We start from the raw sequence: 139,875 nt of genomic DNA, 5'->3' as shown, positions 1-139,875 counted from the left end.
CAGGGGATGTCCTGCGGCTACACTGCCAACTCACACACCCTTTTATGTTCACCCGTGCCCCAATGTGGCTCTCGCACACACAGACACCACACACACCACACACTGGTAGAGTACTATGGACCAGCGTACACAGCTACAGTAACACACACATGTCCAGCTCACACACAGAGGGTGTATACACAAACTCATGCATATACAAATATACTGAATTGAGCCGGGCTCTTTTGCTTGGTTTGACTTTGTTTCTAAAACAGCAGTGTGTCATCCACTGGGATATAGAAATAAGCTTTGTAACGTATAAACAGTTTTATAGACAAGCTTTACATGACTTCTGACATCATTAAATAGCTAGAATAGGACCACAACATAATGGGCTGGACACACACACACACACACACACACACACACACACACACACACACACACACACTGCAGTGCTACAAAAAACAGTAGCTTCCTGTTGATGAATCAATCTCTGATGAAAAAACAGCAAACGTAATCCATAAACAATATTCCACCGATAGTGTGTCAGAGTTGATAGCTGCCAAAATAAAAGCAACTGCTAATGACATAGGTCACATTATCGAGTATGTTAATGCTATCATATCAACCTGATCAGCCTGATCGTATCAGTCTATATCCCACTACCTGATGTAATTTAACTCAATCCAAACCAAATAGGGGGCAATGGTTTGCGTGTGCCAAATAGGGCACACGCAAACCCTAAATCATTGTGTGTGTCTAAAATGTGCAATGAAATCAACGAACAACACGCACATCATTGCCATCGAAATAAGGAGTGCAAAACAAGTCATTCAATCCAGGGTCCTTTAACCTTTTGGTGTAATGGAAATGAAAAGACAGAAAGCATTTTGATTCTGTAAGGTCAGTGTGTATCTCCAGCCACAGTGCATAGGTAGACATGGTCCTTGGCCGATCATCCCCTCTCTCAACGCCACAAAGAACTGCTCCATAATATCGTTTGTGCAATAAATGACCTCCCACACAAATGCTAACAGACTGGCCTAGGAAAGACAAGCAGAGAAATGCGCCTTCTACTTCAGCATGAGAGCATGTTTCCACACACCCTCCCAGCAAAACCAAATTTGACACTTTGATGATCCCTGGTGTCGTGACAGACAGTGGTGTATGAAGTGGTGGGGGATTTAGACAGAGATAGATGAGACGGCAACAATGGAGGGGTGATTCTGATGCTTTGTTCTCACACGCACAGAGCATGGCGTTTTGGCACCGGAGACTCCAGCTGGCTCGTGTGCCAGGCGGCACCCGGACTGCACAGACACACACGCATTTTCACATATGATGCACACACGTACATACACACACACACACACACTCACACCAACACACACTGTAATTGATTCAATATATATATTCACGGCATATATATATATATATATATATATATATATATATATATATAGAGAGAGAGAGAGAGAGAGAGAGAGAGAGAAGGTTGAAAGCTGGAGAAGTAGAAGCAAAAGAGAGAGGGAGAGAGAGACTCTGAAATTAAGCCAGAAAATAAAGGGACATTTAAAAACCACGTATGTGCATTGAGGTTGGCTGTGAGGGTAGCCGTGCTAGCCTAGCTTTAGCTTAGCCGTAGCATCAAAATCAAATTAAATCAAATGTTATTGGTCACATTCACATATTTAGCAGGAGTTATTGCGGGTGTAGTTAACTGCTTATGTTCATAGCTCCAACAGTGCAGTAATATGTAACAATACACACAAATCAACAATTTAAAGAATGGGATTAAGAAATATATCAATATCAGATTGAGAGTGGCATTGACTAAAATGCTGTAGAATAGAATACAGTATATACATACGAGATGAGCAAAGCAGCATGTAAACATGATTTAAACATTGTTAAAGTGAATAGCGTTCCATTATTAAAGTGGCAAGTGATTCCAAGTCTATGTATATAGTGCAGCAGCCTCTAAAGTGCAGGGTTGCAGGGTTGCGTTAGCTGGTAGAAACCAGCTAGTTATGGCTATTTAACAGTCTGATGGCCTGGAGATAGAAACTGTTTTTTCAGTCTCTCGGCACCAACTTTGATGCACCTGTGCTGACATTGCCTTCTGGATGATAACGGGGTGAACAAGCAGTGACTCGGGTAGTTGATGTCCTTGAAGATCACACAGCCCAACAGGATGTGGTCAATTGTACATCTGTAAAGTTTTGTGAGTGTTTTTGGGGCCAAGACACATTTTTTCAGTCTCTTGACATTGAAGAGGCACTGTTGCGCTTTCTCCTTTGTTTTGTTGACGTTGAATGAGAGGTTATTTTCCTGGCATTACCTCTCCCAGGGCCCTCACTTCCCTGTAGGCTGTCTTGTCATTGTTGGTAATCAGGCCTACTACTGTTGTGCCGTCTGCAAACTTGATGAATGAGTTGGAGGCGTGTGTGGCCACGCAGTCATGGGTGAACAGGGAGTACAGGAGGGGGCTGAGCATGCAACCTTGTGGGGCCCCTGTGTTAAGGATCTGCGAAGTGGAGGTGTTGTTTCGTACCTTCAACACTTGGGGGCCAGGACCCAGTTGCACAAGGCTGGGTTCAGACCCAGTGCCTCAAACTTAATGATGAGCTTGGAGGGTACTATGGTGCTGATGGCTGAGCTATAGTCAATGAACAGCATTCTTGAATAGGTATTCTTATTTTCCAGATGGGATAGGGCAGTGTGCAGTGCAATGGCGATTACATCATCTGTGGATCTATTGGGGTGGTAAACAAATGGAAGTGGGTCTAGGGTGTCAGATACGGTAGAGGTGATATGATCCTTAAATAGCCTCTCAAAGCACTTAGTTAGTGCAATGGTTCAGTTACCTTTGCTTTCTTGGGTACAGGAATAATGGTGGACATCTTGAAGCAAATGGGGACAGCAGACTGGGATAGGGAGAGATTGAATATGTTCGTAAACACACCAGCCAGCAGGTCTGCGCATGCTCTGAAGATGCGGCTAGGGGTATCGTCTGGGCCTGCAGCCTTGCGAGGGTTAACACATTTAAATGTCTTACTCACGTCGGCCACGGAGAAAGAGAGCCCACAGTCGTTGGTAGCGGGCCGCGTCGGTGGCACTGTGTTATCCTCAAAGCGGGCGAAGAAGGTGTTTAGCTTGTCTGGACATGACTGCTTTTCACTTTTGAAGTCTGTGATTGTCTGTAGACCCTGCCACATACGTCTCGTGTCTGAGCCGTTGAATTGCGACTCCACTTTGTCTCTGTACTGACGTTTTGCCTGTTTGATTGCCTTACGGAGGGAATAACTACACTGTTTTTATTCAACCATATTCCCAGTCACCTTCCCAGTCACCATGGTTAAAAGTTTCGCACGTTCAGTTTTGCGCGAATGCTGCCATCTATCCACGGTTTCTGGTCAACAACACAATAATATGCAAAGAATTTTCAAATCAGACCATATAGATTAGATAGGAATATATAGAGCTGGAGAAAGCCATGGGGACAGTGTTGTCTTTGTAATACCAGGGCTCATGTGCTTTGTATGCCATATTGTCATGAAGAATGATTTATTTCAGTGTTGCACAATCATTCATGCCTTATTAGCATGACATTATACATGGCACAATCAGTGTTGTTAGTGCCGTGTTAGTACACACAGAACACACAGAAACAGCACAATCAGTGTTGTTAGTGCCGTGTTAGTACACACAGAACACACAGAAACAGCACAATTGATTAAAACTTCCGTTTGAGGATGAGATGGCATTCAGGAATTTTTAATCCCATTTTTAATCCCAGTTTAGGATTAATAGACTAAAGAGAGTCAAAGATCTCAGCCTAGTGTGGTCGTATTAGAAATGGCCTCAGTGTGCCACACACACACATCATGCCGGGGCGCAAAGCTTATCGAGGACAATAATCCACATGGAGCACACACTCCTCGACAGGTACCGCCTCCTGTCTTTTCAGAGCCGTTGGATGAGTAACTAAGGGTAGTACACCACAAGAGCAATGCTCCATATTTTCTTAATAAGGTACATACCAATAACAAATTCCAACTACCACACCTACCAATGCAATAATAAACCGTGATAAATATTCATGTCCGAGCAACAACGCAAAAACAACTAACAAAGAACAACCAAAATGACTATTGAAACATTTGAATAGCAATTGATTAATATAATAATAGTAACAGTTATAAAAAAATTGTAACAAAAAAAATAAACCGTTCCACCAAATGTTTCTAAAACATAACATCCACGCGTAATGCAATGGACCCAACCAGACGTGTGTCGCCTGTTACATTGTGATGTAAATAAGTCTAATAACCCAGTTTAACTGCTGGCTGAGACCGCGTGTGTGCGTGTGTGTTTCATAGTCAGCGTGCCTAAATGGCTATGAAAATTTGTGCTGAAATTGCAGCGAAATCTTTAGAAACAAAAGGGGTAAGCTGACACGCACACACGCAACCACAAACACACACGAGTCGGGACACAACCCTGGTTAGAGTTGCCGACCCATTAAGACTGAACTGAAGCTTGTAAAGACAATGAGCTAGAGAACCCGGTAAAACTGACACACAGCACACACACAAAGCACACACACATAGCACACACAGCACACACACACAGCACACACAACACACACACACACACACACAGTAAGGTTCACGTTACACAACATTTCTCTCCACCCAACTTAAAACAGAAACAGGCCTTTCTGGAGTCTATACCAAAAATCAAGCAGCCAATCACAGATCCAAAATGAAAGGATCAAAGGTCAGATCTAAATTATTGTTGATGAGGATGATCTGGGCCAGATCCATTTCCTGAAACTAGGATCTCTAGAGGCAATCAGAGAGTAGCCAGATGGCAAGAGGTGGCATGAAAGAGAAACACAGTCACTACCCTGCATTTCTATACAACAGCAATTACTAGAATACACACACACACACACAGGTGAGAGAAAAAAATGACTCTCCTTCTGCAAGGCAAAATAACCAAATGTACACCACGCTCCCCTCTGTTATACTGCACAGATACGGAGAGAGTGAAAAAGAAAGAAAGAGGGAGGGAGAGGGAGAGAGTGAGAGACAGAGAGACAGAGAGAGAGGGAGAGAGAGAGACAGAGAGACAGAGAGAGAGGGAGAGAGAGAGACAGAGAGAGAGTGAGACAGAGACAGAGAGACAGAGAGAGAGAGAGCGAGAGAGAGAGAGCGAGCGAGAGAGGTGGAAAAGAAATGGTGGAGAGAATAAGAGAGAGTTAGGGAGATGAGAAGGGAAAATAGAGTTATAGGGTAAAGGGAGAACTAAGAGTCAGCGAGAGTAAGCATGTCTCTGTTTACCAATGTAAGATGTGGTAAGGAAGAGACCACTGTGAGAGAGCCACAGCAGCATTTCTCACAGAGATCCGGACACACACCATGCATGCAAGAGGGCACACATACTGCACATTCTCCAGCCACAACAGGACACATACCCACACATGACACAAAAACGGAAGCATACACACACACACACATGGAGTGAAACACACCGTAAAACTGTAGCCTACATGAGGAAACTGGGAACACACACCCTGAAAAGGCATGAAGACATATCGCAAAGCAACAGTGAACACACACACACACACACAGCAAGAGAGAGAGACAAACACACACACATCACAGCATCTGTGTATGCCCTCCTACAGGTATATACACATTGCAGAACTGTGTAATTACACAAATAAACTCTTCAAATCCCAAACCTTTGTTTCCCTGCATGGTGGGTGGGTTGAGTCCGCTGCAGTACCAGCCAGCGCACCCACCCTGTGCCCTGCTTTTTTAGGCCATCGCAAAATGGCCACTAACTCAAGGTTACCAGTGTCACTTTGCCATTGGGCTATATTTGATTACTGTGGAAAACCAACCTTCACCCCATTCCTCTCTCTGTCAACTCAATGGATCTGAGGACAACTGCAGTGCCAAGTTAACCGTTTCCCCTCCACAGGCTGACACACACACAAACACGCACACACACGTACACACACAGAGCTAGAGATCAGCAGCACTGTCATACGTATGTGTCTCTAATTAAGAACACCAGCCAGTGAGAACCAGGCGATCGGAGACATGGATGAGCTAACGATCCATAAATCAAATCATAAGATGATTCCTATTCTCTTGGGCTTCCCTGTGACATTTTACAGTTGTGGTTAGCCAGAACAGACCCCGCCCCTAGCCTATCAGTCCTGGCCAATCAGATGTATCCCTTTTACGAGGACCAACAGCTGACGCAATCACGGCAGTGGTTTTCTCCCTGGGTCTCTTAGGACTACAAATCCTACAGGGAAAGGGAACATGTGTGCCCAATATGTGACCTCTGCTGTACCCGGTCTACGCCCACACGCACTACACTGCACGACACATTCTGAAGTGCATCAACGTTTTAATACAACCCCCCCCCACCCCCACCCCACCCCCCAAACCCTCAACATAAACACACCCACAAGGGACATACACATTCCCATGTCCCTGCATATAATTGCCATTTGTGACACTTCAAAACTTAAATGCACCCCCATGGACGCCTACCTTTACAGTGCACACACGCTTACCCGCGTTCACCCACGCCAATAAAGATACTGCATTTGAATTTGAAACACAACTCCTATTGCTTGGTTAAAGACAACTTGGTGTGGGGAATGGTGGTTACCTGGAATGTGTTCCTGCTTGGGGCAGATCCCTCTGGGCAACGAGAGGCGGTCGTCATCGCCCCCCGGTGTGGCTTGGACGCCCACCTCCACAGGGCGCCTGCGGAGAGAGGCCGGGATGGGCGAAGGGGTGAGAGCCAGGCCGGGCGTAGGCGACGGGGGCTTGTCCAGGCCCCTGGCCAGACAGGGGGGTCCGTGGCATCTCTTCCTCTTGTGCTCGATGAAGAGCAGGATGTCCCCCAGGGGGAAGGTGGCCTGGCACTGCCCACAGGTCAACAGATCCTGCTCTGTCGCCACGGCCATCCGTAGTGTGCCCGTGCCATTCTCCGTGCGGTCTGAACGTTCCGAGCAGCGTTCCGACGAGAGCTCCTCCGAGGCGACGGCAGACAGGGGCTCGGCTGTAACCCGGGAACGAGTGAGAGACAGAGGGAGGGAGGGAGGGAGGGAGGGAGGGAGGGAGAGGGAGGGAGGGAGGGAGGAGAAATCAGAGGTGGTGTGTTCAATTGAGCAGCATCAATAACAGTGCGAAACAATGGTCACATGCTTTGGCTTTTTCTCTCTCACCATTCTGCCTAGACTAGTAGTAGTCGTCAGACTACACCCCCAGTAGTAGTAGTAGTAGAAGTCATGTCTGGGCAGTGTTGCAGAGCAAGAAGGGTGACTAACTCTCTGTGAGACTGGCATTAGACAGACAGCTCCACTTCACACTCATAAGTCTGTCAACTTCACACTCTCACCACTTCTACATCCATTGAAATGAACGCAACAACAACTGAGAAAGGCGTGTAATTAAAACTGGGATTGTAATGGATAAGAAATGTTCTTTGCGATTGTAGAAACATAGAGCTGTGAGAAATGAAGCCTTGGTCTGCTGGATAATACATGGGATAATTTAAGGTCTTATAGATCTGTAGAAATCAAAAGCTCAGTGGGACAGTTGGAGAACTCAACATACTAAAGGGGAAAAATAAAAAGTTATTCTAATATATTTTTCTCAAATGTGTTTTTCATCTTCAAAAGTGTTGGCTATTCTCGGGTGATGAAGAATAATAGTTCATGGGACTTTCAATTCATTCATTTACAAACGTGTCCGACATATGTGCAGAAAAGACAAGCAGCCTCAGTATGTCGAAATCATTTAAAAAAAACTATCCTAGACTCTTTACATGTGTGTGACTTACAGTTTCTAGGTAACCACTTTTACATACGGAAATCGGCCAAAAGGAACCGTTCAAGTACATTCCTCCCCATGGAACCCGGGGTTAACGCTTAACTCGTTTTAAAGTTGATTTTGTCACACGGGGAGTGTCGGTCTTGTTGTACACGGACGACGAGCTGTGTGAATGAGATATTTTACCACAGAGGGAGGTTTAACAGGAGTCTCCGTAGCCTACTATTGAGCGGCTCATGGTGTTTGAAATCTTTCGCTCTAAGGTGAGAGTAGCTCTCCTTTAGCTTCTTAATGGGTAAGCATCTTGACCTTTTTTACTAAGCTGCCAATTTCACATTTTAATTAACCTAGAATCAAAAAATAGATTTTAATTTGTAGTGGCTGATGATTGGAAGGAATGTTTGATAAAGAGATAGCATCCTGTGAACTGAGGTTAAATGTATTTCCGCCCAACCTAGAGACAGATAGAGAATAGATAGAGGGAAATAGTGTGTGTGAGAGAGAGAGAGAGAGAGAGAGAGAGAGAGAGAGAGAGAGAGAAAGAGGGAGAAAGAGGGAGAAAGAGGGAGAGCGAGAGAGGGGAATGTAGAGTAGCTCCCAGCGCGCGAGAGGAAATATGATTTGAACGAGCAATCCTACATGACATCTGCGAGCGAACTGGGACATAGAGATAACATGTGATAAATTCTGGCGGCCGGTTACTACCTTTAATTTAACGTCAGGTCAACCACCAGAACGGCCAGGGTTATACAACAACCCTGGGCATTAAATTCACTGGATAAAATCAAATGAAAGCAGACTAAGCCCCCACCTTAAACTTGAACTGAGAGTAGATTTTAGAGTTGCATAATGCTTTGTTGCTTTTCATTTTTTTTTTAAATGAACAAACAACACATGTCATCCCAAAGTCTAACACCTTTTTTTCACGACGATATCATATGATTGCGTATTTGTTTTTGTTTCATGGGCATTTGCACGTACTTAGCACCATATCTAGCCGACTACATTGAGCTGCTTTTAATGAAATTGAAAGGGAAGAGAAACAGAGCCTGGACATATATTTTTGAACATTTACATATTGTGCATAATAGCACTTCCACACTACATTTCCCCTCCTAAACTAAATGTTGTCTGTAAATGTAGGCTGCATCAGAGCAGCAACACTGAGCCAAATTATATTCTATTCCTATTAAATGTGTGGGATAAACATGATTCGTCACTAATTCAATGTAGCGTGGCAAATCAATAAAAAGAAGATGAAAACTGATGTGGAACAATTGTTTTCTAACAGGCTATATGAAAATAAATAAATTAATGCATTTGAAGCGAATTTCATTCTGCATGATATTAAAACAACTGTAATTTCTGCTCAATCAGAAAAAAAACGAGGTGTGTTGTTTTTGACGCACAGCCCATAGGAATAAAAGCTGGTTAACATTAGTAGCATATCTCTTCTCCGACTTCTGTAAATGCCATTACATTTCATGGGGTTTGATTAGTTTACCACTAATGATCGCCTTCTTTATATGAAGGAAATATGGACAAATATATCATTTGGGCATAAGCCTGTTCGTCCTATTACTGAACATTTGCTCAAAAAGCTCAAATTCTAACCTTCATTTTAAGATCCATCATATAATTCGGCCTACCTTTCATATGAAGACGTTTTTTATATTAATTTCACCTTAAATACACGTATTTTCATTGTAAAATAGGACGTCCGCTACCCTTTCCAATGGTATAAAAATAGGTCTGAATCTATAGAGATTTGTGCCTTTAGATTTAACAAGATATAGGCCTGCAGAATGTTGACATTTGTAATGACATTTGTTTAACTTCTATAGCCCTAGCCCTGTAGGGAAACAAAAACGGTGGATTCGAACCTGGAGAGTAAATAGGACACGGGGGCCGTATACCTTGTGCGTTTCCCTGTATTCTAAACATATCATCAAATATGTAGATTGAGATGGCGGTGAAATTGATCAGGTTCAAGTTCACATCCAGTTTCTGATCGTCGTCTGCCTCCTAGCGACGAAATTCCGACAGGAACACAAGTCTGGCCATGCAGCTGGTCTGTATGCCCCCTGGTTGCATCGAGACCCAGATATATGGCTATGTGGCCACTCGACTAAATGCGGAAACCTAGTAATGCCGCACGATACAATACAATGTTACAACAACGTGGATCTGTGTAGGGCATGTTATCGCATATAACACCATTCGAGTGCTACTGAAGGAAGGGTTGTAAAGACGCATAACACCGTGTAGCAACGTCGGTCATTGGGCTGGCTACCTTGGCCATTCTTCTAGTTACAAACGCATATAGCTGCCTGCTGCTTGTAAACACTGTAAACATGGTGGTAATGTTTTCAAACGAAATCAACGAACAAAGGCTCCATATCAAAATACATGTGCGCGTAATGGAGTTTTCCATAAGAATAGTTCAACTTAAAAAAAAAGTGTCATTATTAAACATGTTCGTTACATTGTTATTACCTTCTAAATAACACGACAGTGTTATTCTAGTATTGTCTTACCTTCGGGTTATGAACTGCATGATAAACTAAAACAAATGGCTCCAAATATGGGTTTGTAAAAGGTAGGAAGAAAAAAAATATATATAAAAAGCGTGGCTCCTGTTGCTCTTTACAAGAGCACCCAATTTTACTAGGCTACTTGAGAAGCATAGCCTATAATTCCTGCCACTATACCAGAACACCTTACAGAATCAATGTAGGCTAAACACTACAATCCATTTGATAAGGATATTTGGAGAAGCAGGGTACAAATAGGCCGTTATTGACATCTATTTCGACTCTGTTGGCAGATGAGCTACACGCGCATGCACGCGGTGCCTGTAAACAGCCGGACACGAGATTTTTCCCAATCAAAATCCACTTCTAGTTTTTTGAAAACCTTCCAAAAATAGCACGAGAGGGGGGAAACCTGCCACGATCCAAGACAGGCACCGATACAGGAAATTCCGTGCGATATTCTACATGACTCCGCTTAAAGAAAAGGCTAAACTCATAGGCTCCGCGTACCTTAACGTAGCCTATGCACTTTAGTGGCTGAGGCAACCGGGGCACTAAAGCCAGTGCAGTGCGTATGAATGTAATTCCATTCTCGCTGCAAACTTCTCCGATTTTTCTCAGAGATGAAAGCTGGATCAAACTTTTCTCTTTCAGCTTTGGGTGGGATATGCTTTGCGCGCATAGGTATTTTACCCAGGTAGATTATCGCCAGGCTTTCACGGTGAAGTCCACTTGACTGCGGGTCCGTGCTGTCCAGTGTCCAAAGTGCCCATGAGAATCACCCTCCTGGTAACCCATTTTCCGCTTTTCTGAATGGAACCGGTATTGGGCTGGGTAGAAAGGAGTGTGGTAAAAGTAGAAATGACAATGTAGGTGTACTTACGCGAAAAATCCCTTTTGCTTAAGTGTTGGGGTTTGCCTTGCTTGCGGCGAGACATGGTGGCTGGTGGCGGCGTTCAGCTCGGTTCACATCGGGAGAGCCGGGTTAGAAGGGAGACTCCAGAGAAAATATCTTCATCAATGCCTTTGATATCCAAAATAAATTAGAAATAATACAACGATGGCGCAGGGAAGATGTATAGTGGGATCGCCGTCATGGCTTTTTTGAAAATAGAGCGAGAGAGAGATGGAAAATGGCAAAAGCCCCCCTGAGCTGCAAGTTCAAGTGCGGACGTGACGTTTCTGCGAACTTGAACGTCAGGAGATGGATGGACACAGACATACAAAACATGGGCAGGGCGAAGCGGCAAAGTGGGAGGAGGGAAGGGAAATAACAAAACCAATGGACACTCATTAGGGGCTGGACATGAAAAATAGACCCGGAGAAGCCAATGGACAGAGAGATCAGGGGGCCGGACAAGCGGCATTTGGGGGAGGTAGTGTGTGATCGCAAGGGAGAGAGAGAAAGAGAGAGAGAGAGAGATGTCTAATGAAAGCAATGTGCACTGTGTGTGTGAGAGGCGGGGGGGGGGGGGGGGCGAAGGAAAACAGCAAGAAAAGCCAATGGACAGGAGCTCGGAGGGGGCCGGACATATGCTGCATGCGGGGAGGGAAAGAGAAAAAGAGAGAGAGAGAGAAACACGGAGAGACGTTTAACAGATGAAGTCGCAGTGGTGGACATTGTGGAGCCATCAAATCAAATCAAATTGTATTGTATTGGTCACATACACATATTTAGCAGATGTTATTGCGGGTGTAGCGAAATGTGTTCCTAGCGCCGACAGTGCAGCAGTATCTAACAGTGCAGTAGTATATAAAACAATTCACAACAATACACACGAATCTAAAAGTAAAATAATGGAATTAAGAAATATATAAATACTAGATCGGAGTAGCATTGACTAAAATACAGTAGCATAGAATAAAGTATATACATATGGGTTGAGTAAAGCAGTATGTAAACATTAGCCATGTGGTAGAAAGAGAAACATTTCTAGTCACACTGTGTGTGTTTATGTGTGTGTGTGTTGTGTGTGTGTGTGTGTGTGTGTGTGTGTGTGTGTGTGTGCGTGTGTGTGCGTGTGTGTGTGTGTGTGTGTGTGTGTGTGTGTGTGTGTGTGTGTGTGTGTGTGTGTAGAATAGGAGAAAAAAGGATAAGGGCAAAGTGCTATTGAAACGAACGAAACGGAGCGTAAATATCGGGTTGCAAGAACAGGACAGACAGGTTCTGGAAAGAGGGCACAGGGTTTGAACCTTAAGCGCGAGCGCAGGTACAGAGAACCATCCCGGGACCAAACATGTTTTAAGTCGTGGAAACAAGAGAGGTGTCCAATCCGTTCTATACCGATGTATGAATACAGAGTTGGGTTTTGGGCTCAGTGGGCAAGGTTAGCGGGCACTATAGGGTACAACTTCGAGACTATATGCTTTCTGTGCAATCCAAACTCATTGACGAACAGAACGTGGGAGTATGCCCATAAGCGCCTTTGTAGGCTAATAAGTTTCAGATGTGTTTCAGGTTGGACCGGTGGTTGGGGGAGGGGGTGTAAATACTCACATAATGGGGGTTTGGTAATATAAAACGAGCTAAACACCGCCCGTGCAGACTAAATAACGACACCATAAGATGACATCATGCAAATAAAAAATGCAATGACAAGATGGGTCTGTGCGCGGGGAGGGTGGAGGAAAGGAGAGAAACAGACTATAGCGAGCTATAGCTGAAGTGTGACTAGACAGCGACTGAAGCATAAGCACAGGACAGGAGTGAAGAACCGCGCGCCGGGCAAGTGCTGCACACACGGACCTGGGACACAGAGCATTATAGGACGGAGAGAAAAACAAATATAAAAGAGAGAGAGACACGGCCCGGAGTGGTGGAGGTGCTACGTTCAACGTCGACGAAAAAAAAATGTATAACCAGTGAGTGAAATATTTGACAGGTTGCGACTAGTTGTTCTTTGCGCGCGGACGAGGCGCCTGGTGTGCTGTGGTGCATATGGGAGGACTGAAGGCTAAGCTTACAGGCTGTGTTATGACGGGGCGTCAAAGTTCAGGCGCTGATAAAAGAGGCTACAGACGTTTCCTAATTCCGTTGAACGACAGCATGGACGCAGCAGATACAAATCCTATGTTCAATTGTTATATAGCCTTTGGCAATAACAATATTACAGCACATTGGAGTTGTATTTTATACAGATCCAAGGCTGCTCGGTCGAATTGTCTTTTTCGTGTACACGCAAGGAATAGAAAAACCGTCTCTCACCATCAGAATGGTGGACCCTCCACACATGCATTTTTACGCAAACAATAAGGACTTAAAAACATGCAATACCAATTGTAACAATTATTTGTAAATATGCAAATTCTCCACTTTTCTGATTTGTACATAATTGACCAGCGACCATTCCAGATTTCCCCTATATAGTGCTGAGAGCGCGGAAGAGATGAGAGGAATTATCTGTGACTGAAATAGAACAATCTCAGTTTTCCACGGTCCCCAATTTAAAGATTCGCCATTGATACCTTTAAATGCAGTTCTCAACGTCTGTTTGGAGTCATTTTCGTCCAATTACGCACAATGCAGCCTCTTTGAGACTTGTTCTGGAACGGACAGAATTGTAATAGTAATCGAAAGTAAATATCAAAAAAGGAACAGCTATAAATTGAGAATTGTTTAATGTCTAAATAACCGTTTTAAACAGTTGGATACGTAATGCAATAGTTTGCCATTTAAACTAATCAAATATTGGCCATTTATCCTAAGGAGTTTTAAAATGAAGATATTTTTTATTCTGTGAATTTATGGCTGATATTTAGCCAGTTCCAATTGTCTCAGTCTTGCATATAGCGGGACATGATTGCCTGATCCACAAGGTGGGCTAATCACAATGTACCATTGACCTAAATCAAGTGGATGTGTTGCTTGTGTCCCTACACTGGCGTATATAGGACTTAATACTGTTGGGACACACTTTTAATTCCCTTGATAGACTTACCTTGAATGTCGCTGTAATTATTTGAGGACACTGGCATGCATTTAAGATCAGGCTTTAAGAGCATGGTGCAAGGGTTAAAATAAACAAAGTTACAAGGAAATTCACTTGTGGCCTTAACTACGATTGTGTATCCTACTGTTTTCAGTGAATACATATCGATATAAAATAGGGAAGTGAATATCATCGGGATCATTCATGAAACAGCCTGTTATGTTACTATATAGTCACAGCCGGTCACCACGGCCTCTTCGACTTGATAGGATTCACTGATATCCTTCACTCATAGGCTTCACATTGATTCTTATCTTAGTGTGGACCGCCCACCATATAGCATCCCAATGGTTGAAATGCAGATTTGTAGAGACATTTCCCACAATAGCGTTGAAGAACAGCATCATAAAGGTGTAAACAAGTTGAAAAGATGAACATGCTAATGTTTTTGTTGTTGTTGTTGTTAACTATTTGGATTCATATCGATTCCCAAACTGCCACAATAAAAAAACTAACGCCACTTTATAGGCCTACTGTATAAGTAATTATAGTATTTCATGGACAACGCGTTTGTAAACTGTTGAGGAGTCTAGGCTACTGTCGGTATGCGTAAAAGCTCTTGTGGGACCCTCGCTTTATACATCCATATTGTGTGCTGACCTTGACCTCTCCCTACACCCCACTCCATCTGTTTGCCACAAAGAATGTTTTTCATTTTTTCTCCCCCTAACCCCCTTTCCCCACCCCTACCCTGCTCACTCAAGGCGGACATTGATCAAAGCCAAAGAGCGCTACGACTCGTGCAGGAGGGAGCCCAGGCCGCGATAATCTCAATATGCAAATACCGTGCTCAATTCCGTCATAAATCAGTCAGGCGGTGTTACTGCATTAGAGATATCCATGTAGCACCACACTGCATGGATGCATGGACTGACATGTGTGTGTGTGTGTGTGTGTGTGTGTGTGTGTGTGTGTGTGTGTGTGTGTGTGTGTGTGTGTGTGTGTGTGTGTGTGTGTGTGTGTGTGTGTGTGTGTGTGTGAGAGAGAGAGAGAGAGAGAGAGAGAGAGAGACAGACAGACAGACAGACAGACAGACAGACAGACAGACAGATAGACAGACAGACAGACAGACAGACAGAGGAGGGTTACCATGTCCATTTACTATAAGTTTTCGTAGACTTGTGTTTGAAGTGAATTCATTATAAATAATAGCTATTGACCAGTGATCTCAATCTATTTGAATCAAAAAGAGAAATACAGAACACTCCATTTTTGTATTTTAGCCTAACCTAATGCAAACGAATAATATGTTCTAAAAAAAAAAATCAAAATCATGTGCATGCATAGCCTACTCTCCACGTGCGGGAGCCCCGAAGAAATTGAGTGATTGGGCTCTCGGGCACATTTCAATATATGGAAATGACCAGAGGTTCGCGCAATAAATCAGTGCTCAATATACACAACACATTCTCTGTGTCTCTTCATGCTTCACTCTACCCATTTTTCTTGGACTATCCAACCGCTTATGCTATGAAGGATATATATATATTTTTTTAACCTTTAGACAAGTCAACAAATTCCTATTTAGAATGACAGCCTACCCCGGCAAAACCCTCCCCTAACCCGGAGGACGCTGGGGCAATTGTGCGTCGCCCTACGGAACTCCCGATCAAGGAAGTTTGTGATATAACCCGGGATCGAACCAATGTCTGTAGTGACGCCTGTAGCACTGATATGCAGTGCATTATACAGCCTTGTCTTTAAACGTTGGAGTTATGACATCAGAGGGCATATCTACAAGCACATTTTGGCAAATCTGTAGAAAATGAATCGTGAGAAGTGCATGCAGGCCTACACAAATAGGTTATGCATAGATGTTTGGGGGTTGTTTTACATTCTATCTGTATCACCAAGAATAAAAACAATATGGGTCTACAAGTGATGCAGAGTAAAATACCTAAGATTACTTCTGGCTCTGTACTGGAGTTAGTTCACTCGTTTTCAGTCCAGGATAATAATAATTGTATGTCTAAAAAACAACTAACAATTAAGTTGTTTCACTTTGATAAGAGCCCCTAAAAAAGTAATCCCATGCGCGACGCGCCAGGAAAACACTCACAACCCACATCAATGTGTTTGTGGTGGGTCTTTACGCACACAGGGCTCCACGCGCGGTCGGTCAGATGTAGAAGAGAGGGCATTCTGGCCGGGCTACCTCAAAAGGAACATTTCAGCCAAAATGCACCCCCCCCCTCCTTCTTCCCATGTCTCTATCTCTATATTGTTCTCTCTATTTCAGCATTGTCCTCTCCCAGCAAAGAGGATGGAAGTTTCTCTTTACAAATCAGAGAAAAAAACAGGGAATTAGCTCAAAATCCGAGCCTTACCTTGTCCGAAGAATATCAAGCTCTGCTGGTCGAGGCATGATTCCCAGCTTTACAATTAATATTAATGACTAGATTTCACAATGTGGCATTATCACACCGAGAGATGGGCGCGCATGCCGCCCAGGCTTCGGCAGGTATTAGATCAAATCTGAAGGATTATGGGGCTATAGGCCAAATGATCACCCTGAGCTCCCATTCTCTCCTTCTCGCTCCCAGTGTGTGTATGTGTGTAAATGTTTTGCAACATCCGTGCGTACCATTACACAAACCACACACAGGCGCAAAACTCGTCAAATTAATGACATAACTCGGGCGTTAATGGAAACGGACAGGTTTCCTATACCACAAACGCCCATCTCCCTCGGACGGCCTCGGATACCACCCAGAAATCTGCGACAATCTCGGCGTAATGCATGACCATGTTTATGCCTGTAGTAGTTAATAAGTCGGTGTTAATTTTACACTGAACGCTTGTTATGATGATAAATGGGGAGGCCGAGATGATCCACGTGGGACATCAACCGTTTATTTATCTGTTGAACGGAGTCCTGCCTCCTATGTCAGTGCAATAATGTTAGTTGCGTAGAACTGAAATACCATGACGGACGTTTAACCAAGAGCGAAGCGCACACCCTTGGCATTCTGACTTATGATACCCCGGACACAAATGTTCAAACGTGGGCTCCACATCGCAATCCACAGTCTCTTTATAAGTTTAGCCCACGAGGTTTCCTTTATAGGCTACTAAATAGCCTGTTGTTTGTTCTACTTTCCCCCAAAACATTTTTTCATGGAATTCTGTATGTTCAAGGGTTTATCATGGGCCTAAAATAAAATCGCACGTTTCTCATAACCAACTTTTAGGTTCATCTAAGTAATAAATAACAAGCCAAAGCCTACCAGTATTCATATATTCACAAACATAAAAGTAAGTGATAGCCCACACGGTAGGCATAATATATTCACTCCTTGAAACTTATCTAGACACAGACTATGCCATTTGTCAGTTTTGACTCGCTTTGAAGCGGCCATGGCATTGGCATGACTTCCACAATCATGGACTCAGACGCCCTCTAGCGTCAACAATCAATAAATCACAGATGCATGGTCAGTCCAGTCCAAGAGCTCCCACTTGTAATTGGCAGCATACTACAATATTCTACACCATAGACAATTTCCTGGTTTACTCCCCGTGGAAGACTTGTACCATGAAGACTTTGAACATTGGTAGGTCTTTATCCAAGTTAGAGTTCTTTGCTAGAAGAAATTTGAGATCTATCGAAATGCCAATGTTGATGCTCAACTCCTCTTTAGCCTACGTCTACTCCATCTACAGGAACAAATACATCGATTGAAATAGAATGTATAATCATGGGAGTAAGATTATTTCTAAACAAGGTTAAGCAGGCTAATGTAACAGAACAACGAACACGGCAACTTCAAATGGAGAATCGGAGAAAATGTTAATGAACATGTCTACAGGCCTACATGTTGCATCACCTGTTTCAACTACTATTTAAAAAATTAGGACCAGTTGGAAAACATCATGTTTGAAATAGGCTAGGCCTGCAGTTTACAATGTTTTGCCGAATATATGACAATTGAATTGATGCAGTGCGTCAGGATATAGGTCAATGGCATGTGTATTCCTGAAAAAAATGAGTAGTGAATTGAAATGTCAATTTATTGATATGGAGGGAAATCCTCATATAATCCGCAGTTTTATTTACGAAATTGTTCAGTTTTTCTTTTCTTTTTTTTCCCGCTAGACCTGAAAGGTCAGACCAATAGATAGTTAAGCTATGGTTTTTGACATGAAAACCATCTTCGATACTTATTTGACAAACGGATAAAACTCACATTCTCGGGAAACAAAACCTCCCCTCTATTTGTGTTGTGTTAGGCCTATGTTGTCGTTGTAGCTATAAAGACATCCGGTTTTGCTATGTGAAGCTCGACACACAAAAGGGCTGATCGTGCAGGTGCAACGTATTAGTCTGCTCTATTACATGATCGTGATTTATTTATCTAGGCTAATTTATATTTCCGTGTATATTATTATTATTAGACTATTATTATTATTATGCCTATTATTATTAATATTATTATTATGCTATTAATCACTTTTTTTTTAAATTGACAATCTGTCCTCAAAATAGGCTAAGCATGTCACCAGACAGTGGAACTGTGGATTGTCTCTCCCTGTCAAAGTAAATGAATTCCAACTGTTTGTCCTCTTATAGCCTGCATGGCGTTTATTACCTTCAGACAGATGAATGGGACAAACCTCAGAGAACATAGTGATAAATCATGTATTTTTAATGAATATCGATAGAAGAAACCCCAAGACATAGCCCGCTATCTAATTGGATTAAACTGTGTTTAGGGTGAGTGGAAGTCTCTTACCGGCGAATAGTGTAGTAATGACTCGGCGGGTGTTACACCGGTCTATTTTAATGATCTAACGGACTCCCAGAGAGTTTAACTCGGCGCTGTTCAAATGATTAACAGGGACGAACAATAGCATTCACTCTGACATGATTCTTAATATCCGTCCTATAGGCACAGCCGCCCGCCCACTGCCCGTGATATCTGTTTGGGTGATGTGCATGTACACGTTGTCTATAATAACAATGTATGTAGCACGCAAAAGGTCAGAGCGCAAAGAACGATAGGGTAGAGAACATTTGATATAGGAAAAATGTAAACTCCTATGAAGGAGAAACTTCATGTCAATCAAAAAGTGATATGACAGATAAATAAGTTATTGCAGGATTGTTTTACACCTATTTAAGGAGATTGGGTTGTTAGGACTCGGTCTAACTGTTGCATTAGCCTATGCAACAGTTCGTTTCAGAACCATGGACAGCGTACATTTTCCCCCCACTTAACAATTTCATCTGGCGCAACAAACAACAACATTTCGCCAAAACTATTCTGCTCTGCCTCTTGGCAACGCATAGGCCTATGTGCATATATCTTTAAAAAAAACAGGAAAACCTTTCAGATACAAAACGAATTGTTTGTAGGTTAATTAACCAAATGTACACCTACAGGCCTAGGTATAAATATATTTGCGGTCGACAGGCCTACATGTGGATGCATAGACACATTTTTCTTTTCACTGAATATGCCTTGACTGTGTGCTACTGAGACATTTCCGTTACGTTCACTTTCAGAATTTAATGTAAATTCTATAGTTTGCAAACGCCTAATAAAACATTGGTTATAGTTTACATTACAGGCTACAACTTGCGTGCACGTTGCACGCATGTGCCATGTGCTGCCCCATAGGCTGACACAGTCTTTGAAAATATGCAAGTCATACAATAATGCAGTCATGGTGTAGGTAGGCCTAAGGCAGTGTCCACTGCTACCACTGAGTGGGAGTATTGGAAAGGGTTTGTTATTGTCAATACCAGTGAAGATCAACACATTTGAAGGTGTATTCTGAGACTAGAGATTATTCCAACAGCTGAAGTATGTGAATCAATGACCTTTTCCTAAAGCAGCTATGCATCAATTATATTGTTATGAACGCTAACAACAGTTGATAGAGAATGATGCTGAACAAAGGCTGTAGTAGCATTGCAAATGCTTTCAAGTCGTGGGCATTGTGAAGGCCAACCCACATCAGCCCACCACTGATGTGCAGCACCTACCTTTGTTCAGGGTTATGGTTAGGATTCAGTGTTAAGAGAAGGGAAGGGAAGGGAAAGTTGTTCAATTGCTTAATATGTCGGCGCATAAAAAACACGGGCTGTGTTTACGGCTCCTTTGTACTGTGCAGCAGCCATTTGGCAGTAGATAAGTTAGTCGTTTTCAAAATCGTATATACCCGTGTATTGACATTCATTTGAGTCAATTCTCTCACCCTTTTCTTCCACACAGTCTTTTATTTGTAAATAATAAAAATGAACTCTTGAATATAAAACGTACACATCGGTAGAGCCACATCTGTTGTACAAACAAGAAATGTAGCAGTGAATACTTCTTTCCTAGATATGGTGTGTTGGGGGGGGGGGGGGGTACCCATGGACTGTAAACAATCAGTATCATGGATTAATACTGACAAAGGAAAGGGCAGTGGGCCGCACCGCAAGAGGTTCAACTGAAAGGTCAGCAAACAACATTTTCATTGGCTTTAAAGTTCAGTCCAAACCATGAGAAAGTAGGGCGTTAAAGTAGGGGGTTAAAGAAACAAAATGGAGTGTGTTGCAAATAGTCATGTTGGTGTTGGCTGCTATTTCGAGAAACTGAAAGGCCTGTTGGCTCCCTCTTGTGGTTGGGCACCGCTCAGCGTCTCTCGCAACACAGGGCATGGGGCTCTGATCTGTTTCCATAGGACCAGGAATGTTTGGATCGGTTTGTGTGTGTGTGTGTGTGTGTGTGTGTGTGTGTGTTTGTGTGTGTATGTGTGTGTGTAAATATTGTCAAACTTCTCCCCCTGACTCATATTTACAACGTGTGTGTGCGCATAGGTAATGCGTGTAGTCAGATACACTCATTTGATAATCATATATCTATATCTTTATAATTTCTGTCAAGTCATAATTTTACTTCATATACATTAAGCTCTGTTTTTTTATACACACATTCTCTACCTCTGTTTCTAGCCCCACTGTCATAGACTACTGTTAAAGCACCTAGATCCTCAGATAACTAGGGGGTTCCAGTTTGCTCAGTACTATGATACAGCAATGCTCTCCAAAGGGCTCAAAAGGAACACAAGAAAATAAAAAAGGCTTTTGGAGACTTCCTAATATGGAAATTCGTACCCAGAGTTGGAGGTGTGGCCTGGGCGGAGCTTATTCCCCCGGTGTCCGCCCTTGGATGGCGGATGGCTTTTCTGTTTGTATTCATATTCAGTACGAGCAAACTGTACAAGTACATGCAACATACAAGCTGGCCTAAAGTATGTGGAACTAACACACATTTAGTCTCTTTTTTTTTTAAAGTAATTTGTCTGGCTTTTGTTTTACAAAAAAAATGTGCATGCAGCTTGGGCCGGGGTCCCGAGTCATGCTGCGCCTGCCTCGCTCGCGGGGGCGGGACGAGAGGGGGGTGTGACAAGACCTCTGCAGGTCTGCAGACCACCGTCACTCGAAAACCAAATACACACACAGGGAGTCTGCACCACATGGTGCCTTTCTGAACTCTAGGCAAATAGAATAAAATATATCTAACCATAATTTGGCCTCTGTTTTTCTTTCTCTTTCATAATCAATCCTTGTCCAAAAAAATAATCAAGCTTTTGTGCTTGCTTTGATCTTCGGACAAGTGTTTTTTCCACCTGTGCAGACTCCCTTCCCTAACAGATTGTGCAACCATGCCAACCCTCACAGACACCTGTAGTGACGCCATGACGGCATCAATGCTGAAACACATTTCGATGGGCAACTGTCGGCAGGGCATCATCAATCTTTTCTCTTTGTCTCCTGCACGCTCTTTATGGCCTCACAATAACCTCTTCACTGATTGGCTTCACCAAGCCTGGGCTGACATCCCTTGTGCCACCGAACAGAATGGGCTGCATGAGTCCCTTCTATCTCAGGAGCACCTGCCATAACACACTCAACGGCGGGAGAGGAGGAATGGACAAAGAGGAGACAAAGAAAGGAGATGTCAGAGAGGAGGACGAATACAAGAGGTGAGACTCAGGAGTAAGGCCCCAGCAGCCCAGAGAAAGGTGGGAAAAGGGAAGGAGGCATGGGAAGTGATTGTCAGAATCCAGGTAAGCTCTGATTGGCTAGTTCTCTATCTCCTTTCCTTCCTTTCTCTCTCTCTCTATTTATCTCTTTTTCTCTCTGTCTGATTTGCTCTATTGCCCCAAGGGAAATTGGCCCTAGGTATGTAGTCATGCACTCTGGTCATTTGTGGTCCATTTGGGGTTGTGGTTGCGTTGCGGTCACTAAGAGCGCATATTAGCTGGTCCTGAGCTGTCCAGGGATGTCTGGGATGCCCGCCGTGTGAGCGAGGCTAATGTAGGGTCCACCAATGAGGAAGGGGGAAACAGTTTGTACCAGCCAATCACTGTGCTAGAGAGGTCCAGCTCCTCCAATAGGATCTGTGCAACTCCCATGAAGCATTTGTGGTCCAGTCGCCCGTAGTCGCCCCAGACTATTACCTGTGGACGGTGAGAGAGATATGTTAGGCCAAGGAAACACGCATGCACAAACACACACAGTACAACTCCATGGATTTATTACCTGGAGGATCTTCCCCTGTGGGCTCTCTTCAAACAGCAGGGCCTGCTGGTAGAGTGGCTCCAGGGTTTTACGTGCAATCTTGGTTTTCTTTTTGGCTTTACAGGCCCCGTTATCCAGCAGGTACACCTTGACATAGGGAGCTGCAGCGAGAGAGAGGTGGGGGGAGAAAGGAATGAGGGTATGGAGAACAAACACACTTATCTGTCTGTGTTTGGGTGGGTGGGTGGGTGGGTGCGGGCATTTGTGCTTTTGTGCTTTTTGTGTGTGGTACCTGGGAGTGATCTGGACCCTGGTTTGGGGTTAAGGCCACGTGCCCTGATCACCTCTACCTCCAGCTGGCCTTTTTTATCCATCATTCCAATTTGAACATCTCCTGTAAAACACACAATATATCTTATCCAGTTCTATGACTGTGTCATACCGCATGTAGTGTATTATGTCAGGTTACACAAGTCCTTTGTGTCACTCACCCATGGCAGGTGTGGCTAATGTTTGCCGGCCCACCAGTTGGGCGGGGCCAAGGCCATCCAGGAAATCACTAAACTGACTGTCAGCCCCCAGCCTCATCCCCGAGAAGATTAGACTGGAATACACACACACACACACACACACACACACACACACACACACACACACACACACACACACACACACACTGGGGTTAGACTACTGAATAATGTTAGACATGATAAGCATTGAGAATGACACTACCGCTACAGTCAAAGAGACTGAGAGAGGCTAGAGATACTGACTTCCCCTCAGAGCTGTAGCTGTTCATGCTGCCGTCGGTGGAGTCTCTGCTGGCCTGGCGGGGGTACTCTACAGCCATACCCACCTCTGTACTCCGCTGGATCTGGATTTTGTTCTTTTTCTTGCCCTTCTTCTTGGTATCCACCCCCACTGCTTCTTATTGCACACACACACAGCAAACACACAGCAAACACACAGCAAACACACAGCAAACACACAGTAAACACACAACCATTGCATGAACAATACCAACAGGTTGTCAGGTGGGTGCTGGATCCAGGACGTGTGTATGATCGTCTTGTTTTTGTGGTCTGTCCGTGTTACCTTTCTGGGAGGTGAGCTGTGAGGTGCTGCAGCTGCGTCTGGAGGGCAGGCCCACGATGGCCACCACCCGTTGGCTGAGGCTGGAGCGCCGCTTCTTGCCCCCGCCCAATGCTGTATCTGATTGGCTGCCGTCTGTGTGCTCAATGCCATAGATCTCACCGCTCACGCTGGTGCTCTTCAACATGCTCTGGCCTGACGCACGGACCGCCTTGCTACACATACAGACAGACAAATACATGTTGTAGACATTACTGCAACACACAGGAGGGTGTGTGTGTGTGTGTGTGTGTGGTTCTATTTACTTGAAGCGTCCCCGGGGTCTCTCTGACTGGATGGACATGTAGCTGGTACTACTGATGCGGGAGGCACTGCTGGTGCGAGAGATGGCTGACACGTCGCTGACATCACTGTCTGAAGACTTGCGGGATACATTCTCACAGCTGGTTCTCCTCTGGTCCTTATACAGCTAGAGAGAGAGAGAGAGAGGACGAGAAGATATATATACATGTTTTTAATGCCAATAAACTGAATTGTTTTGAATTGAGAGGGGGTGAGAGATGAGTGAGGGGTGAGAGAGGCAAGATTAAGATGGAGAGTGAGAGAGAGGGGGACAGAGAGAGATGGTGAGAGGGAAAGAGATATGGGACCCGAGAGAGAGAGAGGGACATAGAGAGATGGAGGGAGGGACAGAGATATGGGGAGCGAGAGAGAGAGGGACAGAGAGAGATGGTGAGAGGGACAGAGATATGGGGAATGAGAGAGGGACAGAGATATGGGGAGCGAGAGAGATGGTGAGAGGGACAGAGATATGGGGAATGAGAGAGGGACAGAGATATGGGGAATGAGAGAAGGACAGAGATATGGGGAATGAGAGAGGGACAGAGATATGGGGAGCGAGAGAGAGGGACAGAGAGCGATGGTGAGAGGGACAGAGATATGGGGAATGAGAGAGGGACAGAGAGAGATGGTGAGGGACAGAGATATAGGGAGCGAGAGAGAGGGACAGAGATATGGGCGGTGAGCGAGAGAGGGACAGAGAGAGATGGTGAGAGGGACAGAGATATGGGGAATGAGAGAGGGACAGATAGAGATGGTGAGGGACAGAGATATAGGGAGCGAGAGAGAGGGACAGAGATATGGGGGGCGAGAGAGAGAGGGACAGAGAGAGATGGTGAGAGGGACAGAGATATAGGGAGCGAGAGAGAGGGACAGAGATATGGGGGGCGAGAGAGAGAGGGACAGAGATATGGGGAATGAGAGAGGGACAGAGATATGGGGAGCGAGAGAGAGAGGGACAAAGATATGGGGGGTGAGAGAGAGAGGGACAGAGAGAGATGGTGAGAGGGACAGAGATATAGGGAGCGAGAGAGAGAGGGACAGAGATGGGGGCGAGAGAGAGAGGGACAGAGAGAGATGGTGAGAGGGACAGAGATATGGGGAATGAGAGAGGGACATAGATATGGGGAATGAGAGAGGGACAGAGATATGGGGAATGAGAGAAGGACAGAGATATGGGGAATGAGAGAAGGACAGAGATATGGGGAGCGAGAGAGAGGGACAGAGAGCGATGGTGAGAGGGACAGAGATATGGGGAATGAGAGAGGGACAGAGAGAGATGGTGAGGGACAGAGATATAGGGAGCGAGAGAGAGGGACAGAGATATGGGGGGCGAGAGAGAGAGGGACAGAGAGAGATAGTGAGAGGGACAGAGATATGGGGAATGAGAGAGGGACAGAGATATGGGGAGCGAGAGAGAGAGGGACAAAGATATGGGGGGTGAGAGAGAGAGGGACAGAGAGAGATGGTGAGAGGGACAGAGATATAGGGAGCGAGAGAGAGAGGGACAGAGATGGGGGCGAGAGAGAGAGGGACAGAGAGATATGGTGAGAGGGACAGAGATATGGGGAACTAGAGAGGGACAGAGATATGGGGAGCGAGAGAGAGAGGGACAGAGAGAGATGGTGAGAGACAGAGATATAGGGAGCGAGAGAGAGGGACAGAGATATGGGGGGCGAGAGAGAGGGACAGAGAGAGATGGTGAGAGGGACAGACATATGGGGAATGAGAGAGGGACAGAGAGAAATGGAGGGAGGGATAGAGATATAGGGAGCGAGAGAGAGAGGGACAGAGATATGGGGGGTGAGCGAGAGAGGGACAGAGAGAGATGGTGAGAGGGACAGACATATGGGGAATGAGAGAGGGACAGAGAGAGAAGGTGAGGGACAGAGATATAGGGAGCGAGAGAGAGGATTTTGAAAAACTCCCATATCTACTGGGTGAAATTCCACAGTGTGCCATCACAGCAGCAAGATTTGTGACCTGTTGCCACGAGAAAAGGGCAACCAGTGAAGAACAAACACCATTGTAAATACAACCCATATTTATGCTTATTTATTTTATCTTGTGTTCTTTAACTATTTGTACATTGTATATATATATATATATATAATATGACATTTGTAATGTCTTTACTGTTTTGAAACTTCTGTATGTGTAATGTTTACTGTTCATTTTTGTTGTTTTTCACCTTATATATTCACTTTGTATGTTGTCTACCTCACTTGCTTTGGCAATGTTAACACATGTTTCCCATGCCAATAAAGCCCTTGAATTGAATTGAATTGAAATTGAGAGGGATAGAGATATGGGGGGAGAGAGAGAGAGGGACAGAGAGAGATAGTGAGAGGGACAGAGATATGGGGAATGAGAGAGGGACAGAGATATGGGGAGCGAGAGAGAGAGGGACAGAGATATGGGGGGTGAGAGAGAGAGGGACAGAGAGAGATGGTGAGAGGGACAGAGATATAGGGAGCGAGAGAGAGGGACAGAGATATGGGGGGCGAGAGAGAGAGGGACAGAGAGAGATGGTGAGAGGGACAGAGATATGGGGAATGAGAGAGGGACAGAGATATGGGTAGCGAGAGAGAGAGGGACAGAGATATGGGGGGCGAGAGAGAGAGGGACAGAGAGAGATGGTGAGAGGGACAGAGATATGGGGAATGAGAGAGGGACAGAGAGAAATGGAGAGGGACAGAGATATAGAGAGCGAGAGAGAGGGACATAGAGAGATGGAAGGAGGGATAGAGATATAGGGAGCGAGAGAGAGAGGGACAGAGAGAGATGGAGAGGGACAGAGATATGGGGCGCAAGAGAGAGAGAGAGAGGAACAGGAAGAGATGGAGAGGGAGAAAGACAGGGGCTTGACCTCTCGTGACAGGTGACTGACCTCGCGTTTGCTCTTAAGCGCCCTCTCCAGGTCCCTGCCGGAAGTGGAGGGAGCAGCAGAACTGTAGGAATCCCTCTTCTGCACCTTCATCTGGAGCTGACGAACACGTTCCTCCGCTGCTAGAGCTACACACACACACACACACACACACACACACACACACACACACACACACACACACACACACACACACACACACACACACACACACACACACACACACAGGAATGAGTCAAAGTAAGCACACACACATATCACGCACTCAGGTTTACAGAAAAAAATCAAGTCAAGAAGCCACACACCTTGTTCTACGGGACTGCTACTCTTGTCGGGGACCTGTGGGAGGTGTCTGACCCTGCGAGCTGCTGACGAGGACGTCACTGAGGAGGACAGAGACGCACCACCTTGGAGGGGGCCCCTGAGAGAAAGAGAGAGATGAAAGAGAGAGGGTGAAAGAATGAGAGAGAGAGATACAACAAGGGGATGTATCGCTTCATGGAAATCTTGCAGCACAAACTATTCCCTTCACTGCTGGACACAGAGTTTGTACACAGACAGTGAGCTCCAAAAGTATTGGGACAGTGACAAAAAAAAAGAAATTCAGCTCTGTACTCCAGTACTTTGTATTTTAAATGATACAATGACTATGAGGTTAAAGTGCACTGTCAGCTTTAATTTGAGGGTATTTTAATCCATATCGGGTGAACCGTTAAGAAATTACAGCACTTCTTTTGACATTGAGGGACAGAGATATTGGGAAAAAAAGTATTGGGAAAAAGTATTGGGAAAAATGTACTTATGTGTATTAAAGTAGTAAAAAGTTATATATTTGGTCTCATATTCATAGCATGGAATGACTAGATCAAGTTTGTGACTCCTTGGTTGTGGATAATCCTGAATGAATTATGGATAATGAGGCACACAAATGTCATACCCCCGAGACATGACAACCTCTCACCAATAATAACAGGGGAGTTTATCATTTCTTGGGGATATGATATTTGTGTGTATGTAACACTCTCACTCATTATTCACAAAATTATCATCCTTCCAGAAGATATAATCCTGACACATCTAGCGTTCCACCCAAGCCGGCTTGTCGTTCGTTCTAACAATTCGGTTGCCAGAGACGCGACCCTGTCGTTCAGTCTTTTTGTTTTGTATTTATGGACGTGGCCCGATCTAAATGTTCTACTGCCCTACTGACTGGCAGTTGTTATCCCTTGCTAGCTAGCTAGCCAACGACAGCTAACTTAAAGTCACGACGAACAGCAAGAACAACAAAGCAGCTGCATTTCCGTTTGTCTAAGATGTTCTCTAGTGACATTAATTTGGAGACACCCATTACAATGAGTTAATGAGGTGTGATTTCGCCTGACATTGAAAATGTGCTCTCTCGTCCGGACACTGTTGTTCAAAGGACCTAACCAAGACCACAGCTAACACAATCACTTCAACTGAAGCTGGAGAGACTGCCAAATAGCTGCACGTAGTTTTCAAGTGATATTTCTTTGTATATATCCATAAACATGATTCTCATTCACGATTTCGACTGGCAGAGAAACGTTGCCTGCCTGTCTGTCTCGTCTCGACTCGTTCATTACTATGGGACAGCTGGAGATCGAATTTGAATATTGAAACAATGTTGTAAATAGTCGGAGAGACAAGCAGCAATGGTTGTACAAATCTCCGCTGTTGAAAACGAAATGTTAGTCTAAAAGAAATGTGAGATAATGTCAAGATACTTTTATAAATAGCCTGGCTGGGCAGATGAGACAGTGGATTGTCCAGTCAGATGGAACAGAGTAAATAGGCATTTTAACAACATAGATTTAGCCGGTGGTAACTTGTGGAATAGACACAAATCAGCATTCAGGATTAGACCCACCCGTTGTATAAACACACACCACACATACACTTACACACACAACCCACCACACATTGGCACAGCGCTGGAGTACAACGTCAAATAAATAGTGTGTCTGCATTAAAGGCAGTGGGATCACAGAGGAGGAAGTTAACAGCTCTCTCTCTCTCTCTCTCTCTCTCTCTCTCTCTCACTCTCTCTCAATCTCTCTCTCTCTCTCTCTCTCTCTTTCTCACTCTCTCAGACCACTCCTCCAGGGGGTCAGATATGAGGGGTCAGAGGTCAGCACCTGTTTGTTGGGGTGAGCCCAGGAACCCCGGAGGTTCCCCTTACCGAGTGGCCGCAGGGGAGGGGACCGTCCTCGGGATGGCCTCAAGATGGAGGTGGGCTTATTCTTGGGGCCCCCACACACACACCATACACACTGTGTGCACACCGTCGCACAGCGCAAAGCAGCATGCAAAAAGGAAATAAAATAACAGAATAGAGACAAAAAGAAAAGCAAAGGGAAGGTAAGGATGGAAAACATGAAAAAAATATTGTCAAACACATCAGTGAATCCTGGCCCATGCTCTCATGCTAACGTCAGCATCACCATGCTAACCATGAGTTCAAATCAAATCAAATGTTATTGGTCACACACACATCTTCAGCAGATGTTATTGCAGGTGCAGCGAAGTGCTTGTGTTCCTAGCTTCAACAGAACAGTAGTATCTAGCATTGCAGTTGTATCTACAAACGGTTCACAACGATACACACAAATCTAAAAGTAAAATAATGGAAATAAGGAATATTTCAATATTAGATTGAGTAATGTCGGAGTGGCTTTGACTAAAATATAGTAGAATAGAGTACAGTATATATATATATATATGCACTGTTGCGCCTTCTTCACCACACTGTCTGTGTGGGTGGACCATTTCAGATCGTCAGTGATGTGTACGCCAATGAATTTCAAGCTTTCCACCTTCTCCACTGCGGACCCGTCGATGTGGATAGGGAAGTGCTCCCTCTGGTGTTTCCTGAAGTCCACGATCAGCTCCTTGTTTTTGTTGACGTTGAGTTAGAGGTTAATTTTCTGCCAGGTTATTCTCCCAGGGCCCTCACCTCCCTGTAGGCTGTCTCGTCATTTTTGGTAATCAGGCCTACTACTGTTGTGTCGTCTGCAAACTTGATGATTGAGTTGGAGGCGTGCGTGGCCACGCAGTCATGGGTGAATAGGGAGTACAAGAGGGTACTAAGCACACACACTTGTGGGGCCGCTGGGTTGAGGATCAGCGAAGTGGAGGGGTTGTTTCCTACCTTCACCACCTGGGGGCTGCCCGTCAGGAAGTCCTGGACCAGTGGCACAAGGCGGGGTTCAGACCCAGGGCACCGAGCTTACTGATGAGCTTAGAGGTACTATGTTGTTGAATGCTGAGCTATAGTCAATGAATACCATTCTTACATAGGTATTCCTTGTCCAGATGGGATAGGGCAGCGTGCAGTGCGATGGCGATTGCATCATCTTTGCACCTATTAGGGCGGTAGGCAAATTGAAGCGGGTCTGGGGTGTCAGCTAAGGTAGAGGTGATATGATCCTTAACTAGCCTTTCAAAGCACTTCATGAGTGCTACAGGGCGATAGTCATTTAGTTCAGTTACCTTTGTTTCAGTACAGGGTACAGGAACAATGGTGGACATCTTGAAGCAGACTGGGATAGGGAGAGATTGAATATGTCCGAAAACACTCCTGCTAGCTGGTCTGCGCATCCTCTGAGGACGCGGCTATGGATGCCGTCTGGGCCGGAAACCTTGGGAGGATTAACACGCTTAAATGTCTTACTCGCGTCGGCCACAGAGATGGAGAGCTCACAGTCCTTGGTAGCGGGCCGTGTCGGTGGCATTGTGTTATCCTCAAAGTGGGCAAAGTACGTGTTTAGCTTGTCCGGAAGCAAGATATCGGGGTCCGCGACGTGGCTGATTTTCCCGTTGTAGTCTGTGATTGTCAGCAGACCCTGCCACATAAGTCTTGTGTCTGAGCTGTTGAATTGGGGTTGGAACTGGTTCAGGGAAGTGAACCAAAAACCGTAAAATAATGACATTTTTCAAGGAACCGAACCAGACCCGAGAACGAAGGCGATCTATACTGTTCCAGAACAGAACCATTATTGAAAAGCATGGGAACCGGTTAACAATCCCCCACACAAAAAAAATGCAACAAAGCGCCTATGCAAATTAGAGAACAATAACATTGACTTTTTCAATGCTAGTTAAGAATACTATAGTTTCACATTGGAGTCATTAACAACAAAAAGATAAGCCGTGTTTTTGTTTTAACAACTGGTGCCGCTCTGCAAAAAAAAAAGCTTGTTGTCTAGCGAGATTATTAGGTAGCTCTGGTCTCGCTCTCGAAAACTCTAGGCACCATTCAGTGTAATGTAATGTAAAACGGAGAGTCATGATCAAGGGCTCTGGTCCAACACTAGTTAAGTCAATCCGTTGAAGTTGAAAGACATTTAAAGTTCCTTCACATAAGCCACTCCTCCGTAGGTATACATCTGTGGGCCTAATTCAGATAATGCATGTTATAAAAACAAGATGCCCGGCATTATCCTCACCAGCAAAAACAATGTTACACCCAACACTACACTTGTCTGTCCAATGCATGTACATAGTTTGCCTGCTCCATAGCAAGCTGCTCTACGCATTGGTGAAGTAATTTAATGCCGAGCTAAATTTAAAAATATATATATACGTATATTTAAGAGGTTTAAAAAGGAACAGAAAGAACAAAATAAACTGTAACTTATTTAGGTTCAAACCGGTTCAGAGTTTCTGTTCTGGATGAAATGATTAGGAAAATAAATTGGTTTCAACCCTTGATGCTAACCACTGCAGTACAGTACAGTACCACTGCAGTACAGTACCACTGCAGTACAGTACCACTGCAGTACAGTACCACTGCAGTACAGTACAGTACCACTGCAGTACAGTACAGTACCACTGCAGTACAGTACCACTGCAGTACAGTACAGTACCACTGCAGTACAGTACCACTGCAGTACAGTACCACTGCAGTACAGTACAGGCACAGATGACAACCTCTTAAAAGCAATAGATAATTACCAAATCAAAGTTGAAATAGTGGTACAGTGGATGAACTGGTGAACAGAAAAGAGGTAGACCCCCACTCTAGGATCAGTTGACCCGCAAACCTAAATTGTTATGGGGGAAAACTGATCTTAGATGTCTATGGGGAACTTCATCCTACTCTGGGAACTCATGAGATGGGACAGTCTATGATGGCAGGATGAAACCCACAATGAGATTCACATGCTCAACTCAAGCTTTCACTTTAATCCTGTACTGGTGTGAATGGGAGATTTTTTTGGAAAGTTTACGGATTGGGCCGGAAGTGATGATGTTGAAACACAAAAATCTGGGTATATGTTATGGTTGGCCACCTTACCTGTCTCTGCCAGGGAGCTTCTTTCCTAGAGTGTGACAGGTTGATGAGTCCAGGGTCCGAGTTTGCCTGGGAAATTGGGGGATGAGTGGAAAACAGAAAGAATCGGATGGAGGGATGAATAAATGAATGGAGTATGGGAGAGGGGTAAACAGCTGGGGTAAGTGAGAGAAGTCTGATTCTCTATTCGTAATGAATCGGACAGCCTTATGCTCTACAGAAGCCAGCTGAGATATGGATTTGATGTAGCTGCCTCTGTGTTGTCAATACACAACAATGGAACATGGAACAAAGATCATGAAGAAGCATCACACTCTCATGCATTCTTTGAACAAGTACTGTGTGTGTGTGTGTGTGTGTGTGTGTGTGTGTGTGTGTGTGTGTGTACCTCTTCTTTGCACTGAGGTGGTTTACTGTCTCTTGTCTAGGAACTAGACGCTCCATCATCCATCTGCTTCATACACACCACAAACATGAAGGTGATGGGATGACATGACGGGAAACACAGACACACGTACACAGACAGACACAAACACACCACTTGTGACTTACATAGATTTAAACTCAACTTTGAATCCTGAATGATGTGTCTTTTGTTATGAATATGAAAGACAAACAGTGATAATGAGGAAAGCTCAGTTGGCATGCAATAAACAGACAAAAGCTTCTGAAATCACTCAATTCATAGACTACAACTCCACAAGCGAAAAGCAAAACAGCACAGCCATTCTTCATGAGAAGATAGAGGCTGCAAGGATTTTAGAACACAACGTTTACACGGGAGAATGCTAGAACACAAACTAGATTGTAGAACACAACCTATAGACTGTTACATTCTAGAATCCAAACTACAAGCCACAGTGATTCTAAAGAACAAATTAGAGCCACCAGAATCTACGCCCAAAGACCCTAAAAATAGTCCCATTGAACAAAATTATTGATTGGGATACGTTTAGGGTTAGAGGTTAGCTAGCTATTACACTGTGTGTTGGGGTTTAGTACAGGTGTTGGGGTTAAGGTTGGGGTCAGCTGCTAACAGGGGTGATGGGGCCGGATGGGAAGGGGGTACCTGTCGTCTTCTGGGGAGGCGTGTTGGATTAGAATCCTGGGGCTGGCGGGGCGTCTGCGGGGCAGAGACTGGGAGCAGCTGAGACCCGCAGCACCCCGGTGGACACACAGAGAAACACATGATCACCTGCACTCTTATAGGGGCTTTATCGTGTTCATGGGTCTATCATATGTCCGAGTCCCAGCTTAAGGCTGTTATCACAAAAAAGGGACCCTCCCTTTATGTCCTCTCATAAAGTAGCTATGTACAAACACTCACTCCATGAGACCCCCCCTCCCCCACCACCACACACACATACACAGATACACACGCACGCGCACACACACACACACACACACACACACACACACACACACACACACACACACACACTAAAAGAGTGTAGGAGGTGGGGTGCAGAGTACAAGTCAGTGGGCTGGTACCTTTTGGGCTCTGGTGAAGGAACACTATGGTTCCTTTCTGGGTTCAGACAGTTGGTGCTAGCGCTCCTAGTCTTAACCCTGTCAAGAGAAGGCTGTAGATCACTAGCCCAATAACATGCCATCCAATGCAGGAGAGGAGAAAACAGGACAGGAGGAGATGCAGAAAAAAGAAGAGAAAAATGGAAAAGAAAGAAATGTTAGATACCCAAATCATAAAGGACATGCTAGTCTGAACCTGGTTTCGAGTGATTAGGTGATTGACTACAGTCACGGCAATGCAAGATGTTGTCAGATAGTAAGGTAGTCAGGTTGTCTCTGAGACCTGTTCTCCGGTTCTCAGAAGAGTCATTGACCATGGTATGAGGCTAAAGGTCTGTCTGTCTGTCTGTCTGTCTGTCTGTCTGTCTGTCTGTCTGTCTGTCTGTCTGTCTGTCTGTCTGTCTGTCTGTCTGTCTGTCTGTCTGTCTGTCTGTCTGTCTGTCTGTCTGTCTGTCTGTCTGTCTGTCTGTCTGTCTGTCAGTCTCTCTGTGTGTGTGTGTGTGTGTGTGTGTGTGTGTGTGTGTGTGTGTGTGTGTGTGTGTGTGTGTGTGTGTGTGTGTGTGTCTGCGTGTGTGTGTCATACCTAATGGTGATCTTGTCTGTAAACCTGAGAACTCGTTGTGTGAAAGAGCGGCACGTTGCCGTGACAACACTGGAGTGCACCATTGAGCTAGTCTTTAGACATGCAGGCAGCGTGGAACTTCACACAAGACAATTAAAAAAAAATCGAAACAAAAGCATGTTATTAAAACACAACAAAAATCAACTTAACATCAAACAAACAAAGGCCAAGAGCGGGTAAGGATGTGTCTGGTAGCCTACAACTGTGGACAATACTCCCATGGGCAAGATTGCAACAACTGTTCATGAAGTGCATATTGGACTACCTTCAGTACCGGCTCCAAGTGAATTGATAGAATTCATTCAAGGATATCAGTAAGATTAAGATCAGTAAGACCAGGATACAGTATCTGTACTGCAACATTGGTATGAAGTCACTCAAGTGATATTACCTCCTTAATATCAAACTACAAAAGTATAACGTACCACAACAACACTAACTTACAAGATAATTGTGTGTGTACATGGGGGGGGGGGAGACGGGGTACAAAGTTTGGAGGGGAACGACTTTCCAACACAGCCTTGCTCTCTTCTTCCACATACCTGTAAATGTCCTTGTGGATGCTGTTGACTAAGAGAGGCATCTTAGCGGGGAGAGTGTTACTGTGTCTAGAAGCAGTGGTGGAAAAGTACCCAATCGTCATACTTGAGTAAACGTAAAGATACCTTAATAGAAAATGACTCAAGTAAAAGTTGAAAGTCACCCAGTAAAATTCTACTTGAGCAAAAGTCTAAAAGAATTTGGTTTTAAATATATTTATGTATCAAAATGTAATTGCTCATATACACTTAAGTATTAAAAGTAAAAGTATAAATCCTTTCAAATTCCTTATATTAAGCAAATCATTTTAATTTCGGGTTAGCCAGGGGAACATCCCAACACAAACAAAGAATTTGGGTTTCGTTGGTCCATGAATCCGCCAGATTAGAGGCAGCAGGGATGACCAGGGATGTTCTCTTGATTAGTGCATGAATTGGACCATTTTCCTGTCCTGCTAAGCATTCAAAATGAGTACTTGTGGGTGTCAGGGAAAATGTAAGGAGTAAAAAGTACATTATTTTCTATAGAAATGTAGTGAAGTAAAAGTAAAATTTGTCAAAAATATAAATAGTGAAGTACAGATACCCAAAACATTGACTTAAGTAGTACATTAAAGTATTTTTAATGAAGTACTTTACACCACTGTCTAGAAGACCTCCTGAGGTGTGATGTGTGTGTGCATGCAGGAGATGGAGATAGAAAAAGGGGAAGGAGGAAAATGGATTAACAGAATGGAAATACAATTCCCAAACTACTGCTAAAGAAAGACAGGAGAGCAGCATGCCAGCCATGTGGAAGCATGTATACCAGCCTTTGCCAGTCTCTTCCAGCCATGTACCAGCCAGGCTTTGCCAGTCTCTTCCAGCCATGTACCAGCCAGGCTTTGCCAGTCTCTTCCAGCCATGTACCAGCCAGGCTTTGCCAGTCTCTTCCAGCCATGTACCAGCCAGGCTTTGCCACTTACCTCTATGGGTGGGCTCACTGGGACAGTATTGCACCTTTGTCCAATATAATGGATCTGGTAATGCACTGAACTAGTGTCAAAAAGTGCCCTCTAGTGCTCGAGGCACATTATTACAGCCATGAACGGATCACTGTAGCTACATGACGCTAACTCTGAATAACTAGCTGCCCCTCAGGCATTGGCCAGGGTCAGCAGAGGCTATGTGCGGTCAGCGGTGGACAGTCCCAGTGTTGACGTCTGAACGGGTGTGTGTTGTGTCACTGTCACATGGGATAGGATGGACACACTGAAATCGCATGTCAATTGCTCTCTCACACACATTATGACAGAATAAGAAGCATTTAGATCAAGGGTGAAGTCATGTAGGAAATCTCCACACATCTATATGCAGCTCCAAAATCAATGGAAAAAGACAAGGACCACTTAAGATGAAGCGTCATAAGGACGCTGAGAATGAGGATTATGATCATACCTAGTACAAATAATAACACATGTCCTGACTCCTGTTTACCTTTTAGTGTGTAGGCACTCTGCACTTTTGCCCCGCATTGATTGGTGGATCAAGATGACCTCACTGTGGTTACCATGGGGATGGATGACACATGAGGAAATAAACAACGGAAGCCAAACCGGAGGACAGAGAAAGAACATAGATACAAAGCTGAGCCAGCGGAGAACAATGGGACAGGTAGAAGTTGCCCCTAACCACAGATCTAGATTCAGATGATTCTATCCCATATTCTAACCCTAACCATTACAGGGGATGAACGAATCTGACCCGGTATCAGTGGTTAAGGGCAACTTCTACCTACTCCGACAGGTACACATACGACAGCAAGAGATGCTACGACGCCTTATAACACTTACTAAACTTTTGTCTCATGGCTATATATTGTTCTGAGAGTCTGAATCAGCAAACAACTGAGAACAACATACACGTGAGCAGCCATATCCAAACATAATCCTGACTATTCGTTGTGCTGAATCACAGAAAGGAAGAGAGCAGAAGACAAAGGAAGAAATACAAAAAAAATCCAGGGCCACCCGATTGTACACACACAGACACACACAGACACACAGACACACAGACACACACACACACCTGTCATCTACATAGTCCTGCTCCTGGTAGTGTCCTCCGGCAGAGTCGTAGTAGCGGGTGGGAGAACTAGACCTCCTACTATGGTGGATCTCATCATCCAAACTCCTGACACAGATGAGGGTTAAGTAAGATATGGAGATGAGGAAGAGGGAGAGAGTGCAAAAGAGAGAAGAGGTGGGGGGGGGGGAGAAATAGAGAAAAAGCCTTTTAGCTGTGGTAACAGTGTATGTGTTGGCTGTGTTACCAGTGACAGTAAGAGCAATATTGGCAGCATTACTTATTCTGGGTCACAAAGGCCGAAACACAAACTTGTCCCTGAAGTTCTCTCCTCAACCCGCTCTCTTCATCAACACCCCATCTCTCCCTGTCCTTTCCACTCCCCTCACCTCTGGGTGGGAACGTTGGTGGGTCGTGATCGGACCCTGCCTTGTTCCTCTCTGTGAGGGGAGACAGATCGAGAGCGATGCTGGGGTGTCCTCTGCTGCTCCGGCACCTCCAGAGTGGTGGCGTGGGGAACCCTCTGCTGCCTCTCCCTCTCCCGCGAGCCTCTTTCGGCTGCTACACCACACACACACAGCCACAAGGGGAGAGAAGCATTGTTTATAAAAGCAAAACATACATACTGTACTGTCCCAAGCTGGCACAATTTTAGCCCTCAGCTCTAATATGACAATACTGATACAAACTACTCATTCCAGTTGAACCCAAGGATACACAGTGTTCCTGCTTTACCAAACAACCTCCTCCTGTGAGCTTATAATGTTCAGCTTGCATAAGGAAGTAATGACCTGCCTGATCCCGAAACAGTGAAAATCTCGCTGCAATCACACTGCAAATAACTAAGGACGATGTGAGTGTTTTTTTGTCATCTTTAAAGGAGAGGAATGCTTCATTAAAGCTGAGAGTGGGTCCCTTTAATCTCCAATTTGCTTTTCTACCAAGAAAAATAATGAGAGGTTAGTGGCGGTATCAATTTCTTTCTATCTTCCTCTCGCTCGCTCTCTTTTTTTTTCTCTCTGTCTTTCACACACACACATATGCCCACACGCACACACCCACAACCGCAGACAAATACGGCAGTGAAGTTTCCTGAGTGTTCTGACAACAACAGAATAACGTTTTAGTGGTAGAATGTCGATGGAATGTCTCTCTTAGTAAGAAGACAGCATTCCCATGCCTCCACCCACCTTTAGATACAACTGGAAGATGGAACTGCAGCGGATAGCTTTGACCTCCTGACCAACTCTGCTATTTTGTGTTGTTTTTAAAAAAAAATTTTATATGAAGTTAACTTTTTAGGTTCATAATATTTCTGCCATCATTTCCTATGACCGAAAACAGCTTCTGGATATCAGAACAGTGACCAGGCCCTAATCCCCGGGACTCGAAAGAGGAAGAAACAAAATGGGCGAGCTCCCTGACAAGACTAAGACAGAGGTTAAATAAACCGCCTCCACCCTCTGTTCTATTGGCAAACGTACAATCACTGGAGAACAATCACTGGAGATCTTATCAACAGGACCTGAAGAACTGTAATATCCTATGTTTCTTGGTGTCGTGGCTGAACAAGGACAATATTCATCTATCGTTTTTTTTCCAATGCATCGTCAAGGCAGCTGGTGGAGGATCTCCTCCTGGTGGAGGATCAGCTGGTGGAGGATCTCCTCCTGGTGGAGGATCAGCTGGTGGAGGATCTCCTCCTGGTGGAGGATCAGCTGGTGGAGGATCTCCTCCTGGTGGAGGATCAGCTGGTGGAGGATCTCTAATGTTGAGGAAGTCTCAAGGTTTTGCTTGCCTTACTTAGAATACCTAATGATATGCTGCAGACCATATTACAGTATTTACCAAGAGAATTTTCATCTATATTCTTTTGTAACTGTCTATGTACCATCACAAACCGATGCTGGCACTAAGACCACACTCAACAAGCTGTATAGGGCCGTAGGCAAACTAGAGAATGCACATCCAGAGGAGGCGCTCCTAGTGGCCAGTGTTTTTAATGAATGCAGGGAAACTGAAATCCGTTTTACCAAATTTTTACAAGCTACAAGCATGTCATCTGTGCGACTAGAGGTGAGGAAAACTCTAGATCACCTTTACTCCACACACAGAAAGACATACAAAGCTCTCCCACACACTCCATTTGGCAAATCTGACCATAACTCTATCCTCCTGATTCCTGCTTACAAGCAAAAACTCAAACAGGAAGTACCCTTTATACACTCAATAAGGAATTGGTCCGATGAAGAGGATGCTAAGCTACACAACTATCCTTTTGATAGCACAGACTGGAATATTTTTTTTATTTAACATTTATTTAACTAGGAAAGTTAGTCAAGAACAAATTCTTATTTACAATGACGGCCTACCCCTGCCAGACCCGGGCCAATTGTGCGCCGCCCTATGGGACTCACAATCACAGCCAGATGTGATGCAGCCTGGATTCAAAACAGGGACTGCAGTGATGCCTCTTGCACTGAGATGCAGTGCCTTAGACCGCTGCGACACTCGGGAGTCCGAATATGTTCCTGGATTCATCCAATAACATTAAGGAGTTTACCACATCAGTCACCGGCTTCATTAATAAGTGCATCAATGTTGTTGTCCCCACAGTGACCTTACGTACATATCCCAACCTGAAGTCATGGATTTCAGGCAACATCCGCACTGAGCTAAAGGCTAGAGCTGCCGATTTCAAGGTGCGGGACACTAATCCGGACGCTTATAAGAAATACCGCTATGACCTCTGATGAGCCATCAAACAGTCAGAACTTTGGTCAATGCAGGGTTTGCCAACTATCACAGATAATAAATGGAAACCAAGCGGCGAGGTGCCCAGTGACGTGATCATACCAGATGAATTCCTTCTATGCTGGCTTCAAAGCAAGCAAAACTGAACGATGCATGAGAGCACCAGCTGTTCCGGATGACTGTGTGATCTCGCTTTCCATAGCCAAAGTGAGTAAGACATTTAAACAGGTTAACATTCAAAAGGTTGCAGGGCCAGACGGATTACTAGGATTCGTACTCAGAGCATGCGCTGACTAGCTGGCAAGTGTCTTCACTGAGTGTCTTCAACCTCTCCCTGACCCAGTCCGTAATACCTACATGTTTCAAGCCGACCACCATAGTCCCTGTGTCCAAGAATGCCAAAGTAACCTGTCTACATGACTATAGCGCTGTGGCACTCACATTTTTTGCCATGAAGTGCTTTGAAAGACTGGTCATGGTTCAAATCAACACCATCATCCCATACACCCTTGATTGACCCACTCCAATTCGCATACCGCCCCAACAAGTCCACAGATGATGTAATCTCTATTTCACACCACCCTCTCCCACCAGGAAAAGAGGAACACCTACGTGAAAATCTGTTCATTGACTACAGCTCAGCATTCAACACCATAGTGCCATCCAAGCTCATCACTAAGCTCAGGACCCTGGGACACGAGACAGCAGTGTGGCAGTGTGGTGCCAGGACAGCAACCTCTCCCTCATCGTCAGCAAGAGAAAGCAGCTGATCGTGGACTACAGGATATGGTGGGTTGAGCAAGGCCCCATCCACATCGACGAGGATGTAGTGGAGCAGGGTTGAGAGCTTCACGTTCCTCGGTGTCCACATCACTAAGGAATCACCATGGACCATCCGCACATACCAACACAGTCATGAAGAAGGCACGACAATGTCTCTTCCCCCTCAGGAGGCTGAAAATATTTGTCATTGGCCCACAGATCCTCAAAACACTCTACAGCTGCACCATTGAGAGCATCTTGACTGGCTGCATCACCGCTTGGCAACTGCCTGGCATCTGACCACAAGGCGTTACAGAGGATAGTGTGTACTCCCCAGGACATCACTGGGGTCAAGTCTGAACCAAGTCTGGAACCAACAGCACCCTGAACAGCTTCTACCCCCAAGCCATAAGATTTCCAAATAGTTAGTTAAATAGTTCACCAATAGCTACCCGGAAAATCTGCATTGAGCTTTTTTGCACTAACTCTTTTGACTCATCTACTGTTTATTATCTATCATGTTGCCTAGTCACTTTATCCCTACCAATATGTTTCATATCTACCTCAATTACCTCGTACCCCTGCATATCAGCTCGGTACTGGTACCCTGTTTATACAGCCAAGTTACCATTATTCCTTGTGTTATTGTTATCACTTCCGGCGCGTGTTATCACTTCCGGCGCCGACAGAGATGGCCGCCTCGCTTCGCGTTCCTAGGAAACTATGCAGTTTTTTGTTTTTTTCATGTGTTATTTCTTACATTGGTACCCCAGGTCATCTTAGGTTTCATTACATACAGTCGGGAAGAACTACTGAATATAAGAGCAACATCAACTCACCATCAGTACGACCAGGAATATGACTTTCCCGAAGCGGATCCTGTGTTCTGCCTTTCACCCAGGACAACGGAATGGATCCCAGCCTGCGACCCAAAACAAAGACGTCGTAAAAGAGGGAAACGAAGCGGTCTTCTGGTCAGACTCCGGAGACGGGCACATCGCGCACCACTCCCTAGCATACTTTTCGCCAATGTCCAGTCTCTTGACAAAAAGGTTGATGAAATCCGAGCAAGGGTAGCATTCCAGAGGGACATCAGAGACTGTAACGTTCTTTGCTTCACGGAAACATGGCTCACTCGAGAGACGCTAACGGAATCGGTGCAGCCAGCTGGTTTCTTCACACATCGCGCAGGCAGAAACAAACATCTTTCTGATAAGAAGAGGGGCGGGGGCGAATGCCTTATGGTTAACGAGACGTGGTGTGGTCACAACAGCATACAGGAACTCAAGTCCTTCTGTTCAACTGATTTAGAATTCCTCACAATCAAATGTCGACCGCATTATCTACCAAGGGAATTCTTTTCGATTATAATCACAGCCGTATATATTCCCCCCCAAGCAGACACATCGATGGCTCTGAACTAACTTTATTTGACTCTTTGCAAACTGGAAACCACATATCCTGAGGCTGCATTCATGGTAAAACCTTGGATCATTGCTATTCTAACTTCTGTGACGCATATAAGGCCATCCCCCGCCCTCCTTTCGGAAAAGCTGAACACGACTCCATTTTGTTGCTCCCTGCCTACAGACAGAAGCTAAAACAAGAAGCTCCCGCGCTCAGGTCTGTTCAACGCTGGTCCGACCAATCTGATTCCACGCTCCAAGACTGCTTCCATCACGTGGACTGGGATATGTTCCGCACTGCGTCCAACAACAACATTGAGGAATACGCTGATTCGGTGAGCGAGTTCATTAGAATGTGCATTGAATATGTCGTTCCCATAGCAACGATTAAAACATTCTCAAACCAGAAAACGTGGATTGATGACAGCATTTGCGTGAAAGTGAAAGCACGAACCACTGCTTTTAACCGGAAACATGACCGAATACAAACAGTGTAGCTATTCCCTCCGCAAGGCAATCAAACAAGCTAAGCGTCAGTATAGAGACAAAGTAGAGTCACAATTCAACGGCTCAGACACAAGAGGCATGTGGTAGGGTCTACAGTCAATCACGGATTACAAAAAGAAAACCAGCCCCGTCACGGACCAGGATGTCTTGCTCCCAGGCAGACTAAATAACATTTTTGCCCGCTTTGAGGACAATACAGTGCCACTGACACGGTCCGCAACCAAAACATGCGGACTCTCCTTCACTGCAGCCGAGGTGAGTAAAACATTTCAACGTGTTAACCCTCGCAAGGCTGCAGGCCCAGACGGCATCCCCAGCCGCGCCCTCAGAGCATGCGCAGACCAGCTGGCTGGTGTGTTTACAGACATATTCAATCAATTCTTATTCCAGTCTGCTGTTCCCACATGCTTCAAGAGGGCCACCATTGTTCCTGTTCCCAAGAAAGCTAAGGTAACTGAGCTAAACGACTACCGCCCCGCCCCGTAGAACTCACTTCGGTCATCATGAAGTGCTTTGAGAGACTAGTCAAGGACCATATCACCTCCACCCTACCTGACATCCTAGACCCACTCCAATTTGCTTACCGCCCAAATAGGTCCACAGATGATATAATCTGAACCACACTGCACACTGCCCTAACCCATCTAGACAAGAGGAATACCCACGTGAGAATGCTGTTCATCGACTACAGCTCAGCATTTAACACCATAGTACGCTCCAAACTTGTCATCAAGCTCGAGACCCTGGGTCTCGACCCCGCCCTGTGCAACTGGGTACTGGACTTCCTGACGGGCCGCCCCCAGGTGGTGAGGGTAGGTAACAACATCTCCACCCCGCTGATCCTCAACACTGGGGCCCCACAAGGGTGCGTACTGAGCCCTCTCCTGTACTCCCTGTTCACCCACGACTGCGTGGCCATGCACGCCTCCAACTCAAACATCAAGTTTGCGGACGACACAACAGTGGTAGGCTTGATTACCAACAACGACGAGACGGCCTACAGGGAGGAGGTGAGGGCCCTCGGAGTGTGGTGTCAGGAAAATAACCTCACACTAAACGTCAACAAAACAAAGGAGATGATTGTGGACTTCAGGAAACAGCAGAGCGAGCACCCCCCTATCCACATCGATGGGACAGTAGTGGAGAGAGTAGTACGTTTTAAGTTCCTCGGCGTACACATCACAGACAAACTGAATTGGTCCACCCACACAGACAGCATCGTGAAGAAGGCGCCGCAGCGCCTCTTCAACCTCAGGAGGCTGAAGAAATTTGGCTTGTCACCAGAAGCACTCACAAACATCTACAGATGCACAAACGAGAGCATCCTGTCGGGCTGTATCACCGCCTGGTACGGCAACTGCTCCGCCCACAACCATAAGGCTCTCCAGAGGGTTGTGAGGTCTGCACAACGCATCACCGGGGGCAAACTACCTGCCCTCCAGGACACCTACACCACCCGATGTCACAGGAAGGCCATAAAGATCATCAAGGACAACAACCACCCGAGCCACTGCCTGTTCACCCCGCTATCATCCACTAACATTGAGTGGCTGCTGCCAACACACTGACTCAACTCCAGCCACTTTAATAATGGGAATTGATGGGAATTGATGTAAAATATATCACTCGTCACTTTAAACAATGCTACTTAATATAATGTTTACATACCCTACATTATTCATCTCATATGTACATGTATATACTGTACTCTATATCATATATTGCATCTTTATGTAATACATGTATCACTAGCCACTTTAAACTATGCCACTTTGTTTACATACCCTACATTACTCATCTCATATGTATATAGTGTACTCTATACCATCTACTGCATCTTGCCTATGCCGTTCTGTACCATCACTCATTCATATCTTTATGTACATATTCTTTACCCCTTTACACTTGTGTGTATAAGGTAGTAGTTTTGGAATTGTTAGGTTAGATTACTCGTTGGTTATTACTGCATTGTCGGAACTAGAAGCACAAGCATTTCGCTACACTCGCATTAACATCTGCTAACCATGTGTATGTGACAAATAGATTTGATTTGATTTATTTTTCTCTCTGCATTGTTGGGAACGGCCGATAAGTTGGCATTTCACTGTTAGTCTACACCTGTTGTTTACAAGGCATTTGTCAAATACATTTGATTTGATTATACTCAGGCCCTGTAACGAGCTGAGAACCTGCACAATGGTGGATGTCACATAAATACATACACTCATAGACAGAAGGAATGCAGTAAGCAGACCACATTGATAGAGACATGTATGCTGACAGACATGAAGACACACACACCCACACAAGCACAATCTACATTTATATACATACTGTAATATCTCAAACTCACACACATTACTCTCACACACACACACACACACACACAGACACACTCTCACACACACACACACACACACACACACACACACACACACACACACACACACACACACACACACACACACACACACACACACACACACACACACACACACACACACACACACACACACACACACACACACACACATACACACACACACACACACACACACACAAACACAAAAGGATAAGCAGACCACATACATATGTAGGATCTTAATTTGACCTATATTGTCAGATCCTGCAGCAACAGGATTTGTACGTTTAGTCCATGATGTTGCAAAATCGGTAGTTAGGCTACTAGCTGGCCAAAAGTAGGCTACATGAAAAGTGCAATATTGTTAAAATGTAACCCTGTGTTAGTGTGGGTTTTCAGTGAATTTAGGTAAATCACAAAGCGTATCTGCATTTCCTGTGGTGCAGGACAATTCTCAGCAACAAGAGTGTGATCAAATTAAGATTCTACATCTGTACAATACAAAGAAATATATTGTGAAGACACATCGCACATAGACCTGTCTGTGACTTACGCTGCAGCTTCTTGCTGGGTGTGTCGGTGTGGGGGTGTCTGCGGGGCATGTAGGGCGATGGCCGGGGCAGAGGGATGGAAGACACGTCGTGGGTTTGCAGATTGTACCAATGAGGCTTATCATCCAATGGGGCTGTCTCGAGCTCTATCAGGATCTAAACGTAACCAATATTAGCACAATCAGTCAAACACAAGGCCAATGAAAGCAATTCATCAACTTCAATGTTTGCCTGAGTGTCTGTATCTGTGTGTATGTAAGTGTGTGTGTACCTCGCCCATGAACATGCTATCCTCGTCAGGTAGGCGAGGCTGGTCCCACACGGTCAGCTCTAGCATGTGTTGGCGGAAGTCTCTGCGGTGGACGTGGGAGTACACAAATGTCTGGTTCCACATGGGTTCTCCGCTCTTCTTCACTGTCTTAGTCCTCCTCTTGCTCTTGTCACTGAGTGCGCGCACACACACACACACAAACACAAACACAAACAGACAAACACACAGACAGACAGACAGACAGACAGACAGACAGACAGACAGACAGACAGACAGACAGACAGACAGACAGACAGACAGACAGACAGACAGACAGACAGACAGACAGACAGACAGACAGACAGACAGACAGACAGACAGACAGACAGACAGACAGACAGACAGACAGACAGACAGACAGACAGACAGACAGACAGACAGACAGACAGACAGACAGACAGACAGACAGACAGACAGACAGAGCGAGAGAGAGAGAGAGAGAGAGAGAGAGAGAGAGGAGTTAACATATTTGTTTGTTTTTCTATGTGGTAGTCTGTAACTGATACAGTTGAAGTCGGAAGTTGACATAAACTTAGGTTGGAGTCATTAAAACACGTATTTCAACCTCTCCACAAATTTATTGTTAACAAACTATAGTTTAGGCAAGTCGGTTAGGACATCTACTAAGTCATTTTACCAACAATTGTTTACAGACAGATTATTTCACTTATAATTCACTGTTTCACAAATCCAGGGGGTCAGAAGTTTACATACACTAAGTTGACTATGCCTTTAAACAGCTTGGAAAATTCCAGAAAATGATATCATGGCTTTAGAAACTTCTGATAGGCTAATTTACATAATTTGAGTCAGTTGGAGGTGTACCTGTGGATGTATTTCAAGGCCTACCTTCAAACTCAGTGCCTCTTTGCTTGACATCATGGGAAAATCAAAAGAAATCAGCCAAGACCTCAGAAAAAAAACTGTAGACCTCCACAAGTCTGGTTCATCCTTGAGAGCAATTTCCAAATACCTGAAGGTACCACGTTCATCTGTACAAACAATAGTACGCAAGTATAAACACCATGGGACCACGCAGCCGTCATACCACTCAGGAAGGAAAAGCGTTCTGTCTCCTAGAGATGAACGTACTTTGGTGTGAAAAGTGCAAATCAATCCAAGAACAACAGCAATGGACCTTGTGAAGATGCTGGAGGAAACAGGTACAAAAGTATCTATATCCACAGTAAAACGAGTCCTATGTCGATATAACCTGAAAGGCCGCTAAGCAAGGATGCAGCCACTGCTCCAAAACCGACATAAAAAAGCCAGACCACGGTTTTTCAGAGAAATCTCCTCTGCTCTGATGAAACAAAAATATAACAGTTTGGCCATAATGACCATCATTATGTTTGGAGGAAAAAGGGGATGCTTGCAAGCCGAAGAACACCATCCCAACTGTGAAGCACGGGGTGGCAGTATCATGTTGTGGGGGTGCTTTACTGCAGGAGGGACTGGTGCACTTCACAAAATAGATGGCATCATGAGGGTGGAAAATTCTGTGGATATATTGAAGCAAAATCTCAAGACATCAGTCAGGAAGTTAAAGCTTGGTTGCAAATGGTCTTCCAAATAGACATTGACCCCAAGCATACTTCCAAAGTTGTGGCAAAATGGCTTAAGGACAACAAAGTCAAGGTATTGGAGCGGCCATCACATACCTTAATCCCATAGAAATGTAGTGGGCAGAAGTGAAAAAGAGTGTGCGAGCAAGGAGGCCTACAAACCTGACTCAGTTACACCAGCTCTGTCAGGAGGAATGGGCCAAAATTTACCCAACTTATTGTGGGAAGCTTGTGGAAGGCTACTCGAAACGTTTGACCCAAGTTAAACAATTTAAAGGCAATGCTACCAAATACTAATTGAGTGTATGTAAACTTCTGACCCACTGAGAATGTAATGAAAGAAATAAAATCTGAAATAAATCCTCTCTACTACTATTCTGGCATTTCACATTCCTAAAATAAGTGGTGATCGTAACTGACCTAACTAAGACAGGGAATGTTTACTAGGATTAAATGTCAGGAATTGTGAAAAACTGAGTTTAAATGTATTTGGATAAGGTGTATGTAAACCTCCTACTTCAACTGTATACTACGATGACGTACCTGCGGTCCGGCAGGAAGTACATTTTGACGTAGGGGTTTCTAGGTCGCCCATCCGGTCGGGGAGGCAGCTCTGTTGCCTGGACCACGTTCACTATTAGCTGGTGTCCCACCTTATCATACCACAGCTTCACCTGCACACAGACACACAGAGACACACCCCAGCATGATCACTAGGAGCCAACAACCCATCTTAAATGATATTACGTAGGCTACAAACTATATATAAATACAAGACAACCCCAAATGTCTGCACTCATGATACATGACATGACAATCCTTTGGTATTGACTTACTGAAAGTTGTCCGGGCAATATCTGAAAACACGCACATAAACACACACATAATGGAAATGATCACTATGAGCCAGATTACTATCACATACATATCATATACCACTGCATAATAATCCCACATATGTCTGTTGGTGTGTACTCACTGTGAGCTGTCCAGGCATTAGCTGTGGGTCTCTTAGTGCACTGGGGCTGGTGGGGGACATGACTGATATAGATGGCTGCTCCATCTTCTGGGACTCGAATGAACTGGAACCTGCTGTGAGGGCAGAAATAAGACAAGACACATCTCACCCAGTTAAACCCCTAACAACTAGGGTCAAAAAGAAAGAGCGAGAGAGAGTTGACAGAGAGGGAGACAGAGAGAGGAAAAGCAAAGAGAGAGAGAAACAGACAGAGAAGCGAGAACAGATGAAATACCTACTAGATTCTAGTGGAGGGTGGGATGTGTCTGGGATTCTTGGGATATCACTGGAGTCAATCGGAGACATATCAGTTAAAGTCACACTAACATCTGATAGTACAGGATAACACAAGTATACAAAGACTATTATTTAGTGTTGTCTTGACTGTTGGTAGGTAAAAACAGGAGGGAAGAGTAGGATCAATATAGAAAGAGTAGGATCAATATAGAAAGAGTAGGATCAATATAGAAAGAGTAGTATCAATATAGAAAGAGTAGGATCAATATAGAAAGAGTAGGATCAACATAGAAAGAGTAGGATTAATAGAGAAATAGTAGGATCAACATAGAAAGAGTAGGATTAATAGAGAAAGAGTAGGATCAACATAGAAAGAGTAGGATCAATATAGAAAGAGTAGGATCAATATAGAAAGAGTAGGATCAACATAGAAAGAATAGGATCAATATAGAAAGAGTAGGATCAATATAGAAAGAGTAGGATTAATAGAGAAAGAGTAGGATCAACATAGAAAGAGTAGGATCAATATAGAAAGAGTAGGATCAACATAGAAAGAGTAGGATTAATAGAGAAAGAGTAGGATCAACATAGAAAGAGTAGGATCAATATAGAAAGAGTAGTATCAATATAGAAAGAGTAGGATCAAATATAGAAAGAGTAGGATCAACATAGAAACATTTTTACAACCAATAATCCCTTATTGCAGTCTACTAATTTAGGCATTCGTCAGCTCTATGGTCACAGGGTGGGGGAGGATGAGGATGCTTGTGTAAATTTGTGTGGAAGGAGAGGGGGTCTTAATACTGTAGCTTTACTTACTGATAGGCTTTATACAACCTTCGCAAGTGTTTGGAAATACATATTTTTTTACAAAGGAGCAAGACAAGTCAGGTCAGAAACAAACAACTGTTCAAAATTATAACCAAATGTATGTACAGTCTGTGATTGGAGTGAGTAAAGAGTGACACCCAAATAAAACGAGGCCAATTCTGTTTCACCCCCTTCCCCTCGTGTGTAAACTCGTTCATTCGCCCTTAAGAAATTAAAAGCACTGCATTGATGTTTGAATTTCAACCCACTGGGCAAAAGCAGGTTGAATCAACATTGTTTCCACATCACTTCAACCCAGAAAAATGGTGACGTTGGGATCAACCAGTTTTTTTATCAATGTGGAAAACTGATTGTATTTGACAAACGTTAGGGAATTTGGTCTTTTTTTCACCCAACTTTTAACCTAAACCAATGACAGGGTGAATTTGTTTTTGTTATTTCACATTGAATTCACGTTAGTTGACAACTCAACAAAATGTAAATCAAAACTAGACGTTGAACTGACATCTGTGCCCATGTGGGCACCCTATTCCATACACCAGTCCATTCTTTGTAAATCTATGAGGAAAAGTATGAATGTACAATTTGGAGAGAAAGGTGGGAAATTAAATTGGGCAATGGGCTAACCTAAGCATGATCTCACCAGTGCCAAAGACAGACACAGAAGACACTTGAAACCAAGCGTCACAGAGTTGCTGCCCTAATCATAGTGCATCTATTAGGGTTCGGTGTCTTTTCCTCAAAGGTAAGAGTCTCTTATTCCTGACTTACCCAATGGGCCGGGACACCACTAGTTCCACTTGGGGTTCTGCTTGGGAATTGAGAATGATATTGTAAACTTCTTTCTGGGTTGCTCCTGGCAACATCTTGCCGTTCCACTGCAGAACCTCATCCCCTGAAAATACACAATGTCATTCTTCAAAACCGACACACACATACAAACATATTTACACACACATACACACACCCACACTGTATGTACACACACATACACACACACTTTGCATACCTGCTCGTAGGTGTCCCACGACGTCGGCCAGACTGCCCTTCTTGACTACAGTGATGAAGGCTCCCAGTCTGCCCGCCTCTGTGACCCTTCCCCCAACCACCTGAAGACATTCATGTGCACATACACACACACACAGTCAAGTAAAACAATGGCCAAACTTAAGACACGCACGCACACACGCACACACACACACACGCACACACACACACACACACACACACACACACACACACACACACACACACACACACACACACACACACACACACACACACACACACACACACACACACACACACACACACACACACCACAGTCTAGCCAAAGTGTGATGGTGTCTGGTATGATCTCTAACCTTCAACCCCAGCAGTGCCCCGGCCTCTTTAGGCATAACGCTCCTCTTGCTCAGGGTGATTCGGCCGATTAGATGGTCACCCTCTTTGGATGGCTGCCATGTCACCGGATGCTGTGAACAATATACTGATTCAACCTAACAGCCTGGGAGCAACCACATTATACCTAACCCACTCTCTCTGTCTCTGTCTCTGTTCCTCTCTCACTCTCTCTCTCTCTCGATCGACAAGCACACACTATATAGAAATTCACACACACTTACAAACATAGACAGACACAAACACTCACTCAATCACACTCACTCAATCACTCACTCACTCACTCACTCACTCACTCACTCACTCACTCACTCACTCACTCACTCACTCACTCACTCACTCACTCACTCACTCACTCACTCACTCACTCACTCACTCACTCACTCAAATAGATACAAAAAAAGAATCAGTCACTTACATGCCACACAGTGGGGTCCAGCGGGTAGCACTCCCAGTCCCCTACACGAGAAATGAGATCAACTCAACCAGTAGAAGTAGATGGAAGGAGACACACAGACACACAGACACACACACACACACACACACACACACAGAGAAAGACAGAGCCAGGAGTTGCAACAAGGAAAGGGAAGGTGTATACACAGCACATACCAGCTCAGCTGCCACTATACACAGCTGAGCCAGATCTGGACCTTCGTTAGATGATTGAATATTTTGTTTCGAGACATGACACTTTACCAGAATCCCCCAGGGCTTGACCCCATACTCCTCTTAGTGATTAGGAAAGAAAAAGAGTCTCCATGTGATGCATGTTTGTTGAGCTCTTCGTGAATATTGAGCAAACTTTCACTAGGACGTCTGGTTAAGGGAAATCAATTAACAGCCTTACTGCCATTGTCCTTACGTCCATTGTGACGCACCTACGAACTGAAAGTATGTGCACACGCACTCAGAGGAAGATTTGAATGCCTGAACACTCCTTCTGTGCTCAACCCATCTCGGACCGGGCTAAAAAAGGAAACATGGCTCGCTACTGCGCTGGTGTGTTTAGAACTAGTTTTGACAAATCCCCTCTTCTTCTCTCATATGATCGATTAGTCATTAGAGAGCTTCGTCTGGTTTCAATCCAGGTTGGCATGTGGAACAAATGGCATTAAATCAAAGTGGACTGAAGCCCATTCGAAACAGTGCTGGGTTTACAATAGTATCTACTTTCTTCTGCTCGCAAATGTGATGTATCTAGGTGAGCTGTATGTAGTCTAAACATAACAGGCTCTGACTATAGTTAGAACTGTAGGACATGGTTAGAGCATAAACATAAATAGCTAGGACATAGTTGGGTACAGTGGCATGGTTCGCTTCAAACTAAAAGTACATGGCTATGATACGGTAAGACCTGAAGTAAAGAGATAGGACATGGTTAGCATTTGCAGTAACATAGCTGAGACATGACGACGTTATAGAAGCATCCAGCCTAGTGTGTGGTCCCATGGCTCCAGGGCTGCAGCCTGTGTCCCAGCTCTGTCACGCAGGGTCACATGGGGGTAGGACAGGGTCAACCTATCCTGCCCGCCTGGGACTCTATCCCCTCAGGCCAAGCCATGGCCAGAATATCATCCACACACAAGCGCACGCACACTACTGCACACACATACAAACACTCAATGCAGTCACACATGCACACACTCAACAACCAAAACACATCCACTGAGTAACTTAACTAAATGTGTTTGATCACGTAAAAAACAAGCTGAGCTCAAGTACACCCTATGTCACAATATATTACATTGTATACAGTACAAGAACATCTCCACATTTAGAGCTCATTAATCAAATGCCACTGTCTCTCATCGAATAATCTCATAAGCACCTCCTATGATTACTTACCTGTGATAAAGTAGATGCAACCTCGAGTTTGGATTGTTACAATGAAGAGAGCAGACAGAGGCTGAGCAGCTCTCGCTAGCCGGTACTTTTTACAATCACTTCCCATGTGTGAGTGTGTTAAAACTGCGGTGAGCACACACACACACACACACACACACACACACACACACACACACACACACACACACACACACACACACACACACACACACACACACACACACACACACACACACACACAATGAGTGAGCGCTTATTTAAAATTGTGCTCAGCATGTCTTGAAAAGAATCTTACCACACTCTCTTACCTCTTTCACTGCAGTGTGGGATGCATACAGTATTGGTAAGCTCTTTCACAGTATGGGATAAAGCTGGCCCTAGAAGCTGATCTGAAGTCAGGGGTTGTGTCTCTTCCTTGATATTTTATGGTTATGATTTGGGGAGTGTACGCTGAAACTAGATCTGTGTCTATGGGAAACTTTTACACTGGGGCATGTCTCACCTCTCTCACTGACACTCTCGATCTCTGCGTCCTCACAACTGCTGTACTCTGGCGTGGTACCTCCCTCTTCCTCTGAGCTGCTGACTGATGTCTGTCTCTTCCCAGCACCGCCACGTTTTGACTTGTAGGGCCGTGGCGGTGGCGGCCGCAGAGACTCTGACTGGTCTGAGCTGAGCGAATCGTTTCGCAGCATGCTCTCAGCTTTTTCCCGTTTGGACCGGCGCAGGATGGGGCCGTGTTCGGGGACGGGGGCTGACCCAGGGGGTTCCCTGAGTTCTAAGGTCTGGAGATGTGGAGGGCCATGGTCCTGTGGCTCCCCAATACACCCCTCCACCGTCCTCTGGCCCAGCATAGCCTCGGGCTGGCCCCCAACACTCCCAACACCCTCAAACCCAATCTCAACCCCCCTGCCTCGCCCCAGCGGCTGTAGAGGGGGCCTGCCCCCCAGTGGCTCCCCTGGCTGGGGCTGGGCTAAATGTCGGGGGGCGTTTGGGTCTATGTGATAGCCCTCTTCTGTCCATCGGGGGACCCCCGCTCCCACAGGGTCGTGTTCCAGAGAGCGGCCCTTATTCAGCCGCCGGCTCTCCCTCCGCTCTCGCTCCCGTTGGTCCCGGTCCACAGACACCTGGGTGTGGAGTCTGGGATGACCCGGTCGACGCTCACCTCGACCTTTACTGTTCTGATCACCCGGCTTTCTCCTGGTGGGTGAGAGGAAGCGAGACAGAGGGAGAAATGACGAGGTGTATGTCAGTAGAGAGTAATGTTTAAGTAGGTGTACAGGTGAACCATGTGTGTGTTTGTGGCTGGGGCTTACGGCGGCTCGCTGCGTGAGCGGAGGTCCATTCCTGGTGCCAGTCCTGGGTCACCGGGGCAGTTGGCGTCGTGGGGCCCCAGGGGGACCTGGGAGAGGGAACGGAGCTGCTCGTCACTGGGGTTCAGGCCACACATGGCCGGGTCACTGATGCCTGAGCCTAGACCTGGCTTCCCTGTACCTGAGAACCACTCCCCTGGCTTAGTGAGTATCTCCTGCTGTTTACGGCAGTTATTACACACCCACATCACCTGGAGGGAGAGGTTATAACACAGTTATTACCCACCCACATCACCTGGAGGGAGAGGTTATAACACAGTTATTACACACCCACATCACCTGGAGGGAGAGGTTATAACACAGTTATTACACACCCACATCACCTGGAGGGAGAGGTTATAACACAGTTATTACCCACCCACATCACCTGGAGGAGAGGTTATAACACAGTTATTACACACCCACATCACCTGGAGGGAGAGGTTATAACACAGTTATTACCCACCCACATCACCTGGAGGGAGAGGTTATAACACAGTTATTACACACCCACATCACCTGGAGGGAGAGGTTATAACACAGTTATTACACACCCACATCACCTGGAGGGAGAGGTTATAACACAGTTATTACACACCCACATCACCTGGAGGGAGAGGTTATAACACAGTTATTACACACCCACATCACCTGGAGGAAGAGGTTATAAGAGTTATTACACACCCACATCACCTGGAGGAAGAGGTTATAAGAGTTATTACACACCCACATCACCTGGAGGAAGAGGTTATAAGAGTTATTACACACCCACATCACCTGGAGGAAGAGGTTATAAGAGTTATTACACACCCACATCACCTGGAGGAAGAGGTTATAAGAGTTATTACACACCCACATCACCTGGAGGAAGAGGTTATAAGAGTTATTACACACCCACATCACCTGGAGAAGCACAAATACATTGAGTTATTATATGGCTGTTATACAGTTATCAACTGAAGGAAGAGGTTATAAGAGTTATTACACACCCACATCACCCGGAGAAGCACAAATACATTGAGTTATTATATGGCTGTTATACAGTTATCAACTGAAGGAAGAGGTTATAAGAGTTATTACACACCCACATCACCTGGAGAAGCACAAATACATTGAGTTATTATATGGCTGTTATACAGTTATCAACTGAAGGAAGAGGTTATAAGAGTTATTACACACCCACATCACCTGGAGAAGCACAAATACATTGAGTTATTATATGGCTGTTATACAGTTATCAACTGAAGGAAGAGGTTATAAGAGTTATTACACACCCACATCACCCGGAGAAGCACAAATACATTGAGTTATTATATGGCTGTTATACAGTTATCAACTGAAGGAAGAGGTTATAAGAGTTATTACACACACACACACCACCTGGAGAAAGAGGTTATAACAAGGTAATTACACACACACGACTGTGAGGAAATATATACATATTGAGTTTGTTTGAGAATCTACATAATCTACATAGTTTAAAGCCCAAGATGCTTTATTATTAGTTGGTTACTAACTTATGTGGTATATATTGTATTGAATATCACGGGAGAACACAGCATTATTGTATATTGTGAGTAGCTATTATTATCACAAGCAATTAAGATAAGCACTGAGCCAATTTGAACAGTGACAGACTAACTGTGAAATGCAGCATCACAGGAAAACAATGGCTTAGAACAGACAAGGGGGAATCATGCACCCTAAGGAGCACACTGCTGCCAGTATAACAGTGTGGACGAGAGGGCTTTTATGATTAAAAATAATAATATGGCATAACAATATGGCATCTATTCTAATAAACAGTTTGGCTTACATTCTCACAGCAAAACCACAGCTCTGACTTTGCTGATAGATACTTTATTGAGGAACAATGTACATACTATGACTGTGGTATGTGGTTGTCTCACCTCGCTATCTTAATGTGAATGCACTAACTGTAAGTCACTCCGGATAAGAGTGTCTGCTAAATGACTAAAAAGTCAAATGTAAAACTATAAATACATCTTCTAAACCTGTAGGGGTAAAGGAACACACATATATTGTTGCCTATTTCTGAGCTGAGTGTAGGGAAGAGGGTATGTAGAAAGACAATTAGAGAAGGAAAATAGGGAAAGGGGTAGTAAGGAGAGAAAAGAAAATAAGGGGAAAGAGGACCACACGACAGAGAAGGGGAGAGATGAGGGGAGGGAGGAGAGCGAGGGGAGAGAGGACCACACGACAGAGAAGGGGAGAGATGAGGGGAGGGAGGAGAGCGAGGGGAGAGAGGACCACACGACAGAGAAGGGGAGAGATGAGGGGAGGGAGGAGAGCGAGGGGAGAGAGGACCACACGACAGAGAAGGGGAGAGATGAGGGGAGGGAGGAGAGCGAGGGGAGAGAGGACCACACGACAGAGAAGGGGAGAGATGAGGGGAGGGAGGAGAGCGAGGGGAGAGAGGACCACACGACAGAGAAGAGGAGAGATGAGGGGAGGGAGAAGAGCGAGGGGAGAGAGGAGAGCGAGGGGAAAGAGGACCACACGACAGAGAAGGGGAGAGATGAGGGGAGGGAGGAGAGCGAGGGGAGAGAGGACCACACGACAGAGAAGGGGAGAGATGAGGGGAGGGAGGAGAGCGAGGGGAGAGAGGAGAGCGAGGGGAGAGAGGAGAGCGAGGGGAGAGAGGACCACACGACAGAGAAGGGGAGAGATGAGGGGAGGGAGGAGAGCGAGGGGAGAGAGGAGAGCGAGGGGAAAGAGGACCACACGACAGAGAAGGGGAGAGATGAGGGGAGGGAGGAGAGGGAGGGGAGAGAGGGAGACCCTTTACTCTGGCCACCAGGGTTATCATTATTCCATAAGCGTCCCGGATGGCTCCTTAAAGAGAACTAAAATAAAACACCCTGGCATATTCCACATTTTCCCTCTCTCTTCCCCTCTCTCTTTCTCTCCCCCTCTCTACTCCTCCAGATTGCTTTTGATTAAAGACGAGGAGAAAACAGCCTCACACCAACGCAGCTATATTTATCCTACCATCCGCCCAGTACCATCAGGGAAGAGGAAAGGCACGCACGCACGCACGCACGCACACATACACACACACACACACACACACACACACACACACACACACACACACACACACGAAAAAGCCAACAACTCCCCCAATGGAGCAGTGCTTTGCTGAAGATATTCACCAGCCCACCGATCCCTGCTGCCAGACCTAAGCAACCGATTCCTGCCAGAACCAAGCACTGATCTCCCACCCTGCCTGCTGCTGCTGCTCCATAGTGCCAGAACACACACACACACACACACACACACACACACACACACACACACACACACACGCACACACACACATGCACACACACACACACATGCACACACACACACACACACACGCACACACACACACACACACACACACACACACACACACACACACACACACATACACACTCCCTGACGAGGCAGCTCTCCAACAGAACGCACTCTCCATGGACGCACAGTCGCATATGCCTCCCGCCATCGCCATTGCTGCCGTCCTAGTTTATCACACGACAGCCAGCTTTGCTCGTCAGCTATAGTGGCACTGACTCCCAGTTGAATGTCTGTGGGTGACACTTTCATAAGTCACCTGTCTTTAGTGCTTAGTATCGTCTATAGTACATGATTAGAATGTACTATAAGCATTCATAACAGTTCATGACTACCTAGAACAGCTTAAATGTGTAAGTGCCTTTGTGTTCTCCTCCAGCTCTCTCTCCCTCTCTGTCGCTCTCTCATTTAAATTCAGAGGGCTCCATTGGCATGATAAACTTGTTTTCATTGTCAAAGCAAGTGAAATAGATCATAAACTAAAGTGAAATAAACAATTCAAAATGAACAGTAACATTATACCCACAAACGTTCCAAAGGAATAGAGACATTTTAAATGGCAAAGGGCTATATACAGTGTTGTAACGATGTGCAAATGGTTAATGTACAAAAGAGAAAATAAAAAAACATAAATATTGGTTGTATTTACAATGGTGTTTTTTTCTTCACTGGTTGCCCTTTTCTTGTGGCAACAGGTCACACATCCTTCTGCTGTGATGGCACACTAGTATTTCACCCAATAGATATGAGAGTTTATCAAAATTGGATTTGTGGGTCTGTGTAATCTGAGGGAAATATGTGTCTCATATATGGTCATACATTTGGCAGGAGGTTAGGAAGTGCAGCTCAGTATCCACATTTTTGTGGGCAGTGTGCACATGGACCTGGCTCTCAAGAGAAGACAGGCCATCTACGGCGGCCTCTCTCAATAGGAAGGCTATGCTCTCTTACTTTCCATCTCCCTCTTACTTTCCATCTCTCCCTCTTGTTTTCCATCTTCTTTCAGTATAAACAACCACTCCAATACCAAACAACGTGTTCCATTTCAAAACCCTAGTCAGACACAGCATGTGACACATAACATCTGACACCAAACACAGTTTTACTACTACTGACACACACACACACGCACGCACGCACGCACGCACGCACGCACGCACGCACGCACGCACGCACGCACGCACGCACACACACACACACACACACACACACACACACACACACACACACACACACACTAACCGGGTCGGACTCACAATGAATCCTTGCAGTACAGGATTAGAGATGCATTTGTGTGTGTGTGCGTGCGTGCGTGCGTGCGTGCGTGTGTGTGTGCGTTATATTCCCTTTTGTACTTTCTTATTTTGGAACTTTTGTGAATGTAATGTTGACTGTTAATTTGTTTAGTTTATTTCACTTTTGTTTATTATCTACCTCACTTGCGTTTGGCAATGTTAACATATGTTTCCGATGCCAATAAAGCCCTTAAATTGAAATTGAATTGAAATTGTGAGAGAGATAGAGAGAGAAAGAGAGAGAGAGAGAGAGAAAGAGAGACAAAAGTACAAAGAGAGACAAAAGTTCAGAGTCGCAATACAAAATCCTGACGATCTAAATCCTAACAATCCATTTGGCCAACATTGAAAATGCGACACCATTACAAATGAACAACATTTGAGAGGCAGAGTGCAGGACTCTAAGAACTTCTGTTTTTCCCATGGAAGCCCCAGATAATCCAGAAGAAGTCCTGGTATTAGATCTCCCTCTGATAGGAGGCCGCCAGTCGGATGGATGGAGTCACAGTCTGACAGATTGCAGCAAACACAAAGCCTTTTCACACACTCTCATTCCTAACAGCAACATGTCACATGACCAAAAGAAACCCTCAGAGACAGAGATTGAGACCAAGAGAGAGAGAGACAGGGGGAAGCAGAATGTAATATGTCCAGAAGAAACCCCCAGAGAGAGAGAGAGAGAGAGAGAGAGAGAGGGATTGGCTTCACCACAGATCACGTTGATTTTTTCGTGAGCATACATATTTCATTAGATAATTCAGTGGATGTGTTTTGGTTCTTCACTGCGTGCGTGGTGTGACTGCATTGTGTGTGTGTGTGTGTGTGTGTGTGTGTGTGTGTGTGTGTGTGTGTGTGTGTGTGTGTGTGTGTGTGTGTGTGTGTGTGTGTGTGTGTGTGTGTGTGTGTGTGTGAGTGTGTGTGTGTGTGAAATAACAATGAATAGTGCTGAAATCTTTCATCTGCTATTGTATCGCTGCTGGTTCCTGGAGAGACTAACCCGCTGTGTAACCATAGTTACCGCATGTTATGACATTCCACTGTGGGAATCCCCGTTCTCTGTCTTCAGGTATGTGTCAACTAAAGGTCTCTGTAGTGGAACAGCAGAGTAGTGTTCTATGAAAGAGATTGCTCATTGAAAAACAGCGCCACCAACTGGTGATGGACTCGAAAATGAAGGTGCCGCTTTAGATAAGGGACAATCACTCTGGATTCCCGGTTAGAGGCACAGTGACGATCAGGACACAGACTCAAGTTCAACCCTTTTATTGCCTCAGACATACACAGCTTCATGGTGTAGTTGAACGAATGGTTTATCATCATCGACGCATTCACATCACACCAGGGAGGTTCAGAGTTCAGAATCCTTTGGCAGAAAAGAGCCGATGGAAATGTCCAGTTGCCGTAGAGTAGCTTACTCACTGGACCCCGGGATGGGATGGCCTAAAGTTCCTATTGGCTCAAGGCCAAGGTGGGCAAGGTCAAGGGGGATGATTGGCAGGTCAAGGATCCCATGAGAGGTCAGAGGTGTGAACTGTAAACAGACACTTCCCACCTCCAAGGCAGAGTATCCTTCCCACTGCAGCAGACTTGGAATAAATGTAAGCAACTCTAGTGCAGGGGAAGAGTTTTTTTTAACACTTATACAGTAGTTACATGCATAGCTACAACATCCAGATACAAGCAGAAATGGAAGAACCAAATGAACCTGTATTGTTTTTATTGTGCAGCATTTTCTGGTAAATGACTGGTTTCCACCTAGAGGGGTGTCTCAGACCCCCAAGGGGGTGGAGTATCAGTGGCTAACTCATTATCAAACAAATGATCAGCTACAACATTTGGCTGCATCATAATTAACATCCAATCTAGGAGTGATCACTCTGACATCAGAGCCTCTTGGTGGGGCTGTGGGGAACCGGGATGCAGGTTTTGGTTCTAGCCCAGCACTAACACACCTGATTAATCAGCTACTCGCCAAGCCCTCAAATAGTTGAATCAGACATGTGCACGCCCTGGATTGAGAAACCCTGCTCTAGCCTTCCCAGCAGGCCCCTGCACCATCTATATGATGCACTGTGCTATAATGTAATGGGCTATGATCTTGTCTCCATTGACTAGTGCGAAGAGGACAGGCAAAATGACCATGAGTAGTGAGTCACTGCTGTCAGCGTATCCTCACAGGTGAAATAGATGATGTATGGAGGCGGCAACATCAATGCACTACCCATAATTCAGCAGGCTATAAATCCTAGGTCAGGGTGAAAGAGTGCCGCAAAGGAGATTAGTGTCCATTGGGGTTAATGAGAATGTATATCATCACACCCAGAAACCCTCCTCAGTCACACACACCCACGTGCACACACCTACGCAAGCAAACACACGCAGAAAAACTTAATGTTACCCACCAAGACACATGCCCACATACACACAGAACATACACACACTGTCACAGTAAATGAGGACTCCAATTATATCACATGCAGACCCATCCACACAGAAACAAAAAACACATACACACAGAACATACACACACTGTCACAGTAAATGAGGACCCCAATTATATCACACGCAGACCCATCCACACAGAAACAAAAAACACATACACACAGAACATACACACACTGTCACAGTAAATGAGGACCCCAATTATATCACACGCAGACCCATCCACACAGAAACAAAAAACACATACACACAGAACATACACACACTGTCACAGTAAATGAGGACCCCAATTATATCACACGCAGACCCATCCACACAGAAACAAAAAACACATACACACAGAACATACACACACTGTCACAGTAAATGAGGACCCCGATTATATCACACGCAGACCCATCCACACATAAACACAAACACATACACACAGTCAATAGTGTAAATAATTTACTTTGAGTCCTCAATAGATCTATGAATGTGAGTGTGTGTAATATATAATCCATATAAATATATAATATATGGGACAGGTCTTTACTCACTCACACTGGGAGTGTGTTTATGTTTCATTGTGCCCTCACACACACACACACACACACACACACACACACACACACACACACACACACACACACACACACACACACACACACACACACACACACACACACACACACACACACACACACACACACACACACACACACACACACACACACGCTATCTCTTCAGTGCCCCTTTACTACTGTAATGCATTGGAGGAGAGTAAGTCTACTGTACTTCTATCTGTCTCCACTAGATGTCTCTGTGCTGCACTTGGGGAGGGGGAGGGGCACAACATTGTCCTTAGATAAGTGTGTAGGCTTTCACCCTCCTCGTGGGCTGGTTCAATTTTTTTGTGTCCTTCAGGAAAGTATGAGTCTGCTTTCTCAACCAATCTGTTTGTTAAATTGATCAAATTAGGTTTCATTTGAATTGATCCAAAATATACAGGTCCTTTGAGGGTCATTTTATATATCATGTGAAACATAGGCTTCATAAAATGTGATGTGTGTAGGGTAGGTAACGGCATGTGTTGTATCTGTATGTTTGAAACAAAATCAGGATACTGAGAGATAGCTCTGTGTCATGTCCCAGTCAATGAGACATTTCCATGAGGTGAATGAACGGCAGAGCGGAGGGAGGCTAGAGACTGTGATCCATAGTAATCATGAGGCGCTGTTGATTTCAGGGGACTACTGATTTCTCAGCCACTACCAAATTGCTGCAGGGAGAGACATTGGGTACACACACACACTGAATGCTACCCCAAGAGAGTATCAAACAGTGATATGACTACATTGTCACGGTGATGAAATACTACTACAGTGCCTGAATTTTTTTTTAAACAGTCTGTTTTATAGCCCAATCAACACATTCTAAAAACATAGCCTTGGATGTTACAATATGAAGGGAAGAGAAAGAGAGGAAGGGGAGAGAGCGCTTACTGTCTTGGAAGAGGAATCAGACATCGAAAACAGTGTTTCTGCGAGAAACACTTGGCTTCAGCACAAACACAGATTTTCACTGTTAGATCTGCCATTAGTGTAGACAATGAGCACTGCTTATCATTAGCCATGACACATATGTGACTCATTTCATGAAACTTGGCGTACGCCGCGCGTCACTACTTCAAAGGACAGGCATTTGAATGTAAAAATGTATCATGTTTTTTATCAAAATTTGTTCGTTTGTTGGGGCAGAAATGCCTTCTGGAACATTTGATATTTCAAGTGCATTAAAAACAAACTTGTATGCCATCTGTAAATATGAATAAAATTGTTAAATTACAAGCCCAGTTGGTTTAGCCACAGAAAAAGCCAGGAACCTTTCCACTAGCTATGATGGGCTGACATAATGGATGGGCTGGATATGGCGAGAGATGAGTTTGGATTGGTCTGCCATGTAGCATCCTTCTGTCTATAACATGAGCTGCTCAGTATGTGTAGGTAATTGTTTCTAACAATGCTATTTTGAATGACATCATGAATAACTGCAAAAGTGTCGCTAATGCGCTTCACTTCATGGAGTTTTGAAGTCAGTGGAATGTGCCGTGGAAGCAGAGTATGATAGCTAAGCAGATTGAGAAAATTCTGCCGTTTGATTGCAAATATGCAGAGGGAGTCGAAAAGAAAACACACAGAAGGCTGTTGTATAAAACACATGTCTCCGGATTACATCTTCAAACAAAGGGCAACCATGACATCCGTGACAGAGATGGAGCATTATTCCATATACGATACAGGTAAGAGCGTGTAGCTAGCTACATATTCAGTTATTATATGTTTATACTTTTGTCAGAAAGACATTTTCATTTTGTTTTCAATGTGGATACTGTTAGCTAGCTAGCTAATGTTAGCTGGCTGGCTTGCTAGCTAACATTACGTGTATGATCTGTGTAGTAATATTATTTGTTTCTCAGAGCCATTTGCATTGCTAGTTATAGCCTAATTTTAGCTAACTAGCTAACATTGAACTTAGTTGGTTAGCTTTAGCTACATGCAGCTTCATGCAGTTTAGTAACATTATCAATTGGGATTATGGTTCATTGTTTAGCTAGCTAGCTACATGTCTAAACAAAAGACTCCACTATGTAAGTAACCATTTCACTGTACCGTTTACACCTTCTGTATTCTGTACATGTGACAAATAAACTTAGATTTTATTTGATATAGTGTGTGTTTACTAGAGACAGTAATGTGAAAAGCAACATGACCTGCACAAACGTCAAATTTAGGATATAACATTGAGCTAACAAGACAGTGTCCAAGTTTTAAACAATTCCGGTAGAATACCCTGTTTTTATTCTGTCACACTCACAACTAAGATATTTTCTGTAATTAGCTTGCCATTAACTTGCCATTAACTGTAATAATGAACGCAAATTGGCTAAAGTTAAGACATTGTCAGCTACAGTATATGATATGGTCATTATTTGAACTGGCTAGCCAGTTAACTTAATGTTAGCTAGCTAACTAACAACCTACAAACTAACCAACATATTGTTTACAATGTTGCTTTTAGTTGCCTGGTTTGCTAGATTGACATATGCTAAATAAATGTTTAAACAGATGGGTTTATTGGTATTAAAATACACCAGTTATGCTATTTTGGACCACCAGGCTGCTGATGTCATGATGCCTGTCGTTTTTGTTTTTATACTTTTTCATAACGACAATGACAAGTTTGATGTCAAATGACAATAGAATGTCCCTGATGTCACTGCGATAACTGTCTACAGACATGTCGATAGACGTAGTATAAAACAGCCTTTAAATCTTTGGTTGTTTAGTACATAACCATACTCCCTCTGTTTAGCACATGGCCTCACGCCTGAATCCTTAAAGAGATGGGCGGGGCTAAGGCTTAAGAGGGTGTGAACGACGCTGAAATGGTGTAGACAAAGAGCGCATTGCAATAGGTGTACCAAAACATTCAAGGGACATTTTCTCAAAAGTGGGATTTAGAAGTTCATCAACTCTCAAAGCAGTATTACTTTCCCATTGTTCCTCAACTGTAGTGTATGATATACCATTTTCTAGCTCTGAGTCTCTGCTTTAATCCAATGTAAAAAAAAAAACGATTTCAATTTTTGCTACATAAGACCGAATCGAGACTGGTCCGTCACATATGGGTTATGCAAACAGTGGCCACATACTTACTATAGGCCATACATAAAGGATTAGCAACGTGCATGCCCTGCCCACCTGAGGGTCTGCTTTTTTCAGTCATGGATTTCCTGTGTTTGAGGGGTGCAAATTCAATTTGTCACTTAAATCTCGCTGGATTGACTGCTTTCATTTGACTCCTGTGACTCTTTCATACTCTTACTTGTGCCGGACTTTTTTTTCTCCCTTTAGCGCTACGACTACGGAAATGTTTGTAATGACCTGTCAAACACACCCCGGTAATGGCAGAAATTGGCTCTATGGAATACATTGTTGTACAACTGAATGGAAAAGAACGCTTTGTCAGCGATTTAATGCACCGTCTCAACATTTACGTCACAAGAAAGAGAAGATGGGTAACTTTATTTTGAGGGCTGAGAATTTTTTGTGGAATTGAAAAAAAGTTATAATTTAACACAGTTAAAATGTTTACAAATTAGATGCGCTGAAATGAAAGAAACTTCCTAAAATGGACACTCGGAATACAGTGATATTATCACTGATCTTGCAAACAATGTAAAGTATGTTTGGATGTTATCTAGAGCTAAGTGTGTTAACCTTTAATCCGATGGCATCCTGCTATTGACAGACTTGTTGAATTATGCAAGAGAATGCGACAACAACAGTAAATAATGATGCAGTCTAGACAGCGCAGGTGAGTGCAGATAGGATAGACAGAGCAAGTTTTTGGTGGTTGCAGCCTTGTCCCACCCCTTTATGTTAATATATTCATATATGCAAACACAACTGGCATATTTATGCAAATGTGCCATGTGTCATTTTACACATATTTTTTTAAACACCTGATACTATAACAAAATGCATATACGAGTGCATTCAACAGTAGTATTTATTATAATTATTATAAAAACCTTTTAACAATTTTGATGACCATTGCTAAGGGGACACGTAGTCTCAACACAGGGTCTTTCTCTTTTTTAAAACCCCATCTGGGTCTTCAAATAGATACAGAGGGCAGCATAGGTTAGAAATTGGGGTTATACAAACTATATGCAGGGTGCCCACAACTTATACTCAAGGCTATGTAGTCAGTACATAGGGGCTGCACAGGTAATACACAGTGTTTACACATACTACTCAAGAAACAGACTCTTACTGCCAAAGCCTCATTAGAGTTAGTGTTGTTGTACGGTGCTGTAGGGGGGGTTGGACTAGTGTCTACAGTACTCTAATGCATTGTTGGAAGCCCAGAGCACCACTGAGCCAAGTACCAACAAAGTGATAGTTTGGCAGCTCCACTGAGGGAAAGGGCCAAGGGCATGTAAGCTTTTAAACTCAACCGAAAAGTGTGAGTGCTGTAAGGTGTAAAAGGCATGCCTGGAGTAATACCTAACGGTGTTGGTGTACGGTATGTTACTAGCGGTCTAGTGAGAGTTAGTGGAGTACTATTGGTTGACACTGGAAGTGGTTCTACCTTCTTCTTGGCTACATATCTTAATGGGATAGTGCGAGATTTTGGCAAGTAAGCCCTTTTTCTACTTACCAAGAGGCAAATGAACACATGGATGCCATTTTATGTCTCTGCATGCAGTTTGAAGGAAGTTCAAGATTGTTTCGGCAAGCTGTCTCTTACTAGCGTTAGCACAATGATTGGAAGTCTACAGGTACAGCTAGCTTGCGTTAGAGGTTGACACAGGAGTGAAAACTCTTTCCTGTCGCGTCTTGTCCTGTCTGTTACTTTCCTGTACTATCCTGATCCTGCGACAGTTCTTTAAGCCCAGAACTTTCCTTTACCTTTCCAATAAAAATCACTCCCGTCCTGTCCTGTGCTCATTTTTGCGCGCAGAAATATGTAGGTTATTGTGTTTGTTTAGGAAGTAAGCCTGTTGAAAATGATTTCAGTAATGCAATATGCGACTGTGATGTGGGGTTGTCTTACCTATCTCAATAAAATGCACTGACTGTAAGACTAAGTCGATCTGGATAAAAGAGCGCATTCTAAATTACCTAAATATAGATTGATTAAGCTGGAGGATGAGGACTGAGACCCCAGTCGGATGGTCTGCTCAGCATCAGCCTACAGCGGAGCACTGCACACATAAACTCAGCAAATAAAGAAATGTCCCACTTTCAGGACCCTGTCTTTTAAAGATAATTCGTAAAATCCAAATAACTTCACAGATCTTCATTGTAAAGGGTTTAAACACTGTTTCCCATGCTTGTTCAATGAACCATAAACAATTCATGAACATGCACCTGTGGAACGGTTGTAAAGACACTAATAGCTTACAGACAGTAGGCAATTAAGATCAGAGTTATGAAAACTTAGGACACTAAAGAGGCATTTCGACTGACTCTGAAAAACACCAAAAGAAAGATGCCCAGGGTCCCTACCCATCTGCGTGCCTTAGGCATGCTGCAAGTAGGCATGAGGACTGTAGATGTGGCCAGGGCAATACATTTCAGTGTCTGTACTGTGAGACGCCTAGGACAGCGCTACAGGGAGACAGGACGAACAGCTGATTGTCCTTGCAGTGGCAGACCACGTGTAACAACACCTGCACAGGATCGGTACATCTGAACATCACACCTGTGGGACAGCTACAGGATGGCAACAACAACTGCCCGAGTTACACCAGGAACGCACAATCCCTCCATCAGTGCTCAGACTGTCCGCAATATGCTGAGAGAGGCTGGACTGAGGGCTTGTTGATGTCAAATGACAATAGAATGTCCATGATGTCACTGCGATAACTGTCGACAGACATGTCGACAGACGTAGTATAAAACAGCCTTTAGACTTGAAATCTTTGGTTTTTAGTACACAACCATACTCCCTCTGTTTAGCACATGGCCTCACGGGTGAATCCTTAAAGAGGCAGGTCCTCTCCAGACATCACAGGCATCACAGACATCACAGGCAACAACGTCACCTATGGGCACAAATCCACCGTTGCTGGACCAGACAGGACTGGCAAAAAGTGCTCTTCACTGACGAGTCGCGGTTTTGTCTCACCAGGGGTGATTGTCGGATTCACGTATATCGTCGAAGTAATGAGCATTACACCGAGGCCTGTACTCTGGAGCCAGATCAATTTGGAGGTGGAGGGTCAGCCATGGTCTGGGGCGGTGTGTCACAGCATCATCGGACTGGGCTTGTTGTCATTGCAGGCGATCTCAACGCTGTGCGTTACAGGGAAGACATACTCCTCTCTCATGTGGTACCCTTCCTGCAGGCTCATCCTGACATGACCCTCCAGCATGACAATGCCACCAGCCATAATGCTCGTTCTGTCCGTGATTTCCTGCAAGACAGGAATGTCAGTATTCTACCATGGTCAGCGAAGAGCCCGAATCTCAATACCATTGAGAAATCTTGGGACCTGTTGGATCGGAGGGTGAAGGCTAGGGCCATTCCCCCCCAGAAATGTCCGGGAACTTGCAGGTGCCTTGGTGGAAGAGTGGAGTAACATCTCACAGCAAGAACTGGAAAATCTGGTGCAGTCCATGAGGAGGAGATGCACTGCAGTACTTAATGCAGCTGGTGGCCACCCCAGATACTGACTGTTACTTTTGATTTTGACCCCCCCCCCACCACCTTTGTTCAGGGACACATTATTAAATTATTATGTTAGTCACATGTCTGTGGAACTTGTTCAGTTTATGTCTCAGTTGTTGAATCTTGTTATGTTCATACAAATATTTACACATGTTAAGTTTGCTGAAAATGAACGCAGTTGACAGTGAGAGGACCTTTCTTTTTTTGCTGAGTTCATGAACATTTACAACACTTTAACATCTACAACACTTTAACATTTACAACACATTAACATTTGCAATGCATTAACATTTACTACATGAACATAATTATATATTTTTTAAACCTGAGTGGCAGTACTGCATAAGTTTCACTCTTCACCTCAGATGGCACGGGTTCAGTTAAATATGCCAACAATTGGGCTTGACTGTAAAGTTGTTGGGGATAGAGCAGCTATTGTCCGGCTCTCCGGTTGGTAGCCTATTTGATTAAAAACCGCAGCATATTTTACAAGCAGTTTACTCCATCAAATGTAGCTAAAACATCGCTCTTTCCTTGGCTCTAATGTCAACGTTAGTGTTGGCTCTTTGGCTGCAACAAGACATTGCAATTCCTCTATTAAAGGCTTCATTGGCATCTGAGGTAGCCTATAGTGACGGGCTAGAACTGGAGATACTGTAATTATGAGAGTGAGCCGTGGGAAGGGGTAAAAATTGCCCTCTTTTTCTTTAGCTCCTCCCACCAGCCTCCACTGATTTTTAGTGAGCAAAACTATATTAGGCCTAGCCTACACAGTTGTGGTTTTTTTATGAAATGCTCTACACATGAACAAGTACTGCCTGTTCCTGTGGCCTGTTGATGCTGTTCCATCTTGTCCTGAACTTGACTCTAGAACTTGACTCCCATTCCTGCCAGAATCCTACGGGAGTCATGTTCCTGTTAACCTCTAGCTTGCGCTAACACTAGTTAGCAACTTTTTTCCAGCTGCATGCAGAGACATAATAATGTTATCCATGAGTTAATTTGACTCTGACTAAGTAGAAAATGGGCTTAATTACCAAAATCTCACACTATCCCTTTAAGGTCTTAATGAGTCTGTAATAAAGAACAGGATACTGTACAAATGCTGCAAAAGTTCTGGGTGCAAATGGAGTTCACGAAACCACATACTGTATGCCTTCACAGAAAGAGGAAACACTCACCACTTTCTCCTCCTGTTGTCAGCATCCAGGTGGCATATGAGAGAGAAATCAACAGAGATGGAGGGAAATAGGGAAAGAGAGAAAAGGGGAGATGAGGACACATCTAGGAAAATTCTAAAACCTGCTTGAGAGCACAAACTTTATGGTGACAGATGTGATTTCATGCAAATCAAAATGAGGTTATCCACAAACTTCCTTAACAGCAGCACATGCCTGATTGATTATGAGTTGAGATGGTGGAGGTGGGGGGGGACTCAACAGGTAGGTAATCCCTGTTTAAAAGCCCCCCACAATTATCTCCCCTCTCTCACACACAGTGGCCTCTCCACATTGTGCTCATTAGGGCTACCTAATTAGAATGCATGATGTGTGTGTGTGTGTGGTTAAATTAAATTAAATATCACACTGTGGGTGGCCGGGTGGGCTTCCTGCATGGAGCCCCCACAACTCCACTGTGTCTCTAGCCCCGGGTCTGATCCCCGGGGGGAACACAGAGGTCCCCCACAACCCAGTCCCTGTCTGATTCCAAATTAACCTTTACCAGCCTCTACCGGGGTAACACACTGCTGCAGCCAATGCTAACCCCCCCTCCCCTCCCCCCAACACACACACACTCTACAGCTAATCTGGCCCAGCACCTTTCCTCCACCTGAGCACAAACACTTAGACTACACATTGTCAGTGAAAGTGGAGTAAACAGGGGGCATGTGTCTGTGCGTGCGTGCGTGCGTGCGTGTGTGTGTGTGTGTGTGTGTATACATTGCCTTACATTGTTGGAGCGCAGGGACACCCTCCCCCCACAGCGGGCACAGAACTTGATCTGGCAGTAGGAGCAGAGGTTGCCACAGCCATCAGCGAATTTGGTCTTGTGGCAGATGCCACAAGTGGGCGCGTCGTCCCGATGCTGGCCCGTGGTGGTCTGCCGACGCGTCTCCTCCCCCACCCGCCTCACCGTCTCCCTGTAGCTGGACAACTGCTGCTGGATACCTCTGAGAGAACAGGAGGGGGGGGAAAGGTGCAAAGGTAGCCAACGTTACATATTTTAAGACCTTGCCAAAGCATTTGAAGCATTAACTTTGCCACATGAATGAATTCTCCCAGCATTAAATTGTCTTCACACATCTTCACATAATCGGATGAAAACCTGATAACTTCCTTTTTGCCAAAATGTATTCAAAATAGATTCTGAGGTTTCATAATTATACGTTCGTTAATGGGACAATAAGGCAGTTTTTTTTACATTTCCTGAAAAGTTCCCGTTTTGGAGAATCCGACAGTGACCATATGATACAGTATGTACATATCGCATGGCATATAATAAAAACATTATACAGACGACAGACGTTTAAAATGTATATGAATCTGTCAGCGCACTGCACACAGAGCTCCCTGTTTGGTTTCCTTCTAACATTCTGTCTGTCTCGCAACTGCACCAACCTGACACTGCTGAACCAGGCCAAAGCATGAGACAGGATTCAACACGTTATACTATAGATGCATTTATATGGTATATTGTAAACAGCCATTGGCTATTAGGAATGCTTATAGTATGTTTAGTAATACATATTACCACCTATGTATGTTTTATGAAAGTATCTGTATGTCATTTATAAATGCTGTTAATATGAGCTATTTTCAAATGCTTATAGTCAAGGTACATTTGTTGTAACGTGATAATAGGCAGTATACAGTTGTAGATACAGTACATCCATAATCAATTATAAACATATTTAGTCAGAAACAAATACAGAGCAGATAGTAGCTTCCAAAATACTGTAACATTCAAATACTATCGGTAGAGTTAGATGTATTATCTTTACTTACAGACAGGGTGTCATTGGTGTAGCCTCCTCCCCCATAAAACCAGCCTTAAAACCTGCACTTCCCAAGAGGACAGGAGGTCACAAACAACTGACTGCATCAAACATCCAAAAGGCCTTAGGCTAAATATCCACATTGTTCACTGTACTACTGGTGTCACAAAACAAACTGTTCCCCTATCATACCTTCAAACACATCCTCCTCCCTGGACTATCCCACCAACAGTGACATCCCTGTATTCCTGTGTCTTATCCCTGTAAATGCATACGCTTCAACACACACACTTCAACACACACTCACTCACACCGGCACTTACACACACGCACACACACTCGCACTTACACACAAAAATACAAAACCACTTCCCATCCCATGCTGTCTTCCTCGCAGCGCCCCGGGCCTAATCTCTGGTATCTATTGGCCCTAAAGGTCAGACAGGGGTCACCTGCTGCTTCTGTCTCCTCAGGGTTCATATCCTCAGCTCCATGACTCTCACGTAATCACACTGTCACAAGCCCCGTTTCCATTGCTAAGGCCCGGTTTGAATCATTTAGATATGTATCCTTCTTTACTCCCCTCTGAGGTAACCACCGCTTAAACGCAGTTGAATAGGTGAGAGTATGGATTCATAACATTCCTTTCACCAATCAATTACGGGAAGGAGATGAGCGACTCAACTACTCTGGCGAACTCTCTCGCTCGGACGGGTAAACTTTCAACTTAAATCTCCATTAGATTGCGCAACACTGTTGAATGTTTTTGAGCGATAAATGAAGAACATCTTTAAGAGTGAACAGAGATGAAGAGAGAGAGAAATAGAGCGAGAACTATGTATTTATGAGGAGATCTGAGAGAGCGCTCATCTTTCAAGAGTCAGGAGAGACTGTCTGACAGGAGCTCATTAAGAAAAGCTAGAAAACACAGATGCATAAATGCGATACAAGGTTAAACCAAAGTGAGCCCAAGTTTTACTTCCACCAGAACAAACACACACAATTGAACGCAAAGACACGCACACAGAGAAACACACACACACACACATTTCCCTTTGCGTCACACCATTCAGAACTTTCTCTCTTTTAGGAAATAAAAATAACCCCTTTGTGAAATGCAAATTAGTCCAAGTGTGTTTTTAAACAAATCGGGTCAACAATTGAATCTGGGGAAACAACATTAGCATAAAGCATTGCATATAATAATTAAGCCATGCAACACAAGAGAGCTTGCTGAGACTCTAGGACTACTGTAGCTACAACAAAGCGTACTGTACATCACTGTATGCAAACCTGTAAATACACACAGCCAATAGGCATACTGAGAATGTAGATTTCAGATGGGCTTACTTCGGGGGATATGATCATGTAGGTGGCAAGATCTACCTCGCTGCCTCGAGAATGAATGAGAGTGAATGGTGTGGCTGTTCACACAGTCCTGTGCAGTGGAGCTCGATCATTTCCCCAGTCCTCTCCAACCGAGGGGGAGGGAGTCAAAGAAGGCCTTTAGAAGGCGTGACATGATGAGACAGACGTAGTATCTCAGCCACCGAACATGGACAAACGTCCTGCGGACACACACACACGCTGTCCCCCATTCCATCAAGCCCTGGCAGGATGGCCCTGGTCCCTATAGACAGCGCTGGTTGTAAATCCTCCAACACACACATGAAAGCATGCACATACAGTACGCACTCCCACGATGTCCCAGAGGAACAATGGGTCTGTGTGATTTGTCTCTAACATGTGGGACACACGTATGATAGAGCTGTGCAGCTCAATGACTCCTGTTAAAATCCTCAAATCTACCGCCAGTGTCCTGAGTCCAGAAACATCCCATCACACATGTGGAGATGCAGGGGACGGGACCTACATTCTGAAATTGCATTTTTTTGTCCACCATTAGTGGACATTGGAATGTGATAGAAAACGAGACAAGGGTGTGCTTTAGGACCATGAGGACGCCTCCGAGCGGTCGGGTAGGCTGTTTGGAGTGTTTGGGGTGTTTATCCAAATAATAGTGTTTATCCGAATAATATATTTTTTTTATAGTTATGTCCCCCCCACTTCTAAAACAAAAGTTGTGCCCCTATGTTGATAGCTATAAGAAATAGGGTGAACAGTCCTAGTACCAAGCCAATCAAAGGGCAATGTAAAGCATTTTATACCCAGTTTATACCTGTCAAATTCCTTCTGATCTACACGAAGTGCCTAGGTGCAAGAGGCTAGATGCTGTTTCAGGATTGGGGGGTGAACATCACTCTAAAAATTATTTCACACTCGACGGGAGAGTGGGCATAGATGAGCATGTCCTAGCACCATTGCAATGGACTTTGGGTAATGGAATCTCATGTTATCAGCTGGGAGAGGTCTCCGATTATAGTTCTCTCTGAGGGGAACTGGGAGCATATTTAGTGTTGAATAAAAAATAGAGCCCTAGCCCCTACTCCCTAGCCCCTCCTTATAACCACTCTAAATAATAATATAGGCATTCATCAGATGCTTTTATTCAATGCAACTTTGAGTTCATATGTGACCGGTGGCCAGTAAAGTGCCTTCTATCCCACTGTATCGCCAGCCAAGTGCGTCTAGCTGGCTAATTAAGGGTGTGGTTGTGCCAGTTTATTTAAGCAGAGCGCTTCCTTCTGTCGGGAGATGATTTTATCATTTGGAAGGTAGGCATGCCTTTGGAGTATGAGAGCAGTGACAGTGACAGCCCAAATACAGAGCGTCTTATTCTAATATTCTGAAAGTATTGTGTGTATAACAGCGCCAGTATTGTGTGTATAACAGCGCCAGTATTGTGTGTATAACAGCGCCAGTATTGTGTGTATAACAGCGCCAGTATTGTGTGTATAACAGCGCCAGTATTGTGTGTATAACAGCGCTGTCACGCCTTGGTCATTATATTTTGTGTTTTTGGTATATGTTTGGGTAAGCCAGGGTGTGACATGGGTTTATATGTTGTGTTTCGTATTGGGGTTTGTAGTAATTGGGATTGTGTTGATTAGGGGTGTGTCTAGTTAGGCTTGGCTGCCTGAGGCGGTTCTCAATTAGAGTCAGGTGCTTCTCGTTGTCTCGGATTGGGAACCGTATTTAGGTAGCCTGTGTTCACGTTGTATTTCGTGGGTGATTGTACCTGTCTTTGTGTATTCACCAGATAGGCTGTATAGTTTCACGTTCAGTTTGTTGTTTTGTTTCTCACAGTTATTTCATGTATCGCTGTTTCCTTTATAAAAGATCATGAGTAACCACCACGCTGCATTTCGGTCCGACTCTCTTCATTCTACAAACGAAGAACGACGTTACAGAACCACCCACCACTCACGGACCGAGCAGCATGGTAACTGGCAGGAGCTAAAGGACGACGTTATGGACAGCAGAAGTATGGAGTATACTACATGGGAAGAAATCGACAGGTGGGCGGACGACCCAGAGCGAGTGCAGGAGCCCACCTGGGATTCCCTACAGCAATGCGAGGAGGGCTATAGATGTATGGATTCGAGAAGGAAAGCACGGCTATACAGAGCGAAAACGGAAAGTAACGGGGGAAAGCGCAGAGAGAGAGTGGCTGAGTCAGGAGTCAGACCTGAGCCTACTCTCCCTGTTAATCGTGAAGAACAGTTACAGTGGGAGAGACTGCACCATTTGGAGATTTGGACATGGGAGGAGGAATTAGACGGTAAAGGACCCTGGGCGCAGCCGGGAGAATATCGCCGTCCCAAGGAGGAAATAGAAGCAGCTAAAGGGGAGAGGCGCAGGTATGAGGAAGCAGCAAGGCGACGCGGTTGGAAACCGGAAAGTCACCCCAAAAAAATTATTGGGGGGGGCTAGAAGGGAGAATAGTTATGCCAGGTAGGAAACCTGCGCATACTCCCTGTGCTCACCGTTGGGCTAGAGAGACCGGGCAGGCACCGTGTTATGCTATGGAGCGCACGGTGTTTCCAGTGCGGGTGCAGAGCCAGCTGCGACACATACCAGCTCTTCCTATTGGCCGGGCTAGAGTGGGCATCGAGCCAGGTAAGCTTGGGCAGGCTCGGTGCTCAAGAGCTCCAGTGCGCCTGCACGGTCCGGTCTATCCAGAGCCACCTCTACACAACAGTCCTCTGGTAGCAGCTCCCCGCACCAGGCTTCCTGTGCGTGTCCTCGATCAAATACCACCAGTTCCAGCACCACGCACCAGGCCTTCAGTGCGCCTCGCCTGTTCAACACAGCCAGAGCCTTCCTTCCCTCCTACGCTGTCGGAGTCTCCCGCCTGTTCAGCGCAGCCAGAGCCTGTATCCTCTCCTGCGCTGCCGGAGTCTCCTGCCTGTTCGGAGCAGCCTGAGCTGCCAGTCTGCAGAGATCTGTCAGTCTGCCAAGTGCTGTCAGTCTGCATGAAGCAGCCAGAGCTGTCAGTCTGCCCAGCACCGCCAGTGCTCCCAGTCTGCCCAGCGTCGCCAGTCTGCCCAGCGTCGCCAGTCTGCCCAGCGCCGCCAGTGCTCCCAGTCTGCCCAGTGCCGCCAGTGCTCCCAGTCTGCCCAGTGCCGCCAGTGCTCCCAGTCTGCCCAGCGCCGCCAGTGCTCCCAGTCTGCCCAGCGCCGCCAGTGCTCCCAGTCTGCCCAGCGCCACCAGTGCTCCCCGTCTGCCCAGCGCCGCCAGTGCTCCCAGTCTGCCCAGCGTCGCCAGTCTGCCCAGCGCCGCCAGTCTGCCAGGATCCGCCAGAAGTGCCAGACAACCAGTCTCTTCCAGATCCGCCAGACAACCAGTCTCTTCCAGATCTGCCAGACAACCAGTCTCTTCCAGATCTGCCAGACAACCAGTCTCTTCCAGATCTGCCAGACAACCAGTCTCTTCCAGATCTGCCCGACAACCAGTCTCTTCCAGATCTGCCCGACAACCAGTCTCTTCCAGATCTGCCAGACAACCAGTCTCTTCCAGATCTGCCAGACAACCAGTCTCTTCCAGATCTGCCAGACAACCAGAATCTTCCAGTTCCGCCAGCCAGCCAGGATTTACCAGAGCCTACTACCTGTCTGAGCTTAATCTCAGTACTGAGCTTCATCTCAGTACTGGGATTCCTCACAGTCCCGGGCTTCCCCTCGGTCCCGGGCTTCCCCTCGGTCCCGGGCATCCCCTCGGTCCCGGGCATCCCCTCGGTCCCGAGCTGCCTCTGTTCCGAGCTGCCCCTCTGTCCCGAGCTGCCCCTCTGTCCCGAGCTGCCCCTCTGTCCCGAGCTGCCCCTCTGTCCCGAGCTGCCCCTCTGTTACGAGCGGCTCCTCAGTTATGTGGGGATCTGGGTGAGGACTATTAGGCCATGGTCGGCGGAGAGGGTGGATTATCCCAGGACGCGAAGGGGAGGAACTAGGACATTCATGGAGTGGGGTCCACGTCCCGAGCCAGAACCGCCACCATGGACAGACGCCCACCCGGACCCTCCCTATGCTCTTGAGGTGCGTCCCGGAGTCCGCACCTTAGGGGGGTTCTGTCACGCCTTGGTCATTATATTTTGTGTTTTTGGTATATGTTTGGGTAAGCCAGGGTGTGACATGGGTTTATATGTTGTGTTTCGTATTGGGGTTTGTAGTAATTGGGATTGTGTTGATTAGGGGTGTGTCTAGTTAGGCTTGGCTGCCTGAGGCGGTTCTCAATTAGAGTCAGGTGCTTCTCGTTGTCTCGGATTGGGAACCGTATTTAGGTAGCCTGTGTTCACGTTGTATTTCGTGGGTGATTGTACCTGTCTTTGTGTATTCACCAGATAGGCTGTATAGTTTCACGTTCCGTCTGTTGTTTTGTATCTCACAGTTATTTCATGTATCGCTATTTCCTTTATTAAGCACATGAGTAACCTACACGCTGCATTTCGGTCCGACTCTCTTCTTTCAACAGACGAACGCCGTTACAAGCGCCAGTATTGTGTGTATAACAGCGCCAGTATTGTGTGTATAACAGCGCCAGTATTGTGTGTATAACAGCGCCAGTATTGTGTGTATAACAGCGCCAGTATTGTGTGTATAACAGCGCCAGTATTGTGTGTATAACAGCGCCAGTATTGTGTGTATAACAGCGCCAGTATTGTGTGTATAACAGCGCCAGTATTGTGTGTATAACAGCGCCAGTATTGTGTGTATAACAGCGCCAGTATTGTGTGTATAACAGCGCCAGTATTGTGTGTATAACAGCGCCAGTATTGTGTGTATAACAGCGCCAGTATTGTGTGTATAACAGCGCCAGTATTGTGTGTATAACAGCGCCAGTATTGTGTGTATAACAGCGCCAGTATTGTGTGTATAACAGCGCCAGTATTGTGTGTATAACAGTGCCAGTATTGTGTATAACAGTGCCAGTATTGTGTGTATAACAGTGCCAGTATTGTGTGTATAACAGTTGTGTGTATAACAGCGCCAGTATTGTGTGTATAACAGCGCCAGTATTGTGTGTATAACAGCGCCAGTATTGTGTGTATAACAGCGCCAGTATTGTTGTGTGTATAACAGCGCCAGTATTGTGTGTATAACAGCGCCAGTATTGTGTGTATAACAGCGCAGTATTGTGTGTATAACAGCGCCAGTATTGTGTGTATAAGTAGCGCCAGTATTGTGTGTATAACAGCGCCAGTATTGTGTGTATAACAGCGCCAGTATTGTGTGTATAACAGCGCCAGTATTGTGTGTATAACAGTGCCAGTATTGTGTGTATAACAGTGCCAGTATTGTGTGTATAACAGTGCCAGTATTGTGTGTATAACAGTGCCCGTATTGTGTGTATAACAGTGCCAGTATTGTGTGTATAACAGCGCCAGTATTGTGTGTATAACAGCGCCAGTATTCTGTGTATAACAGCGCCAGTATTGTGTGTATAACAGCGCCAGTATTGTGTGTATAACAGCGCCAGTATTTGTGTGTATAACAGCGCCAGTATTGTGTGTATAACAGCGCCAGTATTGTGTGTATAACAGCGCCAGTATTGTGTGTATAACAGCGCCAGTAAACGTTACACTGAGTTCGTCTCTCCTCTTCCTTGGACACATCCAGCGGGTGAGACAGAGGGATAGAAGTGGCCACTGGTCACATATTAAATGATAGTCGTTTTGGATAAAATAATCTGATTAATGACTATATTATTATTTAGTGACTATATTATTATTTATTATTATTATTTATTTATTTCATATGTTTTGTCACCAAAGCCCCATATACTACCCACCATTGCGACCTGTACGCTCTTGTTGGCTGGCCCTCGCTTCATACTCGTCGCCAAACCCACTAGGGTTTGGTAGATGACCCACTATCCAGGTCATTTACAAGACCCTGCTAGGTAAAGTCCCCCCTTATCTCAGCTCGCTGGTCACCATAGCAGCACCCACCTGTGGCACGCGCTCCAGCAGGTACAGTATATCTCTCTGGTCACCCCCAAAACCAATTCTTCCTTTGGCCGCCTCTCCTTCCAGTTCTCTGCTGCCAATGACTGGAACAAACTACAAAAATCTCTGAAACTGGAAACACTTATCTCCCTCACAAGCTTTAAGCACCAGCTGTCAGAGCAGCTCACAGATCACTGCACCTGTACATAGCCCATCTATAATTTAGCCCAAACAACTACCTCTCCCCCTACTGTATTTATTTATTTTGCTCCTTTGCACCCCATTATTTTTATTTCTACTTTGCACATTCTTCTACTGCAAATCTACCATTCCAGTGTTTTACTTGCTATATTGTATTTACTTCGCCACCATGGCCTTTTTTTGTGTTGCCTTTACCTCCCTTATCTCACCTCATTTGCTCACATCGTATATAGACTTGTTTCTACTGTATTATTGACTGCATGTTTGTTTAATTCCATGTGTAACTCTGTGTCGTTGTATGTGTAGAACTGCTTTGCTTTATCTTGGCCAGGCCGCAATTGTAAATGAGAACGTGTTCTCAACGTGCCTAGCTGATTAAATAAAGGTGAAATAAAATTAATAAATAAAATAGTGGCTAGGGAGTCGGAGCTTCATTTTGCACGCCACCGGTTACACACCTGTCCAATATACACTGAATGGTCCATGACATAGACTGACCAAGTGAATCCAGGTGAAAGCTATGGGCCCTTATTGATGTAAATCCACTTCTGTCACTGTAGATGAAGGGGATGAAATAGGTTAAAGAATGATTTTTAAGCCTTGAGACAATTGAGACATGGATTGTTCATAGGGTGAATGGCCAAGACAAAATATTTAAGTGCATTTGTACATGGTATGGTAGTACGTGCCATGCAGACTGGTTTGAGTGTGTCAAGAACTGCAACGCTGCTGGGCTTTTCACGCTCAACAGTTTCCAGTGAGTATCAAGAATGGTCCACCACCCAAAGGACTTCCAGTCAACTTGACACAACTGTGGGAAGAAATGGAATCAACATTGGCCAGCATTTGTACACTCAGTGTATGTACCCCATGCAGGAATCCGACCCACAACCCTACCAGCCCACTGATCCATGAGACTTACCGATACTCTATATCTGTACTAATAAACTCAGTCCCATGCCTCCTAATCGAGCTTCAGTGACTAAGGGTTCTGTTCCTGACTCACCCTCTCCTCTCAAATCGATATTCAAAAGGCAAGCGGGCATGAATCAAAAAACAATGAGGGAGTGTCAAATAAGAGCGAGAGAAAATCACTTCGCAGCCATTTAGAAATTAAGCTCTCTCTCCCTCTCCCTCTCCCTCTCCCTCTCCCTCTCCCTTTCTCCAAACAGGGGGAGTCATCCACCTGATTGATTTCTGTAAATTCACAATCCTATAATAGATGAGCTTGAAAAAAAAAACGATTCCTCCTTTTGCTATTTGCAAAATTGGAAAGCAGTAAAGGGTGCCAGCTTTGTGGCTGGCCCCTGTAGGTGTAGAATAAAGGACAGAGAGGAGTCTCTGTGTGTGTGTGTGTGTGTGTGTGTGTGTGTGTGTGTGTGTGTGTGTGTGTGTGTGTGTGTGTGTGTGTGTGTGTGTGTGTGTGTGTGTGTGTGCGTGCGTGCGTGCGTGCGCGTGTGTGTGTGTGTGTGTGTACGTGCTTGTGTGTGTGTGTGTGTGTGTGTGTGTGTGCGTGCATTTAGGTGGGGTGTTAAAAATAATGACAACTGCCTTTACATTATACTGACAAAAAAAACACTTTAGTGTTTCTTATTTAGCCCATACTCAGTCACTCTCCTCTGTTCCTATGCTAGGAGGGTTGGTCTGTGCCCGCTGTGGTGAGGTGCAGTGGTCTGTGCCCTCTCTGGGTGGCACCTCACCACCATATGGCATCAACGGCATACAATATGCCACAGTCTGTCTTTCTGTCTTTCCCTCTCACTCACTCTTTCATTTTTTCTCTCTCTGGCAGGGTCTGCACTTCCACCCTCCCTCCCTTGCTTCCGCCGGAACTGTTGCCATGCTGAGTTGCCCGCATGGTTTCACCTTCCCCCTCTCCCACCATCTATCCCGTTCTTTCAGTCTCTCACTCATCCCGCCTCAACCTCTCCCTCCTCCCCTCTCTTAATTCCTCTCCTCTGGTGTGCATATTCCTCAACCATGGTTAGCTTTTTTCCCTTCCTCCATCTCGCTCTTCTCTCCCTACTCTCTCTACTCTCTATTTAGCTCAGCGGCTCTCTGACACATTTCTCTCTATGACACACATGCTCTTTCCTCTCTTCATCTCTGCCTCGCTATTCCCTCAACCTATGCCCGGTTGGTCTTTTTGGTGATTATGTAGGTTCACCAACCTCAGGACACATGCACTCTATTGATTATTGGCTATGCAAACCAAACTCTCCTTGGGTACATGGACTAACATTAATCTCCACTCTTTAGGAGCGTTCACGTGTCTTAGACTGGTCTGGAGGGCCTATCCTCATTACTGAGTGGGACTTCAAGAAACCTACAGCTCGTAGACAATAACAATTCCCAGCAGAGAGAGAGAGAGAGAGAGAGAGCGATGGAGGGAGAGACGAGAGAAAGAGACGAGATAGAGAGAGGGGGGGGGGGGTTGAGAGAGACAGAGGAAGATTCAGTCCACTTGAGAAGACACTCCACTCTGTCAATAACACACCTCATTACTTACACACTGTCACAACCTTAAAGAGCACTAAAGTCACACACACATACACGCGAGCAGGCCGACGCGCGTGCACACAGTAATTAGCCAGATACCTGAGGTTGTCTATTTTTACACCACATTTTAGGCTTTATAAAACTGATAAAAGACAGGCAGTGTGGAGGAGATAAAGAGGAAGAGATAGAGGAAGAGATTGAGCGATGGAAATAGAAGATGGGGAAGACAGATGGAGAGAGCACCAGAGCCAACAGCAGAGCTAAGTGGGTAGTGTGCTCCCCAGACACAACTGGGCTATTCCATGCTAACGGAAATACGCTTGGACTTTTTCACTTTAAAACGTATGCCAAACAAAACCATTGATTTCAAAGTTTAACAAACCACACAACTCTATGCACAAGGACTACTTTGAACAATTTACAAAGAACATTTAACAAAAATACATTTACTGGAAGAACTGTGTAGATGCAAAGTTTGGTAACAGAATTACGGTAAAATCTCCCTCAGTTTTTATGTAATCACACTTTCAAAAACTCTGTTAATTAAATATCTACTTGAATTAAGATTCAAATATGTCTGCAGAAAGAATGCCGTGTCAGCTATGACACCTTGAGTTTGAAAAAAACACATGTTTATTTTTGAACTACAGTAGGTGAAGTGGATTTGACTGGGTAATGGAATTCCGGTAACTGAATGACATCATGGGTACCTGATCTGTACTTTACAGAAATGCACAATTAGTGATATGAATATCATTCTCTTCCTGGTGATGTTCCCTGAATAGGTACACAACGGTAGAATAATTTAACGCCCTTATTATTTGCATGTGGGTATTATTCTACACACGGGCTATTATTGTAATGAGCTAACCTTTGGTTGGTCTGGACCAGACCAAATCTGAAACAATCATAGACGACTATGTTTTGGACGAGTTTGGACATTGCGGTACAGCACAGTAGAGCAGAGTAGAGTTTAGTACAGTACAGTAAAGCACATCACAGTAGAGTTCAGTACATTATACTGTACTGTACTCTAGTGCGCTCTAATGCAGGGGTTCTCAAAGTGGGGTCCGGGTCTGTGGTACTGCAGGGGGTCCATGACCAGATCTCAAAACAAGATTTAAAAAAATAGAATTATTCAATGAATTTTAGAACAAGATTAAATTACTTTTGGCCAAGGGATCAGTGGAATAAGTTTAGAGGGTGTAACACAACACAATGTAATATTAGGAATCTACAATTGAACCCTGTACAACATGGGCCTGGGAGGCTCACGGATAATGGTATCCACAGTACTCCACCAATTACACATATTTCAACTCAATACCCTCCCAAATAATCTCTCTTTCTCATGGTAAAATGTGTAGAATTGCAAGAAATTAGGTGCCAAGAGATGGGCCTTTAAAATGTTCCTTTGCAGGGCCCAAGACTTGGTTCGAAGTCATAGTTAAACACCTTGTATGCAATTTTTTTTTTTTTTACCTCAATCGAGTTGTGTTCTGATTATGGGGGGGTGGTGAATTTAATACCACAAAAGGGGTCTCTGGCCCCAAAAACTCCCTAGTCTTTGACGATGACACGCAAACCCATAACAAGATGCAGCCTCCACCATGCTAGAAAATATGAAGAGTGGTACTCAGTGGTGTGTTATTTTGGATTGTCCCCCAAACATAATGCTTTGTTTTCAGGACATAAAGTTAATTTATTTACCACATTTTTTGCACTTTTACTTAAGTGTCTTATTGCAAACAGGATGCATGATGTGGAATATGTGTATTCTGTAAAGGCTTTCATCTTTTTACTCTGTCAATTAGGTTAGTATTGTGGAGTAACTACAATGTTATTGATCCATCCTCAGTTAACTCTTATCACAGCCATTAAACTCTAACTGTTTTAAAATCACCATTGGCCTCATGGTGAAATCCCTGAGCGGTTTCCTTCCTCTCCGGCAACTGAGTTAGGAAGGATGCCTGTATCTTTGTAGTGACTGGGTGTATTGATACACCATCCAAAGTGTAATTGATAACTTCACCATGCTCAAAGGAATAGTCAATGTTTGCTTTATTTAAATGTTTACCCATCTACCAATAGGCACTCTTCTTTGTGAGGCATTGCAAAACCTCCCTGATCTTTGTGGTTGAATTTGTGTTTGAAATTCACTGTTCGTCTGAGGGACTAAATAAGTGTATATGTGGAGTACGGAAATGAGGTAGTTATTCAAAAATCATGTTAAAACCTCTATTGGATTGGTGGGTCCCCCCTCGGGACAGTTGAGCTAACGTAGGCTAGTGTGCAAAGTTTTAGATGATCCAGTGAACCATTGCATTTCTGTTCAAAATGTTGTATCAAGACTGCCCAAATGTGCCTAATTGGTTTATTATTAACTTTTCATGTTCAAAATTGTGCACTCTCCTCAAACAATAGCATGGTATTCTTTCACTGCAATAGCTACTGTAAATTGGACAGTGCAGTTAGATGAACAAGAATTGAAGCTTTCTGCCAATATCAGACATGTGTATGTCCTGGGAGATTTTCTTGTTACTTACAACCTCATGCTAATCACATTAGCCTACATTAGCTCAACTATCCTGAGGATGGGACCCCGATCCCGAAGAAGTTTTAAGACTTTTTCTGGTCGATGTTGTCTAAGACCCCTCTTTTTTACACTACATTTTAGTGTCACAGATGTTCAGGATGGGAAACAGTTGAAAAATGTATATCTGCCTTCATTTAGAAAATATATAGATCATTTGACACCTAATTTAACATGCTCCTTTGAGCTTCACATGTTGTTGCTCATGGGTCCTTTCACATGGAAATGCCCAGCTTCATATGGCTTGGCAAAGTCGTACAGAGCTCTCCCTTCGGCAGGGTGGGAAGTGCACCGTCTACAATCACACATACCATCACACACAAACACACTTCTGTATGAAGCTCCATCTTCAATAGGGTGGGCAACGCCTACACACACATACACGTACACGCACATACACGTACACGCACACACACACACACACACGCTCACACCGAGCTGAACCACACAAGGAACAATATCCTGTAACTGCAGAGAAATAAAGGACATAAGTCATGCTAGGTTGTGTTGAGTTAGCTGTGTACTAACTGTGCTTCTCTTGTGTGTGTACAGTATCCATGCTTTCTCCTGTGAAGACACACAGAAGTAAGCAGTCAGGAACTCCATGCATATTCTACACATGTGATTAAAAGCAGTCTCTTGACACTGGAGCATGGCAATGGCCCAGAAACACTGCAGTCCACTCCTGAGCTTTGGGATTGGCCGGTAGTCACTTCCTGTGCTCTGTGATTGGCTAGTATCCTCCCAGGAGTATCTCTGCTCCAAAGGCTTGTGAAAGAAGCTGGACCTTATATACGGTACCAGCCAAATGTTTGGACACACCTACTCATAAAAGGGATTTTCTTTATTTGTACTACTTTCTACATTGTAGAATAATAGTGAAGACATCAAAACTATGAAATAACATACATGGAATCACGTAGTAAACAAAAAAGTGTTAAACAAATCAAAATATACTTTATAATTTAGATTCCTCAAAGTAGCCAACCTTTGCATTGATGACAGCTTTGCACACTCTTGCTATTCTCTCAACCAACTTCATGAGGAATGCTTTTCCAATGGTCGTGAAGGGGTTTCCACATATGCTGAGCACTTGTTGGTTGCTTTTCCTTCACTCTGCAGTCCAACTTATTCCAAACCATCTCAATTGCGTTGAGGTCGGGTGATTGTGGAGGCTTGGTCATCTGATGCAGATAGCCCTTACACAGCCTGGAGGTGTGTTGGGTCATTGTCCTGTTGAAAAACAAATGATAGTCCCACCAAGCGCAAACCAGATGGGATGGCATATCGCTGCAGAATGTGGTAGTGATGCTGGTCAAGTGTTCCTAGAATTCTAAATAAATTACTGACAGTGTCACTAGCAAAGCACCCCACACTCTACTCCTCCATGCTTCACAGTGAGAACCACACATGCGGAGATCATCCGTTCCTCTACTCTGTGTCTCACAAAGACATGGTGGTTGTTGGAACCAAAAATGTCAAATTTGGGCTCATCAGACTAAGGACAGATTTCCACTGGTCTAATATCCACTCCTCGTGTTTCTTGGCCCAAGCAAGTCTCTTCTTATTATTGTGTCCTTTAGTAGTGGTTACTACATGATTCCATATGTGTCATTTAATAGTTTTGATTGCTTCCCTATTATTCTACAATGTAGAAAATAGTTTTTTTTTTTAAAGAAAGAAAAACCCTTGAATGAGTTGGTGTGTCCAAACGTTTGACTGGTACTGTATGTGCATCGTTACAGAATGTTACAAACATACATTCCTGTCATATAGAGATAAGAGTAATGTAAGCTCTATATGGTAAATATAAAGTTGCAGAAACTGTGACTTATGCTAGCTAATGTTTGACTTGAGTTTTAGGTGATGCTAATGCTAAGAGGTTATCTTACGTAGCCTGTGTTGCTCAGTGGGCAGAAGCAGGGACGAAACCAGGGTCTGAGTTTTAGTGAAGCCCGGACGGATGGACTGCATTTCTATACAATTTCATCAGTCTAAAATACTTTTTGGAGAACAGCAATAGCAATCAAAAATGACCCTAACCATTATCACATTGGTTGCTGTAATTTCATTTACCTCAGTCGATCTACAAACACATAACCTATAAACTATACAATTAGCCGCTACACATGAACTCACATTAACTTAGTACAGCGATTCAAAATTATCATTTCATATGTACAGAGGGATCTTTTATCAGAAAAGTATATTATTACCAAAAAGTAAACAAAATATTTTCCTTTACTGAAGAAGAAAAAATAGTTGCAATTTTAAAGCTAATTTCCTGCAATTTGACACATTTTGCTGACATATGCCATGTTAATATGATATACAGTGCCATGCAAAAGTATTCATCCCCCTTGGCGTTTTTCATATTTTGTTGCATTAGAACCTGTAATTTAAATTGATTTTTATTTGGATTTCATGTAATGGACATACACAAAATAGTCCAAATTGGTGAAGTGAAATGAAAAAAATTACTTGTTTCAATAAATAAAATAAAAATGTAAAACAGAGAAGTGGTGCGTGCATATGTATTCACCCCCTTTACTATGAAGACACTAAATAAGATCTGGTGCAACCAATACCCTCAGAAGTCACATAATTAGTTAAATAAAGCCCAAATGTGTGCAATCTAAGTGTCACATGATCTGTCACATGATCTCAGTATATGTACACCTGTTCTGAAAGGCCCCAGAGTCTGCAACACCACTAAGCAAGGGGCACCACCAAGCAAGCGGCACCATGAAGACCAAGGAGCTCTCCAAACAGGTCAGCGAAAAAGTTGTGGAGAAGTTCAGATCAGGGTTGGATTATAAAAAAATATCAGAAACTTTGAACATCCCACGAGCACCATTAAATCCATTATTAAAAAAAATGGAAAGGATATGGCACCACAACAAACCTGCCAAGAGAGGGCCGCCCACCAAAACTCACAGACCAGGCAAGGAGGGATTTAATCAGAGAGGCAACAAAGAGACCAAAGATAACCCTTAAGGAGCTGCAAAGCTCCACAGTGGAGATTGAAGTATCTGTCCATATGACAACTTTAAGCTGTACACTCCACAAAGCTGGGCTTTACGGAAGAGTGGCCAGAAAAAAGCCATTGCTTAAAGAAAACAATAACCAAACATAATGGAAGAAGGTACTCTGGTCAGATGAGACTAAAATGTAGCTTTTTGGCCATCAAGGAAAACGCTATGTCTGGCGCAAACTCTACACCTTTCATCACCCAGAGAATACCATCCGTACAGTGAAGCATGGTGGTGGCAGCATCATGCTGTGGGGATGTTTTTCATTGGCAAGGACTGGGAAACTGGTCAGATTTGAAGGAATGATGGATGGCGCTAAATACAGGGAAATTCTTGAGGGAAACATTTCAGTCTTCGAGAGATTTGAGACTGGGATGGAGGTTCACCTGACAGCACGACAATGAACCTAAGCATACTGCTAAAGCAACACTTGAGTGCTTTAAGGGGAAACATTTACATGTCTTAGAATGGCCTAGTCAAAGCCCAGACCTCAATCCAAAGATTGCTGTACACCAGAGGAACTCACCCAACTTGAAGGAGCTGGAGCAGTTTTGCCTTGAAGAATGTATAAAAATCACAGTGGCTACATGTGCCAGGCTTATAGAGACATACCTCAAGAGACTTGCAGCTGTAATTGACTTTGGGGGGTGAATAGTTACTGTATGTACGCTCAAGTTCTGTTCTTCAGTCTTATTTCTTGTTTGTTTCACGACCCCCAAAAATATTTTGCTTCTTCAAAGTGGTAGGCATGTTGTGTAAATCAAATGACACAAACCCCATAAAATCCATTTTAATTCCAGGTTGTAAGGCAACAAAATAGGAAAAATGCCAAGGAGGGTGAATACTTTCACAAGCAACTGTATGAGTGAGAATGAAAAAAAAATGAAAGGAGGCTCCCTGGAGGTCAGGGCCCCTGGACATGTGCCCTGCGTGCCGGGGCGGTAATTCAGCCATGATTACTACAAGTTTAGATAGCTGGCTAGACTAACTAGACTAATTTACCAATCCAAAAGGTTTTAACTGACATGTCAGTGAGTGAAATATAACAAGAGGAAACATGCTAAGTGTCAAATGTGCACCTTGTGTATTCTACTCTTCATACTCTCAACAGTAAGTTGAGACCCGACAGAGTTCCTAAATTATTATGTGTTTTTTCACATTCTCAATAAATACATGGCTGTTGAGGGCTCTTCTTTAACGTACAGAGAGTTATGAAAGCTGTTCTCTCTATTTGTTTATCTTTCTCTCTATCAATGGGAATAGTAGGTCTTCCATTCATGCATTCTGAATTCACTTCACTTGCCCTTTTACAAAGATCTGCTTTGCATTTCCTGAGCTCCCCAAATTCATATGACCGATCAACATCTGTGCTCATCTAGGATCATATATAGAAAAACAGATAGTGCATGTACAAAACAGCCTGCATGTCAAGTGATACCAAATTCCTTATAGTTCACTGCTTTTCATCAAAGTAAAGTGCTTATCATTATTCGAATCCCGTGCTGACATTCCATATGTGTCAGAATACTGACCGGGATTCGTGGTATAATGTCACAATGGGCCACATTCCCGGGATTCCTCTGGGAAGCAGATGTGATTTGCCTCTTCATCCCACCGCTCTCTGATTCAACCTCTCACACACACATGCATTATTGCACAAAACACACAAGTGAACGCAAAAAAACACTCATATGGACAACCACACACACACACACACACACTGTAAATGTGCAGGACTGTGCAGACATAATTACTTACAGTACGTACACACATAACATGTGTTCAATGTGCTACAGAGACAATCTCTATTACAGACATAAGTGTAAAGTGGTGTCCACACCTCCCACCACCTAAAACACCGAAACATACTGACAAACACTTACCTATTCTCAACTGCATCCTCAAACTTGCCTCAGTCAAAGGGAACATAGATGCTGGACGTATAGTTGGCATACCGGTACATCGATATGACATACTTATCACTCTGGATGGATACTGGCTGTTTTTCTCATCAGAGCCAGAGTGATAGGAAGTTGCTGGGCTCAGATTACCCAACCGCAAATTCTAACTTTCTAACCTCTAGGAGGATACAGAATATCTGACCCTGGACCAGCTGTTAGGGGCATCAGGCTTAACCACTTATCCACAGCACAAACCCATGTCAAAGACTAAAGGATGGCTCAATAGTACTTAAGAGTTCATTGACAAGTGATGTCCATCTTCTCACTGGGTTGTGGAATGTTGTCCATTAGCTTGGGGAGCTAACACAAATCTTCAGGTCTCAGGGAAGGTTACGCATTACGCGCGCACCAAACCACATCCGTTACACTTCACCCCCCTTCGACCACAATGTCCTCAGAGACCCATCCCGGGTTTAGGAAGCCATGTGACCGACTGGGCTCAAACCCAGGCTTTCTGACCACCCCAAGACTGTGTTACAGTAACCAGCTGACCATTAAAAAGAAATAGTAAGCAAAATATGGTTGTATAGTGGTTTTTACCTGACATCATTTTGCTGAGGAGGCTTCTTTTGGCCTACCAGGTTCACAGTTCTTGCTTGGATGGGCTTCTCTTCCCTGGAACACACGAAAGGGACAATGTGATTGGAATGTTGTCAGAAAACGTTGTCAAATGTTATACATCGGTGTGGTTTGAGGGTTCTTTAGAAGGTGTATGCATGACTCTCTATTTAGACATTGGTCGGATTCCTCTGCTCAGACGTTGCTGACACCTGCTAGATCTTATAATGCCTGAATAGGTATTTTACATATCAGCTAACCACATAATTTGTTATGGCAATCTGGTACCCAAATGCACAATCGATGATATGGCACCCAACCATTTGTTGATACCTGCAATATCTGAGCACGGGAAGGTGATTAAACATTGGATGGGTGAAATTACCACATTCAGTGTCATCACTAGTTACCACAGCCACAAAGTAATAAACCCCACCTATTTGTACAATTTATCTTATTAGGATGTGCTTTCAAACTTAACCCTAACCTTAACCACACTGCTAACCTTATGCCTAAGCCTAACCTTAAATTAAGACCAAATAGCACATTTTTGTTTTCATGAACTGATATGGTATAGCCCATTTTTACTTTGTGACTGTGCTATCTAGTGAAAACCCTTTCATAGCCATAAATCAAATCCACTACTTCCTGTTCTCCATCAACAATTAACCAACACCTGACCAATCAGAATAGAGAAAATAAGTTGCTATGTAGAACATCAATTACAATAACAAAGAACACTGATTCATGATATTTTAGAACTACACAACAATGACTTAAAAAATTATATTTCTGATAAGATAATTATACACTGGAATGTTTTCACTTTTACCTCAAAATATCTACTGTTTTCTTTTTTCCCCTCAGTAATCTGACACATCAATGGGTTGGTCCTCTGATTATCTTGATCACAGATAAAACCGTTTGAGAACCCCACAACATGGAGGCGTTCTGTCTAAAACTGAAAGGGGTGACATATCTGTTAACACTGTGTTTGAGCTGTCATTAGATGGGTGTTATGAAAAAAAATTGGGTTCGATTGCAAATGTGTCTGACTGTCCAGTATTTCAGCTGTTCAAACCGCCATTCTTCAATTACACCGATTGGGTGAAAAAGTTGCTGTATAAGCAAAACCTAATTATTAGGAAACAGTACCAGAGGAGCACACTGCAATCTTACAACCATCAGATACTTTTGTTCTGACTGTGACCTATGCATGAAAATATCTGCACATACAGTACACACACACCCACACATATGCAAGGGCAGATAGTATGAATACAAATGCAGTGTGTAAATATTGATATGGCAGATTGGATTAAATCCCAGTGCCCAGTGTGTGTGTGTGTGTGTGTGTGTGTGTGTGTGTGTGTGTGTGTGTGTGTGTGTGTGTGATCAGTACCAGTTTGGACACACCTACCCATTCAAGGGTTTTCCTCTATTTTGACTATTTTCTACATTGCAGAATAATAGTGAAGACATCAAAACTATGTAATAACACATATAGAATCATGTAGTAACCAAAAAAGTGTTTTAAACTAATCAAAATGTATTTTATATTTGAGATTCGTCAAAGGAGCCTCCCTTTGCCTTGATGAAAGCTTTGCACATGCTTGGCATTCTCTCAACCAGCTTCATGAGGTAGTCACCTGGAGTGCATTTTCATTAACAGGTTTGCCTTGTTAAAAGTTCATTTGTGAAATGTCTTTCCTTCTTAATGCGTTTGAGCCAATCAGATGTTTTGTGACAAGGTAGGGGTGGTATACAGAAGATAGGCCTATTTGGTAAAAGACCAAGTCCATATTATGGCATGAGCAGCTCAAACAAGTAAAGAGAAACGACCGTCCATCACTACTTGAAGACATGAAGGTAAGTCGATACTGAACATTTAAAATCCCTTCAGGCACTATGATGAAACTGGCTCTCATGGGGACCACCACAGGAAAGAAAGACCCAGAGTTACCTCTGCTGCATAGGATAAGTTCATTAGAGTTAACTGCACCTCAGATTGCAGCCAAAAAAAATGCTTCACAGAGTTCAAGTAACTGACACATCTCAACATCAACTGTTCAGAGGTGAATGCATGAATCAGGCCTTTGTGTTGGAATTGCTGCAAAGAAACCACTACTAAAGGACACAAAAGAAGAAGAGACTTGCTTGGGCAAAGAAACACGAGGAGTGGATATTAGACTAGTGGAATTCTGTCCTTTGGTCTGATGAGTCTAAATGTAAGATTTTTGCTTCTAACCCCCATGTCTTTGTGAGACGCAGAGCAGGTGAACTCCGCATGTGTGGTTCCCACCGTGAAGCATGGAGGAGGAGGTGTGATGGTGTGGGGTGCTTTGCTGGTGACACTGTCAGTGATTTATTTAGAATTCAAGATATACTTAACCAGCAAGACTACCACAGCATTCTGTAGCGATACGCCATCCCATCTGGTTTGCGCTTAGTGGGACTATCATTTTGTTTTCAACAGGACAATGACCCAAATCGCACCTCTAGGCTGTATAAGGGCTATCTGACTAAGGAGAGTGATGGATTGCTGTATCAGATGACCTGACCTCCACAACCACCTGACCTCAACCCAATTGAGATGTTTGGGATGAGTTGGACCACAGAGTGAAGGACTAACAGCCAACAAGTGCTCAACATATGTGGGAACTCCTTCAAGACTGTTCCAGCTGAAACTGATTGAGCAAATGCCAAGAGTGTGCAAAGCTGTCATCAAGGCAAAGGGTGGTACTTTGAAGAATCTCAAATGTAAAATATATTTTGATTTGTTTAACACTTTTTTTGGTTACTACATGATTCCATTTGTGTTATTTCATCGTTTTGATGTCTTCACTATTATTATACATTGTAGAAAATTGTAAAAAATTAAGAAAAACCCTTGAATGAGTAGGTTTGTCCAAACTTTTGACTGGAACTGTATATGGGGTGTCATAGTCCTGTGTCTATGTTTCATCAGTGCTTCTCACATTAGTGGGTTTAGTTTTACAGCATAGAATGCGCAGATTAGATTACATATCAGTTCAGTCCGCGTCGGCTGTAATCTGATGTTGTGATTAGAGTGAATGATGCTATCAGATATAGGTGAGTTCTGTGAGTGGAAGACTTAAAAGGCTATTTTCCTCTCTAGAGTAAGGGCACACAGGCTACTGTAGCAATTAAGATCACACAGCAAACCACATGAGCATGCGAAGCATGCATGCGCGCGCACACACACACACACACACACACACACACACACACACACACACACACACACACACACACACACACACACACACACACACACAAATGCTATAGTGTTATAGGGCCAATGCATAGCCTAAAATGAAAATGATGCATGATCACGTGTGCATTGGACACTTCCTTCTTTAGATTCAATAAATCGATCGGCAGTTTCAGTACAGGACCATCACTCTGCACAAGGAGCCTAAAATAGAACACAGACGTGAATAGCAGAGGAGTTCTCATAGGAGCCCGGTTATTCGTTCTCTATAAGACTATGCGATAGCAGTGACATGTTTAACGTCATATCACCTCGCTGCAGTTTGACAGTCAATCTGTGGAGTAATGTGCTACTCAGATAAGGTTACGTCTAAGTCACGACGACAAACCTTCGATGTTTTGTCGTGACAAATACAATAGACGTGCTCCTTCCACGCCGACGCAAGGTCTGTGTGTGAAAATACTAAAATAGCACAGGCTGACTGTGCTGATTTTCGACCATCATCAACTATAATCAAACAGCACATAGGGCAAGGAGTAGGCTACATGCATTTACGCTAGCCTGTCTGTAGAGATGGGCTGTTGCAGCCTGATGCGAGAGTGCTGGCGCTGGCCTACATCGGTGTTATACTCAACCCACCGCATCGCCAAAGCAGCGACCTAACATGCAAACAGCTGTTGAGATACGGGACGGAAACACTCCGCTAGAGCAGATATGCACTGATTTTACAAGCAGAAATTAAGAGAATCTCGGTCGAATCAGGTTGTGCAATCGCAGCCTGAAGTTAGCCTGTAGCCTGCGGACGCAGTGCTCGAGATACTGGGCTCTAGGCTATATATAACCTATATAGCCAGCAATTTGTTCGGATATGACAGAACACATGATTGTATTGCCGGGAAATGGGTGAGGTTGAGAAGAAATTAGTTAGGGCATCAGAAGACACTGGAGTGTGACGCTGCTGCGTGTCTCGGGGACGACACACCCCTCTCTCTCCCGGTTCTCTTTCTCTCCCTCCCTCTCTCACGCTGTTCGTCTCTTACACCTGTGACAGCGCTGACCCAACACATGCTTACTCAGAAACCTCTTCCTCCCTCTCTCTTTCACACACGCACACACACAGCGTGTTAGGGCATCTTAACTGTGTAGACTAAAATATAGGCTCTAGATGGTTGAGAGTGAGGGCGAAAATAGGCTACACTATATTTGCCTAGAGGAGCTGGGGCTATACATGCTGATACACACACACACACACACACACGTCAATAGCATTTTCGGTTAAGGTTAGGAAGGCAGATATTTGTATAGGTTTGGTATCTATTGGTAGCCTAGCGGCCGATGAGCAGCAGTATGAGCATCATCTCTGCACTACATCTCCCCAACATCTCCAGAGCAGAAATAGCCCCAATGTCTCTCTTACTTTAACATGGCCTCTTCCTTCTCCTCCTCCTCCTTCTGTCGAGCTAACACGGCCATGATTATCTTCCTCTCTTCCTCAGTCAGATGGCTAAGGTCCGGCTCAGGCATGGACACCGGCGCAACGGGTGGGCGCGGGCCGCCCCGAGGGCCCACCGAGGCGGACATCTTCTCCCCCTTCCTCGGCGGCTCGGATTACGGACAGAAATCCCGCTGGCGGAGCCCACGTATCACGACATGGCCCACGGACGAAGCAACGGCTTGGGCAAGTGATGCAAGGCTCTCATGGTGGCGGGCACCCACGGCTGTAGTGCTTCTTCGGTTCCTAGTCGCCTTTCCTCTGCCTCTCTCTCGCTCTTTTCTCTTCTCCCCCCCACCCCCCTCCCTCCCGCCTCTCCCCTCCACTTCCAGTTACCGGGAACCCATCTCTAGTGGAGAATGATACTCGGTCACCTGGGAAGGCTTAGCTTTCTTCACAGCGGAGAGATGTTACTCTGCCGCTGCCCAGGTTGATCCGCTGACTGGGTGCCTTGTTTTCTAACGCAGCCGCGCTCTGCTGCTGATGCTGCCGCTGTCAGGGAGATGTAGAACAGTCAATGGGACCGCAGCCCCTGAAACGAGCACACCTTCTCACGCCGGGAGCGCGCATTGTCATTTGAGAATGGGGGTTCACCGTACAAGGCGCTTGCACAATTTTCTCTCTCACTTCACCAATCGTAGTGTGCTAGTGACGCGCTTCCCATCCTCCCTTCCTCGTGTGCGTGTGCGTGTGTGTCAGTAGTGTTGTTGTATCTTGTTAGGGCCCCAGCTGAAAATACTCGCAACACAAATTTAGCATTGGTTGCCTACCCTACACTAAAAATTTGTATGAGCCCATTTCAGGACCATGGACAGGGCAGTGGGCGGCCGGCGGCGAGACTCAAAACGAGATAACCAAAATATGCCCCGTTTTTTTCATAAAACATTATTCCCTCTATCGTAATGAGAATTTGATTTGTATTTTAGTTTACAAATCAACTTAGCCTACATATCATACTATTGCATATTATTGTCAGTGAATTGCGCCCAACAAGAGTCGTAGCCTAACTGTTGGCTGCCTGTTTGAGATACTCACATCAGAACTCTTTCACTTTCAGTTTAGCTCGACGCTGATGTTTCATAGTTAGGCTACATACAGTATTACTAGTGCTAGAGTTTTGTGGAATTACTTTTGTGCCTTTAATATCAAGAAACCTGTTTGAATTCGAGAACAACATTATTATTATTGCAAACAAAGATAATAATGATATTGCAAGCAGCAAAACAATAACCCAAAAGTATTGACAACAACATAAATCATATTGCATGGAATTCATTTTGAATGGCAAGTGCAAATTAATGTTAAATCAATGCAATTTACAGATGGGCTATGTACAGGTGCAGTGATCTGTGAGTTGCTCTGACAGCTGGTGCTTAAAGTTAGTGAGGTAGATATGAGTCGCCAGCTTCAGTGATTTTTGCAATTCATTCCAGTCATTGGCATCAGAGAACTGGAAGGAAAGGCGGCCAAAAGAGGAATTGGCTTTGGGGGTGACCAGTGAAATATACCTGCTGGAGCGCGTGCTACGGGTGGGTGATGCTATGGTGACCAGTGAGCTGAGATAAGGCGGGGCTTTACCTAGCAAAGACTTATAGATAACCTGGAGCCAGTGGGTTTGGCGATGAATATGAAGCGAGGGCCAGCCAATGAGAGCATACAGGTTGCAGTGGTGGATAGTATATGGGGCTTTGGTGACCAAACGGATGGCACTGTGATAGACTGTATCCAATTTGCTGAGTAGAGTGTTGGAGGCTTTTTTGGAAATGACATCGTCAAAGTCAAGGATCGGCAGGACAGTCAGTTTTATGAGGGTATGTTTTGCAGCATGAGTGAAGGATGCTTTGTTGTGAAATAGGAAGCCGATTCTAGATTTAATTTTAGATTGGAGATGCTTAATGTGAGTCTGGAAGGAGAGTTTACAGTCTAACCAGACACCTAGGTATTTGTAGTTGTCCACATATTCTAAGTCAGAACCGTCCAGAGTAGTGATGCTAGACGGGCGGGCAAGTGCGGGCAGCGATCGGTTGAAGAGCAGGCATTTAGTTTAACTTGCATTTAAGAGCAGCTGGAGGCCACGGAAGGAGAGTTGTATGGCATTGAAGCTCATCTGGAGGTTAGTTAACACAGTGTCCAAAGAAGGGCCAGAAGTTTACAGAATTGCATCATGTGTTGGCATATTTTAGCTGTCACAGAATTATGCCATGGCTTGATGTTTTAATTCGGCCATGTGTGCCATATCTTAACTGTCAATCAAACTCTGCAAAAGTTTAAACTAAAACTGAAGTTTGGGCATCCCTACCGAATGGTTACGGTTAGGGTTAAACTTAAATGTAGACATTAATTCCAAATTCTTAAGGTTAGGGTTAAGGTTTAGGAAAAGCTACAAAATTATAATAATGAGTGTCTAGCACTGAGTTGAACATGTGAACTTTAGAGACGGCCTTAAATGGTGTAGTTTTTCCACATTTCGCTAGGTCCAAATGTAATCTGGTACATGCAGAATCGCCACCTCCTGGCGTATTACATAAGTGAATGGGCCGGATTTTCTTATTGTCAGTAAATTTAATCATGCGAGAAATGACGGTGGAAATCCCTTTACGCACAAGTATTGCAATAATGACCATCATATTGAAGTAAACTTTGAGTCGCGATGATACAGTATGTTGTGTGGTCCTCCATGGAAACCCATGGAGGACCACATGAATAGTTATTGTGCTGACGTTGCCAACAGAGGCCGTTTGGAACTCGGTAGTGAGTGTCGCAACCGAGGACAGATGATTTGTATCGTCGAACAATGCTTCCGAGTTCCAGGCACTCTCAGCCGCCACAGTGTGAAAATCCATTGCGTAGTCTGCCACACTATGGGAGTCTTGACGTAGCTGGAGCATCTTACGAGCAGCCTCTCTCCCGGACAATGGTTAATCAAACACCTTCCATACTTCTGCCACAAATTCCTCTAGAATGAGGCAGATGGTGGACTGTTGCTCCCACACCGCCCTATCCCAGGCAAATGCCCTCCCGTTCATCAGAATTATGATGTACACTGTCCTCGAGCGGTCCGAGGGGAACGAAGAAGGCTGCAACTCAAAAATGAGGGAGAACTGGGAGAAAAAAGCCTGGTTCTGGATTCTCCAGCGTAGCGCTCCAGAGGAGGTAAGCGGGGTTCTCGGGACACTGGGATAGGCTGGGAGATTACGGGTGTGACCCACTGCCCAGTGGGGAATCCGCGGAATTGCTCCAGCAAAGAGTCAAATGCCTGGTCATGGCGTTTTGTCAGGGTATGGAGTCCCTCCATAAGACATTGCAGTAACTCCTCGTGTCATCCAATGGTGGCTCCTCGCAGGGAGACAGCATTGTGGAGCTGTTCTGAGTCTGTTGGGTCGGTCATGGCCAGTTCGTGCTATCACATTTTAGGCCAGTTCATACTATCAAGTTTTAGGCAAGACCCAGATGCAGACATTGTTGAAGTAACAAAAGTGTATTACTAGAACAGGGGGCAGGCAACATGACAGGTCAAGGGCAGGCAGAGGTCAATAATCCAGATCAGATTCCAAAAGGTACAGAACGGCAAGCAGTCTGAGGGTCAGGGCAGGCAGAGGTCAACAATCCAGATCAGATTCCAAAAGGTACAGAACGGCAGGCAGTCTGAGGGTCAGGGCAGGCAGAGGTCAATAATCCAGATCAGATTCCAAAAGGTACAGAACGGCAAGCAGTCTCAGGGTCAGGGCAGGCAGAGGTCAATAATCCAGTGTGGTGGGGCAAGGCCCAGGACAGCAGGCAGGCTCAGAGTCAGGGCAGGCAGAATGTTCAAAACTGTGAAAACTAGAAAACAGGAACTATATAAATGATATGCGCAAGGGGAAAAACACTGATAGGCTTGACGAACAAAACAGACAAACAGAGAACACAGATATAAAAACACAGGGGATAATGAGGGGAGATGGGAGACACCTGGTGGGGGGAGGAGACAAGCACAAAGACAGGTGAAACTTATCAGGGTGTGACAGTCCCACTAAGCGTAAACCAGATGGGATGGTATATTGTGCATTATGCTGTGGTAGCCATGCTGGTTAAGTCGGCCTTGAATTCTAAATAAATCACTGATAGTGTCACCAGCAAAGCACCCCCACACCATCAGACCTTCTCAACCATGCTTCACGATGGGAACCACACATGCAGAGACCATCCGTTCACCTACTATGCGTCTCACAAAGACACGTTTGGAACCAAAAATCTCAAATTTGGACTCATTAGACCAAAGGACAGATTTCCACAAGTCTAATGTTCATTCCTCGTGTTTCTTGGCCTAAGCAAGTCTCTTCTTATTATTGGTGTCCTTTAAAAGTGGTTTCTTTGGAACAATACAACCATGAATGCCTGATTCACAAAGTATCCTCTCAACAGTTGATGTTGAGATGTGTCTGTCACTTGAACTTTGTGAGGCATTTATTTGGGCTGCAATCTGAGCTGCAGTTAACTTTAATGAACTTATCCTCTGCAGCATAGGTAACTGTGGGTCTTCCTTACTTGTGGCGGTCCTCATGAGAGCCAGTTTCATCATAGCGCTTGATGGTTTTTGCTACTGCACTTGAATAAACTTTAAAAGTTCTTGAAATTTTCTGGATTGATTGACCTTCATGTCTTAAAGTAGTGATGGACTGTCGTTTCTCTTTGCATATTTGTTAAGTGTTCAAAATATTTATTACGATATTAGCAATTTATTCCTCAGCATTTTATACATTATTGGCATTTTATTACATTATCAGTTGCTTCAAGGTGTCTGTAATAGAATGCACATGGCAAAAACAAATATAGACATTAAGGGCTCTGAATACTTTCCGAATGCACTATAGTTGTGCTGGCCATTGTTTTAAAATCTGCTAGCTCGGATATAAATAATTATGAACTGTTACTCCAAAACGGGTTGACCATTAGAGACACATCATCTACGCCACCCTCTAAACCCTGTCTACACGGAATGAATGTGCCAAAACTTAAAAAGGCACCGAATTTGGAAACTATAGAAATCCATTTATTAACTTTTTCCTCATTTGTTACGTTACAGCCTTATTCTAAAATATATATATTTTTATTCCCTCATCAATCTACACACAATATCCCATAGTGACAAAGCAAAAATAGGCTTTTAGAAATCTTTGCAATTTTTTTAAAATAAATAAATAAAACCGAAATATCACAGTTACATAAGTATTCAGACCCTTTACTCAGTACTTTGTTGAAGTTCCTTTGGCACCTTTGGCAGCCTCGAGTCTTCTTGGGTAGGACACTACAAGCTTGGCACGCCTTATTTGGGGAGTTTCTCCCATTGTTATCTGCAGATACTCTCAAGCTCTGTCAGGTTGGATGGGGAGCGTCACTCCACTGCTATTTTCAGGTCTCTCCAGAGATGTTAGATCGGGTTCAAGTCCGGGCTCTGGCAGGGCCACTCAAGGACGTTCAAAGACTTGTCCCGAAGCCACTCCTGCATTGCTGTGTGCTTAGGGTAGTTGCCCTGTTGGAAGGTGAACCTTCACCCCAGTCTGAGGTCCCTGCCGCTGAAAAACATGTCCACAGCATGATGCTGCCACCACCATGCTTTACTGTAGAGATGGTGGCAGGATTTAATCCAGACCTGACGATTGGATTTCAGGCCAATAAATCAATCTTGGTTTCATCAGACCAGAGAATCTTGTTTCTCATAGTCTGAGAGTCCTTTAGGTGCCTTTTGGCTAACTCCAAGTGGGATGTCATGTGTATTTATACTGAACAGTGGCAGCTGAGATGAGATGGTTGTCCTTCTGGAAGGTTCTTCCATCTCCACAGAGAAACTCTGGAGCTCTGTCAGAGTGACCTTCGGGTTCTTGGTCAACTCCCTGACTAAGGCCCTTCTCCCCCTACTGCTCAGTTTGGCAGGGCGGCCAGCTCTAGGAAGAGTCTTGGTGGTTCCAACCTTCTTCAATTTAAGAATATGGAGGCCACTCTTGGGGACATTCAATGCTGCAGAAATGTTTTGGTACTATTTCCCAGATCTGTGCCTTAACACAATCCTGTCTCTGAGCTCTATGGATAATTCCAAGGATGATCAATGGCAACAGAATGCACATTAACTCAATGTTGAATCTCATAGCAAAGGGTCAGAATACTTATGCAAATACGGTTGTCAAAATATTGTCATATTCGCAAGTCCTCAACTGGCAGCTTCATTAAATAGTACCTGCAAAACACCAATCTCAACGACAAACAGTGAAGAGGCGACTCTGGGATGCTGGCCTTCTAGGCAGAGGTACAAAGAAAAAGCCATATCTCAGACTGGCCAATAAAAAGAAAAGATTAAGATGGGCAAAATAACACAGACACTGGACAGAGGAACACGCCTCTTCACTGTTGACATTGAGACTGGTGTTTTGAGGGTACTATTTAATGAAGCTGCCAGTTGAGGACTAGTGAGATGTCTGTTTCTCAAACTAGACACTCTAATGTACTTGTCCTCTTGCTTAGTTGTGCACCTGTGCCTCCCGCTCCACTTTCTATTCTGGTTAGGGCCAGTTTGCTCTGTTCCGTGAAGGAGTAGTACACAGCATTGTACCAGATCTTCAGTATCTTGGCAATTTCTCGCATGGAATTTCTCAGAACAAGAATAGGCTGACAAGTTTCAGAAGAAAGTGCTTTGTTTCTGGCCGTTTTGATAATGTAATTGAACCCACAAATGCTGATGCTCCAGATACTAGTCTAAAGAAGGACAGTTTTATTACTTCTTTAATCAGAACAACAGTTGTCAGCTGTGCTAACATAATTGCAAAAGGGTTTTCTAATGATCAATAAGCCTTTTAAAATTATAAACTTGGATTAGCTAAAACAACGTGCCATTGGAACACAGGAGTGATGGTTGCTGATAATGGGCCTCTGTACGCCTATGTAGATGTGCCATAAAAAAATCTAACATTTCCAGCTACAATAGTCATTAACAATGTCTACACTGTATTTCGGATCAATTTGATGTTATTTTAATGGACAAAAAATGTTTTCTTTCAAAAACAAGGAAATTTCAAAGTGACCCCAAACTTTTGAATTGTAGTGTATATATAAATCAAATCAAATCAAACTTTATTTGTCACATACACATGGTTAGCAGATGTTAATGCGAGTGTAGCGAAATGCTTGTGCTTCTTGTTCCGACAATGCAGTAATAACCAACAAGTAATCTAACTAACAATTCCAAAACTACTACCTTATACACACAAGTGTAAGGGGATAAAGATTATGTACATAAAGATATATGAATGAGTGATGGTACAGAGCGGCATAGGCAAGATACAGTAGATGGTATCGAGTACAGTATATACATATGAGATGAGTATGTAAACAAAGTGGCATAGTTAAAGTGGCTAGTGATACATGTATTACATAAAGATGCAGTAGATGATATAGAGTAAAGTATATACGTATACATATGAGATGAATAATGTAGGGTATGTAAACATTATATTAAGTGGCATTGTTTAAAGTGACTAGTGATATATTTTACATCAATTCCCATCAATTCCCATTATTAAAGTGGCTGGAGTTGAGTCAGTGTGTTGGCAGCAGCCACTCAATGTTAGTGGTAGCTGTTTAACAGTCTGATGGCCTTGAGATAGAAGCTGTTTTTCAGTCTCTCGGCCCCAGCTTTGATGCACCTGTATAGGGCAGCCGTCTCTAAGGTGCAGGGTGGTAGCAGGCTAGTAACAGTGACTAAAGTTCAGGGTAAGGTACTGGGCAGAGGCCGGCTAGTGGTGACTATTTAACAGTCTGATGGCCTGGAGATTATTTTTCAGTCTCTCGGTCCCAGCTTTGATGCACCTGTTCTGTCCCCGCCTTCTAGATGGTAGCAGGGTGAACAGACCTTGGCTCGGGTGGCTGAGGTCCTTGATGATCTTCTTGGACTTCCTGTGACACCTGGTCCTGTAGATCAGGGGTTCCCAAACTATTTCACTCATGCCCCCCTTCCAGCATTGGGGAATATCCCATGCCTCCTCTGCCCCTTATTTACTGCAATGCTTCACATTTTGTCATTGGGTGCACCAAAAATGTTGCTGTTTTAAAGCTCATTTTCTTGCCATTCTATAAATGGTGTCATGTGTACAGTAGGGCAAAAAAGTATTTAGTCAGCCACCAATTGTGCAAGTTCTCCCACTTAAAAAGATGAGAGAGGCCTGTAATTTTCATCATAGGTACACTTCAACTATTTTTTATTTTTTTATTTATTTTTTTACCTTTATTTAACCAGGCAAGTCAGTTAAGAACACATTCTTATTTTCAATGATGGCCTGGGAACAGTGAGTTAACTGCCTGTTCAGGGGCAGAACGACAGATTTGTACCTTGTCAGCTCGGGGGTTTGAACTCGCAACATTCCGGTTACTAGTCCAACGCTCTAACCACTAGGCTACCCTGCCGCCCACAACTATGACAGACAAAATGAGAAAAAAAATCCAGAAAATCACATTGTATGATTTGTAATGAATTTATTTGCCAATTATGGTGGAAAATAAGTATTTGGTCAATAACAAAAGTTTATCTCCATACTTTGTTATATTCCCTTTGTTGGCAATGACAGAGGTCAAACATTTTCTGTAAGTCTTCACAAGGTTTTCACACACTGTTGCTGGTATTTTAGCCCATTCCTCCATGCAGATCTCCTCTAGAGCAGTGATGTTTTGGGGCTGTTGCTGGGCAACACGGACTTTCAACTCCCTCCAAAGATTTTCTATGGGGTTGAGATCTGGACACTGGCTAGGCCACTCCAGGACCTTGAAATGCTTCTTACGAAGCCACTCCTTCATTGCCCGGATGGTGTGTTTGGGATCATTGTCATGCTGAAAGACCCAGCCATGTTTCATCATCAATGCCCTTGCTGATGGAAAGAGGTTTTCACTCAAAATCTCACGATACATGGCCCCATTCATTCTTTCCTTTACACGGATCAGTCGTCCTGGTCCATTTGAGGAAAACAGCCCCAAAGCATGATGTTTCCACCCCCATGCTTCACAGTAGGTATGGTGTTCTTTGGATGCAACTCAGCATTCTTTGTCCTCCAAACACGACGATTTGAGTTTTTACCAAAAAGTTATATTTTGGTTTCATCTGACCATATGGCATTCTCAATCTTCTTCTGGATCATCCAAATGCTCTCTAGCAAACTTCAGACGGTCCTGGACATGTACTGACTTAAGCAGGAGGACACGTCTGGCACTGCAGGATTTGAGTCCCTGGCGGCGTAGTGTGTTACTGATGCTAGGCGTTGTTACTTTGGTCCCAGCTCTCTGCAGGTCCTTCACTAGGTCCCCCCGTGTGGTTCTGGGATTTTTGCTCACCGTTCTTGTGATAATTTTGACCCCACGGGGTGAGATCTTGCGTGGAGCCCCAGATCGAGGGAGATTATCAGTGGTCTTGTATGTCTTCCATTTCCTAATAATTGCTCCCATTCAGTCTTCCCAGCCTGGTGCAGGTCTACAATTTTGTTTCTGGTGTTCTTTGACCGCTCTTTGGTCTTGGCCATAGTGGAGTTTGACTGTTTGAGATTGTGGACAGGTGTCTTTTATACTGATAACAAGTTCAAACAGGTGCCATTAATACAGGTAACGAGTGGAGGACAGAGGAGCCTCTTAAAGAATAAGTTACAGGTCTTTGAGAGCCAGAAATCTTGCTTGTTTGTAGGTGACCAAATACTTATTTTCCACCATAATTTGCAAATAAATTCATTAAAAAATCCTACAATATGATTTTCTGGATTTTTTTTCCTAATTTTGTCTATCATAGTTGAAGTGTACCTATGATGAAAATTACAGGCCTCTCTCATCTTTTTAAGTGGGAGAACTTGCACAATTGGTGGCTGACTAAATACTGTTTTGCCCCACTGTATATGTATTTGTGGGATATTTGAGAAAAGGGTGCACTCCCCAAAATGTGGGAACCACTGCTGTAGATGTCCTGAAGAGAAATGTGGGAAATTAAGGTTTGGAATGTTAACCAGGAGGGTCTAGCATCATTGTGTTCTTGTGCTCTTGACCCAAATACCAATATCAAAAGGTGATTAACACGAGATGCAAAGACACAATGGAAAGCTGGATTGTCATTAGATGAAGTGCTAACAGACAGTGCTAACAGTTCTTGGCATTTGTCTAGATTAGAGATCTGCTTGCCTTTCATTCTGCCCATTCCATTCGCCCCAATGCATAACACTGTGATTCATTGAGAAGCCAACTGCTTCAAACACACAATGTAAACAATGATGGACTGGCATACTTCTTAATGACCTAGAACCTAATGCTGATGAGCTAGCTGCGCCTTAGCTTTACACATTTAAATCAGTCCAAGACCAGCCTTGACATGTGCCAAAAATTGCATTAGGTCAATTGCTTGGCCTGACGAATAAAATATTTTGAATCTAGGACTGGTGTTTTGGACTGAAAGTCACAGAAATCTGTGTTCTGTTTTTTGATGATTGTGTGAAAATTGTATTTGCATCCTCAAAAAATATGACTAAATTGACTAAATTCATGGATCATTCAGCCCATCTCTCCAAATTGTCAATTGTGAGAAAATGCAAGTGTTTATTACTTGGCCTCCCATCTTATTTAAAGTGTCTATCAGCAGTAGAAACAATAACAAAGCATCCACCCCTTGTTTAGGTCAAAAGCTGAGGGCTGGAGAAATGTACTACTATCAAATTCATAGACAGAGGTATGGAGGCAAGTACTGACCATCCATGATATCACAATAGTAGTTTTGCCATGTTTTTAGGCTGTACAGTATTTTTTTGCATTTACTTTGTTTACAAACATTGGAGTAAAACAAGCTTCTATTGTGGGTTCCGATGAGGTATGACAGTGGAACTAAGCTCATGAGGCATTTATAAGTTAAATTTAAACGATAAGAGCGATTTCACGTGAGCATGGACGGAAAATATTTCTGGTATCTCAGAATTCTATCACAAACCATATTTGAGGCGATCATGATGAAAGTGTACATTTTAGGCCCTTTTTAGACTTAAACAGGCATCATGTAAGGCCCTACGATCCATGAACCGTGTAAAATATAGATTTGTGTTTTAAGGTTATTCATTTGGAGAAGGTGTCACCACACCCAGTAATGGTGAGGAATCAAGTTTGGTGTGACAGGAAGTATCAAATCAACAAACATGCATTTAGAACATGGGCATGCCAATGATTAAAATGGCTCTTCATGTGGGGGAATAGATCAAAGAGGTAAAACACTTCAAGAGCTGAGGGCAAACTCAGCTCTTGGTTCAGTCTACTCTGCTGGACCCAGAGTTAGGAACCTGGCTACTGCTTCATTGCTGCTCTATTGTCCCCTACTCTGCTGCTGGATACGAAAGTAAAGAGTCTTGCAATCAAGATGTTTTTCTGTCCTTCATTTTATTACAACCATATATGTTTGGAACAAAATACTCTACAAGTACCCCACATTTCTAGAGTGGGCTCTCTTACTAATTTTGAAGTTATGATCAATTTTATGACCCCCACCAACCACACCACCACAGAGATTGGGAAAATGAATGGAAAGGGAGCTCCCTCTACTGGTGACTTGCTGAATGTACAATCCTAAAGGAGTGCTGTGATTGGTTAATTACCCATAATGACAGTTTATATGAAGTGACCAAAGATATTTAAAAAAAAAACATTTAAAGTGTTGGTCCCATTTTTCATGAGCTGTAATAAAAGGTTCCAGAAATGTTCCATACGTACACAAAATCGTATTTCTCTCAAATGTTGTGCACAAATGTGTTTATATCCCTTTAGTGAATATTTATCCTTTGCCAAGATAATCCATACACCTGACAGGTGTGGCATATCAAGAAGCTTATTAAAAAGCATGATCACTAAACAGGTGCACCTTATGCTGGGGACAATAAAAGGCCACTCTAAAATGTGCAGTTTTCTCACACATCACAATGCCTCAGATGTCTCAAGATTTAAGGGAGCGTGTAATTGGCATGCTGACTGCAGGAATGTCGGGCAGAGCTGTTGCCAGAGAATTTAATGTTAATTTCTCTACCATAAGCCGCCTCCAACATCGTTTTATAGAATTTGGCAGTACATCAAACTGGCCTCATAACCGCAGACCACATGTAACCACGCCAGCCCAGGACCTCCACATCCGTCTTCTTCACCTGTGGGATCGTACGAGGATCGGGGGTGAGCTCAGGAGTATTTCTGTCTGTAATAAAGCCCTTTTGTGAGGAAAAACTCATTCTTATTGGCTGGCCTGGCTCCCATGTGGGTGGGCCTATGCCCTCCCAGGCACACCCATGGCTGTGCCCCTGCCCAGTCATGTGAAATGCATACACTAGGGCCTAATGAATTTAATTCAATTGACTGATTTCCTTCTATGAACTGTAACTCAGGAAAATCTTTGAAATTGTTGCATGTGTCACACCCTGATCTGTTTCGCCTGTCTTTGTGATTGTCTCCACCCCCCTTCAGGTGTCGCCCATCTTCCCCATCATCCCCTGTGTATTTATACCTGTGTTCTCTGTCTGTCTGTTGCCAGTTTGTCTTGTTTGTCAAGCCAACCAGCGTTTTCTGTCTCAGCTCCTGCTTTCCCCCAATCTCTCTTTTCTCGTCTTCCTGGTTTTTGACCCTTGCCTGTTCTGACCCTGTACCCACCCGCCTGACCACTCTGTCTGCAACTGACCGTGAGCCTGCCTGCCGCCCTGTACCTTTGCCCCATCCTCTGCTTGACCTGACCCTGAGCCTGCCTGCCGTCCTGTACCTTTGCCCCTGTTGCTGTAATAACCATTGTTACTTCACCACCGTCTGCATCTGGGTCTTACCTTGATACCTGATAGAACGAACTGGCCATGACTGACCCAGCAGACCCGCGCAAACTGCGCAACGCCATCTCCACCCAGTGAGTCACCATCGGTATGCACAAGGAATTGCTTTGTGGCCTTGTGGAGGGGCTCCAAACATTGGCTGAATGCCATGACCGGGCATTGGACGGGTTGTCACGGGTTGTCTGCGAGGCTGCCTACCATAGTGGTAAACCCACAGCTTCTCAGCGACTCACCTGCTAGCAGCACCGTCTCATCGGTCACTCCACCTTCTTGGGAGCCCCACTTACCTCCTCCAGAACTCTTCAATGGAGAGCCGAGCACCTGTCGGGCGTTCCTAACTCAGTGTGCCCTCGTCTTCGAGCTTCAGCCCCCCTCCTTCCCCTCGGATCGCTCCAAGATAGCCTACCTCATCATGCTGATGTCCAGGAGGGCTCTCACCTGGGCTACTGCCGTGTGGGAACAACAGCCGACTCTAGTATGGAGGGGTTCATGGGAGAAGTGAGGAATGTCTTTGATGCCCCATTCTCAGGGCGTGAAGCTTTGGCAGGACTCCCGCAGTGTAGCTGATTATGTGGTTGATTTCCGCACGTTGGCAGCGGAGAGTGCTTGGAATCAAGCGGCAGTCAAGGACGAGCTTGCATTCTGGGAGTTACCTACAGAGCTCGATTCCCTCATCGCTTTGACCATCCGTATCGAATTGGGCGATTACGGGAATGAAGGAGGGAGAGGAATTTGGATTTCCAAGTCTGGGGCGGCAGGGTAGCCTAGTGTTTAGAGCATTGGACTAGTAACTGAAAGGTTGCAAGTTCAAATACCCGAGCTGACAAGGTACAAATCTGTTGTTCTGCCCCTGAACAGGCAGTTAACCCGCTGTCATTGAAAATAAGAATTTGTTCTTAACTGACTTGCCAATTTAAATAAAGGAAAACATTTTTACAAATACATGACCATGCTTCAGTATAATACAATATGATAAAAAACAAGATATAGATTTATCAATAATGGTTGTTGATGTCGAAAAGGTTTCTGCCGGTCTTGCATGGCATTTTCTATTCAAAACTTTGGAAGCCTTCAACATTCCAGCTGAAATATTACACTTAATAATAATATGATATAATAGGCAAAATAGGGGTACAAGACAGGGATTTCCTCTCTCCCCACCTCCTGTTTCCACTGGCAATTGAACCACTTGCAGAAATAATTAGACAGGACCAAAGTTGGATGGGGAGCGTCGCTGCACAGCTATTTTTGAAGCCACTCCTGCATTGTCTTGGCTGTGTGCTTAGGGTCGTTATCCTGTTGAAAGGTGGACCTTCGCTCCAGTCTGAGGTCCTGAGTGCTCTGGAGGAGGATTTCGTCAAGGATCTCTCTGTACTTTGTTCCGTTCATCTTTGTCCCGTTCCTGACTTGTCTCCCAGTCCCTGTTTCTGAAAAACATCCTCACAGCATGATGTTGCCACCTCCATGCTTCATCGTAGGGATAGAGCCAGGTTTCTTCCAGACTTGACACTTGGTTTTCAGTCAAAGAGTTCGTTTCATCAGACCACAGAAATGTTTCTCATGGTCTGAGTGTACTTTCGGTGCCTTTTTGGCATACTCCAAGTGGGTTGTCAAGGGCCTTGCACTTCCGTCTGGCCACTATACCACAAAGGCCTGATTTGTGGAGTGCTGCAAAGATGGTTGTCCTTCTGGAAGGTTCTCCCATCTCCACAGAGGAACTCTGGAGCTCTGTCAGAGTGACCATCGGGTACTTGATCACCTCCCTGACCAAAGCCATTCTCCCCCAATTGCTCAGTTTGGCCGGACGGACAGCTCTAGAAATGCAGCCATAGAGTTAGAAGTTTAGAAGTGGATGGGCACATTAGAAGTGCCCATCCAAGAAGGCTCAAGATCGTTGGTCACAGAAATGAAATTATGTCAAATGATGTTATATATACAGTAGCTTTGATTGGACTGAACATGTCAACATCATACTGTACTTTCAAAATCTTAGCTAGCAGTCATCATCATCATGAATCAAGTCTACAATCTACTGGTAAATCTTGTTTAATCCTTGTCATATGAAGAGAAATAATGAAGAGAAAGTATAGATAAAACATATCGTTGCTCACCGGCCATTGGACATAAACATTACACAACAAGTTGAAATCGCAAATTCAACTATGATTGGTTTGGAAGGAATCAGTGGCTAACTGCAAGCATTGCAAAGCAATCACTAGCTTGCTACTCAGTGGAGTAGGTGTTTGGTCCCAATTCTGGGTTTAAGGGTCTCTTTTCAAAGCGTTTTTGTTTTTGTTTGACACACCAAGATTTACATGCTAACATCACCACTGTGCATAAGTGATTTCGCTGTAACTTGTAATGATTGAAAATTAAACATGTGTATGTTTCTTATTTAGGCCTACACAATGCTTCCTTGCAACACATGGTAGCATTTTAAATGCAACATAAGCTACACATTGTTGTTCCAAGAAATGATAATTACAGTAATAATAACAATAATTATTATTGTTATTTCTGTTGACAGTGGATTTCTCAGATAACCTCTGAATAATAGGCAAATTGCAAAGGACTTTTATTTTGATATGGTGAATACGGGATTTTCTCGTGACGTCACTACTGTGGAGAGCCATAGCCTACTTTCAAATATGCAGGGTGGTTTCGAGAACTGAACCGCGACTGACTATCTGGGCTGAAATTAATATGAACAGTAGAACAGGTTCTTAGCAAAAGTATAAACGCATACCATCTCATTGTGTATGCAAATGTATATCAACGTTGAGTACTGTCATTCTGTACACACATTCATAGTGTACATAGGTCAATTTATTTGCGCTGTATGAATGCGTTCCGTCGTGTCTGAGCAAGTCCAACTCCATTCGTTTTGGATCGGGAAGCATTGGCACTATGTGTAGTATTGATGTACACCAGTGGTCACCACCGGGTCGTGATGGGTGGGTATCATTTGTGGAACGTTCCAACAGGAATCTGTTCCAAAAACGTAAAGTACAAGGTTGCCAACAAACAACGCATACAAAGTAGCATGATCAATTCACCGAGCTAACTAAGTTAGCTGCCGAATAAGCATCAACTCACCACGTAGCTTATTCTTAATGTTTGTCCATAGGCGACCAGAGTGAGGACAGATCATTTTAGGAATGAAAGTGGTGAGTGAAAAACGTAATGAAATAGCCCAATAGCCCACCCTACCCGATATCCACAAAGTATACCCACCCGTCGTGATGAGCTACAGGGGGTGAAGGCTTTTGTTCCTGGCCAACTCTAACACAACCTAATGGTTTGAATCAGGTGTTTTGGTGCTGACTGTAGTTCAAGTATCCAGAATGTCCTTATTGTTATTAGACACTGGGCAAATCAGGACACCTCTATTTCAAGATTATTTACATATCAATATGGGCATTCTCAGGAGTCCATGTGTAACACAAACCTTGAGTATAACCACTTTATATCGCTGTAACAGTGTCTCACCACTTCTCTCTCCGCCTCTCTGGCAGACATGTTGCCTGTGTTGGTCTATGGGGAGCGGAGCACAACCCTAAGGGGCGTGCAGAGCTGTCGTCTGTGTGGGTCTGGGCTGCAGTTAGGAGGGGCTACGCTGAACTCCAGGGGCAGCGCCATGGACGCCGTGGTGGAGGGGTCACTCTGTTGGAGAATGACCACCACTACAACTCAGGTAAACACACACCCATGACTAGGGCCTGGAGTCTTTTCTAGCCAGGTCACATGGCCAGAAAAAAAAACACCAGATAAGGGTCAGATAAGGTAATAGCTCCACTAATGAATCTATATAGTTGTATTGACTTGGTGCATGGTTACATGGTAATAGATACACAATAATAACATATGGAATTACCAAATACGTATTAATTTACATTGTATTTTTTGGTAAATACCAGTAGAAACAGTACCATAAAATAAAGTGCTACCAGATTTAACTGGCTATAATTAGGTTTCCATCCAATTGGCTACATAACTTAATGCAAATATTATAGCACACGGGTGATATTACATGATATACAGGTATGTTAATGACATTTTAATTAAAGTGTGTGTTTGTGTGTGGGGAAGATGGGCGCGGTAGGGGCGGTGGATGCGGAAGGGAACATAGCCTGTGCCATCTTCACTGGCATGCTGAACAAGATGGAGGGCAGGCTGGGGGACACAGCCTGTATCGGTGAGTCATCTGATGTTTTGTCACGAGGTTAAACAGATTAAGAGATGTGTAGAGGAAGTAGGAGAGAGAAAGAGAGGAGTAGCGGGAGAAGAGATAAAGATGGAGGGAAAATAACTAGGGAGAGAGAGATCTGCAGCTTTAACAGTGATCCAGAAAGCGATGTAGTGGTTGGAGCTGAGTGGCTTGGTGAACCCTGACCCCCTGGGACGTGGAGGAATGTGTGCTGGTGTGGAGCCACTCACTACCTGCTGGATTAATGTTTCACTATGGAGAATTTTACAGCCAGCAGTCTGAACAACACACACTGCTGCCTCACACTCCTAGACTCCTTCATAAAGGCACAGGCATACAGTACATACACAGCATACTCACACAAACACCCACACTCAAATGCAAAACACATGCACATACGTGTACACACATACACAGAACGGGCTAAACATATATTACTTCAAATGCATTTAATTTAAAATGTGGTTACTGGAGTCACATGTTGAGACATTTCTGTCAAGGAACATTCCTCCTGTTAATTAGTGATGTTGGTAAATCAATACACTCAGGTCAACAACCAATGATCACATGGTCTTTAGAAATGAATCACTGTCAAAAGTTTCATAGATCACTAGTAAAAAATAAAGTAATGTGTGGGCAAGCTAGAAACCGCTATATACTGTATTGAATGCTGACTGTAGAGTTGGTAACTCACCACAGGTGGTCTGAACAAGGCAGATATAAATATATGGATGTAGATAGAAGAGTCATTTGTAATACAAGTTTGTCCCCACAAGCCAAAGCATTCCATACACAACTGTGTGAGCTGAGTGAAGGCATACAAAGGGTAAATAGGCCAGTAAATATACAGATATGCATATAGGCCTTGATCACGACTCTTAAGTTCCATTACCTTACACATAAGTCATTGAACGAAGGAATCTTCGGTAAGGGGGAGTTTTGAGAAGAGCCCCGGCTCTCGGTCTGAACATTAACACACATCGCTTGCGGTACGGTTTTGGAAGCATAAGGACCTTATCTTTCATATCAGCGAGAAATATATATATATTTTTTTAAATCAAAAGGTTAAATTGATACACACTTTTATAGGGTTAGTGTTCCCACAGCGGATATATCTCCTTGTTACAGCGCGTGTTTACGGAAGACGGCGGGACCACCTGTGGAAATGAGCTATCTAGGTTGCTCGGGAACACCTGTCAGTAACAGAAGAAGGCTGCCAGAAACATGTTGTCACTTTAAAATAATGTTGGCTGCAACTGTGATAAAGCAAGTTAAAACTGTGTACAGTGAGTGTATATTTACCGTTTGAGAAATGAATTTGGTGTGATATGTAGGTAAAGGGCTTTGTGTTTCTAGAACCGTACCTCAATTGAGAATCAATTCATGTTTAGATGGGAGTATTTGGCTGCCAGAGCCAGTCTACCACTGATAATAACATACAGTTGAAGTTGGAAGTTTACATACACTTAGGTTGGAGTCATTAAAACTTGTTTTTCAACCACTCCACAAATGTCCTGTTATCAAACTAGTTTTGGCAAGTTGGTTAGGACATCTACTTTGTGCATGACACAAATCATTTTCCCAACAATTATTTACAGACTGATTATTTCAATTATAATTCACTGTATCACAAATCCAGTGGGTCAGAAGTTTAAATACACTAAGTTGACTGTGCCTTTAAACAGCTTGGAAAATTCCATAGAATTATGTCATGGCTTTAGAAGCTTCTGATAGGCTAATTGACATCATTTGAGTCAATTGGATGTGTACCTGTGGATGTATTTCAAGGCCTACCTTCAAACTCAGTGCCTCTTTGCATCATGGATAAATCAAAAGAAATCAGCCAAGACCTCAGAAAAAAAATTGTAGACCTCCACAAGTCTGCTTCATCCTTGGGAGCAATTTCCAAATGCCTGAAGGTACCATGTTCATCTGTACAAACAATAGTACGCAAGTATAAATACCATGGGACCACACAGTCATCATACCGCTCAGGAAGGAGACACGTTCTGTCTCCTAGAGATGAATGAACTTTGGTGCGAAAAGTGCAAATCAATCCCAGAATAACAGCAAAGGACCTTGTGAAGATGCTCGAGGAAACAGGTACAAAAGTATCTATATCCACAGTAAAACGAGTCCTATATCGACATAACCTGAAAGGCCGCCTAGCAAGGAAGTTACTGCTCTAAACCCGTCATAAAAAAAGTCAGACGACAGTTTGCAACTGCACATGAGGACAAGATTGTACTTTTTGGAGAAATACCCTCTGGTCTGATGAAACAAAAATAGAACTGTTTGGCCATAATGACCATTGTTATGTTTGCAGGAAAAGGGGGAGGCTTGCAAGCTGAAGAACACCATCCTAACAGTGAAGCACGGGGTGGCAGCATCATGTTGCGGGGGTGCTTTGCTGAAGGAGGGACTGGTGCACTTCACAAAATAGATGGCATCATGAGGTAGGAAAATGTTGTGGATATATTGAGGCAACATCTCAAGACATCAGTCAGGAAGTTAAAGCTTCGTCGCAAATGGGTCTTCCAAATGGACAATGACCCCAAGCATACTTCCAAAGTTGTGAAATGGCTTAAGGACAACAAAGTCAAGGTATTGGAGTGGCCATCAAAAAGCCCTGACCTCAATCCTATATAAAATGTGTGGGCAGAACTGAAAAAGTGTGCGTGAGCAAGGAGGCCTACAAACCTGACTCAGTTACATCAGCTCTGTCAGGAGGAATGGGCCAAAATTCACCCAACTTATTGTGGAAAGCTTGTGGAAGGCTACCCGAAACGTTTAACCCAAGTTAAGCAATTTAACGGCAATGCTACCAAATAATAATTGAGTGTATGTACACTTCTGACCCACTGGGAATGTAATGAAATAAATAAAAGCTGAAATAAATCATTCTCTCTACTATTATTCTGACATTTCACATTCTTAAAATAAGTGGTGATCCTAACTGACCTAAAACAGGGGATTTTTACTAGGATTACTAAATGTCAGGAATTGTAAAAAAAAATTAAATAAAATAAAAAAAAAAAAACTGAGTTTAAATGTATTTGGCTAAGGTGTATGTAAACCTCTGACTTCAACTGTATAAGATCCTTGGACCTTAAGGACTAAAGGTAGGCTCCTTAAGAGTACATCTTGAGCTGTCTAGACATGCACATGTATAGGCTGACTGACTAATATCTGGACCAGGCAAAGATTACAATAGATGGACCACTGTCTGCAAATTGATGCAGGTTATTCTTAAGCTTACCCAATAAAAATTCACTAAATCACTGATTTGGTACGACATTGCACACGTTAGACTACAGATCACGAAATATATTGAGACAAATTACAGACAGTAGCCTACAAGTAGCAAAATAGAACTCAATTCATTGAACATGAGATGTATTTCACTACGATTGAATAAATAGGCCTATAACCTACCGCATGGCTGCCCAACCCTCTTTCTGGAGATCTACTGTCCTGTAGGTTTTCAGTCCAACCTTAATTTAGCATATTTGATTCAGCTAGTTAAGGTCTTGTTGAGCAGCTAATTAGTAGAATCAGGTATGTTAAATTAAGGTTGGACTGAAAACCCACAGGACGGTACATCTCCAGGAAGAGGGTTGGACTGAAAACCCACAGGATGGTACATCTCCAGGAAGAGGGTTGGGCTGAAAACCCACAGGACGGTACATCTCCAGGAAGAGGGTTGGGCTGAAAACCCACAGGACGGTACATCTCCAGGAAGAGGGTTGGGCTGAAAACCCACAGGACGGTACATCTCCAGGAAGAGGGTTGGGCTGAAAACCCACAGGACGGTACATCTCCAGGAAGAGGGTTGGGCTGAAAACCCACAGGACGGTACATCTCCAGGAAGAGGGTTGGGCTGAAAACCCACAGAACGGTACATCTCCAGGAAGAGGGTTGGGCAGTCCTGGCTTACTGTTTATGTTTAAATGCGATCATCTTGGTTTTCATTTTAAGCATATTTTTATACATCACTTGCAAAGACATTCACAATTTATCAGAGACGGATACATGATACATTCTATGTTTAGTGGACATCTTCGCCCGATACGGAAGAAAATATCCTCAAATTAAAGCTGAACCTCAGTCATTGTAGAATTTCAAATCCAAAGTGATGGAGTACAGCGCCAAAAACAACAACAATTGTGTCACTGTCCCAATACTTTTATCCTTTTTCTTTCGTAGAAGGGTGTGTGTGTGTGTGTGTGTGTGTGCCAGGATGTGGGGGTTATGCTGATAACAAGGTGGGAGCAGTGTCCCCCACAGGATATGGAGAAGCCATCATGAAGGTCACACATCCAAACTCATGGCTAAACTCATCCTGTTCCACATGGTAACTAGGTAACTATCTCCCTCACACACAAACACACAGTGTCACACAGACACACATATGATTTATGATATAAACTGAAGCCAGTAATGTTGCATTGGGCTAAACATCCATTCCTTCATTTGTCCATTTATACTTTCATCCATGCACGAATTCATCCATCGCTCTCCGCGGTGTGTGTACCCTGCAGGAAACAGTGAGGAGGCAGCAGCAGATGAGGCCCCAGCCTATATGAAGGAGAGTGGTTGGTCTGGGTGAAGTGGTGCTGGACCCCCATGGTTGATGCTCCGCTCGCTCCAACAGCCTGCAGATGGCCTGTACACTTCACAAAGAATATAGACGACCCCCACTAAAACACACACAGACACACACAAAACACTATGGCTTGTAGTGGAGAATAATACATCATTATACAATAAAACAAAATAACAGAGTATAGATGACTGACACTAACACACACACATGGAAAGAGAGAGAGAGAGCGAGGGAGGAAGGCATGGAAAGAGCATAGACGAGTCTAGAAGACACAAAAACAACTGATAGACTGCACTGAATTGAAATTTTTCCGTCCCATAGACTCTTACCATAACTGTGTCTTTAGCAATCTGTATAATTGAAATGTTTTCTAATCCTCAAATCAATGCTCATATTTAGAGCCAGTATTTGGAAAGTGTTGATCAAATGTAAACATAGGAATTCAGGAATAAAGCTTGTTTTTAAAACAAACATAGGCTATCATTTCAATGTCTCATTTGGAGTCCTTGAAAGTCATGATGGTTCATGGCATGCATAAATACTAGCAGATTTACCGACAAAGTTACGTATGGATTGTCCCTTTCACCTTGCATGTGTTGCGGCCGACCGTCAAAGGTCATGTACAGCTCGGATTACTCCACTAGATGGCGCAGAATATAAAGCTTGACACTAAAAAGCTATTTGCTTTAGTTGGTTTCAATTGTATCTCATCTCAAACGTCTCGAAAATGTAGGGTTTCGGAAATTCTGACTGAACCCGTGTGTTTCATTGCAAAAGTCGGAAGTGGTGTCCCCTTCCAGTCTCCGTTCCTTCCCCTGCACTGATAGAAAAAATACAAATAATAATCCTGCCTGCTCAAATTAGTATTGGTGATGGAAAGGGGATCAATTATACCATTTGTCACCTGAGACGTCATCCCCAAAACAGGTTAGATTTGATTGAGACAGGACATGTGTGGTATAGAGGGATCTGAAGGTGCTTTGGGTGTCACTGCCACTCACTCGGAGACAACCCCCATCTCACATTACTGCTATGAGTACTAACACAGAACCTCTCCTCTGACAGTCAAACCTGCTCTGCTACCCTGCTGGTCTCTTCTGGCAAGGCTGGTTTGTGTCCTAAACATTGTTTTGGAAATAGGGGGGAGATGCATGGGCATCTTACAGTTCTATTCGTCAGTTCTGTCTGCATGCGTGTGTGAAAGTGACCAAGGGCATCAGAGACATAAAAAGGTTATTTCCTGTTCTCCTATTAATCTGTAGTATCTGACCCCAAATTACAGACAGTTTATTATGAGGCTACGACTCTAATTTCTTCAGTAGGGCAGTGGGCACATTGGTCATTTAATTTCACAGATTCCATAGGCCAGGTGAAAACTAGAGAGGAACACATTGCAGAGGGATGTGTGTGTGTGCGTTTAAGGGAAATTGTCAACTCACCACTAATTCAATGTTGCCTACAGTAAAAGATAACGGGTGGAGGTGCTATTCTCGAGCCTTGGAACACCGACGGACAGTTGGAGGTCATGGATGGCAACGGAAGGACGCCCGCAAGGTTACGTTGGCGAACAGGCTATTATTTCCCCTTCAATGCGCACAGTCCGCTCTGCCATTGGTCAGCTCTGCCAGAAAGGGGAGGGACTCGAGTCCAAGAATCTTAATAGAAAAACTCCAGACTGACAGGACGAAAGAAAGGGTGACATTTCGAAAAAGACGGAGGACAAGGACGCTTTTACCTCAGAATATTTAGAAATTTTGCAGTTCTGTACATCCACACTTTACAGCCAGATAAGTGTGCTTTTCTGGATAATTTTCTGCTGTTATTGTGAACTTTATCTGAAGACAACTCAATTGCCTCGACCCTGGAATGTTGTGTCCAGGTAGGCATTGTCAGAGACACAACGGAGACTGATTTTAACGCAGCATGATACCAGCGGTTGTCCATTCTTGAAAACACTACAGTACAACCTACTATCAAGACATATCGGGCTGCCTGTACCGCGAAAGCGGAGAGTTTATTCGTCCCGGACCGGCATAACTTGCCTAATGCTGTTAACTTTTTACATTTTCGTTGATGAGGTGAAGCGGTAAGTAGCCTAGAGTATGTCCAAAGAAAACGATGATAGTGTTTGGAAGAGCCTCAACCTCACCTATTCCACCTCCTCTGTTTCCTCAGGGATAAAAAAAATATACATGGTGCATCTCGGCAGTTCCACTGGGATGCGTCAATTGCATCCCCAAGCAGTTCAATGGCGTTGTAAGGCTCGGAGAATTGCCAGCCATTCATGGCGGGAAGAAAGCGCTTCTATTTCACAATGCAAACAAGACTATTATTTAATCTTTAGAAACAAAGGAAATCATGCTTAGAAACATTTTATAAATAAGAATTGATTTGTTGAAAACAAAACCCCCCAAAAATCACAATTTATTCAGGGATAAATAGCTTAGTGTTCTAGTTAGGCTTATAGCTAACTTTTTATATATTGTTTATTATACCCCCAAGTTATAGATATGGCTCTGGTACTCTTTATTTTACATCTACCTCCAAATGTGTCTATATAACACCCTCCTGAAAACACTGACATACATCACAAAGGCATGACATGTTTTCACCTCTAAATAGTCATAGTTAAACTAAGGGTTAGTGGTTTTCTGTAAGGTATTGTAAAGGGAAGCTCTTTGTGTGTGAGAACCTGTTTTCTGTGTTGATCTAAACCCGCCTTCTGTTTGAGGAGGGGTCTCCGGCTCCACTCTTTCCCATGGAGATGATAGGAGCACTTCCTGTCTCTCTCAGAACAGGCCAGGGCATGGAGTTTATACTGGGCCGGGAGTGTGAGTTAGACATTCTTATTTCACTATGGAGACACACACACTCACAAACATGAATGCAAGAGCACAAATGCATATAAGCACATACACATAAACTCCCTCTCTCTCTCTCACACACACACACACAGTCTTAAATAACTAACCTTTTGGGGACACAATTTAGTCCCATTAACAATCCTATTTTCCCATACCCTAACCTTAACTCCAAAACCTAACCTTAGTCCTAACCCTAAACATAATCCTAACCCTAAAACGTTCTAACCTTAACTCTAAACCCCCTAGAAATAGCATTTGACCTTGTGGGGACTAACAAAATGGTCAAATTTTTGTTAGTTTACTATTCTTGTTTGGACCTCTGGACCCCACAAAATATAGTTAAACACATGCACACACACTCTTTCACCCATTAAGTTTAGACACACCACCATGACTGACTGTTAAATTGTTCTCTCTCAAGCTTAGTATTATGTAGGAAATTGTTCTGCTCCACTTGCATTGGGATCACGGGTGTCAGGACGTTAACCCCTGGCAGACCTTTGAGAGTTAGCCGTGTTAATCAGTGTTCCAGTGTCATGGCTCACCTGTCCTGTTAGCGTTCACGATCGTGCTCGGGAATACCAGCGTTTCCATTAAGTCCCGGCAGAGCCCTGTCCCAAGGTCATCTGACTGCCACCCTGGGGCGTCTCAGAGTTTCTCGGAAAAAGCTTGAGAGAGAAAAGATGACAGGGGGGGTCAAGGGGTGGCAGGGTAGCCTTGTGGTTAGAGCATTGGACTAGTAACCGAAAGGTTGCAAGTTCAAATCCCCGAGCTGACAAGGTACAAAATCTGTCGTTCTGCCCCTGAACAGGCAGTTAACCCACTGTTCTTAGGCCGTCATTGAAAATAAGAATTTGTTCTTAACTGACTTGCCTAGTAAAATAAAGGTAAAATTAAAAAGGGGGCAGGGTCTGTGCTATCAGATAGGGTATTGAAACAGGTGTCCGAACCAAAGGACTGAGCTAAACACACACATCCCAGGCAGTGTGACAACCACAAGCCTTCATAAGGCTTTAGGAGATTGAAGGTCATAAATCAAATCCCATTTTATTTGTCACATGCTTTGTAAACAGCAGGAGTGGACTAACAGTGAAATGCTTACTTACAGACCCTTCCCAACAATGCAGAGAAAAAATAATAACACAATGAATAACGAGTCGATGTGTCTGGGTACGAGGTAATTGAGGTAGAGGTGTACATATAGGTAGGGAGAAAGTGACTAGGCAACAGGATATGAATTAGACAGTAGCAGCAGGGTATGTGAGGAGTCAAAAGAGCAAAAAGAGTCAGTCAGATAGATGGTAGCAGAGAGAACCGTTTTTGAATTGGGTGGCTGGAGTCTTTGAAAATTTTTAGGGCCTTCCATAAGAATTCATAGTTGTGGAATGGGAAGGTCACAAACCTACGTAGGCAAGGAGTGTGGCGGTCATATGACTTCATAAGCTAGTGTTGTGAATGAGGTCATCAGTTGTCATATAGGAGCAGTGTTGAGGTTACTGCGGAGCGGCTATGAGCATGGTTGAGAGTTGTTTATGTTAAAGCAAAAGATGGTGGCCACTGGCCAGAACAATAATCTGCAATGCTAGGTGGTTTGGAGGTTATAAGCCTGGATGTCACAAGTCTGCATAGGCAAAGAGCATGGCTTTTATAATCATGCATAGCTGGGGGCTGTTGAGGTTATTATGTCTAGGTCTTCATGCTCCCGAATGGCACAGCGGTCTAAGGCACTGCATCACAGTGTCACTACATATCCTGGTTTGATTCCAGGCTGTATCACAACCGGCTGTGATTGGGAGTCCCATAGCGCGGTGCACAATTGGCCCAGCGTCGTCTGGGTTAGGGTAGGCTGTCATTGTAAATAAGAATTTGTTCTTAACTGACTTGCCTAGTTAAATGTAGTCTGTTTGTTGGCCCCCTTTCTCCTCTTGTGAGGTCTGCTACGCTGCAGTGTGTGTGTGTGTGTCTGCCAACAGGCAGGCAAGAGAAATGTGGCTCAGGCGTGATTTTAGGTGGAATGCTTTGATGATTGAGGCCCTTGATCCGAGCGAGATTCAGGGTTCTCCGTCCAGTGTTTGTGTGTCTGTGTTCTACTTTGAGAGTGACCAAGAGCTCACATAAGCCCAGAGAGAGAGCACTGTAAATTCAGCACCTCTCATTACCAGCTTGTTTGCAGTAAAGTTCTCAGACACACACTGCCGCTCAGTCTGCTACTGTAGAAGCTAACGTTAACCCTTTCTTCACTGTATCCCACGACCTCCTATATCACACTACTCTGTTTACAGTCTTCTGTGGGTGGAGTCATAACCTTGCTGTGACTTTGACACCTTCCACGGAGACAGGGAATGCACTATAAAAGGGCGGGACTTTTGATACTGTATACCATGTTAACATTTACAGGTCACACTGCCCTCAGTTCGTTACACATTGTATTTGATTTAGGACCCTGAAGGCACCTCATAAGGGACACATGGAATTACAACACATGCATAACACATTACAGACGTGATACTTTTAGCAGGAGAGGTTTTGGACCTATGAGTACAGTGGGAATGGTCCGTCTTGAAGAGTGAGGAATGCTACTGTATGGAAATAGAACTGAAAGGCAGTGCTTCCCACCCTTCCCCCCCTTCTCCCTCCCTGCCTCCCTCCCTCCTCCGCTCTGTGTGCTCGCCAGTTGCCAAGTGCTAAGAATCCGGGGAATGTGGGATTGCAGTATTCTGATAAAGTTTGCTTTGTTCCCTCAGTGACCTGAGCACTGGGAGGGAGGCAGGGAGTGTCAGCCTGAGCAGTACCGTGGTACACACACACACACACACACACACACACACACACACACACACTCACACACTCACACACACACACACACTCACAGATACACATGTACTGTATATAGTTTCCAGACACACATACATACGAGTATGACATACACATAGACATCCACACATACAGTTACGTACATGTACTGTGTACATTATACAGACAAACACACACCCGACCATGCTAGCGATGGTATCACAGCTGAACAGGAAAACAGACATTCCAAGGACGTTAGCCCAACAGTAACACACTTAAACTGTCCACTCAATGTGAAATAAAGGTAGAGTTGGTTGATATGGTGGAACAGGATTAGGTGGTAGAGCACTTGGAATAAGGTGGGAGGGCTATAGAATGTAGTGATGCATTCCTCACCTTATCTTTTCACAGCATACACATGTGATTACATGCACAAGCACATGTAGGCACACACACACACTTGTAGAAAACTTTTGAAGAACACTACACACAGCATAGACAGTTATCCACTACATTTAGAGACACACCAGTGTCACACAGCAGGGTTAGGGCGGGTGTGGGGGAGTGTGTATGGTAAACACAGAAATGGCCACTTTGTGATTGCATGGTGGGAGGAGGAGAGGGTTAACAGGGGGAGGCAGGAAGTCAGAGTTTTGGTTGGGTGATCAGGGGTGGAAAGGCCACTGGGAGAGAGTTCTACAATTCAGACACACTGCTTTTTGTGTGAATGGGCAATCAGTTTATTTCACTGTGTGTGCGTGTGTGTTTGTGTGCCTGTGGGAGTGTGTGTTTGTGTGCCTGTGGGAGTGTGTGTGTGTTGGTGTGTGTGTGTGTGTGTGTTTGTGTGCCTGTGGGAGTGTGTGTGATGGCTAAACAGAAGCCCTGTGTGGTGTTTACATGGGAAATATGACGCCAGTACATTGTGTGTGGGGGCTGCCGTCGTGGAATGTCACATGCTTACAGGACAACAAAGGAAAGGCAGAGAAAACATACCGGAGACCAGTGACCCTATACTGGACTCCAGAGCTGTAGCTACTGAGCCAAGTTTGTTGGAGATTTGGGATTTTTGAAAGGCGCCATGTCAACACCAATTGTTCCAATACAATGACAATGTACTTAGCATGTTGTGGGACCTTTGGTGCTAACATGGCGATAGTAGGCCAAACTGAACGGGAGATATACATATATGCCTATGCTGTATGTTACTAAAGAATAGTTCAACTAATGCCCGATGTGTGGTTTTAGCAGTGTGCATATACACTCTCCAGGACAACTGGCAGTATGGGCTACTGTAAACATCCTTGACTGAAAGCTGGTGTTTCATATAGGGCTTTCAGTCGGATGTTTGCAGCTGCCAACTGCTATTATCATCACAACTACCATACAGATATTTTTACATAGCGACAACTGTTATAGCCATCACTATTAGGCTTACCGAGTCAACTGTGTCTGCCATTAAAACAAAGAGGCTTACTCTAGCGCGCACATAGAGCCAAACAGAGCCGTACGCTAGCTTGAGCAATAAGTCAAACTCCTGGAAGGGCCACATTCCTACTGATTGTCATGTCTCCCTTTTATTTAGAGTCTTAGACCTGCAGTGTGGACTCTAGCCATTCTGTAACATGAATTGATCAATTCAATCCAAATATGTTTAGGGGTGCACACCCTGTTTCAGCACTCTGGACAGCTCTCAGTTTGACAGGCCATCCCAGGGGAGCAAACCCACAGTGATTACAAATATGGATGAGTCTCAATTCTCTTAGTTCAGTTAGATGGTTTTCTAACTGATGGTTTCCCTCATGACCACTGAAAAGTGAACAAACTGGACACACACACATACACACACACTCTGCTACTTTTCCTTATGCTGTGTGTCTGTTAGCACCATCTCTGATGACTGTGCCCAAAGGAGTTCAGAATAAGAGAGTGGGAGAAAGGGAGAGGGAGGATAGGAAATGACTGCGAGGCTCTGTTCAGGCCAGTTGATTAACAGTGGCAGGGAGGGGTTACATCCTCAGGAGAGAAGAGAGGCGGGGGGATGACGGAAAGCTGAACACGGGCCAGGGACCCAGGGATCTCAAATGTCAGATAATGCTATTCCGTGGGAGTCGTCTGCTATCTTGTTTTCCTCATCATGGGCTGCATCTCAATAGTTCGAAATTAATTTCCTTGTCTAGGATACTACCTTTATCTACTGCCCTTTCTGACCACTGACAAGCAACACGGTCGAAAATTGTCATGTCCTTTTACCAAACAGTGTTCTTGAAGGAAAGGGGACAAGGAAAGTACACTGTTAAGGAGTATTGGTATGCAGTCCTGTAAAGTTTATGATTAGGGTAATCTTATCCTTGATCTGTGGGTAAGAGTGAGTTCTAACTTCTGACCAATGACCTCTCCGGGCTTCAGTCAGTGTAAACATCCTACACTCTCAGCGGTGCCCTCTTTCAGCCGGGAGTGGGATGTTTGCGCTACCTGACTCGGGAACGCTCCCGGAATATAGTGGCGTGCTTTCGGAATGCCGGCCGAGCCGAAGCATGAAACGGGGAGGGGTTGCCATCTGATTGGCTGTGACCGGCTGATGTCGGCACTGGTGGGACAGGACCACCCATCTCACAACAGATGTGTCTAGGCAGGTAGCCTAGTGGTTCAGAACATTGGACCAGTAACCTAAAGGTTGCTGGTTTGAATCCCTGAGCTGACTGAAAAATCTGAAAATATGCCCTTGAGCAAGGCAAAACTCAAATTGCTCCTGAAAGTTGCTCTGGATAAGAGAGTGCTCAGTGACTCAAATGTTAAACAGACACGCTACAGGAAACACACACACACAGACTTACAGGAAACACACACACACAGACTTACGTGAATGACGTCATGGCAACAGAGCGCAAGAGGAAGTAGCTATAAATACCTTCAGATGACCCCACAGAGGCACACACAGCCCTCTCCATGTCTCACACCCTTCCTCCATGGGATGGGTTAGCTTTAGTGCCCTTGATCTACTGTTATTACTCCTTAACCCCAATGTTCTTTTGGGGATAACTCTGTATTCCCTACTCTTACCCTCTCTCTCCCTCTCTCTTCAATACAGACATCAGAGGAAGAAATACACTAAACGTACGTGGACACCTGCTCATCGAACATCTCATTCCAAAATCATGGGCATTAATATGGAGTTGGTCCCCCCCTTTGCTGCTATAACAGCCTCCACTCTTCTGGGAAGGCTTTCCACTAGATGTTGGAACATTGCTGCGGGGACTTGCTTCCATTCAGCCGCAAGCATTATTAAGGTCGGGCACTGATGTTGGGCGATCCCATGGGGTTGAGGTCAGGGCTCTGTGCAGGCAAGTCAAGTTCTTCCTCACCAATCTCGACAAACCATTTCTGTATGGACCTCGCTTTGTGCACGGATGCATTGTCATGCTATAACAGGGAAGGGCCTTCCCCAAACTATTGCCACAAAGTTAGAAGCACAGAATCGTCTAGAATGTCATTATATGCTGTAGCGTTAAGATTTCCCTTCACTGGAGCTAAGGGGAATAGCCCGAACCATGAAAAACAGCCCCAGACCATTATTCCTCCTCCACCAAACTTTACAGTTGGCACTATGCTTTCTGGCAGGTAGCGTGATTCATCACTCCAGAGAATGCATTTCCACTGCTCCATAGTCCAATGGTGGCGAGTTTTACACCACTCCAGCCCGACACTTGGCCTTGTGCATGGTGAGCTTAGGCTTGTGTGCAGCTGCTTGGTCATGGAAACCCATTTCATGAAGCTCCCAACAAATAGTTATTATGCTGACGTTGCCTCCAGAGGCAGTTTGGAACTCAGTAGTGAGTGTTTCTACAGAAGACATGATTTTTATGAGCTTCAGCACTCGGAGGTCCCGTTCAGTGAGATTGTGTAGCCTACCACTTAGCAGATGAGCCGTTGTTGCTCCTATACATTTCCACTTCACAATAACAGCACTTCCTATTGACTGGGGCAGCTCTAGCAGGGCAAAAATGTGACTAAATGACATGTTGGAAAGGTGGCATCCTATGACGGTACCACTTTGAAAGCCACTGAGCTCTTCAGTACAGGCCATTCTACTGTCAATGTTTTGCTATTGCGATTGCATGGCTGTGTGCTCAATTTTAAACACCTGTCAGCAATGGGTGTGGTTGAAATAGCCGAATGCACTAATTTCAAGTGGTGTCCACATACTTTTGTAGTGTATAAGCTTTGACTTTATTTAGGTTAGAGGGTGTCCTGTCTCCATGGTTTACAATGTTAAAGGCAATGTTGAATATATTGCCTTTCCCTTCAATTCACCAGAAGAGGGCAGGCTAGCCTTGCAGATCACAGATTGGGTAGGAAGTGTCATATAATTACTGCATTAAATACTGTATTATCAAAGACAATCTATTATATAGACAAGATAGTCAAGTGACTGCTCTTACAATGGAAATACATGTCCTCACAGATGGAATGCAGGTGGGAGGCGAGATCAGGTGAGACAATTCCAACCTGAACTAAGTCGTGCAGGAATTCCACGTGAATCAGTACATTTGTAGCAGCATAAACGTTACGAAACGTGTATCAGATTAAATAAACCTCACGTAATTCATATCTGTCTCATAGACCATACAAAACAATCCCCACTTGGTCTTATCACACGACCATATTTTGGGCAGATTAAATCCTCCTCGCTTTGCCCCATCTCTGATATTATTCAAAATACTATAGGCTTTATTCCACATTAAACACTGCTTTTCTCCCCTCTTTCCTTTGACTCACCATATTAGGTTTGGAAAGACTGCAGAGATTTAAGCAGGGTGCGCTCCAGCTATTCAAATAGGGTACAGGTGAAAGTGTTAGTGTGTGTGCTTCGTAAACATAAGTCAAAATATGTTTTTTCATCTATTATTGAGTATAATTAATAAAGGCTGTTGTGTAATGAATAATGTGTGTGATTGTCTCAATGAGAGTAAAACATTAATGCGTTTACTATCATCCTCAACTCTTGCGGTGCTGTTGGTCTCTCTTGAACTGTTTATGGGATTCACATGCTTTCTCTCTATTCCAAACGTTATATCACTCCTTCTCTCTCTCTCTCTCTGCCACGAGGAACTGAAACGTAGAGCAACGTAGAGCTGACCTGGGTATTTCTGTGGTCAATGAAAGAGCTGGCTGACCAACCTGCCTCACACACACATTCAGTGCCTTTAGAAACTACTCACACCATTTGACATATTGCAAATTTTTGTTGTGTTACAGCCAGAATTAAAATGGATTACATTTAGATTTGTTTTCACTGGCCTACAGACAACAGCCCATAATGTCAAAGTGGAATTATGTTTTTTCAAATGTTTACTAATTTGTTTTTTGTTTTTTAAATGAAGCTGAAATGTCTTGAGTCAATAAGTATTCAATTTTTTTAATGACTACCTTATCTATGTACCCCACACATACAATTATTTGTAAGGCCATCATTTGAGCAGTGAATTTCAAACACAGATTCAATCACAAAGACCAGGGAGGTTTTCCAGTGCCTCACAAAGAAGGACAGCTATTTGTAGATGGGTAAAAACATTGTTTTAAAGTAGATATTGAATATCGCTTTGTGCATGGTGAAATTATTATTTACACTTTGGATGGTCTATCAATATATCCAGTCACTACAAAGATACAGGCATCCTTCCAAACTCAGTTGCCGAAGAGGAAGGAAACCGCTCAGGAATTTACCATAAGGCCAATAGTGATTTTAAAACTGTTACAGTCTTCTTGGTGCTGAGATCCCACTAACGGGATCGATATGACAACAGCCAGTGAAAGTGCAGGGCGCCAAATTCAAAACAACAGAAATCCCATAATAAAAATTCCTCAAACATAGAAGTATTTCACACCATTTTAAAGACACTTCTTGTTAATCCCACCACAGTGTCTGATTTCAAATAGGCTTTATGGCGAAAGCACCACAAACAATTATGTTAGGTCAGAGCCAAGTCGCAGAAAAACACAGCCATCTTTCCAGCCAAAGAGAGGAGTCACAAAAATCAGAAGTAGAGATAAAATGAATCACTACCCTTTGATGATCTTCATCAGATGACACTCATAGGACGTCATGTTACACAATACATATATGTTTTGTTCGATAAAGTTCATATTTTTATCAAATCTCAGTATACATTGACGCGTTATGTTCAGTAGTTCCAAAAACATCCAGTGATTTTGCAGAGAGCCACAACAATTTACAATACTCATTATAAATGTTGATGAAAATACAAGTGTTATGCATGGAACTTTAGATACACTTCTCCTTAACCTCTTAAGTCGACCCTCTACTTTTTTGAACATTCTGTTAAAAATCGCGCAACATTTCAGCGCCCTGCTACTCATGCCAGGAATATAGTATATGCATTTGCTTAGTCTGTGTGGATAGAAAACACTCAGACGTTTAAAAAACTGGTTAAATCACTGCTGTGGCTTTACCAGAACGGCATTTACATCGAAAAGCACAGGAAAAACTGATCACTGAAAATGGGAAAATATATCCATGCGCTACTTGAACCCATTGATAAACGTGAACCACAATTAATTGACTGAGGTTGCAGTACCTACAGCTTCCACACGGTGTCTAGAGTCTTGTCATTTCCCTTCGAGTTTTTTCTTGGTCAAACACATACAGGACACCGTATCTCCTCCGGTCTAGGACCGGATATTTTCGTTGAGTTTCTAGCCGGACATTTTTCCAGACGGACAGCTAATGATCTTTACATCGCCTCCTGATGAATTTTATCGCTTATTAACGTTTACTAATACCTAAAGTTGCATTACAAACGTATTTCGAAGTGTTTTGTGAAAGTTTATCGTCAACTTTTTGAATTTTAAAAAATGACGTTACGTTTTGAAACAATTTTTTTTTCGTTTATCACACAGTCTACATATAACGATATCTAGGCTTTATATGGACCGATTTAATCGAAATAAAGACCCAAATAGTGTTTATGGGACATCTAGGAGTGCCAACAAAGAAGATGGTGAAAGGTAATGAATGTTTTCTATTTTATTGTGCGGTTTGTGTAACGCCGAAAGCTAATTATTTTGTTTACGTCCCCTGTGGGTCTTTTGGGGTGTTGCATGCTATCAGATAATAGCTTCTCATGCTTTCGCCGAAAAGCATTTAAAAAATCTGACTTGTTGCCTGGATTCACAACGAGTGTAGCTTTAATTCGATACCCTGCATGTGTATTTTAATGAACTTTTGAGTTTTAATTAATACTATTAGCATTTAGCGTAGCGCATTTGCATTTCCAGAGCTCTAGTTGGGACGCAAGCGTCCCGAGTAGAAGCAACAGGTTAATGCAACCACTGTGTCAGATTTCAAAAAAGCTTTAAGGAAAAAGCAAACTATGCTATAATCTGAGTACGGAGCTCAGAGACCAAACAAGCCAAAAAGATATCCGCCATATTGTGCAGTCAACATTAGTCAGAAATAGCATTATAAATATTCACTTACCTTTGATGATCTTCATCAGAATGCACTCCCAGGAATCCCAGTTCCACAATAAATGTTTGTTTTGTTCGATAATGTCCATAATTTATGTCCAAATAGCTACTTTTGTTAGTGCGTTTAAAAAAATAATTCAAAGTCACGAAGCGCGTTCACTAGGAGCAGACGAAATGTCAAAAGGTTCCATTACAGTCCGTAGAAACATGTCAAACGATGTATAGAATCAACCTTTAGGATGTTTTTAACATAAATGTTCAATAATGATCCAACCAGAAAAGCAATGGAACGCAAGCTACCTCTCACGTGAACAAGTGTCATGAGCTCAAAGCATTCTGCCAGACCTCTGACTCATTCCCCTCTCATTCGCCCCCACTTTACATTAGAAGCATCAAACTGGGTTCTAAAGACTGTTGACATCTAGTGGAAGCCTTTTGAAGTGCAACATGACCAATATCCCACTGTATCTTCAATAGGGAATGAGTTGAAAAACGACCAACCTCAGATTTCCCACTTCCTGGTTGGATTTTTTCTCAGGTTCTTGCCTGGCATATGAGTTCTGTTATACTCACAGACATCATTCAAACAGTTTTAGAAACATCAGGGTGGTGTCTATCCAAATATACTAATATGCATATATTAGCAACTGGGACTGAGTAGCAGGCAGTTTACTCTGGGCACCTTATTCAGCCAAGCTACTCAATACTGCCCCCAGCCATAAGAAGTTAAACTTCGTTGGGATTGATGTCCCATCCACAGGACGGTTGAGCTACATAGGCTAATGTGATTAGCATGAGGTTGTAAGTAACAATAACATTTCCCAGGACATAGACATATCTGATATTGTCAGAAAGCTTAAACCTTTGTTAATCTAACTGCACTGTCCAATTTACAGTAGCTATTACAGTGAAATAATACCGTGCTATTGTTTGAGGAGAGTGCACAATTTTGAACATGAAAAGTTGTTAATAACCAAATTAGGCACATTTTGACAGTCTTGATACAGCATTTTGAACGGAAATGGTTCATTGGATCAGTCTAAACTTTGCACATATACTGGTGCCATCTAGTGGCCAAAATCTAAATTTGACCTGGGCTGGAATAATACATTATGGCCTTTCTCTTGCATTTCAAAGATGATGGTACAAAAAAATTCAAAAGAAGGTTGGTTTTTTCTTTGTATTATCTTTTACAAGATCTATTTTGTTATATTCTTCTACATTCCTTTCAAATCTCCACAAACATCAAAGTGTTTTCTTTCAAATGGTACCAAGAATGTGCATATCCTTGCTTCAGGGCCTGAGCTACAGGCAGTGAGATTTGGGTGTCATTTTAGGCGAAAATTGAAAAAAAGAGGCAGATCCTTAAGAGGCTTTTAAAGACTTACCCAGAAATACTTACAGCTGTAATCTCTGCCAAAGGTGCTTCTAGTATTGATTTAGGGGTGTGAATATTTAGGGTGAAAATATTCAGACCCCTTGATTTCTTTCCACATTTTGTTACGTTACAGCCTTTTAATAAAATTGATTAAATATTTTGTTGCCTCATCAATCTAAACACAATACTGTACCCTGTAATGACAAAGCAAAAACGGGATTGTAGATTTAAAAAAAAACATTTTTGTATCACATTTACAAGTTTTTGTTTATTTTTATTTGTTTTATTTTACCCCCTTTTTCTCCCTAATTTCGTGATATCCAATTGCGATCTTGTCTCATCACTGCAACTCTACATAGGGCTTGGGAGAGGCGAAGGTTATATCATGCGTCCTCCGAAACATGACCCCCCCAAACCGCGCTTCTTATGAGAGATTATGTGAGAGTTGTGCTAAGTGTTTGGATATAAACAACAGTCTGGCCAGAAGGGTTGCCAAAGGTCAACCAAGTACAACGCGTGTGTTTGGTTTGTGTGTGTGCGTGTTATTCCATCACATGAAACCTCCTGTGAATCCCCTTAACCATATATAATGAATTATTGAATTAATGGTCAACTCCTTGGTCAAATAAATGTTTCATACACACGCACTGTCTTTGTGCTTACTGGTGTAGGCCTATCTTCTTTTCACGTCTCTTTCTGCTCCTTAGAAAGCAGAAGTTCTCTCAGAGTAACAGTTAGTTTTGACCTCGGACGGACACCTAAACAAGTCCAGTTTCGGGTGAGAAACGCAGTTTAGAGTTTTTAGTCATTAATTTAGTTCTGGAGGCAGCTCTGATGCACAGCCACAAAGTCATAAAATCTGATTGTAAACCTAACCTTAAGGTGCTACATATAGGATGTTTTTATTTTATGTTCGCATTGTAATTTCAGAAAATGTCCATAATATAATGTATCTGCAGTAATAGTGGAATGATAGTGTTTCACAGTATTACTTGCCTGCCAGTGTTTTGATTGACTGTGATATTCGCCAATTGATTTCAAATGCCGGAGCAGCATCTGTTGTCAAAACAGAAAAATCTGTTCTGACTTTGTGGCTGTGTTAGTTAAAATCACACTCATTTTCTGGTTGCTACAATTCTACACTGTTCGCTCAATTTCAGGTTACAGCTGTAAAAACTATATTTTTTGTTTCGCAGAGATTTAGATGGCACAATGATTCCCTACCCTATTCAGTGCTTGTTTTCTCACATAAACTGTAATTGAGCGAATAGTACAGAATTTTAGCAACCAGGAAATGACAGAGCGATTTCCACTAGAAAACACTGGCACAGTCAGAACAGCTTTCCCATTCTGACAAAGAATGCCGCTCCGGTGGGAGAAATCAATAGTGGAATATCACAATGAATCACAACACTGGTGGGTAAGTAGTACTTTGAAACACTATTCTTCCACTATTAGCGCCAGATACGGTAAACTGTACAGTGCCTTCAGAAAGTATTCATACCCCTTGACTTATTCCACATGTTGTTGTGTTACAGCTGGAAATTAAAATGGATTAAATAGATTTTTTTTCTCTTACCCATCTACAGACAATGCCCCACATAATGACAAAGTGAAAATATGTTTTTAGAAATGTTAGATACTTAAATATATCTCATTTACATATGTATTTACACCCTTGAGTTATTACATGTTGGTTGTTGAAAATTGCAAGAAATTAATTTTCAAGTCGTGCCATACAGTGGCTTGTGAAAGTAATTTCCCCACTTGGCATTTTTCCTATTTTGTTGCCTTACAACCTGGAATTAAAATAGATTTTTGGGGAGTTTTTATCATTTGATTTACACAACATGCCTACCACTTTTGAAGATGCAAAATATTTTTTACTGTGAAACAAACAAGAAAGAAGACAAAAAAACAGAACTTGAGCGTGCATAACTATTCACCAACCCAAAGTCAATACATTGTAGAGCCACCTTTTGCAGCAATTACAGCTGCAAGTCACTGGGATTTTTGCCCATTCTTCAAGGCAAAACTGCTCCAGTTACTCAAGTGTTGCTTTAGCAGTACGCTTAGGGTCATCGTCCTCTCTGGAAGACTGTAAAAGGTTTTCCTCAAGAATTCCCATGTACTTAGTGCCATCCATCATTCTTCAATTCTGACCAGTTTTCCAGTCCCTGTCGATGAAAAACATCCCCACAGCATGATGCTGCCACCACCATGCTTCACTCTGGGTATGGTATTCTTGGGGTAATGAGAGTTGTTGGGTTTGCGCCAGACATAACATTTTCCTTGATGGCCAAAAAGCTCAATTTAGTCTCATCTGACCAAAGTACCTACTTCCATATGTTTGGAGAGTCTCCCACATGCCTTTTGGTGAAACCCAAACATGTTAGCTTTTTTTCTGGCCACTCTTTCGTAAAGCCCAGCTCTGTGGAGTGTACGGCTTAAAGTGGTCCTATGGACAGATACTCCAATCTCTGCAGTGGTTTCTTTGGTATTTTTGTTGCCACTCTGATTAATGCCCTCCGTGCCTGGTCTGTGAGTTTTGGTGGCCCTTTCTTGGCAGGTTTGTTGTGGTGCCATATTCTTTCCATTTTTTAATAATGGATTTAATGGTGCTCCGTGGGATGTTCAAAGTTTCAGATATTTTTTTATAACCTAACCTTGATCTGTACTTCTACACAACTTTGTCCCTGACCTGTTTGGAGAGCTCTTTGGTCTTCATGGTGCCGCTTGCTTGGTGGTGTTGGTGGTGAGATCATATGACAGATCATGTGACAGTTAGATTGCACACAGGTGGACTTTATTTAACTAATTATGTGACTTTTGAAGGTAATTGGTTGCAACGGGTCTTATTTAGGGTCTTCATAGCAAAGGGGATGGATACATACACACGCACCACTTTTCCGTTTTTTGTATAACATTTTTTTTTAAACAAGTTATTATTATTTTTTCATTTCACTTCACCAATTTGGACAGTTTTGTGTATGTTCATTAAATAAAATCCCAATAAAAAATCTATTTAAATGACGGGTTGTAATACAACAAAATAGGAAAACCGCCAAGGGTGATGAATACTTTTGCAAGGCACTGTAGATTTTCAAGACGATTTAATTGGAGTTACATTTTTGACTACACTGGGCCTATAATATTTAATCGATTTTACACAGTAGTGGTTAGTTTATTGTCCATGTTCAACAATAAAGTTTTTCTTGTTTATATTTTCCTTCTTATTCGCCACATGTTATCTTACCTTCAAGGTCACAATGTTTGCCTATATACAGTATACACTTTCTAAATGTCTCTGATTTAATACATGTAGCTGTAGATGAGAACAAGTGAATGCTAAATCTGATGTAATGCATCATATGCACCTCTTACAAATAAATGAATAATATTATTAATATCATAAAACAATGTGTTAGAAATGAAACTTTTGATTGGCCAACATAATGAAAGATTTCTTGTTACAAAGGTGTGAACGTGAAAAAAGGATGATGATCACACCAACTCTGACAGACAAATCCCTGGAGCCCACTGGTGGTACAGACAGGAAGCAGCACACTTCTTATCAGGTGCAGACACAACACCTGCAGAAGTTTCCAGTCCAAACTTGAGAGTAAACTGAAACAATAAAAGGAGAAAAACATCAAGAAGCCAAGGCAAACGTTCCAATCTGGAAGGGGAGTGAATGTCTCACACACAGGCAGCCGCACATGCTTGATAACGTACATTTGAAGTCGGACGTTTACATACACCTCAGCCAAATACATTTAAACTCAGTTTTTCACAATTCCTGAAATTTTATCCTAGTAATAATTCCCTTGTCTTAGGTCAGTTAGGATCACCACTTTATTTTAAGAATGTGAAATGTCAGAATAATAGTAGAGAGAATTATTTATTACAGCTTATATTTTTTTCATCACATTCCCAGTGAGTCAGAAGTTTACATACACTCAATTAGTATTTGTTAGCTTTGCTTTTAAAATTCTTTAACTTGGGTCAAACGTTTCAGGTAGGCTTCGACAAGCTTCCCACAATAAGTTGGGTGAATTTTGGTCCATTTCTCTGACAGAGCTTGTGTAACTGAGTCAGGTTTGTAGTCCTCCTTGCTCGCACACGCTTTTTCAGTTCTGCCGACACATTTTCTTTTGGATTGAGATCAGGGCTTTGGAATGGCCACTCCAAAACCTTGACTTTGTTGTCCTTAAGCCATTTTGCCAGAACTTTGGAAGTACGCTTAGGGTCATTGTCCATTTGGAAGACCCATTTGCGACCAAGCTTTAACTTCCTGACTTATGGCTTGAGATGTTGCTTCAATATATCCACATATTTTCCAGCCTCATGATGCCATCTATTTTGTGAAGTGCACCAGTCCCTCCTGCAGCATAGCACCCCCACAACATGATGCTGCCACCCCCTTGCTTCACGGTTGGGATGGTGTTCTTCGGCTTGCAAGCGTCCCCCTTTTTCCTCCAAACATAGCTATGGTCATTATGGCCAAACAGTTCTATTTTTGTTTCATCAGACCAGAGGACATTTCTCCAAAATGTATGACCTTTCCTTTCAGGTTATGTCCAATATAGGACTCATTTTACTGTGGTTATAGAGTTTTGTACCTGTTTCCTCCAGCATCTTCACGAGGTACTTTGCTGTTGCACTTTTTGCACCAAAGTACGTTCATCTCTAGGAGAAAGAACGCGTCTCCTTTCTGAGCGGTATGACGACTGCGTGGTCCATGGTGTTTATATTTGCGTACTATTGTTTGTGCAGACGAACATGGTACCTTCAGGCGTTTGGAAATTGCTCCCAAGGATGAACCAGACTTGTGGAGGTCTACCATTTTTTTCTGAGGTCTTGGCTGATTTCTTTTGATTTTCCCATGATGTCAAGCAAAGAGGCACTGAGTTTGAAGGTAGGCCTTGAAATACATCCACAGGTACATCTCCAATTGACTCAAATGATGTCAATTAGCCTATCAGAAGCTTCTAAAGCCATGACATCATTTTCTAGAATTTTCCAAGCTGTTTAAAGGTACAGTCAACATAGTTTATGTAAACTTCTGTCCCACTGGAATTGTGATACAGTGAGTTATAAGTGAAATAGTCCTAACCGACTTGCCAAAACTGTAGTTTGTTAACAAGAAAGGTGTGGAGTGGTTGAAAAACTAGTTTTAATGACTCCAACCTAAGTGTATGTGAACTTCTGACTTCAACTGTATGGGATATCAACAGAGGTACATTTTTCTGGGTGACCTAAATATTGATTGGCTTTCATCAAGAAGCCTACTCAAGAAAAAGCATCATCTGTCACCAGTCAGTGCCTGCAACCTGGTTCAGGTTATCAGTCAACCTACCAGGGTATTGACAAACAGCACAGGAGTTAAATAATCCACAAGTATTGATCACATCTTTACTAATGCTGCAGAAATCTGCTCTAACGCAGTATCTAAATCTATCAGATGTAGTCATCATAATATAGTAGCCATTTCTAGGAAAACCAAAGTTCCAAATCTTGAGCCTAAAACAGTGTATAAGAGGTCATATATTTAAGTTTTGTAGTAATTCCAATGTTGAAGGTGTAAAGAATATTTGCTGCTCTGTTGTGTGTAACGAGGAGCAACCAGACACTGCACTTATGAAATTGCTTATTCCAGTTACTAATTAGCATGCACCCATTAAGAAAATAACTGAAAAAAAGTTAAATCCCTGTAGATAAATTATATAAAAAATTATAGTAAAAACTGGCAAGTGTCTTCACTGACTTTTTCAACCTTTCCTTGACCGAGGCACGTTTCAAGCAAACCACCATAGTCCCTGTGCCCAAGAACGCCAAGGTTACCTAAATGACTACCAACCCGTAGCACTCACATCTGTAGCCAAGCTTTGAAAGGCTGGTCATGGCTCACATCAACACCATCATCCCAGAAACCCTAGCCAAACTCTCATTTGCATACCGCCGCAATAGATCCACAGATGACACGTTCTCTCTTGCACTCCACACTGCCTTTCCCACCTGGAATGTAGTGGAGCGGGTTGAGAGTTTCAAGTTCCTTGGTGCCCACATCACCAACAAACTATCATGATACAAACACACCAAGACAGTTGTGAAGAGGGCACGGCAACACCTATTCCCCCACAGGAGACTGAAAAGATTTGGCATGTGTCCTCAGATCCTCAAAATATTCTACAGCTGCACCATCGAGAGCATGATGTGCTGAGCTGTATGCACTACCCTCTGTAGCACATTGCGTTCAGATGCTGAGCAGGTGCCATACCAAGCGGTGATGCCGCTTGGTATGGCACCGCTTGGTATGGCAACTGCTCAGCATCCGACTGCAAGGTGCTACAGAGGGTAGTGCATACAGCTCAGTACATCACTGGGGCCAAGCATCCTGCCACCCAGGACCTCTATACCAGGCGATGTCAGAGGAAGGCCCTAAAAATTGTCAGACTCCAGCCACCCAAGTCATAGACTATTCTCTCTGCTACTGCACGGCAAGTGGTACTGGAGCACCAAGTCTAGGTCCAAGAGGATTCTTCACAGCTTCCTGCAAGCCATTAGACTGCTGAACAGTTAATCTAATGGCTACCCTGACTATTTTGCATTTACCCCCTTTTTTATGCTACTGCAACTCTCTGTTTATTATCGATGCATAGTCACTTCACCCTTACCTACATGTACATATGACCTCTATTACCTCAATTAACCCGTACCCCCACACATTGACTTGGTACCGGTACCCCCTGTATATAATTTTACCAAATTTCTGTCGGCATGTTTAATGTGCAACCAGAGGAAAAATAACTCTGGACCATCTTTAAGCCACACACAGACACACATACAAAGCTCTCCCTCACCCTCCATTTGGCAAATTTGACCATAATTCCATCCTCCTGATTCCAGTTTACATGCAAAAAAATAAAGCAAGGAAGCACCAGTGATTAGATCAATAAAAAAGTGGTCAGATGAAGCAGATGCTAAGCTACAGGACTGTTTTGCTAGCACAAACTGGAATATGTTCCGGGATTCCTCCAATGGCATTGAGGAGTACACCACATGTGTCATTGGCTTCATCAATCGATGACGTCGATGACATCGATGACGTCGTCCCCACAGTGACCGTACGTACATAAGCCAACCAGAAGCCATGGATTACAGACATATTTTTTATGCATGTCAATCTCTCGTGGCTCAAAGTAGAGGAGAGATTGACTTCATCACTACTTGTATTTGTGAGAGGTATTGACATGTCGAATGCACCAAGCTCTCTGTTTACACTATTAGCACACAGCTTAGACACCCATGCATACCCAACAAGACATGCCACCAGAGGTCTCTTCACAGTCCCTAAGTCCAAAACAGACTATGTGAAACACACAGTACTACATAGAGCCATGACTACATGGAACTCTATTCCACATCTAGTACCTCATGCAAGCAGTAAAATTTGATTCAAGAAAAAACCCCACATAAAAATACACCTTATGGAACAGCGGGGACTGCGAAGATACACACACACAGTTACAGACACATGCATACACACACACGATAACATGCGCACTATACACACATGTACACCTGGATTTTGTGTTGTAGATATGTGGTAGTAGAGTAGTGGATGGGGCACACACCTAATGTGTTGTGAAATCTGTTGTGAAATGTATTTGACATTTTTAAATTGTATAACTGCCTTTTGCATGTGTTTGTGTGTGCGTGTTTGCGTGTATGTGAATGATCACACATCATATCGCACGCATTTTTCTTCTCACAACACACTTTAATTTACACCAACCTGTGTGTGTTGCTTCAGAGTGTTTCAGTTTTAAAATCTCTACTGTTAACCTGAAATTGCCATAACTCTGGATATCCATAGCACTCTTTGGACTCATACGTGTGCTGCTGTCTATACACTCGCCTTCTGTGGTCTTGTAAACTGCCGTGGGGCAATCGGGGTCATAGTAGGTCAGGCTCATAGAATGGCTTGAACAGACATGTTCTATACATCTAACGGTGACAATATCATTTGCCATTAGTATATGTCGAACAATGAGAAATGTAGCTGGTTGGGTTTGTCTGTAGGGTCTTGCCACCAGCGCTCTCTACTCCCATATACTCTCTCTTACACACACATACGCACAAGAAAGTACACATTGTCTTTTCCTTTTGACTTGCCATATTTTAATACAGTAAAAAATGTGTCTCCATACACTTTCTATACAAATCATAAGAATTGATACAAGTTACAAAACATACTTATGTATGGAACCTCTACACATCCAAAGACAAGTCAGTCACAAGGGTGGACGCAGACAGAGAGAGAGAGAGAGAGAGAGATGCATCTATCCCTGAAACAGACCACTATACATTGTATATGGAAGTAACACATTTGAAGAGTTTCCAGCATTCCATAGACTGGATTTACAGTTAGTTCCTCTCCTCATTCCTGTTTCTCGTGCCAATCCTCCATCCCCTCCCAAATTGCGTCATCTTAGCCCAAATGACAATAGAGGCAGTGAAACAATGAGTGTCTGGAGAGAAACAGAGAGGGAATAGATTATTCTTTATTATAATCTAAATTTCCTCTGAAAGATGGGGTAGGGGGGGGGAATTAGACATTTGAACTGTTCTTCATTGGCACATTATTTCAGTACGCCAATGCCAACCAACTGTACGACTGGAGATAAGGAGAGACAGAATGAGAGAGAACAAGAAAGAAAGAGAGTTGGATTCAAGCCATCCACTCAGCCTCCTTTAATTCTCGCAATTGCGGAAGAAGTGGTAGATGAAGAGTAGGAAGAGAAAGAGAGTGTGAGAGAGAGAAATCCTAAAAAAAACAGATATGCACTGTATACAAAGACGAGATACTCTATTGTGTATGGGTTTATGGGTGAGGGAAAGAGTGAGTAAATCTGTCTGTATGAATAATAAGTTGTGTATAGGCTTTACTATAAATGCTTATTTGTATCTACATACACTCAACAGTTATGCATTTTCTTTTCCCAATAAAATAAAAAAACAGGCATATCACCATCCTGGATTCGGATCCAATTAAAGTCTTGCACGTCCCCAATAGATTGGTCCAGGATTCAGGACCCAAGTGCCAGGTACTGTTGTCACCCGTTACTGTGAATCATGTGAATTGTGTGCCATTCAAAAAAAGAGCTATGTCAAGCTGCCGTCAAGTTATTTGCGTGTTTATAAGAATACCGGTACACTGAAATGGTCAGGTTCTGTCCTTGTGAAAGCAAATCCTACCTTTTCGCTAACACCCATCAGGTAACCACAT

At 43.8% G+C, this 139,875-nt stretch overlaps 2 protein-coding genes and 2 long non-coding RNA genes across 4 annotated transcripts in view; 2 read left to right on the top strand and 2 right to left on the bottom strand.

Annotated features, from left to right (window-relative positions):
- Positions 1 to 11,612, bottom strand: part of LOC115113231 (B-cell lymphoma/leukemia 11A-like) — a 51,473-nt gene extending 39,861 nt beyond the window's left edge. Inside the window, 2 exon segments of the mRNA XM_029640639.2 lie at positions 6,682 to 7,077; positions 11,268 to 11,612. Of these exon segments, the coding sequence (XP_029496499.2) occupies positions 6,682 to 7,077; positions 11,268 to 11,322 (451 nt within the window). The 5' untranslated portion in view covers positions 11,323 to 11,612.
- Positions 11,613 to 20,555: 8,943 nt separating this feature from the next.
- LOC115113230 (regulating synaptic membrane exocytosis protein 1-like) lies at positions 20,556 to 94,548 on the bottom strand. The gene is made up of 32 exons (XM_065012798.1): positions 94,337 to 94,548; positions 89,667 to 89,741; positions 70,454 to 70,673; positions 54,147 to 54,394; positions 53,333 to 54,030; positions 52,831 to 52,953; positions 51,401 to 51,441; positions 50,946 to 51,056; positions 50,591 to 50,690; positions 50,353 to 50,476; positions 48,753 to 48,799; positions 48,475 to 48,587; positions 48,332 to 48,352; positions 48,039 to 48,169; positions 45,892 to 46,063; positions 45,623 to 45,776; positions 37,668 to 37,839; positions 37,282 to 37,386; positions 36,691 to 36,753; positions 34,015 to 34,116; positions 33,593 to 33,670; positions 32,912 to 32,974; positions 32,527 to 32,592; positions 27,512 to 27,627; positions 27,210 to 27,334; positions 24,286 to 24,449; positions 23,984 to 24,195; positions 23,662 to 23,815; positions 23,380 to 23,492; positions 23,181 to 23,282; positions 22,910 to 23,049; positions 20,556 to 22,827 (listed from the first exon to the last, which is right to left on the bottom strand). The coding sequence occupies exons 1-32, from the start codon at positions 94,498 to 94,500 to the stop codon at positions 22,612 to 22,614; spliced, it is 4,533 nt and encodes a 1,510-aa protein (XP_064868870.1). The 5' UTR covers positions 94,501 to 94,548; the 3' UTR covers positions 20,556 to 22,611.
- Positions 94,549 to 110,748: 16,200 nt separating this feature from the next.
- LOC135565567 (uncharacterized) lies at positions 110,749 to 116,531 on the top strand. Its single transcript, XR_010461689.1, has 4 exons — positions 110,749 to 110,941; positions 111,337 to 111,442; positions 115,661 to 115,816; positions 115,996 to 116,531. It is a non-coding gene; the product is annotated as an uncharacterized LOC135565567 (long non-coding RNA).
- Positions 116,532 to 117,572: 1,041 nt separating this feature from the next.
- LOC135565566 (uncharacterized) lies at positions 117,573 to 126,660 on the top strand. Its single transcript, XR_010461688.1, has 2 exons — positions 117,573 to 118,146; positions 124,806 to 126,660. It is a non-coding gene; the product is annotated as an uncharacterized LOC135565566 (long non-coding RNA).
- The last annotated feature ends 13,215 nt before the right edge of the window (positions 126,661 to 139,875 follow it).

The sequence above is a fragment of the Oncorhynchus nerka genome, linkage group LG28 (assembly GCF_034236695.1).
Source record: "Oncorhynchus nerka isolate Pitt River linkage group LG28, Oner_Uvic_2.0, whole genome shotgun sequence".
Taxonomy (NCBI): domain Eukaryota; kingdom Metazoa; phylum Chordata; class Actinopteri; order Salmoniformes; family Salmonidae; genus Oncorhynchus; species Oncorhynchus nerka.
The sequence above is the reverse complement of the archived record's forward strand: the minus strand, read 5'-3'. Positions and strand labels throughout refer to the sequence as shown.

Coding starts and splice junctions, on each gene's coding strand:
- LOC115113230 (XM_065012798.1), bottom strand. CDS start 94,500: ATGTCCGCCTCGGTGGGCCCTCGGGGCGGCCCGCGCCCACCCGTTGCG. Junction 48,170..48,331: donor TATTGCCCGGACAACTTTCA/GTAAGTCAATAC, acceptor GTCTGTGTGCAG/GTGAAGCTGTGGTATGATAA. Junction 23,493..23,661: donor AGCTACAGCTCTGAGGGGAA/GTCAGTATCTCT, acceptor TGTGTATTCCAG/TCTAATCTTCTCGGGGATGA.